Source organism: Tachysurus vachellii, chromosome 22 (genome assembly GCF_030014155.1).
Source record: "Tachysurus vachellii isolate PV-2020 chromosome 22, HZAU_Pvac_v1, whole genome shotgun sequence".
Classification (NCBI taxonomy): Eukaryota; Metazoa; Chordata; class Actinopteri; order Siluriformes; family Bagridae; genus Tachysurus; species Tachysurus vachellii.
The window spans coordinates 9,148,817-9,270,000 of record NC_083481.1 but is presented as its reverse complement, the minus strand read 5'-3'; the positions used below and the strand labels follow the sequence as shown (position 1 = coordinate 9,270,000).

Sequence of the window (121,184 nt, the reverse complement as noted above, 5' to 3'; positions counted from 1 at the left end):
ACCACCATGCCAGGAATCTTTCCGTGGATGATCTGCTGCTTGTCGTTAAAGTAGAGCATATTAATGGGTGACATTTTGGTTGGTGTACAGCAAGGACCGGCCGAGCCTCGAGGATTAGCGTGTTGCACCAAATGGGTGTGTGGGTACTTCTGCATGAACATGTACTCACACTGGCCTGAACAGTAGTTGGCTTTGTAGCGCTTAGGAGCAATGATCCAATCCCATCCAAATGCCTCAAAGTCCACTGTGAGTGGGTAGCGGCAGCATCGAGATTCGGTCGAGTGCTCATCACAGTCCAGGCCAAGATTACGGCGTGAACGTTTTGTCGTCTCGAGAACTTTCACCTCCAGGAACGGCTGCTGGAAATCAGGGGAGGGAAAGTAAGTGGGGAAAAAAGAAGAGAGGGGTGAAACTTTGAGAGACAGAAAATTGCTAAAACCTTAGTCTTTATATTTAGATAATCTTTTTGTATTTAGAAATTTTGAGTAATTGAGTTTGCAAAGAAAGCACTTCACTGCATCAAGGAATCAAGAGACAGGTGAAAACATGGATTTCGTGGATCAAACAAGCTACAAACTGGTGGCTTGATACTTTATAAAATATAGATTCCAATCATTTAATGCAAGTGCTCCGTGGCCACGAGAACCCTCACTTTCGTTAACAGCTGCGAGATCAGATGCCAAATCTGTAATCATTTTACCAATCCAGGAAGATTGTTTATTTAAAAAAGACACATCTTAAACCCACTCTAGTTATATCCATTGCTGACTTCTTGTGGGGGTTGATTTCTGTAAATTCTGATGTGTTAGTAATTTTGAGGCATTGATAAACTAAAAACTGCAGGCTATATGTGACCTTTGGCTTCCTGTTTTTGTCCTAACCTTGACCTGTACGCACCTAGTGATTCTCAAGAGATTGTGAACCCGGTGTCTTAACAATTTCATTGTCCTCAACACTGATCTCATCTTGTGGCCAAGCAGCTGGACACACGCATGAGTTAAGCAAGAAGGGAACAAACCACAAGGCCACTGAGGTCAAATCCTGTCAGCTTGCACTCTGCTTTCTTTGTTGGATAAAGAGAAAGGAGAGGTCCAGAGGGAGTTTCATTCTCTCTCTGCTTTTTATGTTGTTTTTGTAGTCTTGCTAAAGAGTCTCTGATCTTTTTTTTCCTCGCTTTTAAAAACATCTTGCTGTCCAAAGGGTTGTGTTGTTAGTTACTTCTGGAGAAATGAACTTGCCCTTTCGAGGACCAACAATGGGCATACTTGCCAAGGTTCCTGTTTTACCCGATATTTTTCTTTTATAATTAATCTCCTGCCAAGCTCTATGACTTTCACAAATATCAAATTGAAATACCAAATTCCTGAATAACACCATCAATGATACCACTGATCAGCAGGTCTAAGGGTCCTTACCAGCCCTTCTTCTCCAGGTCTTAGTGAGGTCACAGCCAGGTCGTTGCCACTTTCATCAAAGGCATTTATGTCAATGCCCCAATTTGTGTGTGGCTGTTTAAACCAGTTCTGCAGGACATGTTTAAAGTCAATGCTCTGCCAGTAGCCTGACCGTGAGCTGAGCTCGATCTTGAGGGAACGGATGCGGATGTGGCGACTGCCCTGATCAGTTACGGGTTTCAGACGCAGGATCTGCAGATAAACAGTAGATGTTTGCTGCAATGGTCGTAGATAAACCCAGAGCTGGGCTTTCAGCACTTTAGTGAACATCAACTTGGGACTGAACTTGAAGAAACAGCAGTTTGGTTTTCCATCCACCTGGACTATTGGCTCCGCTGTGTAAAGAGAAAAACAACAGGGCATTTCAGTTTAGTGAAGAGTTCAGTTTCTTTTATCCTCATGACCAGCTTTAAACCAAACATGTAAGCAGCTTATGTCAATAATATTGTCCAATGCATTATAATACAGGCAGTTGCTTATGAATCTCAGAAGATATTGACTTACTGACTGATTCAGCACCTTGGACAGTGACATTTGAATGATGTGCTTCTTAGTTCTGGACAGGGGGTTTTAAATGAAATGCTTCTTAGTCTTGCTTCTTTGTTCTATAAATAGTATCTTGCTGTCATCACTAAAAAGTACCAGCAGTGGGTTATTTTCACTTAACAGAGGTCTTTTAACTGCAAATTACACAGACCTTTATCTGTGTCTCTTTGGGAAATTTGCAAGGGTACCTCCAGTATCTTCACATGCCAGTGTCTTGAGCAAAACTCAAAATATGGTATGTTGTGAATATTTTTAAAACTCCAAAAGACATTTTATTAGGAACACAACAGTAATACAGATTAGGAAACTCCCACTCCCTTTTCAGAAGAGCCTCAATTTATACAATAGAAAGTATTGGGAATATACCACATTTCATCAAATAAATGCAGCACATTCATGGTGCAAATGTCCCATTCTGTGTCATCCCAAAAGTGCTCTACTTTGTTCAGACTGTGGCATTTAAATAAATACTTTGGTATTGGCATTAAAGTGCCCAATATATGGCAAGAAATTATGCCCATTACATCACATACAACCTAAAAGTTGACAAAAGGCTTTATAGATTCATGGCTGATGAATAGATTTATGGCTGAACCTATCATCTTTATGTCTCATCAGAAATCAGGATTAATCACTTAATGCAACATTTTCATACTACATATTGTAGCCTAAGATTCCTGTTCTTGCCTGACTAGATGTGGTCTTCTGCTGTTGTAGCCTCTCTGTCTCTGATACCTTTCTGCTCACCACAGTTGTAATGAATGGCTATTTTAAAAAATTCAGTAGTTGTGATAGATGTCAATGTTGCCCACTGCACCACTGTGGTACACTGTAAAATTATAGGCAGAATTAAAATACTTATTCTAAGAATTTTAACAATGAGCATATTTTTTTCTAAAAGCTAAAGCGCTAAAAATGAACAGAAAACCACACAAACGCTTTTAAACATTATCAATGCAATACCAGAAGTGTATACCAGGGCCTTGAGAACAGAATATGGTTTTTCAGAACCTTTAGATATGTCATGTGAATCATAACCATATGTATTAAATATCTTTATTAATTACTAATAAAAATACATATCATACATCTCATCATATGTTATATTTACCTATTTGTAGCAAAAAAAAAAATTAAAAGACATTTTACCAATAATTAGTAAATATGCTGAGCTTTGGGTGGTGATTTCCCTATGAGAAAGACTGTGTCATTTGAGAACAATGCAGCACGAAGCAAAAGTACTAGTATAAATGGTTTTTAGAGTCAAAGCAAGCTAATCCTCCATAGCCATATGTTTTTATTTCCTGCATTGTTCACTAAAGGGAAAAATGTGCCTCCACCATTTTACAAAAACTAAGGGTATCTGTCAATCAAGCCCCAATCCGTGGTTGCTTTAGCAACCCACGAAGGTTTCCTGTGTCAGAAGATCACTCAGAGACCTTGGTCCAGTTAAGAAACAAGATTAAAGGTCAGCACTGAGAGCCTTTTACATCTCCAATGGTGCAGGGAGGGGTAGTGCATAATAGCCAAATTGAGTTTGAAGGTCAAGGTCAGCCCTATGGTAATGAATGGTAGTATCTTTCTCCATGCTTTGTTGGTTTTAAAGCAAAAAAAAGTTTCTGAATATTTTTAGTTGTTTCTCGTGAACTTGAAAGCGTTTCTTTCTCACTGAATCCACAGACAGTTGGTAGCAGGTCTGTAATTAAATTATATTGCATGTATTCGGTGACATAAATGCTACAATATCTATTATGTTTGTGAATGGAAAGTTGATGAGAAGCCAAACAAGTTTGAGCAGGAAGATCATCATGCTGAGATGAGCTGCAAGTTTGCTCATTAGTGTAAATTTTGACAATATTGCAGTGTTCCTCTCTTGAGATTTGGCACGGTTATGGCAATTAACATTGCCATTACTGTAATGTTTACCAGAAATAAAAGAACAAGTGATCCAGCACTTGACCTGGATTTATTGTTACTGTCACTGTCAAAATTTTCTTATACAGAAAAAGAAAATCAACAGTCTGAACTGGTGGTAAATTATTGTTTACACAAAATATAATTGAACAACCACAAAAAGCCATAAGATTGTTTGGTAGTTAGATTATCTTTGGTAATTCCAGACCAATAGAATATTGGTATAGAAGCAAACCTTACACCTTAAAGGTGTCTAAAAGCATTTGGAGTAAATAAAACATTATGTATTGTGTGCAATATGTATAACTCATGTTTAACACGAAAATTCCCGTAGGCAGAGAAATTTGCAAAAGGCCTAATATATAATAGTAGACAGGATGGATCAGTGCTAACATAAATTAAAAACAGCGCAAAAGATAAACAGCACATTCAGTCCTGTACTTTTACTGACCAGAGTCTACAGACCTGCCCTATTGTTTTCTATTAGGTCACAGGTTCACCTGGATAAAGTCAGTAGAAAGTCAAATGCATCTTTTACTTGCCTTTCTTCAACAATTAGCAAATTTTATTTGCATTTAGTCTGCTTCTTTATATAATAACAGTGAAAACCATAGCTGTAGAAAAAGGTAAAAAAGAGAAAACTTTAATGTTGGACCCCACCATAAATCATAACAGATACATAATCATGCCAAATGAATGTTTTGGCAGTGTAAACTAGCACATGACAAAGGGCAAAGCAGTAGTGAGGAAAAATCCAAACGAATATTTTCAATATAAACAGAGGTATGGAGAAAAGACAAACCACTGCTTAAAATGTATTTGTGGCTGTGTGTATTACCCGGCATGGCTTCTGTAAATCCTGCCCTTTAATAAAATGGTCTAATTATCTCATGGGCTAGATTTTTTTTTTTTTGACCATTTGAAATCTCTGTTTTAAAGGCCACTCTGTCAATTTGTTCCTGGTATATGGGTTTCTCCCAATTCAAGCAGATAGGAGCCTGGAACTGTATAACTGAAAATAGTAAGACCATAGTAAGACCTGGAGCATTGTCCAGGTGGCCTCTGATGGGTCTGGCCTCCATAGCAACTTTTATTGGCCAAGAACCACCTAAGAGGACATCTGAATGGCATGTAAAGCAACCAATCACAGTTAATTTTGTTCAGCATAATGTTTAGGGGAATAAAAATGTAAAGTCGATGTTCTTACAAAAACAGACAGGCATACAACTATAGATTCATTTAAGAAAGTCATGTAAATGAATGAGTCTAAACCATTAACTTCATATAATTTGGAAAATTCAGCATTTAGCTGATCCAAATAGGTGCTCGTTGCCACAGTTATAAAAATAACTTCTCTCTTTCGTGAGGGAAACAAAGCAACACTACGGCTTTGTTTCCAGGCAGGCCATTAAAACATGTTACACACGTCTCCTCGAAATCCTGTAGAATGCAACCAATCAGAGGATATCTTTGAAACTCCTGAAATGTTTCCAATTTTCTCTGCCATATGCATCAGACATTCAGCCAACCATTTGTGTGTATGGCATCTGAGGCTGACACTAATGGGCCCAGAACCTGCTCTACATATTTATATTGGTTTTGTAGAAGCCAACATTCTGTTTGCCTATTTAAGCTTAGATAAAAATTTATCAAGAGTAACTCCTCCTAGAGCTTTCGAGCCACATGCACCAAATTCGGATATGTTGTAGACACTGGTCTAAAGATTGTTGCTCTTACTTTTCTAAGCGATCCGAGTACCGGTACTTCGGGTACTGGGTCACAAAATGGCCTTTTTTCCCATAGACTCCCATGATAAACTTTGGAGGTTTAAAACTCGGCAAGCTTTCGAACTATCTACACCAAACTCGGCCAGCTCCTTGAAGGTGATACTCTGAACAAACTTTTAAATTGGTGTACTGACTGGCCTTCCGGTTGTGCCGCAGCCCCGCCCCCAAAATATGCAAAATCAAAAAACTTTTTACAACATGGACATGTGACATATCAAAACACTCAGAACAATGAGGGGAACTTCCTCACGGGTATTCTCGTGAAGTCACGTGACGTCACATGATGTCACGTGAAAATAAAAAATGTGCACAACATGGGCATGTGATATATCAAAACACTCAGCCAAATCCAAACATCAAAGCCAAAGCCACCATCAAAGTTTGTTGCGATGAACTTTACAAATCTAGTTATATTATAGTTTCTTTTGTACATTTTTGCACACCTCCTCTTTAATAGTAATTTGTTTGTTACCTAAAAGAGTTGACCAGTTTTGACATTTGACCTTATAATAACATAATATTATTATATTATAATATCCAAATAATAAAATAATACGGTTTCTTAACTTAAATGAACTATGTTAACATATTTGTACGGTTGGCTAAATTTATTAAAATTCATTGGTTAAGGAATCTGAAAATACAGTAACTACTGATTGTGCAGTTTTCCATAACACACAAACTCCATATATTGTCCATTGTATTGTTTGTAACTTTAAGTTAAAGTTCATTCATATCCACCAATAATAAATTACATGACCAAAAAAAAATTTCCTTAGACATTTTCTTTGACTCTTAATTCAAACATTTATTTCAATTATACAAAACAAAAACCTACACTAAACTGCACTAAGCAGCCAAGCATTCTATTCAACATCAACAGCAGATATTGACTCAAATGATAAGGCTTGCATGACTGATCTCACACACACATTGCTGCCAGTCGTTTTAGATACTTTACACACATTTATCCTAGTTAGTCTCAGAAAGACTAAGAATCACTGAACTTGAAATTTTATTGTGAATCAGGTCGGTAGCTGATGCTAATGGTGAGCATAGCAAAGAGAGGTTACTTGGAATAATTAAATTCAGTTCTCAGGGGAAAAATATTGAACGGACTTTGTGGGAAACGGATTACAGAGATGGGGGTGGGGATTAAAAGAAAATCTGTGCTATTCTGTTTTTTATTTGTTTTTTGCTTTTCTTTAGACGCCTAAAATCCTATTAATCTGTCACAATCTTTACACATCAGTTGCTCCAACTGAAACTTGTTACAGATGTGCTAATTGTAAAATATTTAGTAAACCCAATGTCATGTTGCAGGTGTGATTGTAGAGCCAGCTGGCGTTCACTCAACAGATCTCAGTATAGAGTCTAGGGATCGAATCGATATTGGGTGTTAGATCAGTGATGGAAAGAACTTGATACATTTTCTGATATCCTTTGTTTTGTTATATGTGCTGTGCATGTAGTGTGACAGTGATATAGTGAATCACACTATATGCACACCACATATAAAAATACTGAGAGTATCAGAACATGTATCAAATATTTTCCATCACTGACTTCATCATATAACTTATCAGTGCAATTGTTTTAAGTTTTGCAAATCATGGCTCCAGATCTATGATGACTATGAAAGTATTTTGATTTAATGATTTGACTTTTAATACCACCAAAACAAAAAAATCTTTATACATTTCACAAATAATTAATTTGAATTAATTAATACCTTAATTTTATCGATATTTTGTTGCAGAGAGTCTATATTCAGAGGCATTTAAATAAAATTTTTAACACGTTACCTAATTTTTTGCCAAGAAGACAGATTGGTATTTCTAATTTGCATTTTGATCTGTGAGGATAATTAGCTCAATATAATAAAATAAACACACCTGTTTAGCCTCTTACACCACTGATGGTCATGTCACATACCGCATGCACATGTTTGGGTTAAGGTGAAGTTTTGTATCTGACTGGATGGCAAAAAAATTCCCAGAAGGATTTTCCTCCCCACAAAAAAGCTGTAGAAAAGAAAACGGTCATCTGTTGGGAGAAAAAAGACAGAAGCCAATAATGCTTTCGCTTGCCCCCACCCCAGAAAAAAGGGGGCGGGATTCTATTTGCATATATATCTATATTTTCTTAATGGGAAATGCAAATGTGGTATTTGGAGGGAAGTGTGTGTTAAAAAGAATGAATGTGACTCTAGGGGATCCCTATGCACCTCTGGAAATTAATCATTCTGACACGTTAACGACTCCTCTAATAAGACAGGGGCCCAGCAGCACTCACACAGGCCCTGCACACTCTTTGTTCGGCCCTCGGGTCCCAGGAGGACTTGACGAGGGGAGTGGGGGAGGAGTTCAGGAGAGAAGGACGTTGGGGGATTCTCCATCCCTAACATGAGGGACCTCTCATTTTCTGGAGGGGGAGATGGACACAAACATTGCATCCACATGTGTCAAGATTTAGGAGGCTTTGGCTACAGTTGCAGCTGGAGTGACACAATGAATCCATGGTTTGATGATGATACAAGAGTATTAGAGATTCCTAGCAAATTGCTAGTCATGCTACAATGTCCAATCAATGGTTGGTATTGAAAATGTGTGCTCAATAGTATATGAACAGCAAACTACTCTCAATACCATGAAATTATACCACAGGGTGACAACAGTATTATTGTACGATGCATTGTAACAATGCAGGAATGCAAAGAAATTTGTTTGTTACTTCGAGTTTCATTTCAATTCATGCCGAGACTGCTACCTTATCATTGCGTTTATCAGAACAATGTAACAAAAGCTTGTGCTTATGTATTAGGACACTTCATAATTCCACATTTACATCATTACGCCATTACACAGACCATTACATAGACCATTACATAGACCATTACATAGACCATTACATTAATAGTGTAACAATTTATTATCACACTCATTTGCAGTATGAACTCATTGATTATGAATTCATAAATTGTTTACAGGAGCATATACACCAGAATTGTGATGTTCATGAAGAGTGAGTTAGTTGGAAAAATGTTTATATCCTACAAGAGCTCATTAGGAAAAATACAATCTTTCACCATTTAATCATCATCTCTGTGAGCTTTCTGCCTTTTATCTTAGCATTTTTATCATTCAACAACATACATACATACATGAGTGTAAAGTTAATCAGCAAAACGTTTGTAAATCGGAAGGAAATGTTTAGTTCAGTTTAGCCTACAAAAACCTTACCTACAACTCTTCTAAATTAAATGAAGAATGTAGCCCACTGTGAAGATTTCGAATGCAGTACATGCATAAGAAGGACCGAGTTTTAATTAAAAGGATGCAGATGTTACGAGCTTGCATGTGTTCAGTGCTTTTTTCAGCTCCTTATTTTTATAAAATAATGCATAAAATAAGAGTTTATGATTAATTACATTAATTAATTTCTGACACGGTCATCGCACTGTCAGTGATGTGATGCGATATATCAGGACAATACGGCATAGTCATAACATGATACTGCCAATTTTCGTTACAATTTCATGAATGTATTTTTATTCCTTAGCTAACTGAAGAAATCCATTTAATCTATGCATCATGAAAACACTTGCTGGACCTTTAACATTATTTTAGGACGAATTTCCAGTTGAATTTTGATCAATAAATAAGAACTTTGAATAATCTTTTCAGGTTTAGTGTCACACATGTAAAGAGTTCAAATCTACTTTAATAGGTGTCCTAACTTCTGCAGTGCCTGACCTGTATAGTTACATAGCTAGATAAAAAAGAAGATAAGTTTTTGGTGAAGTTGTGAAGTGCAAGGTTCACTATGGTTCTCTATCCCAAGGGCATTTGTAACTCATGGTAACCAAAACTCCATGTAACATGTTTCTGATTAAATCCTTTCAGGGGAATTCATTTGAGTGTGCAGGCTGGTCAAAGTGTAAATGTAGTTACTGCAGTGTTTTTGTGTTATTTTAGAAAACATTTTACTGAAAAGGTTAGTAAAGAACATGTGACAGGTGAGTGTTATATGAATAACTGAGCATATCATGTTCCAATATGTAAACATATTCTGTTATTATAAAGGGAAGGGGTGATTTATTTGTAAGGTTGAATTGTAAGGCTGGGTTTCTTCATAAGTAGAAAAGTGTCAAAACTTCTGTAACTAAATAAATTAATGACTTTTTTGGGGGAAAATTCAGGTTAAGTAATGTATTATTAAGCATAAGCCTATAAAAGCTAATGAATTTACAAAAACGTAAAAGTATCAGTTACCATCAAACAGTGTTGTTACCAATGCATGCTAATAATATTTAATGGACTAAATCTGTAAAAAAAAGAATTTATATATGTATAAATGTATGTATACTGTATATCCTGTACAATTTCAAAAAATATGAGTGACATTTAAGAATCTATGAGGATTTGTGTCTTTTTGTCACCATTCAGTTTTCTGATCTGTTGCCAGTTACGTGCTTGCACTGTCCTGTAAATAATGAATTCCTTAAATTCATCTTAGTGTTTGTGTGTGTTTGTGTGTGTGTGTGTGTTGCCCAGTGATAAATTGTATGTATTTCTGCCTGGCAGTGTTCCTAAGACCAAGATAAGGCAGTTACTGAAGATAAATGAATGAATAATTCATTCTTTTTTTTTTTTCATTGAAAAAAAAAATGAAATGCCTAACACAGCATGGAGTGAAGCATGCTGACCTGACCTTTCTGCTCTCTCTCATCTTCCTTTACATACATTTTAAAAGACATCCTAATACATTTATTCATTTTTTCCTGAACGGCTTCTCTGAGGTAGCTTCACACAGCCAGATATGTCTGTTTTATTTCTTCTGTTTGTTCATTCTTTCCATTTTAATTTCAGTTTGTAATGTATATTAATATGCTTTCTTTCTGTAAATAAATATGTTGAAATAATGCGTTTAAGAATGAGTAGTTGAAGGTTAAAAGCCCTTGCTTTAGGGCCCAATACTAGCTCTCTTGCAGTCCTCAGGTCTGAACTCCCAACCTTCATCTCAATAGCAGCGAAGCTGAGCGCTGAGATTCCATTGCCCCTAATAACTACTAAAGCTTTCGAAGCAGCACACTCTTTTCTCCATATATTCTCAAGCTGTTCAGTTGTTCTTAACAGCAGTGGCCTTGGACTTCATCCAAATGTGCTTTTGGCAACGGACAACTCGGCATTGCTAATGAACGCCATGGCCAACATTAAATGGAAAAGGAAGTGTGTGTTAGCTGCTCATCCTCTTTGTGAGAAGCCACTCTGTGAACACATAAGATCCTTATTAATTTTTCATGCATATGAAGTCTTTTCCGGCTTATCAATGCCCTTAATGGCCAGAATGATTCAGCTGTTCTTCTCGTGACCATCGGTTTTTAAGAATGCATGAATGGCAGCAACAAGCTTGTGGATTATTATTGGTTTCCTCCCTCCATCCCACCCTCATTTCAACAAAGTGCTTAATTAGTGGAGAGCGCTGAGTAATTATTTCCTTTATTAGTGAGTACAGACATCTGTTTTGGCTCTTTAACTCAACCCTATAAAAGCAGCCCCCGATAAAAACGTCCAGGTTCTCAGTCCCTTTAGGACAGAACGCTTGTTGCTCCACGTGGCATTACAGAGCTGAGCTGCTGCTTTCATACATTCCAATAGCTGTAACAAATCGTCCCTTTCTACACCAATCACACCGGAGTGTCCTAACTGATATTTGTAAAGATTTTATCTTAAGCACAAACCTCAGAATATACTACATTTAAACTGACACATTTTGTTAATATTCTGAAGTTATAACCTCACTACCTGAGTATTTAATTATTTGAGGAATTTCACAATTGTTTCCCGCCTTGCAAAAAAACTGTGAAAAAACTCAGGTTAAATAGTTCCTAGGAAAACATTGTATATCCAAGCAACATTAGCTTGACTGCAAAATCCATCTCTCCTGCTTTAATTGAGTAAGTCTACAGCTCACAGGGACACAACAGGTAAACAGTCTTGTCATCCACATACATACATTAATAAAATGGAGCTACGCTCTGCTATACTGTTACCAATGATCTGTTCACTAGGACAAAAGGACAGAAAGTGTAGATTTTAACCAAATATATTCAACCAAATCAAGCAAAACACTATATTAAAAAAAGAAACTACACACAAATTCAGTGTGAGATCCGCAACAAAGAGGCCAATTTTAAAGCGTCACTATCACACAATATAAATTAGTACAAATCAAGAACATGAATTTACACAGAAAGAAATTATCTATGAGCTACAGAACATGGTAGTGGTTTCATTCAAAGCGACAAAAGAGTGAGATAATGCTCTGTAAGGTGTAACCATAGCAACTACTGTATAATGATAGCATATTGGTATGTGGGCAGTAAGTTTGTTATTTGCATATCATTCAGTAATGAGGAATTAAACACTGAACACTCATTGAAACCTTGCACTATAAAAAAATTTAAATAAATATCTCGGCTTAACTTCATGGTGTTCTTTGCCGCCATGTCTGTCATACTTTACATATTATATATTGTCATATATTATGTTAGTATTATGAGCATTGTATATTATATTTAATGTTCGATATGTAATGCATATCTTCAAAACACAAAACACAGGCAAAGAATAACCTAATACAGTCAAAATAACTTACACCAACTCATAATCAATCATACAAAAACTATTTTTCTACAAAATATTTTTCTACATACAGTTTATCAAACAGCTGTCAGGATACGGTCTATGTTCATGTTCATCTATACAGCTTCAATACAGTCTCTAAACTCCCCTGCAAAAAAGGGGCCAAATCCAAAATCCAATTTCCACACTCATTTAGAATGCCTAGCTGTCAGTGTGTACAAGGTGTTAGTGTTTATGAGTTATGTTTAATTATACATGTGCTTGATGCATCTCGAGTGATGCCGGTTAGGGGTTAAAAATGGCCCGGCGTGGGAAGAAGAGCAAGAAGGAGGAGAGAGCGAGATTCCTGAGAGGCCTGGTGAAATTTTGCCTCTGGTATTAATGGACTTTGGGCTCTTTGAAAGTTTATTAGCCATAAAATTGACAGCGTGTTGTGCTAGCTCAACAGCCCCACTGTCCTCACTCTTTATTCCTGCTCAAACAAAACAGGCAGATAACACAAAAGGCTCCGCACACGTTTGCTCGAACAACCCCCCCACTTCTCTCCCCTTTCCTATGGACGGGAATCGTTGAAGACGATCTCAGATGCAGGTGTTACCATCCGGCGTGTATGTAGGTTTAGTCACTAACTCCTCACACACTCTGCCCACTTACTGAAAGGACAGTCGGACGGCCGGTTTGTCTTTTCTGCTTTCGACCTCTTAACGTTTATGGTTCCTGCACCTTCAGGAAATGACCCTTTTATAGGGTCAACACTATAAAAGACTTGTGGCTCTTGTTTTTTAAAGTGGGAGTGGTTGGTGGGTGGATGTTGAAGAGAGTTGGTGTGTGTGTGTATCTGTGTGTGTGTGTGTGTGTGTGTGTGTGTGTTTGACGTCTTAAGTGTTCGTTCTTTCGTGGAGGGGGGTTGTCGTGTTGTTTAATCTACTACCAGCTCTCTTTTCGTGGCCAAAGAAAAAGACCTGAAGAGGTTAATTGGCTCCTCGTCCGATATATCACATTGCTGTGAACTCTGTGACCCCTCTTGTCAATAGGGGGCTTTTTCTCCACTAACTCAGTGAATGTATTAATTCTTCTTTCTGCATGTGTGTGTGTGTATGTTTGCCCCAATTAGACCATTTGGACAATGGAAGCTGAATATTCTGAGCTAAAAAAATGTGTTCTGATATGCATTTGATTTCATCACTGTTTTTTGTACGTATAACTGAGCAGAAAGGTTGAAGTCTACTTTTTGAAGATTTTCACAAAGATGTGTGATAAATATAGATCTTCAAATCAAATCTAACATTTTGTGTGGTATGAATGTTTTTTTTCCATACCTTTTAAACCTCCAAAACTAGATAACCCAATTCTTGTGTGCATTATGCAAATACCTTTAAGTGTCATATGATTTTTAACATTCATTTATCACCAGCTACTTCATTTTAAATACATATAATACCTTGCACAGCAAAAAACTGTAATTCATGCATCTAAGTTGCACCAAGATGAACTAATCTTTAAAACAAATGAGAGCAGTCCACGCAGGAGAAGGAGGGGCAACAAATTACCAACAAACGCTCTGGTGGTTGTTAGAGAGGGACACTGATGAGGGAGGAAGGCCTGGTTTAAATATCTAGACAGGTGACAAATGAGGGCTCCAAGGGGTCAGCAACCCTGCTCTGGCCTCACACATGCACCGAGCCACATGCACACAGCATTAAACTCTCTCTCATACAAACAAGTACTGAATTGACATGCGGTGATGGGCCTGAGATCTACACACAAGTGGCTAAAAGCAGGTGCACCCTGCACTCTTTTGTCATAAAGCTTTACGTAGTATTAGTTGTACTTAATATACTCAGGCACTCCACAGCCCTAATCAATCAGAATCAAGGGCTGTGAGCATCTCAGGTCAACTTGATTTTGACACCCATGACCTGTTTTGTGTTACTGAAAACAGCAGGGTCTTTAAAAAACAAAAACAGGATTGCGCCTTACTTAAAACTGTAGGGAGAAGCACACGAAACGATGCTACAATAATGTTACTGCAGGATTCTAGGAATCATCAGTACAACATTCCTACTGGTACTTGTAGTAGCAAGGAACTGACTGAATGTTAGAATGTGTTTATTCACAAATTTATATATTTGTGAATTAACTTTATTTATTAATTTAAATCATTTTAATCTTTTTTTTTTTTATATTTTAAATAATCTGTAATTTTCACAGAAAAATTCTTTCCTTTTACTAAGGTACCAGGTGGTTACAACAGTATAAGAGACGGAAACCTACAAACTATGGAGACTGTACACATTGCTATTATTTATTTATTTATATAAAGAGTCAGACACTAAAGAGCTGGCTCCGCTTATTCCATATCCGTATCTTCTCAGAACAATGATGGTTCATTGTAGTAACATTATGTTAAAATGTCCACATTGCTGGCAGAGAATGGCCACGCTAAATTTTGTTGGATTGTACTCAGTGACAATAAAGTATCTACCCTTACTTTACCTTTTTGGGACAAGTATTAAGTATGTGGCTAAAAATGTGGGATCATGCAACAACACTGATGAATCTTGGCAAAATATATGGTGAATCTTTGAAATAAAAAAATACACAAACGCATTCACAAAATTGATTTTATCAAGATTAAGTCCTCACACTTTGATTATGTGAGTGCTTAAGCTGTTGAAATAACACTTTTTGGCACTTTGTTGACAAAACTAACTAAATCATGTGAATTGTGTATTGTGCATTTAAAAATCTATGTCTATATCGAGTCCTCTAAATAATGATCTCTTGTAATAAATGTCCACAGGAAACCTCGTGACAGTATGCAAATGTATCCATGCAATCAGGAAGCACCTAATCTGTGTACATGTGCATGTCTATGTGTTATATGACTAAGGAACATAAACCAGATGAACCCCTATTAATAACTCCATCCGTTTTTTGAGTGCTAATGCCTCCGAGAAGAAAATCTCTTGCGAGGACGGATCAGCGTTTGAAGTTCTTGTGCTTTATCTGCAAAACAGAGAGGCGTTTCGGTCCTCCTGTGGGATGCGCTCATGACGCCACAGGCGAGAGCGTTGCGCTCCTTTGTGCAGCACGTGGAAATAAAGGGGGAATGACAGAGTGAGCGGAGAGGTGGGAGAGGAGAAGAGATGAAGAAACGGAAAGGAGATAAAAGAATGAAAGAGCAAGGCAGAGAGAACGGAACACGTTGAATGATGATATAAAAGAGAAGGCAGGTGGCAGGAACGATAGAGAATGGAAAAAGTGGTGCCAACAGATGGAACAAGTAGATAGATATGTTTAAAATGATAGAAAAGAGATGAATTACATAATCATATGAGTATATGTCAGCATCTAGCAAAAAACACAAATGGGCAAACTATCATTATCATCAACTGTTGAAGTTGCAAAGCTAAAACTTTAAACACTACTCTGTTCAGTCTGTGCAGATTTCCTTCTCATGGTCATGATGGGTTTATTTAGAGATTTCAGGGTTTATGTATAACAAGAGACTAACATATTGATTATTACATGGTTAATTGAACAGTTCACACCGGGGAACTATGTATATATTACAATTATAACAAATAGTAATTGTGTCATTTTTTTTGGCTCCTGGAGTAGGCTTGCTATTTCATTGTCTGTGTGTTCTGCTTTCTATTTAACTAGGTTGAATTTCCCCCATTTTCTCTCCAATTTGACAACCTGCCAATTTCCAACCACTAGCTAACTCTCCCATATTATATTATAGTTACCAGCTGGGGAAATCAAGGCTAATACATGCTTCATCTTTGACACATTAATTTAGCCAACTGAATCTTTTGAACTGCTGCTAATGCTGTTTCACATCACACTTAGAGGAAAGCGCCCTTATCTGCATACAGGAGCACACAGATGGTTGACTAGAATCTCTGTGATTGACAGGTGAGAGAGAGTAATGCTATCCCTCCCATGCAGAGAGCACGGGCAGTTTTGCGCCCTTGGTTCCCAAAGATCGGGTAAATGACACAAGGCGTGGATTAATTTTCTATTACAGCAGATATAAACATACACACACATATATATATATATATATATATATATATATATATATATATATATATATATATATATTTTTTTTTTTTTTTCCATGTGAAAACCTTTAGCACAATTATCTTTGAATTTTTCAGTCTTATCCAAGGAAGAATTTTCACTAGTTTTGGCTTTATGAATAAGCGATGCTAATACTTTATAGCTGCTTCTAACATTCCACAACCTTAAACGTGACCAAAATAATCTTTTTCAGTGTCTTTACTCCCCTCTTTACTCTTATTCTTATTAAGTCATTGCATGTTTTCTGCTTGAGACGAATGCAATTTAGTGGATTAAAGATTATTTGAATTTGTATCGCAAATACATGTACCCTATTACTAAGTTCTTCAGAAAAAAACACTCCTGATAAAAACTGGGGATCATTTTAGGTGTTGCGTAAAAATGCTTTGTACTACTACATCCTTGTATGCACATAAACATCCTAGCTAATCTTGTAATCAAATATATATATATATATATATATATATATATATATATATATATATATATATATATATGTATATATATATTACTTGAGATGTAAAATTTCACCGTATAGACATTATTTTTGGAGCCCTGAGTATCACACACATATGTGGCACTTCCCCAGACTGTTACCACAAGGCTTGAAACACACAATTTGGGTGTCTTTAAATGCTGTAGCATTCAGTGGAACTAACAGGCCTGTTCTAGCATGACAATACCCCCATGCACAAAGAAAGGTCCAAAAAGACATGATTTACTAAGGATATAGTGCCTATCCTACTCGAGTGTCCTGCACACAGAACTGACCTCAACCCCACTGAACACCTTTGGCATGAAGTGGAACTGACTGCACAACAGACCCTACAACAGACCCTACATCATTGCCTGACCTCAGTAATGCTCTTGTGGCTGAATAAGCTCAAACCCCCACAGCCATCCTCCAAAATCTAGTGGGAAGACTTCACTAGAAGAGTGGATTTTATTCTAATAGCAACTTAGAATACTATCTAATATTAAATCACATATGATGTTCAGGTGTCTACAAGAATCTAGTGTTTCAACCAGAACATGTCTATGTTTATTGCATTTACACGTTCCCCGGCATCAGAGTCAGATTGACGGAGGCCAAAAGTTTTGAAGGTGGAATAAATAATTAAATAATATATGATATTTTACTGTATGCTAATGTTTATGAACTTCTGAGATATTTTTAGTTTCAGAAGAATATCCTTAAGAATTGCTACAGAATGATGTATGAAGTCATGACAACACCAGGTTTCTAGGCACCTGCGAAAAATGTAGAGTATACGCCAGATAATGACTAGGGCTAAATAGATAGCTAGCTACCATGTTAGGCTTTTATACAGATAATATAAAAGCAAAAACCTCATCAATTCCTTTAGGATTTGTTGTAAAAATGACATACATCAACAGTGAGCCCCAACTCCTGAACATTGGTTCTTGCTTCTCAGTGTGAATTTAACACATCTTCATTAAAGTTAACTTATGATAGCCACAATACATTTTAAACTGACATAGCTGTTTTTTATTTTTTTAATTTCAATTTTTTTTTACAAAATAATAAACCATATCCTACATCAACCATTGACTTAAAGCTCTGTTTGTTTTAGTCAACTAAATGATATGGTGGAGTGTTTAGAACTTTCTGAAGTAAAATGTTTTGATAGTTTAGAGTTGTGTGGCAACGTTGATGTTTCTCATTTATACTTTTCACAATGTCTGTATAAAAACATTAATAACAACATGCTAGTAAACTAAAACATCAGCCAATTTCATATATAATTTGATCATATTTCCCTGTTGCCTAGCAACAGTGTTCTTTTTTTCTTTCTTGCTTATTTCTTTTGTTGTACCTCTTTAGGTTTCTTTTCAAAATTTTTCTAATAGCTTTTTTTTAAAATATCTCTGTTTTTTTATTGTGTTATTTCTGTCATCCTTCCTCAATCAATTTTAGCTCCTTGCGAGTACCATATATTCTCTATATTGTCAATGTACGCATTCTGTGCATGCCATATATTTCAGCTCATACTAAGGGCATTATATATAGCTTTATATGCATTACATGATCTTTCTGGCATGTGCACTACTTTGCATGCCAGAAAGAACGTGAAACATGAAGTTTACAAGGTGGTAAAGCATTACTGATACCATATGTGCTTGGTTTTTTCTTTAACATGTGCATCATTAGTAGGCGCACAGCAAAATTCCCCAGTGTTGAATTAACACCTACAGGGATTATATAAGTCCAGCTGGACACAAACGAACACTGTGAAAGTGACTCTATGGAAATAATGGAACTTTAAAACCCAGGAAAGTCTATTTGAAAAATTTAAGACTCTACTTTGCAGCTGTTAAAAAAATTATTGTTTATGTGAAATCACAAGCTGCGTTTAAACTGCGGTTCATTATTCTGATACGTGAACTGAGTGACAATTGAGCGAGAGTTTAGTGAGGGGGGACACACAAACCCCAGCTTTGTTCACATCTCGTTCTCCCAAAAAAAAAAAGAAAGAAAGAAAGAAAAAAAACGGGATTATTTGCTCGGCTTTTCGTCCGCCTTGTGCAGAATACATTACGTGTGTAAATGTTGTTGAACCCCCGGCATTTCTTGGCGGAAAGGTCACACACTCCCCCTCGACCCTGATTCTGTTCCCTCAGGGCTTTGTGTGTGTGTGTGTGTGTGTGTGTGTGTGTGTGTGTGTGTGTGTGTGTGTTTTTGTGTGTGTGTATCCACACCCCCTTCTCCCCAAGCTGCGCCTATAAAGTTCGCATTTAAAAGGCGAGTGCGCTGCTGAGGGCCGAACAATAGCATCTTTCTGGACACACTTTTTCTCACTGCCCGGGTTGCCAGATTGCCACTCAGTTGAAACACATTTTAACAAAATAGTTGGGAAAGTATATACTTGAACTAGAAGATATGATGTTTAGTTAGTGTTTGGTGTGGTTTATAATAAGTTAGGTTGCAGCTGATCAGTATGTTTCTGCTCTAGGGATTGTGAGATGGAAAGTTTGGTCCCTTAGGGTTAACACTTTTAGTCTGAAATGGACAGTGGCATGGTTAGAAATCTACAATTAAGATTTTGCCAAACAGATAAATAAAAATCAAGAACAGTCTCAAACCATAATAGAAATTTCCAGAACTATAGGGTTGGTTTTGAGGTTCACTTAGAAAACCAGCATTTTAGGCTCTATGATTTCAGTGTTCTGGCATCAATTAAGCTATCTGTTGAAACATCTAATATTTGAATTCCTATACAAACAAAAAATGCCCAAGAGAATATTTTAAAATAGAACATACTTTTAATATCACATGTGAACTGTGGCCAAGGCTGTAGGCAGACTATGTTTACTTTATGTGCATCTGCTTGTCAGGTTTTAAATTACATTATCATTATTGATTTATCACACACCCCCACCAAAAAAACATGCACAAGCTGTGACTGCAAACATAAAGTTTAAGGGATGCGGCAACCGAGTATGTTACTGCGGTTTGTAGTGAATTCTTGAAAACCACCAATATGGCAAACCTAAAGGACATCAAGCAGAGCCCTTAGGCCTACCATATGTTCGCTTATAAGTATGCGATTAAAAAAACAGCTGAGAGAGTTCAGTAGTAAACTGACCTCTCTGTAAGCAATGGATGAGAGTGAAAAATCAGTGTGCATGTAGACATATTTCCTCATCTCTTGAAGGAGGAAAGTGCAATTCTTGCCTATAGGGAACATTAAAAAAGATGAAGTGCTCTTAAGGCATGAGTACTTTCCTATACATTTTCAACACTCATAGATCCTGTCACAATAAATAATTATAAAGTCCCAGTTGGCTAATGGATTTTAACTGTTCGCAGTATGATCCCTAAGAATGACCCCTTTAAATTCTTCGATATTTGTAACCTTTCCTAGAACACATAATTGTTGGGTATAATTTAGCGTATTGACCTGATTAAATCCATGTGCATAGTGTGCCAAACATTTTTAAAACTGTGTTAATCTATGAAATGTTATCATCAACAAAATGTAATGACCAACAAATAAAATGTTGTATTATGTGATACGACGTACTCTTTAAGCATTGTATCATATCGTATTGAATCGTTCAGTGCTTCCTGTGTTTCAGCATCAAGGATGGAATGAGGGATTGTTCAATGAGGGATTGTACCTTATACTGAGCAACGTCAAAGAAAGCGTCTGACTAGCAAAGACTGGGATCAAGGCTGTGTCTCTTTGGTCATATATGGCAACGTGTTTACCCTTTATTTATGTTAAGTCTATTCGCCTGATTAAAGGCCTATTAAGGTTTGTAAAAAAAAAAAGGGATACTTTGGGATTAAAATATATACGAGATTTGACTGTGAAAAAACTAACAAGAAATGCTGGGTTAGATGATACGGCAAAAGTATGTATCTTGAGCAAAATCTGTACAAATTCAAAGTGAGTGCACTGAAGTAATAAAAGAGTGCTAACCCTGTCCCTGACCGCACACTTAACTCATAACTACATATGAGCTGTGGGAATTCTTATATCTCTTCACAAGTCGTGTCCAACATTAGCTTTGCTGAGGTCTGCAACTGTTTACAAACACTGTTGTAATAAACTGGATATATCACATATGGTATATAATATGAGTGAAAATGGGGATGCTGGACCCAAACACTTAATAAATAAAAGAAGATGTGGCTTGATTTTGTTTTGGATTGTGTTTGAAACTCTTAATAGCACTTGTTAATGTTAACTCTGCTCTTACTCTAATATCTGGAACTTTCTATACAAACACCATCCTGAGTGTTGCAGAAACGAGTTGTGACGTAAATTAAGCACAACATCGATATGGTCTGTCCATCCTTTACCACTGAGTTGAATCACCCCATGTAATGTTAACTTGACACCTACTTTTATACTGATTCATTAACATTTACACCTCTCATTTATTACTGAACGAGTTAAATGCACAAGGTGTTAAATCAACACTGGAAGTGCTGTGTGTGCCTTAAAACTTTCTGAACACATTTTCACATTTGAAAGTTGGACACTTTGAGGCACTCACGCTCTGAGGCCATGGCGATCACCGACTCAGTGGTGGCGTGATACTCATCCGCCTCAGTGAACTCGTCCAGCTCTCGCGCTGCTCCTATTCCTGCCGCGTCTCCCTGGAAGTCGTGCTGGTCGAGGAGGCGCTGCAGCGGCGGCGCGCGAGGAAGCAGTTGCTCAGCCACGGCGCGGCTGATGTTAGGCGCATGTTTGAGCCGCAGCTTGCTCAGGATCTGTGATTTGATGGTCTCGAGGCGCAGCGCGCGGCTCTGCTCCCGCCACGCGCACGCCGAGCACTGGCGCGCGCCGGCTGCCTCCTCCTCCTCCTCAGCCTCCTCCTCCTCCTCCACCGGCACTTCCTCCTCGTGCATCACCTCGAGCAGGGAAAGAGCCGAGGGCATCACGGCCATCACGGGCACTTCAGAGGGCGCCGCTGCGCGCGATAACAATTCGGGCTCGTCGCTGCCGCACAGCTCGAGAGCCACGAGCACCGTCAAACACAGCCAAAAGTTAGCGCGCGCCATCCTGAGCGTGCTTTATCCTTCTTTCTCTCTTTCCGACGTGATGCAAAGTTTGTCAACCGCAAAGTGCAAAATCCTACAACTGGCTTAAATGAAATGTCCCTTTGCGTGAGTTAGATTTCCATAACAAAAAAAAAAAATACAAAAAGAGCATCAATGCAACCCAAGAAAAGACAGATCTGATTTGGTCTTCGTTCACTTGTACAATGATAGTGGGATGGATGTTTCCCGCTCCGGTATATTGCAGGTTTAAACTGCTGCCTTGTTGGAGGATGTTGCTGAGCGTGGAGGCGCCTTTATAGAACCTCAGCTGGTGTCGTAATTCGCCTCGATTGGCTAAGAGGGCAAACAAAGGGCTTTTAGGATGGACACTAAGTGAGTGAGTGAGAGAGAGAGCGAGAGAGAGTGAGAGAGAGAGAGCACTTCTTATTGCTCTCCGTTTAGAGATCAGTAATATTAATATCAAACCCTGCATCTTAAAGGTTAATAGAATCTATATGTTTTTAATTTTGATTACTTGTAGTTATACTGAATCAGTTGTATTACACCAGCAATATTAATATTAACTTAATATCAATTAAGTAGACTAATATATACATCAATGAAAAATATATCAACTAAATAGGCTAATATATATATATATATATATATATATATATATATATATATATATATATATAAATTCTATATATATATTAGAGTATTTAGTTGATATATTTTTCATTATTTCTATTATATCTATTATATACAGTATATATTATATAGCATCAGCTAAAGTGCGCAGTTGTAGTTAAAAACAAAAAACTTATATATTTATATATTTATGTAGTGTTTCTGTTAAAGCTGTACTAGGTCGGTAGTTATAATGTACTGGACAAGTTCTACTTTGCTTGATAGGTTTATGTAGGGTATTGTAGGGTATTACAATGTAGGGTATCACAATATGTAGGGTATTGTGGATCAATTGTAGTTCTCCTGGATCAGATAGATCAGTTGCAGTTGGACAGTTGTTCTGGATCACTTGTAGTTAAACTGGGTCAAAGTTTGTATACATCAATAATAGGTTCTGTAGATTACTGTACTGCAGACTATTGTACTGTTCTGTACACTGAACTGTACACTGAGTTGTGTAGTGTACTCTATCAGATGCAGTTGTACATTGTGTACTGTACTGGAACAGACATAGCTTTATTGGATCATTTGTAAGTCCTGTACTTTCCTGGATCATTTGTAATGTACCAAATTAGTTGTTGTTCTTGATCAGCTGTCCTTGTATTTGATTAGATGTATCTGTACTAGCTCTGCTGTGGTTGTATCAGATCAGGTATAGTTGTACTGAATCAATTGTGGCTGTACTGGACCTGTAGCAGTTGTACTAGATCTGTTGCTCTTGTATTTGATCAGGTGAGGAGAGCTGTAATTGTTCAGGTTCAGTTGTAATATTTTGGATAAATTGTAGTTGCATTAGATTAATTGTAGTTGTACTGGATCAGTTGTAGTTGTATTGGATCTGTATAAGTAAATTGTGAAATGTACTGTTGCAGTAGATCATTTGAGATTGTACTGGATCAGGTTTATCTGTATTAGGTCAGCTGTAGTTGTATTAGTATTGTAGTTACTGTGCATGTCAGTTAATATCATTCTTGTGTTTATTTAAAACCAGCTAAGTGGTCTCAACAAAACTTGGCCTATTTCACCTCCTTCCAAACCTGTATATCATAAATTAGGGGGTGCCCATGCTAGCCTCTGATTCCTGTTCTTGAATGACAGGAGTGATACCTGATGTGGTCTCCTTCTGTCTACCAAGATTTATGTGTTCTACATTCTGAGATCCTTTTCACTGACCACAGCTGTAAAAAGTAATTAAGTTACTACATCCCTCCAACTCAGACTCTTTGCTCACTATGTTTTTTGATTTGTTTTTGCACAATTAAGTGTTAAATCTAGTGACCTTTCAATGTGAAATTCACACACAGTACACTCATTTGAGTATTTCAGAAATTGCTGTACTTTGTGTGAATTTATGAAATGCTCAAATTAGTAATCCATGCCACGATTAATGTCACAGAGGTCACAATTTTTCCCCATTTTGTAAACAGTAACTGGTGCTCTTGACCTGTCTCTGCATGATTTTTTTTTCATTGGGCTGCTATCACATGATTGGTTGATTAAATAAATTGATGAATATAGAGGTACAAATGTTTACAAAAAAACATTGATATTTTCGTACCTCAAACCATTCAGTGAGCCCTCAATCCCATAGATCTGGGTAGAGTTATATTTGAAGAGACCATCAGGACAGTTATGATTCGTCACAGGATAAAGGTGTGTAGTCCAAAGTACTTTTGATTAGCAGTGACTCTTCAATCTAAAGGGATTATTGTACACAAATCATGCAAAATGCCCTTCAAATGCCCATTTAGAGCTCTGGTAAACCATCTCACTGTATGTATTCCAGACTGTATGATTCTCTTGGTGTAGTCACACATGTGCTTGCTTACTTGTTGAAAAAGACAAATTAATACAATTCATTTTTGTAGCCTTGGGCTCTACATCATTGGACTGAGGTGCATGCAGTTGGATACTCTCCCTGGCACAGTCAGTAATTCCCACATGCTTTAAATAGTCTTTTATCATTCCTGTCCCAAAGAAACTTCATCACGCCTACTTCAGTGACTATCACCTAGTAGCCCTGACCTCAGTTGTGCTTTGAAATGTTGGACAGAGACTTTATCAGCTCTTGATTACCTGACACCCTGGACCCACTACAATTTGCATACTGTCACAGTTGAACTAGTGATGACACCATCACACACCTCCTACACACAGCCTTGAGCCATCTGGACCCCAACAAAGGAAATTATGTCAAAATCCTGTTTGTTGACTACAGCATTTAACACTATATTTTCCTCCAAACTCACCACCAAGTTGGAGGGCTTGGGACCTGTCCCTGGATCTCCAACATTCTTACTGGCAGACCTTAAGTTCTACAGCTGGGCATACATACCTCAGCTTTACCCTCAGAACTGGTGCCTTCTTTGGTTGTGTCCTGAGTACTAACTGCCCCTGTTGTACTAACTGTACACTTATGACTGTGTAGAACTTCCAACAGCAGAACAGGAGCTACCACCCCCTGCCCCAGTGTAGAGACAATTTGTGGACAATTTCCAATTTGTATTTCTAAATTGATGATATTCACATCATGCATTCACATCACAACACCCTGGTGAAGAAAGGCCTTCAGTGTCTTACAACCTTAGACTTTAAACATCTCTCTAATGTGCTAAGGAACTTTTAATCCTGCACCATCCATGGCATCCTGACAGGAAGCATCACAGCCTGGTTTGGGAACAGCACCAAGTAGGATAGGAGAGCAGGCGGTGCTGGACCAAATCCAGAAAGATAGTGAAAGACCTCAGCCATCTGAACAACAGATTTTTTTTTCTGTTGTGGTCAGGGAAGCATTTCTCCTTCCAAGAAATGAGAGAATGAGGAGGAGCTTTTTCCTACACGCCATTTGGGTCCTCAACCAAGACAACACCTAGGACTAAACCTTTTTTTCACTACACCCACACATCCTCCATTTTTCTTAATATACCCATATTACCCCATATATATGAATATTTATATGAACAATTTCACTGCAGCAATCTTAGCCCAATATTGCACAGCATTGCAGCAGCACATAAAACTGTACTTATCCTCACCTTATTCCGAATATAGTGCATACTGTTGCTGCAATCTATCTTCTCTATCCTTTGTATTATATTTTAGTATATACATGTTTATAACTGTTGTCTGTTTTATGTGAATTCTGTTTTTATGTCATGGGCAGTTGTAGAAAGCATAGTGTGTGAGTTATTGAGATCTCAATCAAATAATTTGTAGAGAATAACTGCACAAAATTAAATATTATTGTTGAAGTTAAGAATTCTTTTTGGTTTTGAATTTAAGTTCTATTAGAATATACACCATAATGTACAAGGTATGAATATATGTACACATTGCTATTGCTATTAACCGTGTAAAGAACCTGCTTTACCCTTCAGCATGATTCCTTGCAAACAAAATAAATGAGCTACATTTTTCCATCTCTTTCAAACAGCCAGAATGAAAATATTCATCATATTTCAGAATCACTGTTATGAAACCTCCTAAAGATCTTAATAAAGCTTAAAACAGTAATGGCCCTGTGGTGTGATGGACCTGGTGCTGAACCCTGATCTTCTGTGCTGTGGCTCCACCTAGTGTTAACAGCTCCTGCTGGTTAAATTAATGTTGTAAATTTATATGAATTGTTAATTAAAGTAATTAATAATAATGTTAACAGCATTGCAATAAATTATTACATGTGGAATTGTCATGAAATTGAGAAACCAACCTGCTTGCCTCTTCTTTTTTTTTTCCACTGTTTTCAACTAGACATAATTTATTCAGGCTTATCCAGAGTTTTCAGGCTTATCCATGTTGGAAGATGGACTAATGTGGCACTCTAGTCATTCACTCTAGTCCTTATCTCCTGTCTGGTATAACGGGTACTGTTTTGTAATACATAAGTGATATCTCCGTTTTTGGAAGAGAGTTAGGGACACTTGCACACCTATTTGTTACCCACTCCATTACAAGCCCTTAGATGAGCTCCACTTTCCTGGTGAATCTTCAGCAATCATGACCGCAGTTGAAGGAATACTAAACATCTTCTTTCACTTACTACTCCATCTGCTTTTTAATTTAACAGAAATCTGTTTTGATATTACTTATGATTAACATTGCAGCAAGTGTCAGCATGGTTTTAATTCAATTCAGTTCAATTCAAATGTATTTGTACAGTATATTCACTTTTAACAATTGACCTTATCTCAAAGCAGCTTTACAGAACATAAACATAAAACAAAAGATTAATATAAAGAATAATATAAAAATTTATATAATACAAAAATTCAAGATTAATATTAGATATATTTAAATTTGTTTGTATTTATCCCCAATGAGCAAGTCTGAGGTGAATCAGGTGGTTGTGGCAAGGAAAAACTAACTTGGATGGTAAAGGACGAAACCTTGAGAGAAACCAGACTCAAAGCGGAACCCATCCTCATTTGGGTGACACTGGATGGTGTGAGGGGCACGGTGACTTAGTGGTTAGCACATTTGCCTCACACCTCCAGGGTCGGGGTTCGATTCCCGCCTCCACCTTGTGTGTGTGGAGTTTGCATGTTCTCCCCGTGCCTCGGGGGTTTCCTCTGGGTACTCCGGTTTCCTCCCCCGGTCCAAAGACATACATGGTAGGTTGATTGGCATCTCTGGAAAATTGTCCCTAGTGTGTGATTGTGTGAGTGAATGAGAGAGTGTGTGTGTGTGCCCTGCGATGGGTTGGCACTCCGTCCAGGGTGTATCCTGCCTTGATGCCCAATGACGCCTGAGATAGGCACAGGCTCCCCGTGACCCGAGGTAGTTCGGATAAGCAGTAGAAAATGAATGAATGAATGGATGGTGTGATTATAATTATACAGTCCGACAATCCAACAAATGTTGTATTGATGAGGAGGTTTTTGTCCTCAAAGACTACATGGAGTTGGCATCACCTCTTAGTATAGCAGAGTCCAAGTTGGAGCTGGTAAATCTCTAGATGCCTCAGGATCCTCACAGAGTCGGCCTCATCTCAGTGGAGGTCCAAAATCTTCAGGGCACAGAAGACATTCGGAGCTGGCACAATTTCTGGATGCCTCGGTATGGGTAGAAAGAGAAAAGCAGTGGAGAGAGATTAACGTAGCTGCTGTTCATAATATTAGCAAGCACTAGATGATAATATGCATTTGGTCAGAAGTATTAGAGCACAATATTATGGGGTGTATTATGTGTACGCCTGACTAAAGAGATAAGTTTTTAATCTACATTTAAACTAAAAAGTGTGTCTGAGCCCCAAACACTATCAGGAAGTTTGGGAACTAAATATGAAAATGCTCCACCGACTTTAGTAAATGTTGATATTCTGGGAACTACCAGAAGTCCTGACTTTTGTGATCTCAGAGAGCGTGAACGATTGTAACATGTTATATGACTAGTTAAATACATGGGAGTTAAACCATTAAGAGCCTTGTACGTAATTAGCACTTAGCCAGTGTAGAGATGATAAAATTGGGGTTATATGATCATATTTTCTTGTCCTTGGTAAGAACTCTGGCAGCTGCATTTTGGACTAACTGTAGTCTATTTATTAAAGATGCAGGACAACCACCTAGTAATTCATTACAGTAGTCCAGTGCAGAGGTCATGAATGCATGAACTAGCTTCTCAGCATCAGATACAGATAGGATGTTTCTTAGCTTGTCAATATTTCTAAGGTGGAAGAAGGCTGTTTTTGTAGTATGGGCGATATGATTTTCAAAAGACAAGTTGCTGTCTAATATAACACCCAGGTCTTTCACTGACGAGCTAGAAGTTACAGTACTGTACATACCTCTAAATGGAATATGAAGTGTGAGAGCTTCTCTGTACTGGTTTTGGACCGATAAGTAGTATTTCTATCTTATCAGAGTTTAACAACAGAAAATTACAGGTCGTCCAATCTTTTATCTCTTTAACGTACTCAGTTAATTTATACAATTTTGCTATTTCATCTGGTTTTGATGAGATATATAACTGGGTATCGTCAGCATAACAATGAAAACTAATCTCATGCCTCCTAATGATGTTAACTAAGGGAAGCCTGTATATTGAGAAAAACAGAGGTCCCAGAACTGATCCTTGAGGGACCCCATAATTAACTGGCAATAAACTGGAGGATTCACCATTTAATTCTACAAAATGGTAAGGAGACTGTTGTGATCTATACTGTCAAATGGAGCACTAAGGTCAAGTAGAACTAATAGTAACATGCAGTCTTGGTCCGTAGCTAAAAACAAGTCATGTGTAACTTTAAGTGCAGGTTCTGTGCTATAATGGGGCCTGAAACCTGACTGAAACTCTTCAAAGATATTGTTCTCCTGTAAGAAGAGGCACAGTTGAGCAGACACAACCTTTTCTAGTATTTTAGACATAAACGAAAGGTGTGAAATAGGTCTGTAATTTGATAGTTTATTAGGATGTGTAGAGCTTTAGGTGAGACTGGGTCACGAGATGCTGTCAGGGGTTGAACATCAACTATTTTGTTCCCGATACTTTCCATTTTGTCAGTGAAGGATCTCATAAAGTCCTCACTACAGAACTGTGATGGAATAGTGTTTTGAGATCTCTGGATTTTTGTTAATCTAGCCACTGTGCTAAATAAAAACCTGGAACATACTGTCCTTAATTCTAAAAACCTCTAATTTAGTTTTTCTCCACTTTCTCTCGAGGTTACGGGTTGATCTCTTGAGGGTGTGAATATGACTATTATACCACGGTGCAGGTTTTTTGTCTCTAACCTTATTTAATCAGATGGGGGCAACAGTGTCTAATGTGCAGTGAAGACAGTGCCTATGCTGTTAGTCATTTCATCTAGATCATTTGCGTTTCAGGGTATAGTAAGAAGTTGAGACAGCTCAGGCAGGTTATTTGTGAATCTGTCTTTAGTGGCCGGAATAATTGTTCTACAGAGTCGATAACATGGTGGGACATGGTTAATTTGTTCTATAGGTAGTGTGTATAGTATGAGGTACTGGTCTGTGATGTCATCACTTTGAGGTATAATATCTATATCAGTGACATATTTTCCGTGTGATATTATTAAATCTAGCATATGATTAAGACAATGAGTTGCTCTAGTGATGTTTTGTTTAAACCCAGATGAGTTTAGCAGGTCCATACATGTGAGTCCTAAAGCATCCTTTGTATTGTCAACGTGAATGTTAAAGTCTCCTACAATTAATGCTTCATCAAAATTAACCAATATGTCTGAAAGAAAATATGCAAATTCTCTAAGAAAATCAGTGTAGGGCCCTGGGGGTCTATACACGGTTGCTAGAGCAAGAGACATCAGGGATTTTTTCATGTGCATGTGTGAGAGTGCAACATTAAGAACAAGCACTTCAAAGAAATTAAATCTATGGCCTGTTCTCTGAGTAACAGTAAGGAAATTGCTAAAGATAGTGGCAACACCGCCTCCACGACCAGTCTGACGAGGCTCATGCTTATAGATATATCCTGACGGGGTAGACTCATTTAGATCAATGTAATCATTTGGTTTAATCCAAGTTTCAGAAAGGCAGAGTGCAGTAAGGCTATTTTCTGAGATGATTTATTTTACAATAAGTGCTTTGGGTGCAAGTGATCTAATGATTAGAAGCCCAAACTTTAGGAACTGTTTTTGTTTGTAGCAGCTGGTTTATTGGCTATCGTGGATGAACTGAAGGGTGATGCTTGATGTTGATGGTGATGCATCACTGTTTTATGTTCCCTATTTATCAGTGGCCTGAGTGTGTGTGACTGTGAGCTGAGCAAATATGAAAGCTGAGCAGGATGGCATCCAAGTTGACAGTGTTCGTGTCAAACAGCACAAGCAACAGTAAATAAAAGCTCAAATGCATTTCTAACCATTCTTTGTTAGCTCACTGTTCAAACTGATACAACAATTCATTTTATCTGTTTTCAGGAAAATAGTTCTCCTTTACATTAGTAATAGACTAAGTTTGATTTTTTTTAATTAAAACTGAAAATGATGTAGGTGCAATTTTCACACACACACACACACACACACACACACACACACACACACACACACACACACTCCAAAAGTATTAGAACACCAAGGCCAGTTTTAGATTTGTCATCAATACCTGATATTTCATTCATCAGATGTGTTAAACAAATTAAACCTGATATCTTTTCTTTGAACATAATTTTAAAGTGATCAAGAATACGGGAACATGTTACTCACAGGTGTGTCTTGTGCCCAGGTGTGTTATGTGTGGATGAATTGCAAGAAAGGGATATGCAACCAAATATTTTGTTATGTTCCTATATTTTTGAACACCTAAAAATCAGACTGTCTGACACTAAAGGTTCGATGTTACATGTTGTTTAACACATCTAGATGTAAATACCAAGAAATAATAGATGAAAACTAAACTCTTGTCTCACATCCATCATTTGATCTCAAACCCACGTGCTTTAGTTGTATAGCAGAAACAAGTGAATTGGCCGTGCTATTCCACAGACTGTATTGTGACAGCAGCTGTCAGATATGCTGACTCTTGTGCCAAGGCTGATCTGTAAACATCAGTCATGAAGGCTATTTTGGCTGAAAAAGTGAAGTCATCTGAAATGATTTGGTTAGTTTTTCCACTGTTTTGTCAGGAGTTCTGGAGATACAGTTGGGTCCTGTGTTCTAATGATGGTTTTGTTTGTTTCTAGCTTTTATTATAGGACATTTTTACATTGGAAGAAAACTTGAAATGACACTTTTATGTCTATTTAATCCATAATGTATATAATGTGTAAGCAAATAACATGCAAATGTTTCCTAGTCTGAGGATCACTGATTTAGTTTAGAATGATTCAGCTTTCCCTTTTATCATTTAATGCTTTACAAAAAGACTCAAAAAAAAAAAGACCTAATACATTCATCTTCTGACACAAAATAAAAAAACCTTGTTTGCAGGTAACATCTATACATATTGTACATTAAATCTATTTCCTTTTTTTATTTCTTCTTATTTCTGTTCATTTATATTTCTAGTTTTTTACATTTGATGAATTTTTCTGCAGTCTTACTGTGTGTGTGACAAATGAAAACTTTAAAGTATGTTTTAATATAGTATTGAACCTAATTTTAATAATGAAGCATGACACTAACCAAAGATCTTATAGACACTTTTCAATATAATTAGATTTTCTTTTTAAATTACACACACACACACACACACACACACACACACACACACACACACACACACACACATTTTCTGGACACACACACACTTTAATGACAGCTTACGTAGCCCGGCTAAATTGTGTATATATGAAAGTGAGTCTGTGCTCAGTTTCGGCATTAAATTTACAGACATTACAAAATAGCGCCTACTAGAGTCACACAATATGACTTTCATAGATTTATGGCTCTCTGGAAAAACTTCCTGTGTTAGAGTATAAAACATTTCGAACATGTCTATTGCACATCATGTTTCTTAATAGAAACCTTAATAGATTTTACTGACAACATTCTTTTGTTGATTAAAATACATTCTTAAGTTGTTCATATTCGTTTAAATGTGCTGTATATAAAACATCTGGGAGTGTCACTGCTGACAGTAAACAGACAAGGGGCTAGTGATGAGCGATACAATTTGGGGACAATCTCTTATTCCCTTCAACATGTTTAGCACAGGAAAACTGGAAGATTGAGAAGACAGATTACTTGCTAGCTGCAATAGTCTGCCCATCCCTTAAGAAAAAAAACTCTGTTGGAACTCAAACACATTACTCACTTATCTGAGTGACTCAGCTGTGAAAGCACACAAACACACATAGCTAAGCAGTGTGAAGACAGCTCAAGGACTCCGATCCAAAGAGGAAATAGATCACGTGTTGACACCCAGAGTAAACACACACACACACACACACTCACAGAGTCTAAAGCAAAGATTTCTTAGATTATTTTTGTATGCAGATCACCAGAATGTACATGAAGCTAGCAATAACTTTAATTAACTATCTCTAATATCCCTATCCCTTACTATACACTTTTATCTATCTAGCTTATGTGAAAAGTTAGAGAGCCATCAATATGCTTATTATGTGTTTGTCCATTTCTTTTAATTTTTTTGCCAAAAGTATTTTTTTTAAAAATCACAATCAAATCATAACTGTAGCCTCACGCCAATGTCTTCCTAGAATACTCTATGGAATCACTGTGACTCTGATCAAGATCAAGAGCAGTTACTGAAAGTCCTCCTAGATCAGAAAGACTGCCACACCTTCCTTGAACCACTGTTGCGTCAGCCATATCATCTCAGCTCATATCATATCAGGGAGTTTTTCCTTGCCACCATCATCTCTGGCCTGCTCATTAGGGATAAATGCAACAGAAATATAGTAACTTAATTGTAAACGTTAAGATTTCTATTCTGTTTCTATACTTATGTAAAGCTGTTTTGAGACAATGTGAATTAAAAATGCCATACAAGTAAATTGAAATGAATTAAATTGAATATAAGTGTGCATGGTGCTCAGCGCTGAACCGGCTCACGCTCCTGGCATAGGCTCTGGATTCAATACAGCCATAATCAATACAATAAAGTGGTTACCATTAATCAATTATTGTGACAGAACATTTTAATATCAGCATCTTTCTACTTGATTAATAATGACCAGCATGAAACAATACATGCAAGTATAGACAGTAGGCACAGGATATGCAATAGTCAGGGCAAATATGGTTAATTGTGCACTCTCAAATGTAAAAGATTCCTGCTGTACAGGATTGTGTCTCAAAAAAAAAACATCTGACAAAGGTATAAATGGAAATGGAACAATTCAAAAGAACTATTAATATATAGTTCATTTGACCAAGCAGTTTATTATTTACTTCTTTTTTTTTTTTCAGAAAACAATTCAGAAAACATTATATGTAGATATCTGAGTTTACAAAAAGCAGCTAAAAACAGCACTTCAATGTGGATACAAATTAACAGCTTCTTCCTTATTCTGACATAGAACAAAATAAACTTTTAAAATATTACATTTTAAGTAGAATGTATTGTAACTGTTCATTGAATTGTAACGCCTGTAATGATTTGCATGAGCTTATCTCATGAGCGTTTGTCTATTCTGTGCATGCATCATTCTTCAGTAACAAGCTCTGACATAAAGCAGGAAATAGCAGGCTACATGTCGTGAATCTGATTGAAATCAACAAACCTTCTTGTTTCCAAAAAGAACCATTTTACAAAATAGAAGAAATTACGACTATAGAATCAATAAGGTAATGATCATTAGTGATGTTTTGGGAAATGATTGATTCGAGGTTCCACTGACAGACACACACACACACAGAGAAACTGACATAAGCTAATAAAAGCATGCAAGCTTCTTCACGTGACTTGCCACTTCATCTTGCCTTGCTAATTTAGATAACAGCATTCCCGGAAATCTGCATCTGTATCCACCCTGAGAACATACAAATTCAATTGCAAGTACAGTCAGACAGTCAAGATAGGCAGAATCAAAGAAGGAAAGTGAACCAAGTGCATCACTCAAGCTGACAAATATACATTCTATAGCATAAAATATCAATGAACAGTTTAGCCAGCAGCTAAAAACGCAGTGCTAAAAATGAGCAATATTGTAAATATTGTGATATTGTCATTATTAATAATAATGATAACAATAATTATAATAATTCAGAATAGTCATATAAATTGCAGCTGGCTCTGTTAATTAATAATTTAAAGATGGAAATTTCAGCAGTAGTATCTAGCTACAGCGCCTCATTTGATGACTGTTGAAACCCTGCTTAGACAGAAGTTTAGTAATAATAGTGCCGTATGTGAAAAAGTTTCCCAAATTGAAGTCATTTGAAATATTATTATTGTATATTTTTGCACGTACTCACTATGTATGACTGGTTCTATTCTGGGTTTTCCTTTCCACTTCTCATAAACACATTGGTAAGTGGATTTTTATTGCTAAATTGCTCCTAGCTGTGAGTGAATGCTGCCCTGCAATGGACTGGTGTCCCAGAATTTCTGCACCGTAAGACATCTTAAAATGGTTAAACCTCAATACAAGTTTACTTGCTACCTTAAAAATGTGCATACATTCGACATAAGGAAAATTTTGTTTCAACACATAAGTATTTAAGATAATGGATTACTTGAAGTTTTAATTTTTTGACTTCACTATATAAAATCTGTCATGACAAAAAAGTGAAGAAACATGTTCACATAACTCAATGGGGCTAGCATGATTTACAGTGTGGAATAGGCTCTGGATCCATCAGAAACCTGACCAGGATCAAGTGGTTACTGAAGATTTTGAATTTGATGTTAGTTTGCTGACATCACAGAATTATTGTCATCCTTTCCATTTTCCTGCCAAGTTCAAACATCAGCTTTCCTGCAGTCGCTCACACTAGACCTGCTCAAAATGCAGTTTGCATTGTGGAGCTGTATCTTGATGTAACTTAATAGGCAGTGTAAAAGAAAATAAGTCTTTTAACTGGTAGTACACTAATGTTCCATTCTGCCAGCGGACATTTTTAATCAGTATAAACAAACTTTTATTTTATGGCTGTAAGTCTGATATAAAATTTGTGAGGTCACTTTTGGCTTACAGTGTGAGACTTCACTTTATGCAGAATTTTAGTGCTTTATGATAACTCCTTCAAATTTTAGATGCATATGAAAAAGCATCTGGGGCATCATGGGTAGCAGAAATGGGTTTGATATCACCATTTACTCTCCCACTACCATTTACCATATAGCTAAGCATTTTTTTTAAACTTCCTATGAATATATTGCCCCAATTAGTATAAAATAGAAATATTACAAATTTTTCATCTGTAAAAATAAATAATTTGTTTGAACAGATACAAAGATGAAGGTCAGGTTTGAAGGGGAGATTAGATTTGCGGTCATAGATTTTTAGCTTTTACACAACTTCAGTAACATAAAATCCCACTAAGTCCCACTTGAGCTTGAGGTCCAAGTAATTTTTATTTCTGGTCTCCAGCCCAAAAAGCCCCAGTGATATATCAAGTTCTGATAAAAAAAAACATCCAGCCATATAGAGCAACATGTGCCAGGCAAAGTACAGCATGTTTATGAATATAGGACTAAAGTCGCACTAAAACATAGATTCATAAAAAGTGTAAAATGCCCTCTAGCCATTTTGGAAACAGCAGGAATTTATACTTAAAGCAGTCTCAAAATCAGACGGGTTTCACACTCCTCCACTTCAAGACAGAAGACAGGCTTCTGGATCCTTTGCATTTCTGGCCTCATTGCTGTTCTTCATTTCGATCTCTCCATCTTCTGGCAACACTGCCTCTGAAGACCCATCAGGAGTCGAAGGTGAGAAATCTGATGGAGCGTCTTCATAGCCACTGCTCTCGTCGCAGTCTTCGGCGTCATGAGATTTTTGGCTGCTTCCGTCTGTTGTAGTCTGTTCAGAACCAACCACGTCTGGTTTTACCTCCTGGTCCACCGAGGTTCCCTCTGAATCAGGCTGTTTGGAGAAATTTGGCTCTAATCTTCTGTTCTTGAACAGTAGATATGCTGCAGCAGCAAAGTTAGCAAAACTGTTTGTAGAGCCTGTAGGTTGTGAAGGTGTGTCTACGGATTTTATCTCTTCAGATACACATCCATCCACGCCGTCAGCAGCAGGTTTATCTGTCATTACATCAGATTCTTTCTGCTCTTGTATTATACTTTCAGTTGCAACTGAAATTTTCTCCTGGTGACAGTAAAAAAAAATATGGTCAAAAAGAAATCTAACATAAAGTAGTTGTATGCTAATGTTCTAGAAAGATTCTTCCCCTTAATATGAGACCAAGAGGGAGGCTACAGAATTTAAAAGTTTAGATAAAGCAGTATTTTTTCTTTGGTCTGGTAAACTACTGAAGGAAAAGAGACAAGCCAACTTGCCCCTTTAGTGTAAAATGACCATACTAGTGGTGAGCAGATTGCTCTCTTAAGAATATTGTTTGATTCCCATGTGTTCCCAAGAACTACCAGATGTGCAGGTGGAAAGTCTTAACCAAATGCTCAGGTGGTATTTTCACACAGCTACTGTGGTGACCATAGCAGTGTAATGGTCCATTAATTGAGTATAAAATTTTGTCTTTGGCAGCTCCATATGTATCACACCAACAGGAACTTGTGTAATGTAATCACTTCCTTTTTGTTTTGGACAAACTTTAGCACCACATTATTTTTTTATATACAAGGCACTGTTAAAGCATTGTTACAAATACTGTTACCGATACTAGACACTGTTTTAACACCGTTAAAGTGTGACGTTAAAGAGCACTAATTATTGTCATTAGGAAGGTGAAATTCTTTTAAAATTTGAGTGGAAAATCTCATGCTTTCTGAGACATAACGCAATAGTGAGATGGTCCTTTAACAGATCTATACTTATCTCCTAACAGGAACTTGTTTAACACTACATCATCATGCGATTATAGCTCCTAAAGTGGGCTGTCTGTCTGCAGCTCTGACTGCTGTTTTACTTACATCTTGCTTTCCGTTCATCTTAAACCTAATTATTCCTTAACTACTAAAATTTAATAAACATGTAATTAAGGACTGGATGTCTGGACCAACTGATAGACTGATAAACTTGCCAATTATTTATTACTTTTTGTTAGGACTTTTTATCATTATAGCCCAGAAAGTTCAATGCATATTGTACATATATAATGTTTATAACACAATATGAAATATGTAAGAATACTTTACTGCACTTCACTGTACTCATTATCACAGTGTCTATCTTTAGATTCACACATGCTCAGATCCACTAGATAAATATTAGGTAAATTACACTATAGTGTGGATCTACTTTAATTTAATGTAAACTCCAATTTTGTTGGCCACTAATTTTCTGTAAGCAGGCAGTTTCTCTTTTACTAGCATAGCTTGTTCTCACCTCCTTTAACCGCTCTATCTCCTGCATCAGCAATGCAACATCGTTCTCCAACTTCCTTCTATGCCCCCTCTCTCGTTCCAGCTCCTACAGGCAGGAGGAAAATTATTATAAGGATTAGGTTATTGATGAGATGAGAAACGGAGACAGACAAATAGCTATAGATGAAGATTATATAAAGATAGAGAGTGACATAAACAACATTATTTGCTTTAACACAATTTTTAAAAGCACAATTTTACATATTAACGGTTACAGTGGTGCATCATGGAATTGATTAGTGCAAAATGCTTCCATTGATCTAAACCTAATTTGTTCTCTAAAAATAACTTTAAGATTCTCTGCCTGCAGCAAAAGGAGGAACTCTTGTGGAGCAGATAATGTTTGTTTGGAAACAATTAACAACCTTTTTGAAGGTTGGAATAAGTTGCCATCCATGGAGATGCCATCCATGGTGCTGTGACAAGCTGCAAATGCTGCTATATACACCTTCAGTGCAAATGGAGAGGTTTCTGCTGCCTAGAGGCCCTGATGAAAAGTTAGGATTCTAGGATTTGGGTGAAGCACTGGATCCAGTTGTCGAAGAGCACATAATTCATGGAACTACTTCCACATAGTAATAATAATAATAATAATAATAATAATAATAATAATAAGCCTTTATTTGTCACATATACATTACAACACAGTAAAATGTTTTCTTCGCATATCCCAACGTTAGAAGTTGTAGTCTGAGCCCGGGGTCAGCCATGTTACGGCACCCCTGGAGCAGTGAGGGCTAGGGGGCTTGCTCAAGGGCCAAACAGTGGCAGCTTGGCAGTGCTGGGGATTAAACCCTGATTAACAAACCAGAGCCTTAACCATTTGAGCCACCACTGCCCCAACATGTCAATGACACCAGGATCTCTTGCATTCAGTGTTTCCTGGATAATTGTTTCTATAAAGATGTTTCCTGCTCTGTTCCCAAATCAGTTCTAATCAGAATCTAAATTAGAATCAGAATCAGGCACAGTAGATCTGCTCAGGAAGAAAGATGCCAGTGTGTTCAAGACAAGCAATAGTGAACATCAATATACACTCACCAGTCACTTTAAAAAGCACACCTGTACAACTGGTACATCATTATGCAGTTTTGTAATCAGCTAACCACGTGGCAGCAGCACAATACAGTCACGTAAATACAGGGGCTTCATTTAATGTTCACATCTAACAGAAGAGGATATCCAGGTGAATCTCAAAGCCCCTGCTGTGAAATAGTACCAGACCTTATAGTTGTTAGGATAGACAAAAAAATGTTGGCATATATACCATGCTGATTTGATGAGCTTCCCTCTTGGTCTCAATGAGCATCTCCTCAGCTCCCTCCAGGGCATCCTGGAGACACTCTACCTGGAAAAGTAACACCCCCTGCCGCAGTTCAACGCTCTGTAGCTCGGCTAAACACATCTCGTAGTTCTGCTGTAGCTCCATCTGCAGAATATAAATTAGCTACAAGTTGCTGTTTTGTTGTGAAATACAGTATGTTGGCATGTTAGGATTTCCTAAACTGATATAACATGTAATATCATGGTTTATCAGGTATCATGGTCAAATACCCCCAAAAAAATTGTATTTGGGTTTATCGCAATATCAGCTATATAGGCTATTTCATGGCAGATACATTTTAGAAAATTGTCTTGCCCAAAAAAAGATCATTTTATACATAGAAATTAAGGTTTTTAAATGTACATTTGATAGACATGTTTGGGTCCATTTTACATAATATGGCAACAGATTTGGTTGGGAATAGAAAGCTTTTCCCATGTAACATCTATTCTTTCTTTAGGAATGTCATAGAATGAAATTTCAGAAACCATTCTCGTTAAAGTCTGTATGTTATAACTTTATTCAGTTTGCAGTCTTGCAGATCACTGTACTGATGATATGAATATTCATATGCATATTGTAACACCCCAGGCTCAAATTACAGTCTGTCCATAAGTATTTGAATGAATATACACCAACACAATGGATTTGAATTAAATAAAAGAAAATGTGAATGTAGAGGTTAACTCAAGGGGTTTAAATATTGCATTAATTATAATTAATAATATTGCATTAATTGCCAATCGCAGCCATTTTTTTCCCATAGTCCCTTCATTTTCACAGGCTCAGAAGTAAACGGACTAACTACAATAACCCATGCATATCACCAAATGCTGAGTTTTCTCCCTTGAGCTGCTTGAGCTTCTGAAGCCTCTGTCAGTTGCTGCTTGTTTGTAGGTCTTTCTGCCCTCAGTTTTATGTTTTGTCAGGTAAAAAGTATGCTCGAAGAGTTGAGGACAGGTTGCCTGTTGGGTGGCTTTCGCATTATCCTGAGAATCTAAGGAGCATAGCTTATAAGCATAGCTTCATACTTGTATCAACAGTCACATCAACATTATAAACCCATGCCCAGGTCCTAACACTGACTCCACATGTCTGACAAATGATGTGGTCTGCTTTGAATCATCAGCCCTTCCTTCCTTCACCATACCCTTCTTTTCCCATCATTCTGGTACAGCACTGGTTCATTTTTAACCCATTGTTGTGTACAGATGCAAAATTACAAAAATGATGTCACAGTCCAAATAAATATGGACCTGACCATATGTAAGGAGGTAAAGTAAAATCTCAAAATCTTCCAAAATCTGAGTCCTGGGTCAGTGAAGTAAGCAGACAGTCAAAGAGTATGTAATGAATTGACTGTAAATAAAAGTGATACTGTAGTTATTATTCAAGCATATTTGATGCATTGTTAAATAAATTTTCATTAGACTGGACCTTTACCTTTCTAGCTTTCTAGTGAACTTGGTTCTCCCTTGCTCCTGGTTTGAAGGACAGAATACAATAGGTGCCATAGTGTTGGCTTAGTTACTAATAAACCTAGCTACTCAAATAGTTCAACGAACATTAGTAATTAGTAGATAGGCTGGCTACGTAATGTTAGCATTGATAATGTTAGATTATATCTATATGTGGGCAACTAGATATAAATAGGTTAGTTAGAAATTGCTATGTGAGAGTCAGTAGAGTGGCATTTTCCCATGTTGACATGCCACTCTACTGACTCTCACAAAGTAATTTCTAATTAATATGCATGTATTTTAAAAAATAATTATATGCTTTATATCGTCGCTGTCGGGCGGAATCCCCAAAATCTTATTTTTCAGGAAATGAAAAAAAAAACGCCGTACCTTATCTGCAGTGCACAGGGTTTAATCCGCGTTGCAGTGGATTGTCTTGCGCTAAATTCCTGTCCTCAGACAGGAACTAGTGGGGGTCAAGATTTTTTTTCTTTGAGCCCAGTGTTTTGAAGACATTTACCTCAGAAGACGTGTTGATTCGTTGCGACTCTTCTTGAGGAGAAATATGCCGCGAAGCTCTCCCGCGGAGTGAGGAAGAGGTGGACAGTTCAAGTGTCCAATGGAGTTATGAGATTTGCGCTCAAGCTATTTTCAAGACTTTAGATTGGTTAATAACTTGTAAAAATAACAGACCCACGTGGGGACTGACCAATAGCATCGATATGTGAAAAAATATGAAATTGACCAAATTTGGACATACGAGGTTTCTGCCCGACAGCGACGATATGCATGTTTAAATGTAGCAGGTTCCAGTTGCTATGAGTTACATAGACAACCTTACATACAACATACCTTGCACTAAAACTTTCAGCATACGGTAAATAAAGTGCATGTCCTTCATTCCACACATCATTTACAATTTGTCCATCTTTGTATGCTATTATTAAAATCAGTATATTACACCAGACATAATGTCACTTTGCTATCACTGATGTCATATGAACATGTTTATAACTGTCGGTCAAATTGAACTTAAGCTTCCCCAGATGTTTCAGCTCCCCCCTCAACTGGTACTTTTTTTTTTTACCTCCGGTGGTTTTTGTTTATCTTTCCAAAACACAGTTATATATGGAATAGATGTTTGCTTAGCTTGCTTAACCATGTTTCTCTAGTACTGTAAAATAAAAGGTACTGTAAACTTACACAAATGGAAACTTTTCCATCATCATAATATTTATGGCTGTTTATACTGAAAGCTGTAATTTATTATACTTAATGATACTTAATAAATTATTCAGAAGTGCGTATATAAATATAAATACCGTGGATGTGTTCTCTGCAGGGTCGTCTTCACTCTGATGCAAAACAAAGAAACAAAGAAAATAGCCTTATAATACAAGAATAAAAAAAAACACAGATATGCAACACACTAAACAAGACAATTATATAAAATTTAAATAAACAACTGTATTAAAATAGCAAGCGATCATACTATCATTGATTTTACTTGATTGTTGTTTTTTTATGTATTTTAATATACAGTATTTTTCATAATTATGTAGTTATATCCCATTACAATCAGACTCAGTCTGTTATGTCACTGCCCTGGGCAACCGTTCTGAAGTGATTAAGCTTACTCTGGGGATTTTGAAAAGCAAACATCATGGTAGGTTTCTGGTGTCGTTCCTAACGGAAATGTTAAAAAGAATGATTTCAAACACTAAACGTTTACAATTTAATAGGCCAACCAATAGACACTTTGCTCTAAGGATGCGCTCAGAGAGTAAATCAGAGATTAACTCTTTTCCATAGTGGCGTAGACAATCAGTCCCTCATGGTCCAATTTTAGGATCCTTAGGTTTTATTCCCAGATATAGAACCAGCCTAGCCACTGAGGGGTTAAATCTCAGTGCTGGTCCCAAGGCTCGATTAAATGGGAGGGTTGTGTCAGGAAGGGCATCCGGCATAAAACCTCTGCCAAAACCAAATACATGGATTGGACAATCTGCTGTGGCATCCTTGAACAGGGACAGCAAACATGAAAGTTGACACTCAGGGTAATAAGAATTTGTTAAGTATTTCTGATTTAGCTATCCTACTGGGGCAAAATGTTCAAAATTGACACATACACATTTTTTGTTCACGTTGTCCAAGTGTTTGTTCATAATTTCAAGTTGTTATCTTCACCCACTAAAATTTTGTATAGGTTTATACCAGTTGAGGGAAATACATCTCACACTGATATCCAGCAGTGTCCTGACTTATTTTATATCAGACTTGTAGCCATAAAATATGTCAGTTTATACTGATTGAAAATATCTGATTAAGTTAATTTCATTCTGCTGGCAGAATTGAGTGCCTGTGTAGTGGTAAAAAGGGTCAGGACACATTCACATTGTGTTAATACATCCAGCCTTGACCTGTGATTTTATGCATAGCAATCCTTCTAAAAAATTGGCTTGGTGGATAACTGCACAAATGAACAAATGTTCTTATTAAACTAGCTAATGAATAATAATGCATCACTGTAACTTAAAAAAACAGTGATATAATTCATTTCTCTCTCTCTCTCTCTCTCTCTATAAATCTATTTCAGTCACCAAATCTTCTACCCTGCCATCAGTAACTGTGTGACAGTAAAAAAACTTGAAATAGACACTAAATGTCTGTTCTTTTCAATCCCTATAGAGCGTTTCACTCACTATAGGAGGTAGGAAGGAACAAAATAGTATTTACTAAGGAATAAGATAGTAATAAATGTTTTCTGAACAATCAGTTTGTAATTAAGCGTTTGCCTGATTGTGGACACACTTCTAAAATGTTTCTACCCTGTCCTTTCAGAGTTTCTTAATAAATGCTGCAATGTTGCTATTTTATTGCCAAGAGCCAAGTGAGAAACGCAGCCTACATCCCAGTGTTCACCAAACTGGCTCATGTCTAGAACACTGGACTTAAGCCACAACGCTTCAGGCATAGCTCTAAATTGGACAAGAAGAATGTGGTGTACATAGAAATGCACAAAGGCCATTTTGAGTGCTGTGTCAAAACTGCTTTAAAAGAGATTCAAAATAAAATTCAGTCAGCAATTCAGAACAGTTTGTTTGTAGATGGTGGATGATTGATGTGGCCAAATCTACTGTTAGCAAATTGCCCAGAATCACAGTCTGGGAAAACCTGTCACATGGCAAAAAAATTATGTAAAATCAAAACTGGGCCTTATTTAAAGATCATGTTTAATAAGGAGCCAGTTTAGCAATCAATGACGTAAAAATGTTCAGTCTTCCTAACCTGTTTCTAGCTTGAATGTGTTATGTTAGCATTTTGTATACTTATGTGTCATAGCAATGTGAACATAAGCCTCAGTTTCACACACAAAAAAGCTTTTCACACTTGAAATATGTCTAGCTTTTTCACATTAGTGAGGAAATACAAGAACTGTGCCCAAGCAAGCATTGTTTTCTTTCACTGATATGTGATCTTTTTAAATTTGTCACGTAGTTGCCTTTGTGGATATCCAAGTTCCTCAAATTTTTCAGTGTCATGTATTTCTTCCTCAGTACAGCATGCAGTTCTGTGATGTTCAGCATTTTGTGACCTAACACTACAGAGCTGTTTTTGCATCCTGTTGCTGCATCCTGTTTTTTATGTGATATAAAACACATGCTGTTCAGTTTCTGGGTGTCCATTGCTAAGTATCTAGTCGCAACATTCTAACACTATAGTTTTACGCATTTACAATGTGAGGTTAACACAAAAGAGGTATTAACCCTGTTTCATAATCCTGGGTACTAATGTAAAGTGGTACTAACCTCGCTACTAAATTATGAAACAATCCTCTACCAGCGGTTAAAAGCGGAGTTTAGACCAATGATAACTAAGGGTTAATTCAGTGTGAAACGCCCTAATGTCTGCAATATACCTGTTCCATTATATCACCAGAACAAAAATAATGAATACACTCTGTACAGATGACAGCATATACGTTTTACCTTTTTAAATTGACTGCATAAAATATGTGAACCTAGCGACAGAAAGAAATTCACTGAATTAATCAATAGTCATTTCAGCACTGATCTGAAAAGGTCCAAATTTGTGAGAGGTTTTCCCATCCTGCCATACATATAGGGTTGGTTCATATAGTGTTAAACTGTACTATGTAAACCAATCTGGCAAACTTCCCTCTAAAATACCATGATGTAGTATACATTCTGTTAGTTGTCAAGACAAATGCTGTTGAAACAAACCCATTATTGCACAACAGCTGTCAAATTGTCAACACCCAATTGTGATACACACTGAACAAGTCACAGGAATTAGACCTGATATCTGGATATAAATAGGTGAATATAAAGGCATAATGTGGGGTCATTTAAGCCATAACTGAACTCTGAGCACTGACTTTTGGATATTTTTACCTGACTTCCTCTTGTGTCTCCCCTCCTGAGAGATCCATATCTGCTGTCTCTGCGAGATAAGCGCTTGGGTGACTCTTCAGCCTGACACACAACCAACCAACACAGAAATATACATGAGAATCACAGACACTGTAACACAGTATACTACATTAGACTGTGAGGAAATTCACACCACTTCCATTTAGCAATTCACATTGTCTCAAAGCAGCTTTACAGAAATATAAAAACAGAATAAAAAACAGGGAAATTAAGTTAATATATATCTCTAACATCTATAACTAATGAGCAAGCCGGAGGTGACGGTGGCAAGGAAAAACTCCCTGAGATGATATGAGGAAGAAACCTTGAGAGGAACCAGGTTCAGAAGGGAACCCATCTTCATTTGGGTGACACTGGACAGTAAATAATGTAAATGTAAATAATGTCCTTTCTACAACAGTTTGCAGTTGAGTGGAATTGAGCATCCAAGAGCTCCTGAGGAACTTATGGGTCAGAGTAAATTCCGAGTTCACCACAGACCCAACATTAATTCCTTTCTGATGAAGACCTGATCAAAGAAGGTGTGACAGTCCCCGGGCAGCCCCAGCCACAGCAATCCAATGAGTCACTGGTTATCCATGCAGATCAATCCACAGCAGAGTGCACATCGGGCGATGAGACTCCAACGAGGAGTAGGGCTTACATCCAAAACCTCATGTCAAAGAAAGAGAATCTTTCCCATGGTGCACTGTGGGTATTCCATAACCACTAAGTTTTAGTGTTTACAAATTCTAAACCATATAAAATATACAAAACACACCATTTTCCAAATTTTGTAGTGTTACAACCTGCAAATGGGTTTAATTGGGATTATGGTCCCCATTGAATGTATTGGAACGATAAGACCTTTTGTTTCTTTCGCTTTTGGTTTACAGTAAATATTTGGGTTTGAGATCAAAAGAGGAATATGACATGATAGCTCAGACTTTCTGCTTTCATTTCCTGATATTTACATCTAACTGTGTTAAACAACTTAGAGCATGACACCTCTGTTTCCTGTTGCCAGGGTGTGCCCTGTTATATAAATCAACATGAAAAAATGAGAGCTGGGTTTGGGCATAAAGCAAACCATTTTAAAGTTAAGTAAAGAGGGAAAATCGGCTAGCCAGGGTATAAGCATTGGGGTAACCAATACAACAAAATGTAATGTCCTGATAGAAAACGAAAACTCTTTCTCTTCAAGTTAAAAACTGCAGCATGTGAACACCTAACTATAATAACCATAACTGCTTGCTGAACACCAAATTTCAGATTTTCTCCTTCGATTTTTCTGATATAATAACCACCAGCGGATCAGCAGTGAGGTCAGGTGCTGATGTAGGGGTGAGAAGGTCTGGGGTGCAGTTAATGTTCCAGTTCATTCCATAGGTGGGGTTAAGGTCAGGGCTCTGAGCAGGACACTTGGATTCTTCCACTCCAACCTTCGCAAACCATGACTTCTTGGACCTTGCTTTGTGTACAGGGTTAACGCCATGCTGGAACATATTTTGGCTAGGTTCAAGTGAAGAAAAATTGTAATGCTACAACATACAACAACATGCTGCACAAATGAATGCTTCAAACTTTGTTCCAACAGTTTGGGGAAGACTCATATATAGGTTTTATGGTCAAATGTAAACAAACCTATGGCCATGTAATGTACCTTGATGTATTATCGTGTCTTTTTGCATGTTTTAGTTCAGTTTTGAAGTACACTTCTCTTATTTTTGTCCTACTGTGTGTTTAATATTTATCAGGTGAAAGCCTGTGAGAGCTGAAGAGCTCAGCAGGCGTCTGATATGCTAATAAGCTGCTTACGTCACGACGTCATCTGGCATCACCTAGAAACGCCTAAACAGACTGGAGTAACTTGTAATCTTCTTGAAAACACTTGCCAACTATTCGTGTTGAGTTTATAGTTATTCCAACAGGAAGAGAAAATGACTTGGTAGGAATTAAATCTCACATAGGGCGAGATTTTTTAGAAACACGATCAAAATACAGTCCCAGAAAAACACATTTCTAAATCTGGGCGTATTCCTTTGTAGTATTTATGCTTAACACATTCCTCGTGCGTTAGTTAGTAAATAGCAGAAACTAGGCATCTTTGAACACAATTGTTTTTAAAGGCATTTTATTGATTTATCTTTAACAAAAGAGTCTGGTTCGTGAGAATCAAAAACGATTCCGATTCTTAAGAATCAACAAACGATTCTGATTCGTGAGAATCAACAATCACGTCGCCAGACAAAAGATTGCACAATCAACCATAACATAATTGCCCTCAGCCTTTTTAGATACTTTTGAGGAATCGGTTTAGGGATAGATTAGTATGTCTTAAACGCGTTTAACCAATTGAATATGTTTAAAAACAGAGCAAACCTCTATTATGTGTCGAAGAGACTCTTCCTCGCTCATCGCGCGCGAGACGATCCGTTTTCTCGGTGAGGCAGAAATATCCACTGTGTCCGAATGCATCGTAAAAAACAAAACAAACAACTTACAAGACGCTTGTATGCTCTATTCCACAAGTATGAACAGTCAAAACTGGTTTCCCAGCAGCAGGGAAGTGGTTTCAGACTCAGCTCCAGCTATAGGAGGGGCTCGAGCGACTCAAGCAGGGGCGCGTCTCAATTCAACCGATCATTAACATCTTATTTCCCATATTCCTGCTTCTATTCAGATTATTTCAGACCTGGATGTGACCAGTGACGGGTGTGCATGTGGGAATAATTGCTTATGCGATCTTTAATGATATTAACAGTGCACAATATTAGCTGTGTTTGGGCTAAAAAAAACAATTTTGTTCTCAGTTTCAATAGACTTTTACATGTCATTACATTGTCACATGTAATGAGATGATCCCAATAAAACCTGGCATGAATTATATAACAGACTGTGTGGTGAAGATTTTCTAACTGTGGTGCTGTGATTAAAACCTTTTTTGTTGAGAGTTAGGCTTAAGTAGCATATTTAAAGATGCAATGTTTACCCCTGGTTGCCATAGTAACATCTAGGACTGGGGTTATGCAACTAGTATCCCAATTTTGACAAAGAATCTGGAAGGAGAGAACCGATATAATGAATCTTTCATGCATCTTTTCCGCACTACATTTTTGATCAGTAAATTCATGTTTTGCTCCTTGTCACATAATCAGTAGATGGACCACATGCACTTTACTGTCATTGGTAGTGGTACAGTACTCATTGGTAGTCACTACACCAGTTTGGTAAATATTTGGATAAAGTGGAACTTTTCTCAACCTTTATCGTGTCACTGAACACCTCCGTATATAGTCGCCAATGGTTGCCAAAAGTTTCCAGATCTTTTTGAATATAGATTGAATATATAGATATTGAATATAGGCTCCAGTCATTTTTTTGTTGCTGTGACTCACTGTATGTGTGGGCTTTAGGATTAGGGTTAGTGCTAATTTGTGATGTCCCAAATACTTGGCCATGTCCAGCAGGCTGTAAACAAGTCCACAAATTATATCTGTTCAGGTATCAAGAGCGTCACGACTATAAGCCAGAGAAAGCTCAAATTTCATATGCATATAAACAATTCTCACTTTGAAAAATGACATGCAGCGTTTGTTTATATCGTCACTAATTTCTTTCTAAAAGCCTATATTTATACAGACTGCAAATGACTGCATCTACAACCCAAGTGCTCCCTGAATAGACAGGCTACATAAAATCATCAAAAGTTAAGTTTACATTATTAAATATGCATGATCTGAGCTTGAAAGCCAGCTCGAAAAAACACAGTTTTCAAAATGCGTTTGAAGCATCAGTCACTCACTTACTATAAGTAACTATAAGTTTTCTAATGTTAAGAGTTATGGTGTATCGGCTACTCTAAGAACACAGAGGGTGCGCAAGCATGGAATTCCAGTCCATTACAGGGCACTATGCACATACACATTAACAAATTCATCAAATACATCTACTGGAATTTTTTTCGGAGGTGGTAGGAAACTGTAGAACCCAGACAGAACCCAGAAAAACTGAGGGTAGAATATGCACAAGTCCACACTGACAGTAACCCTCATAAATGAACTTTCAGTCTACTAGAATTTTTAATTTATTTGTCACAGTTGTAATTATTGAGTCTGCTCTCCTGTTGGTGGCCTTTACACGAGTGTTGTAGTAACAGTCAAAGTCAGATTGTTAACTCTTTATTTAACCAGATAGACAGTTGTTCTTGGATGAAATTACACACTGACAAAATGATGTAACATTTTATAAGGCTTTGAATTAATTCATGGGCAAACCTATTTGTCCCCAATCAATAACACATGATTTATTATAGTGTAATTACACCATAGAAGTCAATCAAAACAGCTAATACAGCTACAAGACTACAGTAGTCACTAATGCACAATATAATTTCCATGACATACCATTAACATAACCTTACCACCAAGCTTATAAAATGTACTTTCCGTATGCGTTGTGAACATCTTTCCCATACTGGAAGAAATCTACGGCAAGACTGCAATCTCAGGCAAGCATTCAGAAAGACATGAGTGTTAACAAAGTAATGTACTGTGGGCATTGGCTTGGCCACTCTTGATTTAGCCACTCATACATGGGGTTGTGTCCTACTGGTCTGACAGCTAATCAAAATTTACCATCAGATGAGCACCAGAGCCTTGCTGGTGGACCGGAGACATCTTAGACGTTTTCAGCTGCATCTATGGGGTAAATTTACTGATTAGTTTTACTAATTCAGATTTGCCTTGTTAACTTACAATACTTCTTTTATTATACCTCATCTCTGTCTTGAGCATTAATTACTACTACAAAATCAGAATTGAATCAGGTTTATTTGGCAAGTAGGTTTTTCACACACAAAGAAGTTGGTACCGGCTGTTGGTGACCCTCAAAAGTACAGACATAAATCAGAACACTATACATTTCATTTACAGACAATACTATACAGATTAAATAAAGAACCACAATATAAACTGTATGTGACAGTAGAAGATAGTAGATACTACTTAGGAATAGTAATAAAAGTATTTCAGGAATTTAATACATGATCTGAGAGGGTCAGATATTGGGCTAATTTCATCATGCCCTGCCAGCTGTCACTGTAACCACACATTTTGACTATGTGCACATAAGCTCAAATACACTACATGGTCAAAAATGTAGACACCTGGCCACAACACCCAGAATTGCTTGTTGAATATATCGTTCCAGATTTAGTCTACCCTTATTCTGATATAATAACCTACGCTCTTTCCTCTAGATTTTGGAGTGTGATTATTGTGATTAGTGTTCATTTAGCCACAAAAGCATTAGGGAGGTCAGGCAATGATGTCAGGTGAGGAGGGCTGAGATGGGGTCTGCACTCCAATTTATCCCAAAGATGTTTGGTGGGGTTGAGATCAGTGCTCTGTGCAGGACACTCAAGTTTTTCCACTTTTCAACTTATTAAACCATGAGTTCATTGAACTTGCTTTGTGTACAGGTGCATAGTCATGTTGGTATGCTCGGTCTGATTACGTCCCATGAAGGGAAACTGTCATGCTACAGCATGCAACGACATTCTATATTTTCTGATTGTATATTTTTTTGTGAGCTTTTAATTTTGTGGCAACAGTTTGGGGATAAAAATACACATATGGTTGTGAGGTGTCAGGGGTGCACATATTTTTGCTCATATAGTGTAGTATTTTATTGTCAAGTGGAACGTTTCCATAATTTTCACCAAACTTATCTCACTAATCTCTGACAAGATTCATACAGTAAAAACACCGAATGCCAGATCTCACATGTTAATACTCTTAAAAAAAAAAAAGGTTTGCAAAACATTTAAGAGATCAGTAAAGCTACTTTATAGCAATGTCTAGCGTTAAATATACAAATGTAAATGAACTGAACATCAGGCATAAAAGGAGAATCTTATAATAACAGAATCTTAACAGATTATAATATATCGGTCTATCAGGTGTCTCTTCTACACACTATAACAACATCAGGACTGTAAACACTTCTGCTCTCCTCACTGCTGAAGCCTTATTGTTATATTGTTATGATTTTGTATTTCCGTTTCCGCTTTTCTCTTCGCTTGCATCATTTCCGCGTTGGGATTCCTTCTTTTTCGGGGTCCCGGCGTGAGACGCGTGTAAGTAACATTTACTAAACAAACTGTTGTCTGTGCAGCGATAACGAGCACAAAACGTGTTCGTGTCTACACGTAAACGCAGGAAGTTGTGAAACGGTGAAATGTTAACATGCTAAAAAGCGAACTTTAGCCACACAGCTGAACTTATAATATATAAGCATCTAATAGCAAAGCTAAAGCTAAAAGCTAACGCCGAGTTAGACAGCGACAGACGTTATAAATGTCACGCGCTGTTAGAAAAGTAAACAATACAAGGTTTTGTAAGCGAATAATAAATAGTCGTTAAGGACCGCGTGTGGTGTTTAAACTCGTTTACTTTAATGGGTATCATGTCAATGGGTATTTTTTCAGGTGATATGAATCAGAATCAGAAGGAGATTTAGTGCTTTAGTGCCAAGTAAAAGATGCAAGGGGTTGGTTTTAGTGTCCATAGTAAAAACAAAAATATGATAGGAATAAAAAAAAAAAAAGAAAAAACAATACAAATAGACAAAAAATAAATAGAAACAATAAGTAAATTGTATGTACAGTTGTGCTATAGATGATAGAATAGAATAGAATGAGATGATCATCTTCTGCATCTCATTCTGTTCTTGTGCCTGGTTCAGTTCAATTCAAGTTTATTTCTATGGAGCTTTTTACAATTGACATTGTCTCAAAGCAGCTTTACAGAACAAAAGGTTGTTATAAAGAATAATATAAAGATTAATATAATACAAAATTGGGGGCAAGGTGGCTTAGTGGTTAGCACGTTCGCCTCACACCTCCAGGGTCGGGGTTCGATTCCCGCCTCCGCCTTGTGTGTGTGGAGTTTGCATGTTCTCCCCGTGCCTCGGGGGTTTCCTCCGGGTACTCCGGTTTCCTCCCCTGGTCCAAAGACATGCATGGTAGGTTGATTGGCATCTCTGGAAAATTGTCCGTAGTGTGTGATTGCGTGAGTGAATGAGAGTGTGTGTGTGTGCCCTGCGATGGGTTGGCACTCCGTCCAGGGTGCCTTGATGCCCGATGACGCCTGAGATAGGCACAGGCTCCCCGTGACCCGAGGTAGTTCGGATAAGCGGTAAAAGATGAATGAATTAATAATACAAAATTCAAGATTTATATTATATATATTATATTAATATTATAATATTATATTATTATATATTATATATATTATATATATATCTAAAACATTTTATATATATATATATATATATATATATATATATATATATATATATATATATATAAAATGTTTTAGATCTATTTATGTATATATATTTTATATATGCTTTTTAAAAATTTTTATATATTATATATTTTCTACTGGTACTCCTGCGGCATGTTAAACTTGTTCAGCTGGTTAAAGAAGTACATCCTATGTTGGGACTTTTTATTTTTACAATGGTGTTGATGTGAGTGTCCCACTTCAGATCCTGGGAGATGGTAGAGCCCAGGAACATGAACGTCTTCACTACAGCCACAGTGCTGTCCATGATGGTGGGGTGGGGGTGGGGGAGGGGGTTCTCCTGGAGTCCATGATCATCAGAATCAGAATCAGGTTTATTAAGCTGATAATTAAGTTGTGACTGCACGAGACAGCTAGCCCTTTATGAGCTAATCTTGCATTTGAAAAAGGTAAGGAAATTAAATGCATATAAATAATGTATGATCTAAATTTAAATATATCTGCAAAGCTGCTAAGGGACTGTATCCATATTTGAAAGCATTATAGAAAGAAAATCGAATTGAATATTATCAGCTCACACTGTAGAGTAGATTAATAAGTAATCATCAGAGACAATATCTGAGCCTGGTTCCTCTTAAGGTTTCTTCTTCATGACGTCTCATTGAGTTTTTTTCTCGTCTCCGTCTCCTCTGTCTGCTCTGACTTGCTCATCAGGGACATAAATCCACAACTGGATATTTGTCCAGCTGCTTTTTGACGACGTCTCTTGTTACAGGGGTTTTATAAATAAAACGGAATCGAAGTATAGAGAACTGTAAGGTCTAGCTCAGCTCATAGTATTGTATTACACATATTACACATACATAGTATCATAGCTGTATTATTTGTGGTGGTTTTAACCGTGCAACATGGCTTTCATATCGTGTTTGGTTTAGTTTGTATGGAGACAGATGAATAGCATGTGAAAAGAATTATAGTGCAAAAAACGAAGTAGAGAATTTTCAGTTTGACGTAAGCTATTTTATATATGTATAGAGTAATAAAGCTGATAAAACAATTAGTATGTCTTTAAATCAAGGTAAATTTCCTGCAGCATAGGAGGAATAAAAGAAATGAAATGAAAGCCTATTAAAAGCTGTAGTTTGTTTCTAGCCTAAAGGTTTGTATTTTGGGTTTTATTTTCAGCCTCATATGTCCTAAAAGCTATTTGAAATAACTTTATAAATCTATTTCATAAATAAATTTTCTGCAATAATCCAAAAGCCAATGGACAAAATTCTGATGGCTTTTTGTTGAGAAATTCAGAATAATTTAGAATCAGAATCAGGTTTATTGGCTGACTGTGTTGATACACATAAGGAATTTGGTTCCAGCGGTTTGTAATGAGAAGAAGGTTTTTTCTTTTTTCCCCACAAACACAGACACACGAAACACACGGATCGACGTACGGAAGATAAATGGAATATAAAAAATGCAGCAGCAAAATACAGTGATATGAATACAGAATAACTGTTATGAATAAAGTGTATATGTGAAATCGTGTTCAAGTAAAAATGCAAGTAGCTGAAGTATTTGTGCCTTTTCACACATGCTCTTTGTTGCTGTGCTTGTTTATAGGCATCATGGTTCAGCCTGTACCCGAGTCAATCCACTTTCCCTCAGAGGAGGAACGCATTCTCCAGTACTGGACTGAGAAGGACTGCTTCCAGCAGTGCCTGAAACAATCCAAAAACAGGCCCAAGTGAGAGGAAACCCTATCACATCTGTTGCTCATATTGGCTTTTGTTGGATTGTGACTGACGGAGGATGCCTTGTGTGTTTCTGCCCACAGGTACATGTTCTACGATGGGCCGCCCTTTGCGACTGGTCTCCCACATTACGGCCACATTCTGGCCGGCACTATAAAGGACATCGTCACCAGGTTTGCTCACCAGAGCGGTTTCCATGTGGACAGGAGGTTTGGCTGGGATTGCCACGGCTTGCCTGTGGTAAGAACTGGAACCTGGATGTGTGTTTTTGATACTTAAAGGGAAATGCGGCCAGCATTTACCAACCGAGGTATAAGAGAAATCTGAAAATTTCCCAGCGTGCTAATACAACAAATCACGTCGGGGGAGAAGCGATCCTCCACTTCTCACCACGATGCCGCCGATTATTTCTTTGATTATTGTAGCCGCACGCCTCGTCGTGTTTTTTTCCTTAGTTAACTCGTTTGTAATTAGCTTTACTGCAGCCTGCTGATTGATGTTGTGTTGTTCACTCCCCACTGAGTCATTCGGTTTGTCATTTTAGCATCATTAATTAACAACTCTGTTCTGTTATGTCTGGACAGGACACTTTTTTACTCATTTGAAGCCTTTTCAAATTTATAATTTGACCTTTTTCTTTTAGGAATACGAGATTGATAAAACACTGGGAATTAAAGGTCCTGAGGATGTCGCTAAGATGGGCATAGCAGAGTACAACAAGCAGTGCAGGAATATCGTGATGAGATATGCCAATGAGTGGGAGGTAAGAGAGAGAGAGAGCGTGTGTGTGTGTGTGTGTTTCTGTGTGTGTTTCTGTGTGTGTGTGTGTTTCTGTGTGTGTGTTTCTGTGTGTGTGTGTGTTTCTGTGTGTGTGTGTGTTTCTGTGTGTGTGTGTTTCTGTGTGTTTGTGTTTCTGTGTGTGTGTGTGTGTTTCTGTGTGTGTGTGTGTTTCTGTGTGTGTGTGTGTTTCTGTGTGTGTGTGTGTTTCTGTGTGTGTGTGTGTGTGTGTGTGTGTGTGTGTGTGTGTGTGTTTCTGTGTGTGTGTGTGTTTCTGTGTGTTTGTGTTTCTGTGTGTGTGTGTGTGTGTGTGTTTCTGTGTGTGTGTGTTTCTGTGTGTGTGTGTGTTTCTGTGTGTGTGTGTGTGTTTCTGTGTGTGTGTGTGTGTTTCTGTGTGTGTGTGTGTTTCTGTGTGTGTGTGTTTCTGTGTGTGTGTGTGTTTCTGTGTGTGTGTTTCTGTGTGTGTGTGTGTGTTTGTGTTTCTGTGTGTGAGATTGTGTTTGTGTGTGAGATTGTGTTTGTGTGTGAGATTGTGTTTGAGAGAGAGAGTGTGAGTGTGTGTGAGAGAGACGTGACTTAGAGACATGACTGCACCTAGTAAAAACACTCTGCTGGTTTATTGTGCACTTTAATGGGGATATTTATGTAAATGCTGAGACTGGAATCATTTGGTCATTCTACAGAGTTCTACAGTTGATGCTCATGGTTTTGGAAAATCAGTCTGCTTATAACTTCATTGTTCTGCATAATACTAGACAGTGTTGATGGTGTTTAGCTACTGTTGTTTATTTAATTAGTTGGTAAGGTTAGCTAGTAATGGGAAAATTAGTTGGTAATGTTGCTTGGGTTGTTGAATGGTTGTTTGAACATTTAGGAAGTTAATTAATGGTGTGTAGTTAGTTAGTGGTGGTTAGTTACTTAAAGTTGCTTGGTCGTTAGTTAGGTAGTTAGTTATTGGGGGTTGGTTAGTTAGTTAGTTACTGTCAGTAATTTGTTCACAGAAATAGAAATTTCCCACCAAATGATATAGAAATGACAGCACAATTATCCCACAAAATAAATGTCCAGCTCCAATATGCTGCTCTGGTAATAACACAGCTACTGTCTGGTTTTCTTCAAAGTACAAAATATCCAGTAAGTCTAACTATTACAAAATGGAAATGGTTGGTATAACGCTACTACAAGGCTAGCTAAACACAAAAAAACAGTCATTCAGTTATAACACAATACACACTATATATGCAACAAGCAAGACTTAATGAAGGTCTCTGAATTTCCAGTATTAATCTACAAAACTGAATCTGTGCATAATAAAAAATAGCCTTGTTTTAAACCTACTGACACTGGGCCCAAGCAAATCTCTACAATTTGATTCTCCTTCAAAAAAAATCCAGGATCTACAACTGAAACTTCAGCAGAACTGACTTCATGTTAAAACTAAAATGAATTTCTTGGTTATACAACTGCACCTTTGTGACCTTATAAGACACAACAGTACAGTAAATTATTATTTATAATCACACTACCCAGTGTCCTTACTCATATCGCATCAGGGAGTCATCTCTGGCTTGCTCATTAGAGATAAATAGAAAATTTCTATCCTTCAGTTATATGTTTCTCTAAAGTTGTTTTTGACGTCTATTGTTAAAAGCGCTATAGAAATGAAATAAAATTTATGAATATGCAGACTGAAACAGCCTCCACATTTTCCCACACTAGTTTAATGTAATAGCTGTAAATTAGCTCTCATTCATCACACACTTCCAGAATTAACATTTGTGGGTCAGTGGCCATTTTTAGTACTTTGGTGGGCGTAATTTTTAATGTTCAGGTATACTTTGGGAAATCTTTTCCAATCAGCTGTATAAAAGGATTAGTCTTTTTAATCATGTTTTTGTCTTCTAGCGGTAATGGAACTTTTGCTTAGTCGATTACACTTGGATCCACTTAACAGGCAAAATGCAGGAAGTGAGTATCAAATCGCTTGACTGGCTCATTAAAGAGCCTGGGAGACAGCATTTATTTTTTTCCATGAATGATGTAATCAATAATAAGCTCCGGTTCATTACACATGTGGCTTCTTTTTGTTTGTTGTGTCAGGTGTGGAACTCAGGGCTGGAGACAGTGTAGGTGGTTATGGGATTCATTTTGATTTTATGGTGCTTATTTTCTGAGCCACACTTTCAAAACTCCAGACCAACAAATTCCGAGTAATAATAATCATAACTAGATTTGTAAAGTTTGTCACGACAAACTTTGATGTTGGCTTTGACAAAGCAAGTATTCACAAAAGGCCGGTGTTTTTTGGAGGCTGGTGGACATAATGATCAGCGTTACGTTTGGAGGCAAGTGGACAGAAAGCTAGGGTGCCAAAACATTTACAGTGGGGACGAGCATGTGACGTCATCCGAATCCCATGTGACGTCAACCGAATACTCATATTTTCACGTGACATCATCAGAATACCCGTGAGGAAGTTCCCCTCATTGTTCTGAGTGTTTTGATATGTCACATGTCCATGTTGTAAAAGGTTTTTTGATTTTGCATATTTTGGGGGCGGGGCTGCGGCACAACCGGAAGGCCAGTCGGTACACCAATTTAATACTTTGTTCAGAGTATCACCCTAAAGGAGCTGGCCGAGTTTGGTGTAGATAGTTCGAAAGCTTGCCGAGTTATAAACCTCCAAAGTTTATAACGGGAGTCTATGGGGGGAAAAAAGGCCACTTTGAGACCCGGTACCGGAAGTACCGGTACTCAGATCGCTTAGAAAAGTAATAGCAACAAACTTCAGACCGGGGTCTACAACATATCCAAATTTGGTGCATGTGGCTCGAAAGCCCTAGGAGGAGTTACTCTTGATAAATTTTTGTCTAAGCTTAAATAGGAAAACAGAATGTTGGCTTCTACAAAGCCAACATAATAAAGTGTCAATCTTTACACTGACTGGTGATCTTTTATGTGATTCAGGTTTCAGTGAAGAGAATGGGCCGCTGGATCGACTTTAAGAACGATTACAAGACCCTCTACCCGTGGTTCATGGAGACTGTGTGGTAAGAATTCAAGATCTTTTAAGAGATTTACCCAAGAGTTTTTAGATCTTATGTAATGTATGTTTTCTCTACCTAAACCCAGTTTACACTTCAGGATTATATATATGCTCAGCACTCTAACCACACGCTGCACAAGAGTAAATGCATCCAACTGACTTCTGAAAGCCCAAACCTCTTCGATCCATTTTCACACTCGAATTGAATTTGTCACATTCACAACCACACACAGCATGACATGTAATGTAATGCGTTTCCACTGTCAGTGTCATAAAATCAAATAAAAATGCTTACAATAAAAACAAATAAAATTACCCATCCAAGCAAAGGAGAAAATCTACATCAGATTGCCAGACAGAGAAGCGTGAGTCTTCACTCCAGAGAACATTTCCACTGCTCTACAGTCCAGTGGCAGCGTGCTTTACACCACTGCATCCGATGCTTTGCATTGCACTTGTTGATGTAAGGCTTGGATGCAGCTGCTCGGCCATGAATTCCCATTCCATGAAGCTCTCAGTGCACTGTTCTTGAGCTAATCTGAAGGCCACATGAAGTTTGCAGGTCTGTAGCTATTGACTCTGCAGACCGTTGGTGACTTCTGCGCACTGTGAGGCTCGACATGCGCTGACCCCACTCTGTGATTTTACTTGGCCTTCCAATTTGTGGCTGAGTTGTTGTTTTTCCCCAATTGCTTGCATTTAGTTATACCACCACTAACAGTTGACCGTGAGATATTTAGTAGTGAGGAAATTACACAAAGCTCCTGAGAGCGACCCATTCTTTCACAAATGTTTGTAGAAGCAGTCTGCATGCATAAGTGCTTAATTTTATACACCTGTGGCCATGGAGGTTATTGGAACACCTGAATTCATTGATTTGAAGGGTTGTCCCATACCTTTTGGCAATATAGTGTATATAGAAAATATAAAAATGTATATGGATCGGTAGCAGACCAGTATGACTAGTGGGAATAAAGTGTAGATGTGTGCAGTTGTGTGTAATTTTAGTGCACTTCAAATTTTAACTAGAAAATAACCAGTTAAATGTGTGCAAGCTGAAGTTTGAATGTCTGTCATCATCCCCTGACTTTATATATCACTGTCAGTATGCATGTAGTTATATCTTAAACTTGTAGCTGACTTCAAAAAGCTCTTGCAGACCATGATATCTGCCTAATGACATATTACTAAGTACTGACTTAACAGGGTGTCCAAACTTTGCACTTGCCATAAAATTTTTTTGTAAAATGTATTTTTCTATTTTTTAAGCTTATTAAATCAAATAAAAATCAAAGTGTGTACAAGTATGTCATATGACTAAACCTTTGCATACATCTTGTCGTCTTGTCATTTGGTGCATCATTCATTGTACTGATCTGTGACTGCACATAAGGGAACTTGCAGTTTACAGGCCTTGAGTTGTCTTGTTAGACCCAAGATACTGTTTCTTATAGATGCTCATATATGCATTTTCTACCAAAAAGTACATCTTTATATCTAAATAGCAATATTTTATGACATTATGGACCATCACCTGTAGAATATACACAGCAATATTCATCACTGTGTCTTTTTCCAGGTGGGTGTTTAAGCAGCTCTATGATAAAGGGCTGGTATACAGAGGAGTGAAGGTCATGCCGTTCTCCACAGCCTGTAACACGCCACTGTCCAATTTCGAATCACACCAGAACTACAAGGTACCTGTCGAACACTGGCTTTTATTAAAGCTCTGTTTAAATCAAATCGATTGCATTCACAGATTTGGTACTTCTGACAGACCTTAATTACAGAAAAGGAACTACATGCAACAGTTGTTTATTTCTATTTAATTTAATGTGCGCCGTATGTAAACTTATGACCGCAACTGTTTATGGCCCTGGATAGTGCCGAATAATATTGCTAATTGTTCCCTCACTGTCTGTTATCAGCATTTGTTCTGGGGGAAAGAAAACTGTCAGATATAACAAGTTGTAAAATATAGATAATGGAGTTACTGCTACAATCAAAGATATTGTGGGGAAACGGTCTGTTGTTGAAGCAGCATACAATTTGTGTCACAAGTTGTTTTATTAGGAAAAAGGCACAAAGGCTGAGCAAATCTGTTCCGACTGGAGCCGAGTTCATTTTTGAAGAGAAACTATTAAATTTTATTACATCTAGGAAAATATCTCAATGGTATTTCAAATGACACCATTGACATTTCTGTTCTTTTCTTTCCCTTTTCTTTTTAACAGGATGTTCAGGATCCATCCGTCATCGTGAACTTCCCTTTGTTGGAGGACGAGAGCGTGTGCCTAATTGCTTGGACCACCACACCATGGACTCTGCCCAGTAACCTGGCATTGTGTGTAAACCCTGAGTTCATCTATGTCAAGGTTAAAGGTCAGTGTCCGTCGCCAGCAACAAATGCAACACAGTCACCATGAAATAATGCTCAGTAGACGGGTATTATGCCCGGACCAGAAACCTACATAAATCCCTACATAATGTGGCACTGATTATAACATTCATAGAGGAGGATTACAGCTGAGTGAATGATGAAGCCACCAGAGAAAACTGTGCTGAGGTTTAACACAGAAATGACCTGTTATTGTGACCTGATCTAGTCTTGCTGTTCTGCTGTTGCTTATTTACGTAACGTGTGTGTGTTTGTGTGTGTGTGTGTGTGTGTGAGAGAAGTTAATCTTTTGAGATTCATTTATTCATTATATAAGTTAAAGTTTTATTTAAGGGACATGTTAAACTAAAGTGAGTCCTGTAATTAGCATCACATGTGTCTTCAAACTAAGTCTGCCTATTTTAAGGTGAAAAATAGTCACTCTTTGTTTGGTTTCATGGTGTACATCACACTGAACATGGCCCACAGAAAGCTAAGCATATAAGAACATCTCAAAGTTGCTTGATGTTCCTGTGACTACAGTTGCACATACTATTCAGAGGTTTAAGGTTCATGGGACTGTAGCTAACCTCCATGTACATGGCCTCAAGAGCAACATCCAAAGAGATTAGAGGTGAAATCCAAGGTCAAGGTACATCAGTGTCAGATAACACCATCCATCGCTGTTTGAGCCCAAATTGACCTAATGGATGACAACCGAGGATGACTCCACTGTTGAAAGCAAATCATGAAGAATGGAATGGAATTAGCCAAAATACATATTGACAAACCACAAAGCTTCTGGGAGAATGTCCTTTGGACAGATGAGACAAAACTGCAGCATTTTGTAGACAGGTGCAGAAGTATTATTGAGAGTTACAGAAATTGCTTGATTTCAGTGATTGCCTCAAGGTTGTGCAACAAAAGTCATTAAGTAAGTCATTATTGTCCAGGGCAGTTTCATTAGTTTGTCTTTTTAAATTGTTCTGTTGAAACACAGTTCAAAAGCAATGTCTGAGTTTCATTAGTGAATTTTCAGTCAGTTATTCTTTATTAGTTTTAAGTTTTTCAGTGACATTGTGGGCTTTTCTTTTTTTTACTGGAAGGGTACCAACAATTTTGTCCATGTGTGTATTATTGTTTCTTTGCTATGGTTAAATGCAAGGTGCCATTTTGTACACTTTGGGATATAGCAGGCCAGAACACCTGAACTGGCCATGTGGAAGAAAACTATTGAGAAGTCTGGATGGAGAAAGAGGCAGAGAAACACTCAGTTCCACTCAGTTTTGATTCCTAAACAGTGATAGATTAGTTATGTCTGAGACTTTAACTGTCGTTAGTCACCATCACTGAACAGCTCGTGCACAATACACACTGTTCATCGTTTTGTACGTGCTGAGATGAGTTCAGCGAGTCAAATCTCTCCGACGCTGATTGCAATGTTATAAAAAGCCCACGTCTATGAGAACTTCAGCTGAAGTCCTTAGCGTTCCTTGGCAAAGATTTGGGTCGAAAGAATTCTCAAATCAGGTCACATCCAAAAAAAAAAAAAAGAAAAAGAAAAAAAAAATTTCTTCACATGTAAAAATAGTCCCTGTTCTGCTTTTTTAGTCATCACTTCTTTGCTCCCACATTAAACGCTTGACCTACTTTGCGAGGGCGAGCGGTGGAACATGTGGCTGTCAGCAGGAGGCGCTGTTAGCCTGAGCCACACAGTCGAGCTGTGCTGCATCAGAGCGATGCTCAGAATACTAATGCACATACAGGGCTTCATGTTCCTCCTAGAGTCCTGCATGCCTGACAGTACTCATTTATTTCTTTTTTTTTTGCTTTTTTTCTTTTTTTTTCCTTCTCTCCTCCCTCCACAGTGTACTAGAAAGAGAATCAGGATGGCGTAGATACTGATTCATTTCCAGCTTTGGGATAACGCTTTTGTGCAAGTCGATTTTCTGATGTATAATCACTAAAAATAGATTAGCGCCATCTATTATCACTACCCATATAGAAATCTAGGAATGGAAGTGAACGCTGCGTGTGTAGAGTGTTTATGGAATTAAATCGAGAGTATTTTGTTAACCACAAGATTGCTCCATACTTTGATCAATGCTATCAGTCAGGTTAGGCCTGCGCAGTCATCCCTAACCTACTGCCATCTTTTATTGATGTACTTTCTCTCTCTCTCTCTCTCTCTCTCTCTCTTTCTCTCTCTCTTGCACCCTCCTTCCTCCAGTTCTTCTATTTATTCCTAGCTGATCATGTGCTTGTGCCATTACAAGCTGCTGCAATTCCTATTTTTTTTTTTGCAGTAGACCTTGGTCACACCTGGTGTGTCTCATATGTCTCATATGAATGCTACACAGAATGGCTGCATACTAAATTCTGTTCTTGTGGCAATGCAATAGAGCAGCGATACTCACATGGCAGAGGCTGATCCTGCTACAGATCTTCAGCAGTATGGCCAGTTTTCAAACAGTTATATAATACAGATGTCTTCAGGCGTCTTTCTCCGAATTGGGATTATATCGAAATACAGTGACAGCTGGGATAGAGGGATAGTGAATAAACCACATTAGGAACTCACAGGTATCAAAGCATTACGGTCCCATCATATGTCATATACAGACATAGAAAAACACACAAACACACACCGATTGAAACACAGATAAGCAGCGCAGTTTTTTCCCTCCCTTAAATCAAGTGCTTTTGTAATCATTCCCCTTCTCTTCTGAATAACAATCACATTAAACAGAAAAGCTGTGCTTGTTATTAGCTCTTTCCTTTAAGCCACATAAATTTACAGTTCTGTTGTCCTTCCTGTTGCTGATTTGATCGGAAAAACCATTGAAAAATGAATCCTCGAAGAAACAGTTTACTTCATTTGTATTTATTACATCCGCTGTTGTATATCAGTTACCGGATGTGTCTGTGAAATAACTTACAAAATAAAATTAGTCCATTAGAGTGAGAGTAAGTCTGCTTTTCTGAGTGAAATCTAAACTTTACCCTTCACTTTACACAGCATGCAAGTGATGTGCTGGATGTATCTATAGTCTGGGATAGAAAGAAATCAGCTCCAGCACTTTATATGTGTGTTTGAAGAGGAAAAAACAGGGTTGGTTTGTCATTTGTTTCTGAAAAACAATATGTGGACAACCAGATTTAGAAAAATCCTGCATGTCGTTTACCTTCAAATATTATCTTTAATGTTATTGTTTATACTAAACTTGATTTAAATAAGTTATTAGATCAGTGCATGTAGTATTAATGTAACTACTACTTGTATAAATATAGTATTAAATTTAGCCAGTTAACTTTTTTTTCAGTGAAGTGGAGGAGGGTTTAGCCACTATAAACCATTTATACCAGCAGGCTATGATGTATTGTGAGGGGTTTGGGTTCATCCCCTGTAGAATGGCTTGTGAAAGATGAAATGATTTGAAGTGTAAACCTGTATATTGTTGAAGCTAAGAATGACAAGAAGCTCAGGACTGAACGGCATCTGTGCTGTTGGTTATAGAGGTGGAGTCTTGCTCCTTGAGATCTCTGCAAGGTGTGTAGGAGCATTCTCGCTTACGCTGGTCCATTCAAGAACTCCCTGTTTGCCTAAAACTTTTTTTTATTGTATTAATATACACAGAAAACAAACAAGGAAAATAAGCGCTAGTTTAAGTGTTTCAGGAAGAGGTAGTTTGAAGACAGCCAGTGACTCAGCCTCAGTCGGATATCATGGGGAAGTTCATTCCACCACCTCTGTGCCAGAACAGAATAGAGTCGTGCTGTATACTTTTTACCTCTGTATACCTCTTACCCTGAGAGATGGTGGGACCAGTCGAGCAGTGCTAGTAGCTCTGAGGGAGCGAGGTGAAGTGTGAGGAGTGATAAGAGCTTTTTTGTGATAAGAACTGGTGCATTTTTGGCTTTGTAGGCATGCATCAGTGCTTTGAAGCTACTGGAAGCGTTGGGGTGGTGTGTGAGAACTTAGGCAGGTTGAAAGCAAGTCATGCAGCTGCATTTTGGATCATTTGCAGAGGACCAATTGTGTTCATAGGTAGACCTGCCAGCAGCGAGTTGTAGTAGTCCAGTCTTGAAAGGACAGGGGATTGAACAAGCACCTGAGTAGCCTGTGTGGTTAAAAATGGCCGAATCCTTCAGATGTTGTAGAGATGAAACCGACATTAGTGTGTCACATTAGCAACATGTGTGGAAAAGGACAGTTGATTGTCCAAGGTTACCCCAAGGTTGTGAAGGGGGGGGTATCAGATTGTTGTTTTGGACTGGATTCAACACTTTGGTTTCTGTTTATAAGTCGTTTGCAATCATGTAGCACTAATCTGATTTCCAAAATAGAGAAGGATCTTGCTTTCCACCCAAAGAGCAGGACTGTTATGTTCTTTTGGATGGTTGCGACAATAATTCCAATGACCTTTCTTCATGTGCAGTATTATGACCATATTAACACATTTTATTACTCAGAAGGAACACTGATTGATGGAAACTATAATTAGATAGTTAATACTGTGATTAGTTGCCGTAGCATTTTCTGAAGTGTCTTTCTCCTTTTTTATTTTTTTTTAGCATTGTGATTATTTAGCCTGTGTTTGTTTTGACTGTTCACTAACCTTGCATTGCCTTCTATTTATTCTCTTCTTGTTTTCCTTCTAGACAATGCCACTGATAAAGTGTACATCATGATGGAGGCCAGGCTCTCGGCGCTGTTTAAATCGGAGAGTGAATACACCATCCTGGAAAAGTAAGAGTCCGAATCTTAGAGACACAAATAAGTCTTACGGCAATAAAGGCACAATACTGATGTTAGCACTGGTTGGGGGAAAAAGGCTTGTTGAATTGACTTGATATGAACATGTACATCAGTTCCACACAATTTAATTTTAGACCCTAACCCTAGATTTGAGCATCTTTTTTCAAAACCTTGAATAGCATCATACACTGAACACTGATCCTCGTGAGGTTTTACAGCGCAACTAAGCAAACTCATTCGTTGTTCAATCTAATCATTAAGAAATTGTTTACATTTAGTTTAGTATAAGCAATCAAATCATGTTTTGCAGTGAAACATATTTTATGTAAACCATACCTATAACAATCTTTTGTCAATGTTCTTACAGTGTTGTTAAAAATGCTATTTCTCAGAGAGTAAGACTAGAAACAAATAGTCCAGAATAATGTAGTTCACCTGTTCATATTTATATGGGAATTTTGAGGTAAATTATTGAGGTAAAATCTAGGAAACTTCTCAGGAAGATGGTGTTTGGGAGCCTTAGGTGTAAACTGAAGCTGATGCATTGCAGGGGGAAAAACAGGGATGCCGGCATAATGAGCCACTTATGACAGACTTTTGAGGCAGCTGATTCTCAGTAAAGAGGAGGAAAAGATGAGGAAAATCCTGGTCAGTGACATGGTAGAAAAATATTTAGACGTTTGAGCAGATTGGCAAAACTGTGTGTTTCTTGTTCAGATCAATCCTGTGCCTTGCAGTTTCACCAATTAGATTTCTGCAAAAAAAAAAAAAAAAAAAGTTGCATCACAAATTTTTAAAAAGTCTGCAGCACCATCAAGCAGCATTGTTTGCAAAGGACCTGGAGGGTATGATATATACAGTGAATTACATTAAAACACATCTGGAGTGTCCAGAAACAATGCAGAGACTTCATACTGTCCCGGTATTTTGTGAAATAATAATTTCTTTAATTCCTAAAATAACATTAGACAAAATAGCATTCAGCAAAAATAGCCTCTTTTATATATTTTTATTCATTAAATCAGGTGAGACTGAAAAGCCTACTGATTGAGTCTATTGACGTTTAGCCAAGCCAACTATAGGACTACATGCTGTACCCGAAAATGTTTTTGCATCGCAAAGTATTTAAAAAGCCGCAGCATAAAAAAGCAAGCATTTTTCATTCTAAATACTCCAGTGCAGGATCCTGGGTATTTATGAACAACACACTGTAATAGATTTTGGCGTATGTGGGATTTGTTTGTATTTCATTCTTTGTAACGAGAGCTGCATGGCAAACACGAAGGCCTGCATCCCGATAAAATGGTGTTTGAAATCTATGCATGATTTCTCTGTGGTGTATAATTTTCTAGCTTGCCAGCCTTTCATCTTAAAATGAATCCAAAGTGAAATTATCTTCGATTTAATCCCCTCTGGCAATGAACTAGGGACAAATCAAAGTCCTTTTCAGATCGTGTCTTATCTCTTTGACAGGCGTCTGACCAAATTTTGCTTTCGTAGCACGTACAGTAGGATCAGCCCTGCAGGCTTTTTCACACCAGATCGCCTCGCACTAATGAAAACCTGCTCCTGTTTGCTCTGAATTTCTCTTGCTCAAAAAATATCTTAGCAAAACACGTGACCTTTAATAGGAAAAGATAAGTCACACACAAATGGGCTGCTAACCTCACTGTCTCAAATTTGACCATTCTTAATATTTGATAAATTATTAGATAAAAATATGAAATAAAAAAAATGTGTATTAGCAGCTCACTGAGCTAGAACATAAATTCAACTGGTTCAGTTCATCGTCAGGAGCAAAAGGGACTGAATCAAAGCTCCATCTACTATCTGTTGCATTGGGTTGCTGTGTTTAATCCATTTTGTTGGTGAGAAATTAAGAACAAAACGCAAACACTAAGTTTAAAAAAAAAAAGGTGCAGTTTTCCCAAAAAATTTATCCATTTGTGCGTTAGAATCGATTCACCTAACCGACTCACTTAAAAGAGCCGTTTAAAAGAATCATTTTGTTCCAGATTCATGTATTTCTAAAAAGTACTATAAGGCTTGAAATACTGTAGTTGCAATTTTTCCTGTTGCAAAATGTGTAGTTAATGCTAATTATTCAATTCAAGTATGATTTTATATTGTGTTTGAGTCTTAATTAACAATGTGTTAGCTCTGAGGAGTGGGACATTAATCTTAGTTTAACTGGATATGTATTCTACCCTCCAAAAGTATTAGAATGGTAAAGACATTTAATTATTATTTTTTTTAGCTATATACTGGTCATTTGTTGTTGTTTTTTAGATCAAAGAGACTATATATATATCAGAATTTCAGCTTTCATTTCCTTATTTTTGTTAAACAACTTCATAAATACGGCAGCATTCCTTCAAACCAACCAAATATTTTCCAGTAGTCATAATTATTGGAACATGCCGTTGACATGCATTTCTTGTTAATAGCATTAAATGTATGCACTTGAGACCTGCTGACATCACCACACATTCTTCTTTCGTGATGCTTTTCCTAGATTATATGCAGCTTCTTTCATTCGTTTGGTTTTTGGGATGGCGGATGTGGGGAGTTCCCTCAAGAGCTGTAAGGCTGCTCAATTGGGTTAAGGTCTGGTGAACAAATTGGCCAGTCTGAAACCACCTAAGATTTACTCCTGACATTTTGGGAACGGTGTATATACTACATATATGGATAGCTGGCTATGGGGTATGGGGATGATTTGGATTGCAAATACCAGCTCAAGTAACATGCTACTGCAGTGAAGGTGGCATCTCAGATACCTGGACTAACAATATGTAGAATAAAATAGAACAACAAATTTTAAATGCAGAGTTTATCCAAAATAGGAAGCATACCATATCCTTAATGTAGCTGATCACACAAGAGCCACATTATGCTTTGTTAATTTTGTCCTGTAACCCCCCCCCAAATTTATGGTGCTGCAATTTATTCCATTGTTCTGTAGTAAAGTCTACGTTATAATCGTGCAGTCATTGAGCTCCAGGCTTGCACACAATTAAATCTCTCGTTGGTCTTTTTCAGGTTTCCTGGCAAGACTCTGAAGGGAAAACAATACAAACCTCTTTTTGAATACTTCATCAAGGTGAGCTTGAGTAGAATGTTAGTGTTTGGAGAACTGCTGCAGAATCGTACAGTTAAAGGCATTCTGTATGTGTATGTAATCTACATCTTAGTAGTTTAGTATTCTACATCCAAATAAATAAAGAGTACAGTACCACTGGATATGGTGAGTGAAGTATAAAATGGTGTGAGATATTGGTCAGGGCTGTGTACATATAGCACACACTCTTATCAAGAACCTCTTACATTTCTCTCATTTTATACAGCTGAGCCGTTGAGGGTTCTTGCTCACCAAGTTCTTGTAGCTTGGTGATCTCAGGATTTGAACTCACAGCCTTCTGAGCAGAGTCCCTCGTCTTAACAACTGAACTATTGCATAATTTTATATTACATAAACATGATTATTTGTTAATATTACACTACATTAGTACACTTATTACTGAGGTGGTTTTAGCGTAGTGTTAATTTGTTGGACTGCTAATCAGAATGAACCGATTTACATGTTTAAATCAAATAAATCTATTTTTTTAAAAAAAGAATAAGAAAATATAAGAAAAATACATTTTCTTTCAGAGTAACTGTCAGGCTTGGAGAGAATCACTTGGATTCCTTTTTGTGCATATTGAAACCTTCAAAACTGATTTTGACTTCAAAACTGGTATTGTGATGTATGAGGCAGTGTTTCAATATACACTGCTGTCATGCAGCCATCTGTCCCTTCTTTGTTATTGCCTCTGTCACATTTCACACTACATGCATGCAATACGGAGCTGTTCGCTTAGCAGCTTGTGAACACGGTCTGAGGTATAGATATACGAACCTGGTGCTTGCCTCTTCTCACCCTCTTCATCCTGGCTGAATGTGTTTCTTGTACATTACAAGCAGTGCTCAGTCTGTGCGTTGACTGAAGGACGTAGACTGTATTCGACTCCCTGAGCTACTGTGCAGCGGTGATGAATTTAACCTGCCATGCTCAGCTGCAAGATTTAGACTGTGGCTTTGTGATTGAATGAAGCTTTCAGGAGCTGTTGATGGTGCTACACAACCCACAAATGTTCTCTTTCCCACAATGCCAGTTGCTCTGCCACAGAGCACAGATCTTTTTTTGGATGTGTTTAAAGGGAGATTTGGGTTCGTGCCTTAACTCTCTGCTGAACGCAGACACTCGCTGATGGCACAGTGGTGAGGACACATTGGCCTTATGCCAATTCTGTTGCTTAAGTAATTTTCAAGCTATTTTTCCAGTCTACAGAAAATGATCCCGCAGCTGACTGTCGCCCAGTCGAAGATATCGGTGAGTTTATCGGTGAGTTTATACAGGCTGTCATGTGCGGTTAGGACAATCTGCTCTCCTGGGTGTTTTCAAAGCAAAGCACTTTTCAGGTCTGCCCCACTGGTTTCAGCTGGTATCCAGCTCTGCTTCACACACTCAAACATTCTGAGTGAAGGTCCCAACAACTACGTTTTAGCTGTAACATTTACCTTTTGCTATAGCAACATGGGGGCCACCTCAGAGCTACTTTTTGTGCCGTTTTTATTAAGACATGACAGCAGTCAGACAAAGAAATTGACTAGGGAGGAAAGATAATTGACTGTATTTTAATCTAAAAGATAATTGACAGATGTGAAAGATGTCTCGCAGTTGCATTGATTTTGAACACCATTTTTTCCAGGGTGACTTTGCCTTAAGAAGTCAGGAAAATTTACAATTCAGTCAGTAGAAACCAAGTGGGTGGACTTGTGGTCCCTTGGCTCTTGGCATGGATGTCTGTGGCATCCTCAGGATTCAAATTCGCAATCTCTTAAAGTGCAAATGCTTTTCTGTTGTGCCACTCCGGAGCCACGCCGGTCTTTAGTCTCATACTTTTGTCTCCCTCTTTTCCTCCCCATGCTTTTCCTCGCTCTTTTGCCCCATGCTTTTCCTCGTTCTTTTGCCCCATGCTTTTCCTCGCTCTTTTGCCCCATGCTTTTCCTCGCTCTTTTGCCCCATGCTTTTCCTCGTTCTTTTGCCCCATGCTTTTCCTCGTTCTTTTGCACCACGCTTTTCCTCGCTCCTTTGCCCCATGCTTTGATCCGCACCTTTGCCTCTCGCTTTGCCTTGCACATTTCCACACTCTTTTGCCTTGCTTTTTTGCCACATGCTTTTCTTTGCTCTTTTGCCTCACTCTTTTGCCTCACTCTTGTCCATGCTCTTTTGCCTTGCTTTTTTGCCACATGCTTTTCTTTGCTCTTTTGCCTCACTCTTTTGCCTCACTCTTGTCCATGCTCTTTTGCCTTGCTTTTTTGCCACATGCTTTTCTTTACTCTTTTGCCTCACTCTTTTGCCTCACTCTTGTCCATGCTCTTTTGCCTTGCTTTTTTGCCACATGCTTTTCTTTGCTCTTTTGCCTCACTCTTTTGCCTCACTCTTGTCCATGCTCTTTTGCCTTGCTTTTTTGCCACATGCTTTTCTTTGCTCTTTTGCCTCACTCTTTTGCCTCACTCTTGTCCATGCTCTTTTGCTTTCCTTTTTTCTCCGCTCTTTTCCTGGTTCCTTTGCTCACTATTTTGCAATTGATTTTTCCCAAGCTCTTCTCTAACTGTTGCATGGGGGTCCTTTTTCCTCCTCTGTTTGACCAAGATGTTCTTGCTAACAGCTGAGTGTATGAATGATGCCAAGTTAATTCTTGACCGTGTTTATTTTAAGTTAGCGGCAGTAAATGGCAGCTAACAGTTGGCATGTATAGTCTACCCCTACCTCTGTTCCTTCCAGATGTTGCACATATATTAAAGTTAACCACTTTATGCACGGCATCTTCTTTGTTCTCTCTCTTTTTTTCTTCCTCCCTCCAGTGTAAAGAGAATGGAGCCTTTTCCGTCGTGCTGGATAACTACGTCCGTGAGGAGGAGGGTACAGGAGTGGTTCATCAGGCGCCCTACTTTGGAGCTGTAAGTTTGTGTCTCTAAGGCACAATTAGCCAGTTTGAATGTCTATGATGTGCTGTGTGCAGCTTGTTTCGATATGTTACTGCAGAGAGGGATTTACATTGTGCACTGGAAGGATTTAGCGATTGAGGAAGCCCTTAAAACAGCCGAATTTCCTTATCAATTCTATTTCTGAATGAACATCCAACTTTACCACTTCACCATGTTAAACACACATGCACCTGTATAACAAGTTACATCGTTTGAATGGCATTTGATCACTTGGACAGCTGAGTAAGACCAACTTATAAATGAATATAATACTCGCTAACTCCTCTGGAACTAATCATGTTAATGATGCGAATTAGCTGGAGGTTACAGCTTAAAATCTCATGAGAGCTCATTAGAAGGAAAAAAAATCACAACATGCTTGACCATCCTGAAAATTAGTATGAGCCGAGACATGCGATTAAAGTGATATAAATTGTCCTTTAAGCAGCCGACTGGTCGAGCGACTGGAATCACAGGTCAGGCTGAAATGCTAACAACATTATAACAATGAGGCTTGGTACTTGTGAAACATCACTCTGAATAAGATCGTTTAAATGTTATTGAACTCTTCCCAACTAGACACTGAAAACTGACTCATTTTGGCTTGCTGAACATTTCCAGCCTAACACTCCGCTCCAGTGCAGGAAGCTAATGTAGGAACCAGCAGATTAGAGATCAGACCGCACTAACGTTCTAATCTGGAGGGAAAATGGCTGCCCACATACTGTAGCAGTCTGCATTTAGAAGTCCAGAACAATGGAGAAACTTGCTTTGTGGGTTTGGAACATATGGCAAAGGCGCATCGTGAATCACTTTGTGTGGGAAATGATTTTATTTACTACCGTGTTCAGCGTGAAAAAACACTACTTACTCACGTATAAATATCAACACTCGCCTCTCTTCATATAGGATGATTACCGTGTGTGTATGGAGTATAATATCATCCAGAGAGACTCTGCACCCATCTGCCCCGTGGATTCGTCAGGCTACTTCACCCCGGAGGTCACACACTTCTCTGGCCAGTATGTGAAGGTGCGTGTCTTCGTAAACTTGTATCTTTCTGTATACAGTATTTGTCACTTTTGCCAAGAGAAACATTTTTAGTTCTATAATTTTGTTGAATAGAATACAGTATATATACATTTTTAAGATGGCTTCTAGTGTGCTTCATTGTTGGCTGTTGCCTGCACACATTTTCATCAGCTACTGTCACTCTGCTCTGATATGTGCATTCACACACACACACGCGCACATACACACACACACACACACAAATAGACAGCTGCAGCAACCTGCAGGAGTGTCTAAAATGGCTCAATATTTTCTACTGGAAAGCTGAACTATGAAATTTATTACACAGAAATCTCGAGAAAAAAATAACGAGCGCTTGATTGACACGTGTAAAGAAATCCAGACCTATTTCATTTGACAGTGTCTGCTGTGCGTGTCTACACCTCATACCACACACTTTCAGAACATGAAACCAGTAATTAATAGTTTAACAAAGATTTGTTTTTGTACGCATCATTTTGTACAGCCAGGCTCCTGATTTGTCTCTGAAGGGAATGTGAGATCCAATGGAGCGCTTAATTAAAATGAAATCCTGCCATGGCTATTAAATACTGCTTCCAGAGATGGACTGTGTAGAACTCGTGACAGTTTCTAGATCACTGCATGCGTTACATGTGACTTAGAAGACGGCATTTATTCAGAAATATCAGAAAGTAGTGATAGAATAGAAATTTCTGTTTTTTTGTGAGAAACAATAAGATATTGTAATTTGCAAGGTATACCTCAGTCGATGCCTTTTTTCCCCCCAACTGAATCTGTTCAGGTAAAAAGCTATTTGTAAGGATGGAAATAATCCTTCAGGCTGTCATGCTATAAAGGTCTGCAGTGATTTGTCCCTGTGTTTAATTATTCAGAAACTCAGCACAGCACAGCTGAGTCCTGTTGTATATAGTCTTCAACTCCGAAGCTTTTTTTTTTTTGTTTTCTGCATTGATCACGAACGATTAAACGTTTCTTCTTTTCCCCTTTCAGGATGCAGACAAAAACATCATCAAGTGGTTGAAAGAGAAGGGACGACTGGTCAACGCAAGCACTTTTAAACACAACTACCCTTTCTGCTGGAGGTGAGTGTGGGGAAAATCATCTACACTTTATTAGTGTCACCTATACATCTACACGCAGAACTATTCATGCAGTTATCTGCACAGTGTTTACAGTCATGAAGATACAGAGGAAGAGCTACACATACTGCAAACCTTAAACAGAATGGAGAAAAAGTGTGATCTCTGTCAAGTCAAGTCAAAAAAACCTTTATTGGCATTTCATCCATATATACTGTAGCTGATGTAGTTCAGGGTGAAATGAAGCAACATTCCTCCAGGAACCTGGTGCTACATAAAGACACAGGGCTACACGAGACAACAGAGAACTAAGGAATAAAAAGTAAATTAACTTACCGACAGGTGTGCAAACAGACAATATAGAAAATGGGGCCGACCAGGCACGCTGGTTTGAGTATTTCAGAAACTGCAGGATTTGTTCACACAACAGTTTCTAGAGTTTTTACAGAATAATGCACAAACGAAAGGCATGAAGTGAGTGAGTGTTCTGTTGCTGGAAACACTTTGTGGATGAGAGCAGTCACAGGAGAATGGCCAGACTGGTTTAAAATAACAGGAAGGATATAGTCACTCATATAAGCACACTTTACAACCTCATCAGAGCAACTGAGGCTACAATGGACGCACTCACCCAAACTGGACAGAATAGGCAAAGAAACACTCCTATTTTTTTCTAGTCTTGGGTGAGTCTGTGTCCATTGTTGGCTTACAGGAATGAAAGGCAATGTGGTCTTGGTCACCTCAAGGTTTTTGATGCTTTGTGTCTCCTCTGAAATGCTTTTCTGCTCACCAGGGTTATAAAGAGTGATTATTTCACTTACTCACTCATTCTTTTGTCCTCTCTCATCAACAGTGATGTTTCTATCACCAGAAACATCGCTCACTTGTTGTTTTTTATTATCGCATTTCTTTGTGTGTGTGAAAATCTCATGACATCAGCGGTTATAGAAATACTCAAGTCAGGCTGCCCGGCATGAGCAAAAATGCCACGGTCGCAATCACTGAGATCAACCCATTCTAACGGTTGATGTGAAAAGTACCCCATGCTTTTATCTGCCACACAATGGACTAACAGGTGTAAAGGTGTTTCTAATAAAGTGCTCAGAGAGTGTATACAGATCCACGTTTCTAACCAAACATTTATAGCAGCAACTAATTTAAATGTTATAATAATTTGATAGCTAGAGAGGTATTATCTCTAATTTTACCGTGACCAATGGAAAAATCCTTATACAAGCACACTTAAAATGATGATCTGGTTAAAATCAGTGTGCCTAATCTAAAGTAAGCAAACAAAATGTGACCATGACAACCATCACAGGCTAAATAACAGCTTAGGCTGGAAGAATAATTGCTCTGCACCATCAGTCTGCTGAAAATAAGAGCACACATTTGTATAGACATCATCATAAAGCAGTTTCATTGAAATCCAGATGGAGATTTAGATGTTTTTTGAACAAGGAAAATCTCCCAGAGATGAAGGAAAAACATGAAATGGTATCCGAGTGACCCCGGATTGTGGGATTATAAACCATCACACTTCCCTAAGTCTATAGTCTAAAACCACAGTACTGGGTGTGTTGAAAGGATGTTCAGTACATTTTAAATAGTAATTAAAAAGTCCTAGGAATAGCAAAAAGGCAATGTTTATGATTACGGCAGCACAGTTTAGGAGCAGGTCTGCAGTATTCAGGTGAAGTTTAACTTTAAGCCTAACTTTACGCAAATAGGGTGCAACTTTGTATGAAAAACCGATTCGTCGTCAATACATGCTAGTTGTGCCACCCATGTTACTATGGCAACAAGTGGTGGGAACACCTACTGGCGACTTCATAGTACAGTGACTGCCATCTCACAGCGATAAACTCACCGCCTGTGTAAACATAGCTTAATGATTGTACTTCCCAAAAACGATTTATACACAAGCATCTTTAGCGAGTTCTGCAGATTTGTGCTTTAGAACCGCTGCTGTGATCATTAAGACTACGGTGCTCGTGTGTCACATCAAGGCAACACCCCTAATACTGTTCAACTTCATAGTATACAGTTGACGCTGTTAGGCTGGGTTCCCCTTTTGAATCTGGTTCCACTCATTGTTTCTTCCTCATGGAATTTTTTATTTGCCGCTGTTGCCTCTGGCTCTGACTGTATCCTCCTTTAAAGCTGCTTTGTCAATTCGATAATTGTTAAATGAAACAAGAAAGGAAAGTGAATTGTTTCAAAGTAAATGGAGGAAATCCCAATAGCGAGAACGATCCTGATGACACGTGCGTGTATCAAAGTTCATGTCAGCACAACGGATTACTATCACATCAGTCATACACAAAATGTGGCAAAAGAAAGTGCATGGAAGCGACAGAAACACTCCTTTCATCATTCAACTGCCAGGCAGTTCATCCCCACTTCATCACTTGCAAATGTTTTCTAGAAGTCTGTGCAAAAAAGTCTCCCTGTGTGTGACCTTGCTGGTTTTAGCATCATTAAATCAGCGCCACGTGCTGCATAAAGAAACGCATTGATGAGGAAAACAGGACGTTTAAACATTAGCATATCCTGCTCAATATCTCCACGGCTGCCTCAGCACTCACAATAAGCCTCATCCTAAACTTGCCTCATGCTCTTAATCACCTCTTCTTCACTATTGATTAACGTGTCTGATATCAGACTTTGCAGACTCATTAATTTGCCACTAGCTGTTTAAGTTGAGCACAAACTGCAGCTCAGGAGAAAAGACGTTGCGATTGTAGCTTTTTATTAAAGCGGCTGGATTTGATGAACGTAATTCTGATCTTAGTCGGTTAATCTAAATTCTACAGAAGTTTCCGTTCTCAAGCCTGTATTTTAGGGTGTGGTCACACCTATTAGTCCATATCAGAGCAAAATTTATATTTATTTATTTGGAATTTTTATATTTGTCTGAGACATGCGGTCATGTATTGTTACGATTTAAAATTGCCAAAGTAAGAACATCATTTCATCTGATTAATATTTATTTTATTGCGTAAAGTTTTCTGCATACATTCTAGGCAGTCAGTATTTTTTTCCATTTTAGTTTTAATAGCTTTGATGGTTTGCAGTATCTCACATGAGCCTCCACTGAAACATCCCTCTGTTTTTCTAACCCAACAGACCTGCCCTGATCTTAGCTCACTAAATTCGTGTCTTTGTCATAATTGCGTTTTTCACGCTTTTCGTCATCCAATAAGAAAAATTCAAACCTCAACGTCCTGTTTTGGCTCCGCCCCTTCCAGTGTGAACACGTCACCCAGCTATTTACTAGTATATTTTCTCTCACAGTGTGAATATTTCACCCACATTAAATCTAAATTATCTGTCATGTCACAGCTAAAATATCCTTTCCATGCTGTGCGTTAAATAACCCGATACAGATAATCTCACAGTTAGGTATAATTCCTGTATTTTTGGAAATGTTTTTTTTTCTGCCAGGTCCGACACCCCGCTGATCTACAAGGCAGTGCCCAGCTGGTTCGTCAGAGTCGAACACATGGTGGGGAAACTTCTGGAAAACAATGGCAAATGCTACTGGTGAGACTCCCAAGACTGCAAATGATTATACTGTTACAATATTTGTCATTACGAAGTACAGAGTTGCTGTGTTGATCCCTGATGTAAAGCGTGCCTTTATTTTTTTTTGCCTTTACCTCTAGGAGGAGGTTGAATTATTTTTGTTGTGTTTGTTTTCATTTAGACTGTTTGTTACATTGGTACTAGTTCTAATAATTGTAGTACTGTAATATTCTATTCTATGTTTCTTCACTACTTTTCCTGTATCCCAGCCAACCCTAGACTTTTAAGCGCTTTTTGAATAGCAGAACGTCGATTACATAAACTACTGCATAATGCATCTTGAAAATATTGTACAGACATAAAAGGACACATCATTTAAGCTTAATTTGAACATCCTCAAGGAGGTAAGATTTGGAAGTTCACATTTGGGCTTCAGGTGCTGGCCAGTGTACTTTATTTCCCATGAGTCTGCATTCAGGCCATTTTGCACTAATGTGGCCGGCGCGCTGAAATTAATCACTGGCAAGGACAGAGAGATAGAGGAAGAGGACGCGTAGAGCATCATAATGATGAAAACGTGCTGCAGGTTTGTGCCGCCCAGTTTATTTTCACTCTCTGGAGCTGAAATAACACTTCGGTCCTCTACGCTCAGTATATATAAATATATTCAAACATACAATACATATTTGAGTGTGTGGCTGAGGATTAATTCTTTAGTTTAATGACGCAGTTAACATATAAATAATACTGTGGAACCATAATGGAGTTACCACATGCCAGTGAAACCAGTCATAATATCAGCTTAGCTTGAGGAGACCGCCATGTTTATCACAGGAGCAGCAGTGACATTGACCAGTAGCTGAAACTGAGTGATTGGGATGTAACTGAATGTAATGTTTTTGGGAAGAACTGATGATTTTTTCTGAAGAGAGACTCGAAGTGTGAATCAGGAGTAGGATCCTGGGACCATCGCACAAGTGGGAGGCTTTTATCTCTCGCAAGCAAGATGGAAAGCTCCCTAAACAAACCAAGAAACAAAAGACCAGGTTCATTAACAAGAACCTGTGGCATCGCATGATGGATTCATGGTCATCGTGCATCAAATCAGGCTGCTGGTGTGTTTCTATTTTAGGTCGGAAAATCAACTATATGTTTAGTTGAAACCAGTTCAGATCTTGAGTGAGGTAACTGAGTTTGAGGAACTGGGCAGAATACACACACCATGATGACAGTGCTGCCGTTTCTCCTTCAAATGTTTTCCATTGCAACGATGAAAGGCAAAGGTTCATATATAATTTAAAAACTAAAAATAACACTGTATATCAGGTTTCAGTTTAAATGCAGATATCTGGAGCACTAAACAAAGATAATAGCATGGTGTTACACTCCTAGTCAGCAGTATGCCAGCACATGTGGACGTCACTAAAGTTTTCTTGTGGAACTGGTAGATTCTGTATATTTAGCAGACTTTGACACTGTGCATACTGAGTGACTCAGCATGGCAAATAGTGTAATTAAAGTTTCTCCAGTGAGTGTGCAACACAGTGTTGAGGAACATGCTGCTCACTTTGGGCTCTGCAGGGGGGCAAGGGATCTGCCCGAGCCCGAGCCCAGAGTTAACCAGAGTGCTGCATGAGAACGCCACAACATAAATCTAAAATTCTTACCTGCGACTGTGTGTGTGCCCAAACATGCAGTTATTTAGTATGTGACCTAATATTGATTAATTGATTTTTTTTTTTTTTAACTTGCTGATTTATTTCGGCTTGCCGTTCTTCAGCATGTGCTGATTCTGTATTCTTCAGTGTTAGTGCATGAACAGATAAGAATCTTCAGCTACGCGGGTCACACACAATCGTCTGGGTTAAAAGTGCCCTCTTTCCCATTGGTGTTAAGTGTGCTGTGCTGTGCTGTGCTGTGATGGATACAGGAGACTATTTAACATTCTACGTGTAGTCCAGTAGGGCACAGTGAGAGACGGAGGGGGCATTAATGTGATCTATTGCCCGCCTAAATAGATGCGTTTTTACAAATGAGAAAGAAGAGCTTGTTGCTCAGCGGTTGAGATTTATACGGGTGGTGTGTGCGCACAAGTGTGTTCACGTGAGTGAGTGAGTGAGTGAGTGAGTGAGTGAATGTGTTAGTGGGTGATGGTTTGAGAGTGTGTGTGTGTGTGTGAGAGAGTGTGTGTGTGAGAGTGTGTGTTGTGGCTTTTGATCTTGTAGCCAGTATCAGTAGCATGTCCTCTGAACACAAGTCTATCAGTCATCTGTTCTCTTTATCTAAATGTTTTCATATTAGATCTCTGTTTAAAAGGTTCTGTGGTTCAGTTGAAGTTGTCTCTGGTGTGCTCACATGGGTGAAACTTCATTTCATTTGGCTTTTGATGAGCTGAAGTATTAAATTGTGTTGATATTATTATAACAGAGTCTTCATACTTGACTGAGGACATTATTTTGTATTAGCATGATGATGTAGAATATTTTGTTTTAGCTTCAGAGTCATTTCTTCCTGTTGGGTTATGAATCCCTGCTGTTTTCTTCATGTTAATAATTTAACGCTATTATTCTGATGTGTTTCTGTCTTTCTTTCTTTCTTTCTTTATTTCTTTCCTTATGTTCCCTTTTCCCTTCTCATTTTCTCTTTCCCTTCAAGGGTTCCTGAGTTTGTGAAAGAGAAGCGTTTTGGGAACTGGCTGAGAGAGGCTCGAGACTGGGCCATCTCCCGTAACCGCTACTGGGGGACACCAATTCCCCTGTGGGTCAGCGATGACTATGAGGAGGTCGGTGACAAGCAATTAATAATGCTAATCATTTAAAAAGAACAATTTGTTACTGTATTAGAAAAACCTCTGTCTTCTTTCCAATTCTCAGCGACCTGCTGGTGAGCCTGTGTACAGTGTAGTCTCAAATGTGAAGATTACCTGTTTGAGTTACTGTAGACTTCTCTCACTCATTGCATGCTTCTTGTTTTCACACCATTATGTGTTAACACCTCATACAGTATTTTATCTCATAACTAAATGTATTTATATTATCTTTGTTTACCAGGTTTAAGTGAAATTTCTTTATGGAGCTTAAACAGAGTTTGAGGCTTTTTATGGGCTTAAATATTCATTTGTATTTTTTAATTATTTTAATAGAGATTCCTCATACTTGACTTTTAGATATTATTTGGTTAGGTATAAAGAGTTTTTCATTGAAAATGATTGTGTCAGGAAGCTTTTCAGCCTTGATCCTGAAGGTTTCACTGTAACAGGCTGTTCATGCTTAATATTCAGATCATCCTGGGTCTCTTTTTCTGTCTCCTTCTCCATATGAGAGCCACATACAGAAGACTCTCACACCGCATTAAGTTTAAATCTCCTTTGAACATTTACGATTATTAATGATTCTAATGTTCTTTTAAGCTTCCCGGCTCTTTTTGTGAAGTCAGAACTGGGTTGTTGGCATCTTTGCAGGCTGACTCGGGTCTTCGGAAAATAAGGACGACGACCTGCTTCCTGAAAATAGCGTAATGAGTTGTTTCCAAGCGCCAATCTCTGGAGTGCTTCCGGACTCCCAGAGCGTTCGCTAGGCCAGAAAGTAGAGCTCTGTCGTTCTCTATCACTAACTGGGCCATTTTACCTGAACAGGGACAATAGCCCAACCTTAACACTTCAGAAGAGGGCTAACACACTTTCAGAGTGCATAAACTTCCTTTCCTATGTGGAGTCCTAGCATGTCCTGCTTTCAGAGTTACTTTCAACAGCTGTCATTTCCTCCTCATATGAGGTAAAACATCCTGACATCCTGGCTGTCATGGATCCAACTTCATTTATTTATTTATGAAGTTTTGTGAATCTACAGATTTAGTAGCAAATCCAGGCTTTGCTTTGCTTCTGCTCGTGTTCTTGGCAAGAAAAAAAATAGCCCAGTTTCCAGAATTGGAAGTGTGAATCCTGCGCCGGTGGAAAAACGAGCGTATTGGTGTTACCCATGCAAAAAATACACTTTATCACCCAGATATTTTAGGAAGCATATTTTTACAGCCTACCACATGTGTGTTACTGTCAGATCTGGAGTGACTGTAAATGAAGAGCTTTTGTGTCTCCGCTCAGGTGGTGTGTGTGGGCTCCATTGCTGAACTGGAGCAGCTGACTGGAGTGAAGGTTGCAGATCTGCACAGAGAAACGTAAGTCACACGATCCTGCTCATTCCTAAATATTATTATAACTCAGGAAAGCAATCATTTTTAAGGTTAAGGTTGTTGTAGAATTCTGCGTCGTGAGGAATCGGGCCCTTTTGAGTTTTTCATCACCACATGTTCATTGTTCAAAGGGCTATACAAATAAATTTGAATTAAATTGAATTGAATATTGATTTCTGGGGTTAGAACATCATCATAGATTTCATTCATTTGTAGTCTGTAGTTAACGGTTTGTGTAAGTGTTTTGTGAGCACATGGAGTCATTCACAATCAACTCATGATAAGATAAGATATGCCTTTATTCGTCCCACAGTGAGGAAATTTCTATGTTACAGCACCAAAGTCTCTCCATCATGAAACTAGTCACAAATGAAGGAAAGTTGTGCTGCATATCTCTTTTGGTCCAGATTCAGACACTAGATATAAAAGATTTGAGGAAAATGACGTGCTGCTATGAGTAAATAATCAGTGACAGGGTGGTGGATTGTGCCGTGGTCTGACATGAAACAGAGTTACTGTTTTCACACCAGTGTTACAACATCCTGAGCTAGCGTGTTTCTTTATACCCCAGCGATTTGTTAACGCTAAGAGTTTCCTGTTCATTAAAGACTGGCATCATACTTTTTTAAAATCAGTTCATAGCTGCAATTAATCTTGAATCTGGAACGTCTGCCAAGTGATTGTGTTATGATTTAAATCACAGCTATAAACAGCCAGTTTCTCTCTTATTAATCTCCCATGAATACAAAAAAGTTTGTTTTTCAGAGAAATTGCAAAAGCTTAAAGCCTCCTGTTCCTCCAAAAATGTTAAATAAACGTCATCTTGCAGAAGCTGTCCTTACAGAAAGTCGCTTTGCATGGAACATCTTCCATCCAAGTCCCTGTAGGAGCTGTTGCTATAGAAACAATGCTATAGTACAACGAGCGCATTGATACAAACCTGATTTTAGTCACAGCTTTCACTACTGTCAGTGCAGCTATAGAAAGCTCCAAACCTTTCTAAACCAATCAGAACGCAGAACATAATAGAACAGAACCGTTCTATGCAAGATTATTATTAATAATCAGGTTACGAATACAGTCATTAAGTCAAAAATCTCGTGTTCAAGTTTCAAATAAGTGCTTTGTAATTTCACAAATATCAGTTGTTCTTCTGCGATGCTCTAAACTTTGTGTGTGTGTTTCCACAGCATAGACTGTTTAACTATCCCATCCCGCTGTGGGAAAGGCCAGCTCAGGAGGGTCTCGGAGGTCTTCGACTGCTGGTTCGAGAGCGGCAGTATGCCCTACGCCCAAGTGCACTACCCATTTGAGAACAGCCGCGATTTTGAGGACAATTTTCCTGCAGACTTCATCGCAGAGGGCATCGACCAGACCAGAGGATGGTGCGGTGTTAGACTCCTCCAGCTCTATAACATGCCGTGTCATACAGGGGAATCGATTTTCTCTTTACATACAATTATACTGCAGCCAACCCACAATGAGCTGATCGCATTTCCATATCTGATTAAGTTGCATTTCTGTTCAGCACAGAATTTCAGGAGTGTTTTTGAGCAAATCATGTCAATGCATATGAAAACATTCTTTTAATAAGGCAAGAGGGAACTAAAATGTAATTTATTATTATTATTATTATTATTATTAGGCCAGAAAAATTCTTTTTTCTTGCATATGACAATCCCAAAATTGGTTCTCCGATTCTCAGGAATTTAAAGAGAGGGATAATGTTTAATCATGAAGTCGGACGGACCTCACATTTATCACAACGAAGATTGTTCACAAGGGGGAGCTAGCGTAGCAGCGCGAGGGGACGACAGGGAGGCGCAGTTTACCATCATGACTCAGGAAGGACGAAGACGTGACTGCGGATGTTAGTTTAAATAATCAGGTTCTGAGGTAGAGGGCTGAGTAACTTTTATAAGAAGCATATAAAACATAGCAGCGGGGAGTGCAGGACGAGTTAATGATGAAGCTACAACACATTAAAGGGACACTTTCCACTAATGTCATGTTCCCATCTTCTTGCAGATGTTTACTGTAGAAAATGATAGAAGAGACAGAAGAGAAACCGATTAATATTAATAAGTGCACTGTAGATCCCTGGTTTCTAAATTCTGTCTCTTATGACTTTGTCACTTCAGATGATGAGGGAAGAATCAGATACATGAAAGTTTTGATGAAAACCCGACGACAGGCTTGTTCAGTATTAAAGCATTCATGTATTGAAGCAAGCTGACTTTTAATTGTGTGTATGCACGTGGTGTGGTGATCGCATCGTAAAGTGTATTACGTTGTTAAACACTAAATATGGGAGTTTATCATGAGTACATGCTGAGATGTGCTTCTCAGTGACGTTCAACCTAATACAATGTTTCAGGGTTTGAATCATTGCCAATTGCATTTAGTGATAGTGTGATAATATTTTTACTGCCTTTTACTAGAGGTTATCATGTTACAAGACTAGCTCATTTCCTTGCACATTTAAATTGTACCAGCTCTAACATGAATGTTGTTTTTAAAGGTTCTACACATTGCTCGTGCTCTCAACCGCGCTCTTCGGTATGCCTCCATTCAAGAATGTGATCGTCAATGGCCTTGTCCTTGCGAGGTAACCGGCTCTCATTTCTCACAGGCTGTGCTGTTCATGTAACTGTATTTGTGGGTATTATTTTGGCAATCCTTTTCGCCGAGTCCTGGAGGCAGACCAGTAGTGCTGATGACCTGGAAACACTTGATTCGCTTGCGTTGTTTATTAACGATGCACATTCTCTCTGCAGTGACGGCCAGAAGATGAGCAAGCGAAAGAAGAACTATCCGGACCCGAGCTTGATCGTACAGAACTACGGCGCCGATGCGCTCAGGTAAGAATTCAGCACATTCAAAGTGACGCTCAAACAAAGCATTTTTAATCAAAGGCCTGGAAGCGAGCTCTGGTGGAGCGTCTGGGAGCATATGGATAATGAATAAAGCAGTGCTGCATCTGTGCATGTGGTGGAATTAGTTCCAGGAAACGCCTGATCAATCATCGCCTGCTTCTTTTCAGTTTCAGCCAGTTGGGTTTTACTTACATTCATTTGGTGCATTGGGTTCCAGGTTGACTGACAGTAAAGTAGAATTTAAGCATAAATCTTAAATTCCACTTCAGGACCATGTATATGCACATATATACAGTGGTGTAAAAAAGTGGTTGCCCTCTTCCTGAATTTGTATATTTTTTTGCTCGTTTGTCACACTTTAATGTTTCAGATCATCAAACAAATCTAAATATTAGTCAAAGATAACACAAGTAAACACAGCATGCAGTTTTTAAATGAAGGTTTTTATTATTAAGGGAAAACAAAATCCAAACCCACATGGTCCTGTGTGAAAAAGTGTTAGCCCCCCTGTTAAAACGTACTGTAACTGTGGTTTATCACACATGAGTTCAATTTCTCTAGCCACACCCAGGCCTGATTACTGCCACACCTGTTCACAATCAAGAAATCACTTAAATAAGACCTGTGTCTTATCCTCACATCCATCTGTTTGTGACCTCAAGCTGAAGAGAACTTGGGTTCTGCAGCAGGACAATGATCCAAAACACACCAGCAAGTCCACCTCTGAATGGTTTAAGAAAAACAAAAAGAAGACTTTTGAGTGGCCTAGTCAAAGTCCCGACCTGAATCCTATTGAGATGCTGTGGCATGATCTTAAAAAGGTGGTTCATGCATGAAAGCCCTCCGATGTGACTGAATTAGAACAATTCTGCAAAGATGAGTGGACCAAAATTCCTCCAAAGCGCTGTAACACTCATTGCAAGTTATCGCTAACGCTTGATTGCAGTTAGCGATAGGGTGGGACAACCAGTTATTAGGTTCAGGGGCAAACACTTTTTCACACAGGACCATGTGGGTTTGGATTTTATTTTCCCTTAATAATAAAAACCTTCATTTAAAAACTGCATGCTGTGTTTACTTGTGTTATCTTTGACTAATATTTAAATTTGTTTGACGATCTGAAACATTAAAGTGTGAAAAACATGCAAAGAAATACAAAATCAGGAAGAGCACAAACACTTTTTCACACCACTGTATATATGTTTGGGTCATCAGACACTTCATGCAATCGGAACTCACAGCTTTGCTTAAGTAGTGCAAGATGGGCTGCGCTACCAGGCTCTTGTGTGTATTATTTGTTCATGTTCTGTTAATGCTTGTGGTGTCGCGTTTGACCTTTTGACATTTATTGGCCTATACTTCTGGTTAGTTAAAAAAAAATGATTGTTTTATTTGCAACAATATTACCCTATTTTTAGGGTATTTTTACCCTATAATTCATACCCTAGACAGCAGAGTACATAGTGCATAGTGTATAGTGATCCATTTGGGATGCAGCTCAACATTCTACGAAAATGCAATATTGCGAGCCCTGCAAGCCCCAGCTTTTTCCTCTGTAAATCAGTGTTTTGTATTCTGCTCTGCACACAACAACTTGCCTGACAATTATTTAAAACATTTTTCTTTTTCAATTAGATATTGAACTGTTTGTTTAAAACGTTTGGTGAAACCACAACCACTGCTGTGACTATTCTTACTGTGCGCTCAAATTAATTTCCTTTGTACAGATCAAACTGTTTCTTCAAAGGAAGGCAGCCCTTTACTTCCCGTAGACTACAATAGTTACAGATTTTCTCATACATGTTTTCAGACCAGTGTGATACATTTTATAATAATGGTCTATGCAATATTCAGCACATGCCATAACTACTTACATTTACAGCATTTGGCACACGCCTTTATCCAGAGCGACTTACATTCTCTCTCTCTCTCTCTTTTTTTATACAACTGGGCAATTGAGGGTTAAGGGCCTTGCTCAGGGGCCCAACAGTCGCATCTTGTTGGACCTGGGATCGAACTCACAATCTTCCAATTGGTAGCCCAACACCTTAACCATTAGGCTACCACATGCCTTCATTACCCATGAAGAAGGGGATCGGAGTCTCACATTTGTGCTTTCATTAAAATCTTAAATAATCTTAACTCACTGGAGAGAAGGAGATTGAGAGAACTGAAGAAAGAATGGGGTGAAAGAAAGAAGGATGGAGAGGGGAAAGTTGCAGAGATAAAGTACAGTATAAGAAGAGGGGAGAAAGCGAAGAGGGGGTCCGAGAGAGAAGGAGAGAAAGGGGGAAGGAGACCGAATGAAAGAGTAAAAAGGGAAGAATGAGGGAAGCTGAAAGAACAGGGGCGAAAGGAGAGAAGAAGAGAAAGAATTAAAAAATAATGAAACACGCCCAGTTGTTTTGAACCTCATTCTAGTTATGCCTTTCTTCAAATATTCTGGCTATTTTTTCTTAGCATTAATGCATCTCTCTTCATAAACCTTTTATGAGGATACATGGCACAAGGACACCTTTATTCCAGAATATACGCTCGTCTCTGTCCCTCGGCGTCCTCAGTGCCTCACCAGCATTTCCACGAACGCACATTTCTCTTTGATACCTGACGCACAACACAGAAAGATGAAGTGCCCTTGTGGCTCTGCTGAACTCTCTGCTGTGATTAGTGCAAAGTGAAAATGGCATCATAGTTCATGAGAGTGCTTCCGTCTTCCTGGGTTTGATGCACTGCCATCTTCCTCACTCAATACTTACTGATTCTTCTGTCATACATCACAGAATGCTTTCCAGGAATGATTTCAGTGCAGTTCAGAAGAAGGCAAAAGGAACAGAGTTGCTGGAAGGGAACAGATTGGCTTTTATGGACAGAACTATGGATAGAATTTTCAGAAATAAATTAAGGACTCAAATTTGTAATAGGAGCCTTTGTGCTTTAGCTCCAGTAAAGGAGGTGTGGCCTCTGTGCTTTAGCTCCAGTAAAGGAGGTGTGGCCTCTGCTTTAGCTCCAGTAAAGGAGGTGTGGCCTCTGTGCTTTAGCTCCAGTAAAGGAGGTGTGGCCTCTGTGCTTTAGCTCCAGTAAAGGAGGTGTGGCCTCTGTGCTTTAGCTCCAGTAAAGGAGGTGTGGCCTCTGTGCTTTAGCTCCAGTAAAGGAGGTGTGGCCTCTGTGCTTTAGCTCCAGTAAAGGAGGTGTGGCCTCTGTGCTTTAGCTCCAGTAAAGGAGGTGTGGCCTCTGTGCTTTAGCTCCAGTAAAGGAGGTGTGGCCTCTGTGCTTTAGCTCCAGTAAAGGAGGTGTGGCATAAAAATAATAATATACAGCATTTTGTGCAACACCGTATAACACATACGACATGCAGAGAAGGCTGTTTGTTTTTTTGATGAGGCTGTGTTGGAGTCTGTACGCATGAGGAGTGTCAGGTTTTTTCTTGGTACTGACACTGAAAAAGTTTAAGGTTTAAAGCCTTTTACAGAACTATGCTGTGGAAAAAATGCTTGACAACACTTTTCCTATATTAAGAACGCACACCAAAAACAGGCCAGGAGCATAATCCAGTTGTGTAGTTGTTGTTATTATGTATAATCAAGTCTCCTTTGAGGAATGGTCAAGCCCTATGAAATTACTCAATTAAAGCCAAAAAACTCTGTTCTTGATGGCTATCTCTATAAAAGGCTTACAACCAAAACATTCTTCTTTTTGTAGGCTGTACCTAATCAACTCTCCGGTGGTTCGAGCAGAAAACCTACGCTTTAAAGAGGAAGGAGTGAGGGACGTACTCAAAGACGTGTTCCTGCCCTGGTACAACGCTTACCGCTTCCTCGTACAAAATGTCCTGAGGCTCCAAAAGGTAGAATTATTGTGCTGATTGATTTAGAGATTTTTTAGAACCTTAGTCACTTCTGTGTTTTAGAGCAGCCCTTGACCTGTGCTCATTTAGCCAGAAACTGACGCTGATGAAAGGCAATTAACGCACAGTGTACAAGTGTGTTTAGCTGTACAAACAAACTAGTAGCCTACTTTCCAGCACTACGATCCTGACCAGGCACTTAATCATATGAAGCTAGAAATGTAGCGAGCCACACAGCCAGATATACACTACTGTAAGAGAATTTAATAAAAACATGAATCAAACTGATTCATATCTGGACAACTTTAGTGTCTGTGATGCCAGAGTGGAATTATGCAGTTTTTAACGTTAAACTGTAAATGACACAGGATGACGCAGCCTTTCCTCTGGTAGCAGCAATTAACAGCACTTAATCCTGTTTTTATCTTTGCCATTTAGGAAGAGGACATCAAGTTCCTCTATAATGAGAACACGGCCAAACCGAGCGACAACATCATGGACAAATGGATCCAGTCCTTCACACAGTCACTCATTCAGTTCTTCAAAGTTGAGATGGATGGTGAGGAACCATCAGAATTTAAAAATCTTCCTTTGCATGTGGCACACGCTCGTTTTCTGTTCTGTTCTATGCACTCAGTGTTATTTATTTGACAGTTCACTTTTTTGTTGTTTGTCTGCTTTATATGAAAAATGGAATGATTAAAGCTAAAGTCTTTAGGATTTTTGTTAAAAAAAAAAGAAAAGATTGTTGTCAGAGAAGAAAATATTATTCTTTATAATGTTACTGTAATTTGGCCTAGCAATCCTGTACGTCATTCACATTCAGTGCTGTGATACACAAAAAAACCCGGCTACACAGTGACTGGCAGAAGCCACGGCCAATAAGAACAGAGAGAGAGTGTAAGAGTGTTAAACAGCGAGTAACCTAATCTGATAGGGAAATAGCTTCAGATGTGATAGGTTTGGTTTGATAGTCAACCGATGTATTCTCACTACAGCCTTTGTATTGATTACTCCTTTAATTGATTAACTAATCAAATCATGGCTAATGGTTTGTATTCGTCTAATTATCCTCGTGGATGTTTTAGCTAGCACGTTTATATAAACGGCCAAATTGCCTAGTAGTTTCTACATAAAATCCTGAGTGATATCGAGTAAGGTGAATTCATAAGGCATCATCTTCCATGTGTGTATTCTTTCTACATCTTTACTTTATGCCTTTCACACTTTTAGACCAGGCAACATTAATCAATAAAACTTTCAGAGCCGTCATTATTTATCACATCCTATTTAGTGCATAGAACGGTTTGGGACACACCCTAAATTCTCATTGTATACACCAAACAGTCATAAAATTAAAAAATGGCACTTGAAATCTCTTTACAATGGCACCTGACAATGAGTATCAGCAAGTCAACAGTAAGTTCTCAAATCTCATGTGATGGAAGCAGGATAAATGGGCAAACGTACGAATCTGAGCTACTCTGACGAGGCCAATTTTGTGAAGTCAGTGCCTTGATGGGCCAGAGCTGTTTTGGCAGCATGAGGATACCTACACAATATTTAGCAGGTTTTAATGTTAAGGATGATTGGTGTATACTTACAGCAGTAATATTAATCTGTACAGTGGAGAAGGACACATTTAAAGACGTATGACAGTTAATTCGCACTAAAAGTGGTGGATCTTCCCTATCAGTAAATTCTCTCTCTCTTTGCGTGTGTTTTTGTGTCTCAGCCTACAGGTTGTACACCGTTGTGCCTAAGCTGGTGAAGTTTGTGGACATGCTGACTAATTGGTACGTGAGGACGAACCGCAGGCGTCTGAAGGTAGGCTGAAGTGTGACTCTCACTTCAGAGCAAGCTATTTCTACCCACTCTGTTTGATTTGAGGGCACGTTGTTATGCAACACCTCTATTAGAAGTCTAAAGCTTTCCTGAGTGATAGATTCACTTCTCTATATATGTTATACAATGGCATGCGTTAGTTTGCGCCTCCGAAGCTGTTTTTATTCCTTTGTTTTTTTTTATCCACAAAAAAATCCATCAGGAGGTGAGGTATGGAAACATAAAGCAAAGAATTTTGTTTTGTCTTTGTAGCTTTCATTGTAATCTTATTTAGCTGTGTACTACAGATGTATATTTTAGCTGCTAAAGTAGCAGGCCAAGTGAATAAGGACGTTTCAGTTTAAAGAGTCCGCAGTCATGTTTTGCAGTCTGGAAAAGACGGAAGGTTTTCAGAACATGTGAGCATGTGGTTTATAAATAATAGGGACGTATATGGTTTAACATGCGTAGTGCTGAGCACCGTGTTGTGTTATCATGCCATTAATAATTAACATCCAACCTTTTTTGTGTCAGGGGGAGAGTGGAACTGAAGACTGTGTCTGGGCGCTGGAGACCCTCTTTAGTGTGCTGTTCTCCATGTGCAGGCTGATGGTGAGTCTGTGTGTGTGCGCGTGCACGCAGAGCTCAGTCTTAATTTAGCTTCACACTGTGTTCAGTCTCCTGGCCTTGCAGTGACTTGTGAGAAAACTCATGATAACGGAGGAAGTGATCTGAATCGTTGTGTAATAGTGTGAATGTCTGTGCCCTCCTTAGGCTCCCTTTACCCCATTCATCACTGAGCTGATGTACCAGAACCTGTATCACCTGATCGACCCCGCATCAATAGAGGAGAAAGACACGGCCAGCATTCACTACCTGATGCTCCCTCGGGTCAGGTATTTTGTCTCACGCTGACACTTAGAACTTTGCATCCATACATCCATTATCTCACATTATATGGCCAAAAGTATGCGAACACCTGATCATCAAACGTACATGTGCTTGTTGAACATCTCATTCCAAAACCATAGGCATTAATATTGAATATGGTTCCATCCATCCATCCATCCATCCATCCATCCATCCATCCATCCATCCATCCATCCATCCATCCATCCATCCATCCATCCATCCATCCATCCATCCATCCATCCATCCATCCATCCATAATATGGTCTGACTATCTGCCTGTCTGTACGCAGTATGACAGATGTAAAACACACAGGGCTTCTTGCTGTAGCTACTTTGCAGCTGCTGTTAATGGAGGCCTTCATGCTTTTTTTTTATTACTACATTATCTATTTGCATCAAGGAGAATGTAGATTAAAAATGATTTGTTTACCAATTAGCAATTTATTTAACACTAAAATTCGAATAATGTTTTTAAAAAGTCTGCAGTATTTTCCTAGCCAAGGTGTTTACAAACCATATCGGAGCATCAGAGCGAATGAGCTGAAGCCGACACTCACCATAAAAACTCCCTAACCTCAGGAAGAAGCTTAAGAGCAACTGCAACACAACAAAACTCCTAACAGGGAAATAGTTCAACTTTTCCTTTCAGCTATATTTGAAATATTCTCTATATACTTTTGACGGCTGTAGATGAAGCAGCCGCCATTAACACAGCTGTTAAATTACCAGAAAGAAAGCATTAGATTTGTGAATACTGATGAATTCTGTCATTTAACTAAAACTGTCAAGCGCACATTTCTAACAACAGTTAATTATTTCAGTTTTGCTTAGAAGTATTGAGCTTAAAGACTGAGTGTTAGTGTTATAATTGGGATGAGAGCATCTTGTTATTTAGTTTTCTTTAGAACATTTTGCTCTCTGCGGTCCAACCATCACAAAGTAATATTGCATCTTACATTAGTGATAATAGGCTTATCAGCATTTACATACACTTGAATAGTTAACCTTTATATACATTCAGGTGAAAACTAGTGAACTGGTTAAGATTTCACTCTCTATGTCTGAGGAGACTGAACCGAACAGTTTTTATTTTTTAAATTATTCAGATACAGACTTTACTTTACTTCATGTAATGCACTGAGGAAATGAATATTTTGATGAAGAATTAGATTGTCCTTGCAGCTCTCTGGACTGGTTTCAAGTGTCCTTTCTCACTTGGCTTTATTTTCTGTTATTTTCTTCTTTTTTGTCTCTTTGAAAAACACTGACTGACCTTGATCCACAGATGCCCACAGAATCAGCCGGGTTGTTTTCTTTTTCTGAGGTGAAGCCGAATAATGACGGATAAGATGAATTCATTTGCACCGATTTGCCTCCTGTCAGGAAATGGGAAAGATAATTGTTTAGGGATGGGAGGATGGCACATTTTCTTTGCAATACTCCCTCCTGCACCCATGACTTGTGAATCCTGAGCACTGCCAAAGCTTTGTTTAGGAAACTGTGCTGAGGTGTCGATCCCTTAAGTCAGGTTATAAATCGGGACACTGAATAACTTCTTTTATTTGCCAGAAGCAGTTTTGCCACTTCTTCATTCGAAATGGTCTCCTATGATTTAAAAAAAAAAAAAAAGAAAAGAAAAAGTTCCGGTCTTGTATAGCTTTTGCTGAAATTGGATCTGCGACTGTGACATTGTACGAAATGACACTCGGTTAGTCTTCATAGGTCCTTTGAGGTCAAAACAAAGCAGACGATTAGCATGCAGATCCAGAAGCCCTTGATGCACTTAGGATAGAAACTTTTCCTATGAAGGATTAGATTGTCCTTGAACATCTCTGGGCTGCTTCCAAATGTACTTTTCTCATCTGTCTGTAAGTGCATTTAATTCAATACTTTTAATGGATATGAGTTTGTGCACTCGAGCGGGTTCTCGTAAGGCCTCGCAAACCCATGACCTGGCACATGTTAAAGCTGGACACTCATGTTATTGAGAATTTACTAGTGTTTGGAGCTCTGCTGAGGTGATCCACAATTAAGGGATAACACTGAAGTCAAACCCTCTCTAACTGTCAACTATGTCTTTATTGTTCATGTATCATCAAGAGCATTTTTATTGCATATTCTAATGAATTAAGTGGTAGTTCCCTGGCGGGTTAACGGCAACGTTTCATGCTCTCACCATCATGGTCTAGGTTCAATTCCCAGGCAGGGAACCAACCCAGTCACTGAAGGGTTCGCTAAGTCAAAGGGAGTGTTGTGTCAGGACAGGCATCCGGCATAAAACCTGCCCCAAAATTAAATATGTGGATCGGAGGTTATACCGTGGCAACCCTGAACGGGGTTCATTTAAAGTTCAACATTGAATTAATTGGTTGATTCTAAAAATGATTGATATTCTGCATTCTTGACAGGAAACGCAAGGATTTGTATAAGGATTTGGGGATTGGTGCTTAGCACATTTGCCTCGAAACTATCATTTCCTCCATGCTAACGAATTCCTTTTATTTTTTTCTGTGGCTCACTGAAAGAAGTTTTCACAAGTATCGAACTTTTTGTCCTGACTTTCAGAGAGTCACTGATTGACAAGCGCATCGAGAGTGCCGTTTCCCACATGCAGTCCGTCATCGAGCTGGGCCGAGTGATCCGAGACAGGAAAACTCTCCCTGTCAAGGTGCGTCTCTATTAATCACCGCTCCCTCTTTATATAGTGCAGCGTTTAAATAAGAATCCTGTCTGATTCGCTGTAGTGACATATATCTTTCTATTTTTCCATCCTGTTTCACACAAGCCCAACTTCCAAGCCGTTCTGATGAGATGTTTTGTATTTTTAGTATCCCCTCAGGGAGGTGGTGGTCATCCATCAGGACCCCGAGGCTCTTGGAGACATTCGGTCCCTGCAGAAATACATTCTGGAGGTAATCTAGTTCACACATCACACAGCTCTCGTACCTTTCAATCTCTGAACCACTTACATTCAAGCCGCATGTCAACATATAGGGTTTTAATACATTTCTAAGTTTGTGATTTTGCAGTAGCATCTTGGATGCAACCCAAAAAAACAACCTGATAATGAAATTCAGCAAACATGATTAAATCAGTCCTCATTTAGTCATGCTGTAAATCAACTCATACTGTAAAGAGTTTAAAAAAACTCTTTGTTCTTCTTAGCACTACTGTGTTGCTTCTCTTTATCAATATTCTGTTTACCAATATAAGAGTGACAAATTTCAGTGACTTATCTGCAGCTTAGTCATCATTAATACAAACGCTGCTTTCGGAAATGAACAAACTGATTAGAACTGATCTCATGGCAGGTGTGTGTGGTGTGTGTAGTGTGTGTATTGTGTGTGTGTCTTTGTCTGTTTGTACTACTGATGTTGGTTCCAGATATGCTGATTTGAATATCTCACATAAATAGACTCTTCTCTTTGCAGAGAAAGTTTTTTTTTTTTTTTTTTTGTGAAATAAAAAAAAACATCCGACGAGTAATATTTTTGTGCCTTGTTGATGCGAGAGGCCAGAGGAGATTGGCTAGACTGGTTTGAACTGACATGGAGGGTACAGTCACTCACATAAGCACTCTTTATAACTGTGGTGAGCAGAAAAGCATGTCAGAATGCACATGTCGAACATTGTGGCAGATTTGACTTCAAGAGCAGAAGAGGCTATTAGGGCAAACATTCAACCAAACTGTTCATGAAGACTGGAAAAGAGCTGGAGTTTTTTATTTTTAACTGATACAGTTAAACTGATACAGTTTCCTGCTCTTGGTTGACTGAAGTGGAATCTGATATGGCCTGCTGCTTCTGTAGACGGAGTTACTGTGTTCTTCACAGAAACTGGACAGTTGAACACTTGTAAAACATTAGCTGGTCTTTTTTCCCCAACTTAGAATTCCCAGCTTCAGTGAGGTCGAAGCCACAGAGAGAACATGATCATGGTTCATGTTCATTAGAGAAACTGAGCGGAGTATTATTTCCATTCGAACCTTCTACTCATAGGAGGACGTCATTGCTGTCTCAGCAATTATGAACCACTTTTTTTATTACACGTTTGTCCTTTAATCAATTTTATTACATTTTATTGTCTTGTTCTTTACACATCAAAACAAAAGAAGTAAAATGAAAGCCACAATAAATCAGATGTGTATATAACGGAGAACATTGATTTCATATTTTAAGTAGTAAATCTTAGGAGGACTGTGCCAGGCCTACCGAGTGATAGTGTGTGTGAGATTATAACCCATGTCTAGCTGATTTTAGTTGCTACTGCTAGACAGTCTCGGTTGTATCCATGGTCTTTCTTCCTGCATGAGCATTCTATGGCCTGATGGAGCACAGGATGTAGTTTATCAGTACGAGGTCAACGTGATTGAGCCAACACACAAAACCTGCTGTCCTTCATCCCCCAGCACAAGTGGCGAGAATGATAGTGGAGGTGGAACTCTGGTGCTAAAAATAGCTGCGCTGTCACTTCATGCCTTGCCACACGCCTGCTATTGATCTGCACCCAAACATCAGTGAGTTTGTGTATGTGCTCGGTGTATAAACCACACAGCCACCGAATGTGCGGTAGTCAGATCTCTACTGAAAATCATTATATGGTATGAAAGACATATGCTTGTTATACATGACATGTTTGATGCTATGGTAACATCCCAGATGTTGTTCCTACTGCTTTTTACTGCTTTAGAAAATAGTTTAATGCATGTGCTGTTCCATTATTTATCATCATCATAATCATCTCAACATAATTTGAGGAGCACTGGTTTAAAGCTGGGATTACATGTCTGATCTGCGTTTTTGTGGCCAACGTACTCTGACTTCACTGAAGACATGGCGATATTTAATAGTACATCAACATGCTGTACGTTTTATACAGTGTCTATAAACTAAACCGCAATCTTTATGTACTGTCCTCTGAACTGTATTGTAGAAAAACCCCTGCCAGTAAAGCTCTTAGAGTCTCAGGGATTTGAAGCTAAATGTAGTTTTTATTGAGAATCATCAAATTAACCAAGCTGGTACATGGAGCATCTGTTGAACTCAGTCTCAGTAGACATTTGTATATCGTTTCAAGAGGTTTATTCTCCCTGTCTCAAAACTATCTACACCGCTTTAGGGTGGGGTTGAGCTAAAGCGGTGTAGATAGTTTTGAGAAAGGGAGAATAAAAATATATTTTTTTTCTCGAAATGTTTGAGAACAGAAGTTTAGTTCCTTTGGATGTCTGGGTGGGTAAAGGATCCCATGGTGTACAACTTTTTGTTAATGTTAGCAGTACTTGATGCCAAGATGAACTTCACAGTTGACCCATAATGTAGCTAACTAACATGGCAGTGATGCAACATGACAGGGAGGATCTGCTGTGCTGCTAGTTGTTATAGGTGTGTTGTATACTGTGATGTGTATTAGATTATTATTAGTAAACAATGAATCATCTTAACGAAACACGGATGACGCAAGTCTCCTGTTCAGGCCATAAAATGATACGCCACATGATACGCAAGGATAAGAAGGGAAAGGACACATGCCTATGCATTCAGAAACTAATATTTTCCATGGCCATTGTTTTAACCATATAAACAATATGGTATTGAATATGTGTGATACTGCTGTCATGGCCACTCCAAAATATCCTCACTCTCCAGGTTCCCTGCAGTTTTTTGGGCTGCCATTTAGAAAGAAGCCGAAAAACAGCTGTGTACTGAGGCTGAGCATTTCTAACCCTTCCTGTAGGAAGGACTGATGCTTGCAGTCAGTTCAGCACAGTTGTTAGCCTCAGCATGATAGAGGAGACTAAGCCAGCGTGTAGAGCTGCTGGAGGTTATTGATGCCAGGAGCTTCGCAGTAGCAGCACTGTGTAGATATGACCTTTGTTCAGACTCTCAGAGCAACACTGACATGACACTCATGACCATAATCAAACTTGATGATCATGTCTGACATGTCTAGCCAATATTACATCACGTTTGTTTGTTAATTTTATTAAAATTTTTTGGTTTGTTTTATTGTGATACTACATGCTTCCCTTTATCCATACTGTTGTCTTTCTAACAACAACAAAAAAAAGTTAGCGATAAACAGATAGATATGAACGTCCATACTTGTGCCTTAATCCTTTCAGAAGTTCTGACTGGTTAGTTTATACGAGCTAGCTGTCTAGAAGTGCAAGGGACCTTTTGAATTAAAATACTTTTAGAAAGTCCGTAAATGATGCTAACTGTCTGGCAAGCAAATGTGAGTTATGAACATTTATATGCCGTTTAATAATAACTTTAATAATAACTATCATTTATAAATTCCAGATTTATATTTTTTATTTTGTCAAATAGATTTTTATTTTGTCAAGTACATTTGTAAATTAGCTATCAGTCTAGCGTTAAAGCTGTGGAACGAGAACTTGGATAGGAATCCTTTAAGAAATTCTGTCTGCTGTTAACTTCTGTTAATTGGTTAGCTTATCTAACATTACATTAATCAGAAAAAGCATCAGATATACTTGCAAAGTTAGTATATATTTGCTAGCTGGCCAATGTTGGTAATAATACTGTGATACTGTGAGGTTTTTTTGTATGAGGATTCAGGACAGTTGTTCCCTGAATTTCTAAGAAAATAAGATGTTTCACATGCTGCTAGTTTGTTATGAGATGATTTCTTACCCCATCTTTTTTCTTTTTAGAAATATGTGAGGCACAAGTTTATGCATGTAGCTTCTGTTCTTTGTCTTTTTTCTCATCAATATATATATAGTTAAGGCCAGTCTGTTATCTCTTGTTAGAGTATTCCAAGAACATCTCTTGTTGATGGATTCCATTACATTGATTTTCAGTATTTCAGTATTGATCAAGCATTAGTGCAGTTTAGATGAACACTTTTTGTTCCCCCATTGTTACTTGTTTGTGCTGCATCTCGCCTTTCATCTTGCTGCAATATTCATGTGGTATTCATTCCTGCAGGCTTTTTAGGAGTGTGTGTGTGTGTGTGTGTGTGTGTGTGTGTGTGTGTGTGTGTGTGTGTGTGTGTGTGTGTGTTGTCCATTAAAAAAGTAGCCATTTTAGTACCATATGTTTCTTTAAATTTAAATTTTTTCCCTTGTAGCAGCTTGACTATTGTCATGATGACTACATCTCAATAGTGTATAATATATTCAGTAGTCAAATAGGGTTGTCAGTGAGTGTCTTCAAATATCTTAATTAAATAACATCTTAAATCTCTGCCTCATGTTAATGTTAAGGCGTTGAGCTATGATACTGTGACGTCCGGTGAATTTTTATAGCTTACTTAACAATGTTCTAATTCAGGTCATTTACAGCATATGGCAGACGCCCTTATCCAGAGCGACTCGCATTATCTCATTTTATGCAATTGAGTAATTAAGGGTTAAATTCCTTGTTTAAGGGCCCAACAGTGGCAGCTTGGTGAACCTGGGATTTGAACTCACAGCCTCCTGATCAGTAGACCAACACTAAAACCACTGAGCTACCTCATGCCCCATCACACAGACTTCAACATGTCTTTGTGTTGTATCTGTTAACTGGATATGACTTGAAATGTTGGATTATTGACCTCATGTTAGCGAACGGGAAACCTTTAGTAAATTTTGCTGAAGTATTCCTTTAAGTATACTGTCCAGACATGCAGTCCAGTTGCACATAGTGATTGTGAATAAAACATGGACGGCTCAGTCTCAAGTTCTACATTTGAATGACTGGGCAGCAGCCAAGGCTGTTGTGGCTTTCCAGTTAAAGCTATAAAGAACCAGTCTCAATGTTTATGCTTGGCTGTTCGATACAAAACTGTGTGTATAATGCAAAAGGACTTTCCTTTACAACTGTCTTTGTATTTGTGAAGTCTAGTCCTATGTGCTGAATCTCACTGGATCGCATTATACAACTTTGAGTTGTGTAATACTGAAGTGTGGGCTGTTTTTAAGTGTATCTTTTGTACATCAGCTCATCAATCACAAATGTAAATATCCTTCACGTGGTCTTGAGAGATGTCATTTACACTGCACACTAATGGAAGCAGCTTGCACAGTGAGTTGAGATATATGGATGCTACACCACAGACCGGTAATTTTGCTTCCGTAAATAGATTGAATTCTAGCATTTGTTATTGAAGCTTTATGTGAAGTACAGCCTCTTTGTGTCATTTAATAATTCCTGCTCCTACCCGGTAGCTCACCGTTTAGCTAATCCGCTGTACCGCAGCTATTATACACCGCCTATCTTTTTGTATAGTGTGTCTTGCATCCTTGTTCTGAGTGATTATTGATGTGCTTTGTTAAGTGCAAACATTTTAACCTGTAAACATTTTAATGCATGCGCTTACTTCACTGCATCAGCAAAATCATTCAGCGCACTTATTTCTCTAATGTTTTGTTTGATAACGATCAATAAGTGAAAGCCCCCGGCACAAGGCAATATACCGTAACGTAATATCTACAAGCCCATACTGCCTCCGCACTCTCGCTTCACCCGCTGTATATTAATTTACTGAATTATGCTTCTAATGGGCGCTTTCTCTGTTTGCAGGAGCTGAACGTGCGCCAACTCACCCTGTCCACAGATAAAGATAAATATGGCATTCGGCTGCGGGCCGAGCCTGACCACATGGTGCTCGGAAAGAGGCTGAAAGGAGCGTTCAAATCGGTCACAGCCGCCATCAAGGAACTGAAAAGCGAACAGCTGGAGAACTTCCAAAAAATGGGTGTGTACCACCACCACTTTAAACCTGTGCTTCCACAGTGCTTCAATCACACAGGGCTTTTACAGTATTGCAAACTGTGCATCCATTTAAAAGTTTATTACCGAGTGAAATACATGGTAAGTCTTTACAACTAATGTTGCATACACAGACAGTTGACAAATGAAGTGGTGGCCTACCATGAGACTCCAGAAGAGCTTTGGTACATCAGTCTAAAGGGACAAACACTGCTCTTTTAACAGATTTCCTCAGTGGATGCTTTGCGGAGTGTGATATAGTAGATAGTGTTGTCTTACCTACCAGGAGAAAGCTCGCCATAGGTGCACAGGTTGAGATTTGCTGACTGCAAAGGCTGTAGTATATATTTACATTTTTTTTTATACTCAGCAACACCATTCAGTGAGCTATTGTTCCCTGTGGGTAGGAGTCAACCTGGAAGTGGCCAGATTGTTACATCTTAGCATGAGGGCAGTCAGTAAGAAAAGATTTGTTTTGGTTTGCAGTGACCCACCGAAGGGACAAATGGAATCGAATCATGCCAGCAAACAACAACAGGACCATTGTTTTTTCATTTTAAATTTTGTCACCAGTCTACAGATAATGTATCAATAATGACTCATTTGTGTGTTTCAAAGCAGTGTGTACCATGCACAAATTTTCTCTTTTTAATTTCTGGCTGTCTTGCAAATCCTTTGGAAACAAAATCTTTCTGAATATCCTGTTCACACACCGTTATCTTCACTCTTTCATGTTGGAAAGCAGTGAACCCAGGTGTACATAATAACGTAAACGTGGAACATAAATAATAAAACCAGATCATTATTTCCACTGTTAGGATGTCAGTTTGAAACTTTAACCAATAGGTTTTTTCCCTTCATGATATTAATGAAGAAAACATCAATCCTAAATCATAACACGAGTGAGTTTAAAAAAACATTTTCAAAGAAAAAGTCTTTTCTTAGCTGTTTTTATTTGTTTGTTTGTTTGTTTGTTTGTTTTCTTTTTAATCCCCCTTTTTGACTTCCTTTTGTAGGAATGGTGATGGCTGGTTTAACTTTATGTATTTTATATACAGTATATATCACAAAATCATTATTATCCTCCAAAGCAGAATAGTTGCCAGTATATATAACTATATATTTTGGTGCGTGCATTAAAGGTGAAATGCAAAATTTAAATAGTTTAATATGTTTATAGGTTTGCAGTGATTCCAGTATTTAACATTTTTTCAGATGACTGTGAGAGTTTAGATTTTTTTTGGTATGTATTATGCACAGTGCTTTTGATGGGTTACGTTCGTAGCTGTTGTGTATTTTTTTCAGGTTAGTGAGTGAGGTAGTGAGTGTAAACAATCACAAACTTTCTGTAATGTTTGTCCTCCAGATCAGATAATTTGATGTGAGAACAAGTTTTAAGGTGGATTGTTTTGGACTGTTTTTTTTATGGAACATTACCAAAAAATGTTTTAAGAAAATCTGCAGTATGAGCTATAGAAGAGAGGCTGGGGTTTGATTTTTTTACCAGCACAGACTGTAGATCCGTGCAGCATATCAGCGGATTGCAAGATGTCAGGTGAGATTCGCTTCTCTGTAACACATCAGATGGTACTGAGAATATAGGTGAACAAGGTGGATTGTTTACTCTCATCTAAACACCAGAGGAGGAGAAAGGGAAAGAAGCATACATCATACATCAATGTGTCAATGCACAGGTTACACAATAGGAGACACAATAGAGGTGTAGGTTTATTTTTTATTTATTTATTTATTTTAATGAAGGGTAACATTTTCTGTAGCCTTGTCGTTTTAGTGTTGAGATATTAGATTTTAGCGATCCTGTCTAAGATCATCACCAACCGTGACCAAAGAGTCCATCCCTGAAACTGGCAGGTGCAGAAAAGTATTTCTTAATAATAATAGCTTGCATCCTCGCATTTTAACGATTTTGCCTGAGATGGAGCGTTGTGCACAAGGGTCAGAAGGGAATTGCATCACCTTGTGATTCTGATATTTTAGGTAGGAAGCTGCTTTCTGGACTTCAAGCTGAAAAGTCATCACAGTCTCTACCTAAAGTGGGCGGTAGTTTTTAATAAGCCGTGCGTTACCTGCCGTTCTGCTTCCTTTAGCCCCGAGTGCCAGAACGAAAGAGCAGAGAAGAGCAAACCCAAGCGAAGAGATCTCCGATTAGCACGAGGATCTGATTGCGGTGTTTCAGCACTCCTGCTTCAAAAGCACTTTCACACCTCTTTTACAGAACATCGCCGCTTTAATTAGGCACGACGTGGGACGAGGCTATGAAATGTGACACAAACGGGTCAGAGCAGGATAAGTGCACAGTTCAAGAACAAAGATCCTGAGAACTAAAGCTGACATTTTGTGTAGATAAGCCTGCTTTTAAACGACAAACAAACGTTTAAAAGGTGTTCTGTAAAATTTCGGTTAGTGTTGGAAGATGGTGTGTATTTTGGCTTATTGAAGAGTAAAAAAAAAAAAAACGCGTGCATGTATATTCTTTAGATTTATATTTTTATATTTTTTCCTCATGATTTTTTGAATTTTTGTGACCTTTTACAAAATTGTTAATATTTTTAAACTATTTTTTTGTTCCTAATTTTTTGTGCCTAATTTTACATGACATTTACATTCACTGGTTTTTCTATGATCACACGTGTCTCAAAAAGTTTCTCCTTGTCTCCCAGGCTGTATTACAGTTGATGGACACGAGCTGCGTGAGGAAGATTTGCGGCTGATGTACACCTTTGATCAAAAATCAGGCACAGCCACGCAATATGAGGCGCATTCAGACGGGCAGGTAATGATGCAAAATGTTTCTGTCGCTCACAACAACCCAGTGCACCCTGTTTATGACTGATGCCATTTTGGTGAACAAGACATCTTATAAATGTCTGTTAAATTTGCACGTCGTGTGAATTATTTCTCAATATTTTAAATATTCACTGTGTTCTGCTCAAGCTAGCGACATCGCGTTAGGTGACGTAGTTTGCCGTTGACTTGGAAACGGCTTATAGTCCCAGTTAGTAAAAACCCATTAGTGTTCCATTTGAGATGATGCTCTATGGAATTTTATGGAGTGCAGTAAGTAGTGCACAGTGTAAGAGGGTAAGAGCATTGTGTATTGTATGTCGTTTGGGACACAGCTTACGACTTATGCAAGGTTGCTGATTAAGTTCTAGTGAGACATATGACCTACATGGACTGATGTCTAATGTAGGTTCATTTGTAGGCTTTTGTGGTTTCAGTTCCAGTAGCCAAACATGGCCAACAATACTGAGCTAGTTGATTATGTCATTTATGTTTCAACCTGTAACTATTGTCAGCTCTGCTTGGCCATGATTTCACTAGTCAGCGTTCAAGTGATGGAGCCACCAACACAATGCAATTAAAAAGAATATAGCCCAAAAAAAAAAGCCAGTAGCCTTCATTCTAAGAGAAAAATTTAAGTGAATGGAAAAGAGTTCACCATGTGGTCCAAAATTAACATCTGTTGGTCCAGCATGTGGTGATTTCAGTCACAGTTTTATCACATTAAACATTTCATTCATTTAGATGTGTTCATTGGACTAAGTGAATGACAAAGTTCAATGGGAAAGATTTGCGAGTCAGTTGTTGCTCCTTTGAACAAAATCATGAAGTATTTAAAGTTGAGATTGTGGTTGAGTGTTGTCTTGATTTGAGGTGGGTTTGGGCAATGTTTGTATGCAGCAAATTGTCTCTTAACTGCAGTCTACTTTAGTAAAATTAAAGAGTCTATGATGAGAGACTACGTTAAGGGGAACATGGGATATTTTGAACTTTCAGTTCACGCACACTGTCAAGAATTAAAATTCACCACTAAGTAAAACTCAAGCGTGTCCTCCTCAGCAAGGTGTTTATTTATTCAAGGTGTGTAATAATATTGGGATCTCGGTTTTTTGTTTGTTTGTTTTCCCCCCCTCCACTTTAGCTCTTGGTGCTGTTAGACATCACTCCTGATCAATCGATGGTAGATGAAGGCGTGGCTCGAGAAGTTATAAACCGCATCCAAAAACTGCGCAAGAAGGTAAGAACGCATGACGACGTTTCCCCATTAATTCCATTACCATCAGTGTTTAACGTTTTAAATGAACGAGGCACCTTTCCAAGGTTAAAGTGAAATTAAGGGAATAATTGTTTGAATGGCTCAAGAAAAAATTTAACAAAAAGACTTGTCGCTCTTATCTTTATTTCTCTGGCATCACTCCACCCAGTTTGTTTGCCTTTCTCTTCCCTCTTGGGGTCTGGCTCATTTGCCTTTCCCAGGCTTGGAGCATTGCTGTATGAAAGAAAAAGAAAAACACACTTTTTCCACTCCAGAATTACATGTGCATGGAGCAGAGCAGGCTTAATAAGCTTAATTACCCGGTCCACTCGAAGACATATGCTGCTTTTTGAAGTGTTATGGAGATCAGGAAAGTAAGACGGATTTCCTTCTACCCTCCTTTTTTGTCCCCCTTCCTTAATAAACAAACTTTTTTCCATTCCAGCCTGTTGCCTGGTGCGTGCCATGTATGTTCTGTACATGTGAAAGGGAAGGGGGTCTCTGGCACCAGGCCAAGCCTGAATTCCTTTCTTATTGAAACTCTGAAAAACAGGAGGAATTTTCCATGGGAGGGAATTAGAGTTTTTGTTATCCTTTCCTTAAAGGAGGCAGTAACTGGTGGGGGTCCAGCGTTGAGAATGTTTGAGGAAAAATAAAACTCTTCGTTTATGGTGTTATAGCCCATTTTAGTGTGTGAAGACTAAAATTCCAGAAAGTTCCACCATTGTTTTGGCTGTTTTTAATGGTGCTTGGGTATGAATGTGGTTTAGGTGTTTAAATAAAAAAAAAAAAGTAGGAATTAATAGTGCTTTCTCCATAAAGTTAGAAGCTATAAGAAAAACAATTTATAAAAAGTAAAATATTTTTGTCTTAAGTATGTAGATATTAAGAACCAGTTATGTGTCTTTCTTGCTCTACCTTCCTTATATTTCAGAGAGCTTTTTGTTAAAGTGTTTACATTGCTTACAACTGAAATCTAATACTGGTTTCATTTTGGGAAAATTCTATCTGGTGTTCTATCTTGAACAAGTATTTTGATGCTTTAGTATGATGTTATTCCCTCTCACATGCCCTCTCTGTCTCTTTCTCTCTATTTAAAATCAACTCTAAAAATGGAAAGGTATTAATGACAATAATTCAGTAATTAAATGCAATGTTCAGCCTTCTCTTCACCAAATGAGGCAGGAGTTTGCTACTTGTGACCAGAAGATATCAAGTTTAAGTCCTAGCACTGGACCATTGTTGGACTGTTGAGCAAGACAGTGAGGCACGAGATCCCTTTCTAGAACCTTCAAACTGATTGTCCCTCAGAGCTGGAATGAACCTCCAGCACCACTCCGGACTAACGATTCAACTCTTCTGTTAACACTTAACTAAACCCTAACTTGCTCCCCCACCAAAAACTGTACATATACCAGTTCTTCTTCCTCTACTCTGTGTCTTTTTTGCTCTTCTAGCACTCAGCATTAAAACTCTGCTATGTTAACACTGCTTGTAATTTCCTCTGCTTGATATTGTATTTATTTTCTCATTTCCGATTTCTAAGCCACATTGGATAAAAGCGCCTGCTAAATGAATATGTAAGAGAGGCAGCCTCTATACATGAAACGGATTCAGATCTTCAGCTGTCCAAAATAATAGCAAATGTGTACAATATGCTGGAGCCAATGGGGTTATTACGGTTCAAGTGACGTTTCATCTCTCGCTATCTCAAGGGTCATCTGGTCCCATCTGACGAGATCACTGTGTACTACAGCTCAGAGCCTGCAGGTGATTACCTAGACAAAGTAATCCAGGCTCATTCAGACTTTATCCTTGCCACTACGAAGGCTCCTTTGAAGCCTTATCCCGTGCCCAAAAATGCCAGTGTGATTGTCCAAGAAAAAACTCAGGTAAACACTCTTGTATTTAGTTATCCACTATTTTTGATATGTACACGATATGGCCAAAGACCTGGCCATCACATTCATATGTCCTTGTTGAACATCGTCTTCCAGGTTTAGACTGCCATTGCTGTAATATTAACCTCCTCTGTTCTGGGAAGGCTCATTCAGCCGCAAGAGCATTAGTGAGGTCAGGCAGTGGTGATGACCTGGGGTCAGAGAGTATTCCAGTTCATTTTAAAGGTGTTAAGTGGGGTGGAGGTCAGGGATCTGTGGAAGACATCTGAGTTTTTCCACTCCACTCCAACTTTCCCAAACCATGTCTTCTGTTTTGGTTATTTGTGCCCATCAATTCCACTGAAGGAAATTTCTAATTCTACAGCATACACAGACTTATTACACTAATACAATTGTGCGCTTCCACATTTGTAGCAACGGTTTGCAGAAGGACTCTACATGGGTGTGATGATCAGGTGTCCACATATTTTTGGCCATGTTGTGTATTTGGTGGTGTCTTTGACCAGGTTATTGAGTACATGTTGTGTTTTGGGTGTAGCTGAAGGGTTCTGACCTGGATTTGACCATCGTTAAGGGAGCAGTGGTCTTCAGAGCACCTCTCACTGGCCCTGCATGCCCTTACGTCAACCTCTGTGTCAATCTCGACAATAAACGACAAGGTAAAGAGATCCTCATGTACAAAGGCTGGTGGATGATTCAGCAGGGACACCTACACTGTAGCCTGTATGGAGTTGGTGTGATTCAATTCCATATCCATTCCAGTTATCATCCATCCCATATTAAGGAAAATCTAAAATGCTTTTGTTCACCTTAAACATCTTTTTGTTGCTCTAGCATTAAACTAACTGGTTTTATTTACCCCTTTCTCTCAGAGGGAATGGTTCTGCTGGAAAATCCCATGGGAGACAACACACTGGATGTAGAGAAGCTTAAGATGGTTTGCCGCAGCATTTTCAAACTCAACAATGCTTCTTTGGCCGTTTTCAGTGAGACTACTGGTAAGAGATGCATTTTACACATCACTCTCTTATTACACATAAATATAACAGTTGTTTAGTGTGGGTTGGTTGTAGATGGGGCATTTTGAGTTGGTGCTTTTTGAAAATAATAATAATAATAATAATAATGAGGATGATGATGATGATAATTTGTCTTCTTTCATGAAAATATTAGTTTAAATATGAAGAAATTTCAAGCACTTTTTAAGTGAGCACTGCTGCCCTTTTCTGAATGAAGCTGATTATGCAGTTCCTGTCCCAGTGCCAGTCACAGACCCATTCTACACAACACACAGATTCCACTACACAATAAACATGTCAGTCATTTCCTTTTATCAAAAAAGAATGAACGTTAATAGGCAGAAATGCCAACAAAAGAAAGAATAAATGAGGTGATACTATGTGGACAATTGAGAAAGAAGGAAAGTAATGAGGAAATAACAAGGAAGAAAGAAACACGGCAAAGTGGAAAGAAAGAGACATTTTTAATCAGAATGTTTAAAATTTTGGAGAGAGAAAAAGAGAGAAGGGAAGAGAGACATTTAAAAAAAAAAAAGGAAAGAGAGAGAGAGGGAGAGAGAAATACAGAGAAAGAAAGAAACAAGAAAATAATAAGTAAGAAAAAAGGAATGGAAGGATAGAAATACAAGAAAGAAAGAAAGAAAGGACGCTGCTGTACAGTGAGAACTGTAATCACATTGCTGTCTGATCTGATTGATGTGAACGCAGTGTGAAGATTTGCGTGTAATTGATGCAGGTTGTTTCTGACACACTGGCACACATGTGCTGAATCATTCTTCCACACCAACCCTGTTCTTCTGAGGCTTTTCATCTAGGACATCACATGCAGTGAGAGGATGAAAGTGCATAGAACTAGATAAATATATAAATATAACGAGCTTCTGGAACAGACAGTACTCCATCTATTAGCAAGTTCAACTACAGCTCCATCATTTTTTTTAAATTTGCCAGTTTTTTGTGATCACGATTTTATTCAATTACAAGATTTAAACCCTAAAGAATATTCTTTATTTATTTTTAATTGATGAATTTTTATTATTTTTAATTATTAAAGAAATGTATCTATTTATTTATTTATTTATTTATTTATTTATTTATTTATTTATTTATCTAAAATTAAACCACTAACATAGCCTCAGGTAAAACACAGAGACACAATAGAACAGTGACAAAAGTACACTAATTACAGTAACCATAATATACAGACCCTGTGATAGACAAAAGCTTAGGGAGGTTTACCAATTTTTTCTTGGTTCATTTTTTTTTTTTTTTTTAAATTTGTAGTTGTAGATTTAACCAAAAATAACATACTCCTTAGTGAAAATAAATCAATAAATAAAACGTTTCATTTGTTTAATTTCTTGTGTTTGTGGGTATGTAAGTTTAAACACACCGTGCCTGCTGCCTATCAGCTGAGGCGCTATTTATTTTCAGAATCAGAACCATGCAGGTATTTGGAAATCCTGACGAAACAGAGCAGTCCAGCGTAGCGCTGTTGTCTGTTCACCCTCCTGCTTTCCACACGCTGTCTGTCGTTCCACACTGACTTTTTCCCTGTAGCTTAAGAACTGCCCATCTCAAACGAACATCAGTGACTGCTCACTTTTTGTCAAGGACACAAACATGATATGTACCGTTTGAAGATAATGAAAAGATATTGTTTCTCTCATTTGATGGATTGATCCTTATTATCTAGCTAGCTTTTTATTAGGATGTTATTTTAAGGGACCTGTTTTTAGGTTTCCAGGCAATTAAATCTTGGCACTGGGAAGCACAATAATGTTTCACTTGCTCAGTATGCTAACTAATAATGTTTTTCCTTTTCCAACAATCAAAGGCATTATTTATACACACATTTCTTACCCATCTTTATGCCTTTGTATTTTTTTTTTTTGTTGTTGTGATATATGACTTTGTAATATTAGAAAAATGCTGTGCAAACAGAAATCCCTGTTCATATACAGTTCTCTCTCCTTTCACTTGTTTTTAAAGCTTGACATCTGTTTATCTGTTTTACACTCTGGTTGTTTATGTGGCCCCTAGTGATGGACTGGTACCAACCAAAGAGGTTCTGCTCCAATGAACAGATCTCTCTCTCTCTCTCTCTCTCTCTCTCTCTCGTTTGTGTTTTGGAGATAAGGGAATGTAAGATCTCAGGAGACACAAATCCAATCTGTCACTGCTCTATCTTCCAAAATATAAAATATCCTTAAAACTCTTACAGAAGGGCATTCGATTGTCTAATACAGTAGTTTAGCATAGTATTTAGTGAAACCGCACAAAATGTCCTGTCCCATTTAAATAAATCATGTCAGAAAAAATTCAACATTTTTGCATGTTAACACACACACAGATACATACATATACATATATAATGTTGGTGTATATACATATATAATGTCAAACAAGCATAAATTTCTGTCTGTTCATTTTATTTGAGACAATTGCTGCATTGGTGGTTTAAAACAAATGTGAAAATAAAATCTGAATACTAATTTTGGGCAGTGTTTATGCTCCTGCGATGAAGTTAGTCCTATTAGAAAGATTGCAATCCAGTGATGTAGTTTGTTTTGAAATATACACTTACCGCCCGCTTTTATAGTAACACCTGTGCAACTGTTTATTTATACAGCTTTCCAGTCAGCCAATCATAAGGGATCAAAACAGTTCTGTAAATCATGCACACACTGGTCAAGAGCTTCAGTTAATGTTCACGGGACATTATAATCAAACATCAGAATGGGGAAAAATTGTTATTGGTTTCATTAAATTGTTGAACTCTTGAGCTGTATCTGTATGATTTTTTTTTTTGCATTTTGCTGCTCACACCTGATTGGCTGATTGAAAAATTGCATAAATTCACATGCGTATGTATATGTTCCTAATCAAGAAGACAGTGAGCGTATACTCTTGTGATAACCAGGCCATTGTGATGTGTTATGACAAAATTTATGACTTAACACGTGCTCGTTCCCATGATTAAACATTAAGTAGTAAACCATGACCTAAGAAGTGTTTGCTTTTAGAGTTTTTCTAGTAAATCACACTCAGTGTTATAAATCATTCACTGATGGTTGGTCCATTGACGGGCACTGAAGACGGTTATTAATCATAGTGCCGGCTTCTGTATCTTGCCTAATGTTTGTTTCAGCATCGTGTTTTTCTGTCCTGATGTTGTTTTGCTCTTAAAAGAAAAGGAAAAAAAAAACCACTTGATAAAATGAAGCAGAACTCCTGCTGCCAGCACAACAGATGGAGGACTGTGATGATGGTGAAACAGCAGAGGCATTAATGAGAGGAGTGGAAGATGAGGAAAGAAACTACTGTTGATGAGCTCAATGAACGTCTATTAACACTTAATTATACCTAGAGATGTACCAATGATCAGTTAAATGATGTACCACAATGTGACAACATTGACACATGCATGATTTTTCAGAAATGAAGTTGTAATAATTTGTCTGAAAAAGTAAGAGTTTGGCTGTTAATGGTTGTATATTGTGTAATGGTGTAAATTGCGCAGCAATTGGAAATGGTTGTATTTTAAGTGTAAATTGTGCAACAATTGGTAATGGTTGTGTTGGGTTTGTGTCCAAGCTATTATCCAGTTGATATTACAGGGATCCAAAGGGTTGATTGATTACAGTACTACTGTAGGGCATTAGCTACTATCTGATTTAGTGTGAATTTACACTGTATGAACCTATAGATATGAGAGTCGGTGTGTGGAGCCCCTTATTCTAGCCTGAATTAGGACCACAAGCATGGCTTTGTAACCCTGAATAGACATACAATACAGATCAATGAAACACCCCTGATATCTCAACTACAGTTATCACCTCACACCTCAGACGCTATTCAGGCTTAAATAAAGATTTAGACAAACTAAAAGTCAGACAGCACTAGCAGATTGACCCAATAATCAGATATGTTTGCCAAAGATTGATAGTTTTCTCAAGACCCAAAGATGGTCTACATGGAGTCCTTATACTAAGAGAGACCTGGCAAACGTAAACTGTACCTCAGTAACTGAAGTACTTGAGTAGCCTCTCATTTTGTTTGTTGAGTACTCAAGACCAAATTGCACAACCTTACTTTAAGTCTCAGAGATGCCTGAGAAGGTGCATACTGTTGGTCCCTCGAGCAAGGCCCTTAACCCTTAATTGCTCAGTTATAGGCTTAGATTGGTTTCTGCCTTGGATAAAAGCATTGAGCATAGGAATAACTGCTGAGAGAGAGATGAGTGAATGATGGCAGGTCCCATTAAAAAGCAATTGTGATGCAAATTACTCTAGTTCACTGTGATTGTGTTTGTTTACAGAGCTAAAGAACAGCAGTGATCTCCTGGCTCTGAGTGGGAAGACTCTGTATTTGACATCGGGAGCTCGTCCTGCAGAAAAAAACGTCTCAGAATCACTGCTGTGTCCTTACATCAACCTACAACTCATCAACGCATGTCCTGCAGGTACATCGCCCTTCTTTTTTTTTTATTGTTTTTTTATTTAATTCTCTTTTGTGATTATTCATGCTGCTTCTCCATCAATCCATACCAACAAAGGCAAATCTCTGTACTGTTATGGCACAGTAAAGCAGAAGGAAAACACAACTCCAGTAAATATTTCTTCATTCTGTTATTTTTTTATTGTATATTTAAACACAACAGAACATCAACATGACAGTGGGTATTTAATAATTGCTCGAGTATTCCTTTACTCGAATATCAAACTCACTATTTAGGTATTTGTTATGCTCTGCGTTCAAATGACGGCCGTAATGGATAATAAACACAATCTGTGACTGGCAGAGAACAGCACCATCATGTTGTGCACCCAGACTGGTGTGGAGAGTGGAATAGAATAATACCTTAATAGTCATTTTTAATACAACAACAGATTTACAGACTATTTTACACCAGCTGCTGCTCCTCCATTGAGCATTTACTTAATACAGCAGATTGTTAGAAATATACACTTGCCATCCATCCCCATTATCATTTATTCAGTTTTCCACAAGGCATACAATCATGCAGATACAGGTCAGAAGCTTCAGCTGATGTTCACATCAAACATCAGAATGAGGAAAATGTGATCTCTGTGACTTTAACCCTGGCATGGCTGTTGAAGCAAGATGGCCTGGTTTGAGTATTTCAGAAATTGCTGATCTGAGATTTTCCCTAGATCTTAGACAAAACGCTGTTACAAAACAAGAAATTTTGACAGTTCTATAAGATTTGATGAGAAAAGGCAGAGAAAAAAATAGTCAAATTGGTTCAAGCTGCCAGGAAGGAAGTAGCAACACAATTACAGTATTAGTAGTCCACATCGGATTCCACTCCTGTCAGGCAAGAACAGGAGTCTGTATCTGTCCTTGGATCAGACTCACCCAAACTGGACAGCTGAAGATTGGGGGGGAAAAATCACCTGCATTCTTTTCAAGTCTTTACCATGCACAGATTCACTCCAAAAAAGGCAGCTAGTCTGCCATTTTAGCTCATCCATCTCAAGGTTGTATAGCAACTTTTCATTCTGAGATGCTTTTCTGCTCATCGTGTTTGTAAAGAGTGCTTCTTTGAGTTGCTATAGATTTCCTATGAGCTCAGACATGTCATGTGATTCTTTACTGATCCCTCTCATCAACAAGGTTGCAAACAGCCTGCAGATCCTCTATATACAGGATATATAGGAATTTTTTGTTTATCGCACCATTCTCTATAAATTCTAGTTTTTGTAAAAAATCCCAGATGATCAGAAGTTTCTGAAATGCTCAAACCAGCCCATCTGTAGCCAACACCCATTCCCTTTGTACATTCAGAATAATCACACTGTTTTTCCATTCGGATGTAAGCTTTGCCTGAAGCTCTTGACCTGTATCTGTGTGATTTTATGCACTGTGCTGCTGCCAGATATTTGGTTGATTTAATTAGACGGCTGCAGTAATGAGAAGGTGTTCAGGGAAATAAATATATATTTGGTCACATAATGTACATGTTTACTTAAGTGAAATTTTCAAACACCATTTCTATATTCTGTTAATTGTTGCAGTGAGAACTTTAAGGATGTTTGTAACAGACAACAGAGAATAAATACACTGTTACTGTAGGGCTATAGGCTGATTCTAATTTACAGTCTGGCTCTATAAAAATAATGCTGATGATTATAATAATGCTAAATATAAAACAAATAAGTATTTAAAAATTACACTAATACTGTTGTTGTTTTTATTTTAATGATATGCTTTTGTGTCTTTATTTTTTTTGTATTGCTTGTGCTACCTCTCTGTCAAAATACCATTAAATTCTAGGGTTAGTTTTTTTCCTCCTTATATCTTTTGAAATCCTGTCTAACCTGTGTTTAAAGAAACAAATATAGACTATATAAAATCTAGGTTTTTTCCTATAAATCACATTAACGTTATAGGAGATATTTTTTCTGCCTTTAAACTGACACTTTTTTTTTTTTTCATATATATATATAAAATTGGTATAATTCTATATGGTGTTTTAAAATGCACCAGTATAAATGTAACACTATCCTCAGTAAACATTGCAATTATGGCTATTGGTGATTCATATTAATAGTTTACTACTAAGACCTTCATCCTCACACAGAGTGCCAGAGAGGCGACGTCGGCACATTGCTACTGGCTAATCCTGCAGATCAAAATAACCTCCAGCCCTCGGCCATGATCACCGAAACTGCTAAAGTGTTTGGTCTCAGAGGAAGGAAGCTTAAGCTCTATATGGATAAAGAGCTCAAAGAAGGTATGGGAAGTTTTCTTTTTACACCCCAAAAACATCCCAATGAGAGAAAACTGTACATTCTGTGAATACAAATAAGGGCAGTGATGTTAATGATCCCCATGCTGTAGTGATTGACATTAGAGTAACACTGTTACATTAGTAACATTAGAGTAACACTGCTACCGTCGCCTCAGGCTTGCTCAATAGGGATAAATGTTAATAAATAGACATAAATAGTAATTTAATTTTAAATTAAACCTAATTTAAACATTTTTAATTCCATGTTTCTATTATTCCGTAAAGCTGCTTTAAGACAATGTCCATTGTCCAAAGAGCTATTCAAATAAATTGAACTGTTATTGCGTGTAGCTTAATGATACACTAATTCAATTTATTCAACACATTCCTTTGAAGAATTTTAGTACAATTTTTGTAGATTTTAGTACATTTTCTGACCAGACCTGTGTATTTGTCTTTCTCACCACTCAATTGTCTTGTAAGGTATTGAATGTACCTGTAAGAAAATGGTTTGAGGAAGGATATAAGTTTGGGACACCCCACTAAATCATTTAATTCTGGTATTTCAATCTTGAATGGGGTTGGCGTTGCTTTTCAGGGGTTGGGCTTGGCCCCTTAGTTCCAGTGAAAGAAACTCTTAATGCTTCAGCATACCAAGACATTTTAGACTATTTCATGCTCCCAAAATTGTGGGAATAGTTTGGGGATGACCCCTTTCTGTTCCAACATGACTGCTCACCGGTGCACAAACCACGGCCCATAAAGGCATGGACAAGCAAGTTTGGTGTGGAGGAACTTGACTGGCCTGCACAGAGTCCTGACCTCAACCTGATAGAATGATAGAACACCTTTGGGAAGATTAGAGTGGAGACTGCAAGACAGGCCTTCTACATATTGTGATATTCCGTAACCAAAACAATAAACCTTAGTCATTCAGGCAGCATACCTTTCTTTATATCTGCATGCATGTTTCTTAGAGGAGGCAGTCCCTGAATTCCTTTCACTGAATGAAAATACATGCAAGACGGAACCGCCTACAGTACTATTACACGGACTGAGAAACTGAAAACTTCAGACACCTTTCACTGTTAGACAGTCTCATTCTTTTGAATCATTTCACTTACACACTAAATTTGTCCTTCCTTCTGTGGGGTTTTGAAGATGATCCCATTTGCCATGACCGAACGTTTTGCCGGTCCTCTAGAACAGCAGAAGAGACGTGGATATATTATGGAAACATTGTGTCTTTTCCTCCTTTGTTTTTCCCCTAACCACAACTTCAGTGTCACACAGACTAGCTGGAGATCCCTTTAAATATCAAATAAATTCCATATTCCCCCAAGTACAGATTAATTTTACGAACATTGTTTAAGCCAATATATAGCATGTAAATATTATTGATATTTGTCAGAGGCATGCTTTTTTTTCTATTGTTCCTGAACTTTCCACCCCCAAAATGCACCAGGTCCAAGCCGATTTATTTATAGCAGTGAACTATCGAGTAGACTAATAACTATGTAGAGGAACTCTGTATAATGTGGTTCAATTAAGGGTGGGTTGTGAATTCATCCACTGTAACAAACTTTTTAAAAAAATATCATCGACCCCCTGCGTACGAGACTACTCTTACTATGAGAACCAGTGGTTGTCAAGAACAATCTGCCATTTATAGTCATGAACAAAACATCATGTAGCTGAACTGTCTAATCCTTTAGAGACATGCTAGGGAGACAAAGTGAGAGTGTTGAGATTAAGATGGTTTGGCCACATACAGAGGAGGGATATGGGGTATATAGGAAGGTAAAATGCTGAGGATGGAGCTGCCGGTCCAGAGGAAGGTCAAGGAAACAGGTTTATGGATGTGGTGAGGGAAGACGTGCAGGTGGTTGGTGTGGCAGAGGAAAATGCATAGGACAAGTTGAGATGGAGAAAAATGATCCACTGTGGTGACCCCTAATGGGAGCAGCTGAAAGATAAAGAAGAAAAGAATTCTGACCTCTAATATCCACCTAAATCTGGACTACATCAATGTCAGATATATCATGTATCAGAAACCTGGAAGTGGTGTGGAGGATGATATATTTACGATATATTGCCCTTATCCAGAACAACTTGTATTTATACAACTGAGCAGTTGACCCAAAGGTAGCAGCTTGTCAGTGCTGGGATTTGAACATGTGAGCTTCTGGGCAACACTGGTAACTTCTCAGCTATCACTGCCCATGATAGGCATCAACGTTGGCATCTCCGCTCTAAAGAAGTAAATTACAGACACCAAAGCATATCTTGACTCATCAACTAAAGTACATGTGGTGTCCTTGTTTCTTCCTTTCAGCCTTGAGCTGAATCGTTATAGTGAATTATGTTTCAGTGCTTTAGATTTTTTTTTTCTAGTTTTCTGACACGCCATAGTCTTAGTCATAGTTCACGAGTTTCAAAGTTGTCATGTGATTTGGATTCTACGATTTCCGATTTTTAACGGTTCGTCTGGAAACTAAGATATTGTGACGCTATATTTCCCTCATTGAAGAAGGAAGTTGTGTTTATCTGTGACAATGAGCGCTTATGACGATCAAAAAACACTGGATTTCCCAAATTACATGAGGTTCACAGAATAGACTCACAGAGACGAATGACCTACAGTTGAGCGTCAGTCTGTTTTTGTTGGAACATTGACTTTACATTAAACATGATGCTGAACAAAACAAACTGATTGGTTGCTTTTCATGTCAGTCAGACATGGGCGTTCACCTTGGCCAATAAAAGCTGCAGTGGAGTCCTTCTGCCGTCGGTCTGAATGTTTGGTTACGTGAGACCTGACACGCCGCAACTCGGAGCTCAAAGAAAACCCAAAGTTTCCCACTCGTAATTTCGCCTTTGTGGCAGCATACATGCGTCTTCAGCTCATAAATACATCAGAATGTACCTTAACCTTCTGTGGTGAAATGTGTAGTTTAGTCATTACCTGTTCAAAGGCAAAACTACTCTAACTCTACACTAATATTTTTACTATATAATGAAGAGGGTGTGGCTTTCCGAAGTACTTAGTGTTATTTATCGTTATCCCTTGACGATTAGCATGTGCTGTTGATTTAATTAGCATTCACCTTCGCAACTCAAGTCACTGAAAATGCATTGTGGCATCCTGTTCAAGTGAAGAATGATGATCTTGTTTGTGTAAAATGGTTTCTAAATATTTTTTCATAAGCGATGAAGAGATGCATGTGAATAGGGCACGGTAAGATGAAGGGATGCAGTAAGTGACCTTGCAGTCTTCAGTATGTGCTGATGATTAACAGGACTCAAGAGGGCTGAGCGAGCATAATGGCTTCTACTTTCCAAGTATTGCGAGGGATTTTCTTTATAATCTGCTGAATTACAGTATGTCTCCTGGGTTTATGTGAGGTTTAAGATGCCTCCTAATTACATGGACAGTGTAATAGGTATCTTTTTTGTTCAGCTTATGCTTAGCATTTTCTGGTCTTCTTTACTTTTTGCCATTTTTAAGCAATTCTGTGGATTAATGGTGAGTTTGAAAAAGCAATGTTTTCCTTAACTCCTTTCTTTACTTTTTTCTATCCTGACATTCACCAGCTTATTCAGCAGCAGTTTGAGTTTTTATTCCCAGTATCTAAAATAAAAGAAATACAAACAACTATAAAAGAGCGTAAAATATTTCCCTTTCTATCACCCCTTTTTTTTTCATCGTCGTCTGACCGCTCTGATAGTCAATGGTCTGTCCAGGTAATGATGAAATATGTGTTTTTGTCAAAATACATGTTTTGATTTTTTTTGCCATCTGGCTGAAAGTGGGTCACATCCCTGAAGCTCTTTCGTACAAAGACGCCATGTGCTCTCATTTTCTGAGTGATGTCAGCCTTCATCAGTTGCTAATGTTTAGGCTTCACTCTTTTAGAAACATAGTAAATAGACTGGCAGTTGTTTGGCTAAAAAAAAAAAGAAATCTGTTCCATGTGATGCAAATGTGAGCACAGACGTTTGACTACTGACACTTTAAGACTCTGTCATCAATTAAAACAGACAAAATAACTGTTTAGATGAACTTTATATTCACAGAAGTAATTGAAACCCCAGCAACTCTGACATTACACCAGAATTTGTATCCCATGTTTATCATCCTGGCTTTTCTATGTCCCATGAGCTGCAGAGCAGAGTTTATCATGTTGTTGTTTTTTTTATTAAGTAAAACTACTAAAGCTACATTTGAACATGGGCATCAAATTCATTCTGTTCTTTTGTCTTAGAAATCCATTTCAAAGTCTTTATCATGTCTTTAATAGTGACATTCACAGTTCTGCGTGTCCTAAAATGATTCACGAGCAGATGTGCTACTGAACCCAGAGATGTCATCATGATCAGTAAAAAAAAACATGCCCTGGATCATCACCTACAATTTAGGGAATATTGCGGAACATAAATTTCACTTTTGGCCCAACTGTTGTACTGTATATAAGCGTGATATTTGCAAACAGTAATAAAGTTCAAACAGTTGCTTGTTTTAATGCCTATTGCATCGCAATCTTATTTTATCTTTTTTTTTTTCAGAATTCACAGAGACATCAATGAAGAATCTGAACACAAAGACTTTGTATGTACAAGTTCTTCCCACAACTGCAGAATAATAACCATGTAGTGAATTATATTATTGTCTCATTTTGTTCCTACCAATCAGATCATTCAGTAATTTCATCCATCTTTTATTGTGTCATACACCATGTCATACATCATCATCTTTATACCTCTTTTGGTGATAGAGCACTTAGGGAATGAAAAGGAATACGAGTCAAATGATTGTCTAATAAATGGGTTCTGAACTAATAAAGAAGGCATTTTAAAAAGACAATTCAAACCTGTCACTGTTGCATATTATTCTATCTTGTTTGAATTATCGAAATGATGCATTTAGCATTAACTCATAATTATACATTCAGTTGTAAGTCTGTGTTTATCTGTATGAAATTTCATGACACCTACAGAAAGGTCATTTGATAATTTCTCTTAGAATTGTTTTTTTTGTATGTACTCTGTGTAGACAATCACTTCTTTAAACACTTATAGAAAAATAAAGGAATGCTTTAAAAAAAATTAAATGCTCAGGAAATATTGTGCACATTGCTGAGAACCTAGAGCAGCATAAACTAATCTATTATTTATGGGAAGTTTTGTAAAGATTATATTTTAAAAAAAATCACTAAAAATTGTTTCAGATGTATGTTTTAAAATCTGATATTAAATTTCATTAACATCAAATACTTTTTTTAGAGAAGAATTTTTTTGGGTAAACAACCAAATGCTAAAACCGATTTTCTGTCTGCTTTAAGAACAAAAAAAAAATTAATAACAAAATAATCATTGCTTTCAATTAAAATTGAAAAAGCTTTAAAAAAATGGGATAAGGATATTTTAAAGCACAAAAATCTAGAATCTGACAACATTTAAAAAATGTGAGGAAAAATATACACCATGTTAGACCTTTACCTACATACTGTATTTGTACATCACTCTGCATACAGCTGACTGCCAGTACTGTTACTGTAACCATGTCCTGTTCTAACTGATGCGTGAGCTTCAACCAGTATCAGATTCTTAACATTACTAGTATAAGATTCTTATCATGACCAGTATGAGATTCTTAACATTACCAGTATGAGATTTGACTAGTATGAGATTTGACTAGTATGAGATTCTTAACATTATCAGTATGAGATTCTTAACATTATCAGTATGAGATTCTTAACATTATCAGTATGAGATTCTTAACATTATCAGTATGAGATTCTTAACATTACCAGTATGAGATTTGACTAGTATGAGGTTCTTAACATTATCAGTATTCGATTCTTAACATTACCAGTATGAGATTTGACCAGTATTCGATTCTTAACATTACCAGTAATAGCTTCTTGAAATGACCAGTATGAGATTTGAACAGCTTGAGATTCTTGACACGACCAGTTAGTTGTAGATGAGGGCGTTAAGCCTGGTCTGAGCTGAAAGAAAAGCTCCAGTCACGCAGATAATCGCTCTGTGTAATTATGGTGAGCAGAAAAGCAACTCAGAATGAACAAACCTGGAGGTGGATGAGCTCCAACAGCAAAAGACCAGAAGAGAAGAACTGAAAGTACGTAGGTACGCAAATGTTAGGGTCAGAATCTGGCATGAAGGCATTCAGTCATGTTAGGAGTCTCATTCAACTGAACCTTTATGACTTATTTTTTTAAAAGCCCTGCTCTTGCACCATAAGTTTGAACCATTCAGCTGTTTACTGTGAGATTATATTAACAGTCTAAATGAAAGGAACACAGACAACCAGAGTGGAAGAAAATAGAAAAATAGATGCAAGAGACAAGCTGACATCAGAGGGAAGCGTGTGTCACTATTAATATCTTAACACAGCTTGTCCTGGTGGGTTTCTTATTTGGATAAGACTATATATACACACACACAGAGTTTCTTGGAGAAGCAAGGACATTTCCGATGTCTTACTTCACTTGCAACTTTTGTCTGAAACATCCTGTTGTTCTGGAAACTTTGTGTACTATTTCAGTGTTCCTGTACATGTATTACTGAAGTGCACTGCAGCTAGCTTCTGAATCCACACACACACACACACACAATCCTACAATAGAGTTTCCAATCACAGGAGTCCCACAGCACCATCATAAACATACAAGACACACACAAACACACGCGTACATTGATTAAAATATTGTCCGAAGTATCTAAATTGTACTCATGCAAAAAATATTTTTTTTATGATTGTGTGCTTCAGTGGTTTCCTCTGGTTACTCCAGTTTCCTTTCTCAATTCAGGGACATGTTGTAGGCTGATTGGCTTCTCTAAAATGTGAGTGTTTGTGATTGGTTGCCAGCCCTGTGATGGTTTGCCAGCCCTTCCAGGATGTCCTTTACCTCCAGACTCTGTATCCAGGTTCCCTGTGAGCCTGTATAGAATAAACGCTCCAGAAAAATGGACGTATGGATTTTCGTTCTGTGCGTCCTGCCGTTTTTTGTTTCTTTTTTTCTTTTAGTGTTTTTATGCATGTACTGGTCTGTACTCTTCTTAAATCTGTAGTAATTGCCAATTTATGAGCATCCACAGCTCATAGATTTTAATTATGTATCACTTAAGTACAGGTCTTAGTCTGAGAGCAGCATTTTTATGGTCCACATCCCTCATAGTGATGCAGCACCGGTGTTATTGAGCAGTTTGTATTGCTTTACAGTTGGGGGCGCTGAAAAGCAGAAAGCCTGCTTCTGAGTTGCTGCAGTTTTTTGGTTTTATTTTGTGTCATTGTTTTTTGAATTCTGTTATTATTATTATTATTATTATTATTATTATTATTATTATTATTATTGTTACTCTTTAAAATGATGAAAATCGTACAAAACTCACTCAACTGTGTGTGTATGTGTGTGTATATGTGTCTGCTCAGCCACTATTCATCACCTGATAAATCTTACAGAGGTCATGTGTGTGTCTGCATGTGTGTGTACACCAAACCTTGTCTCTCTGTGTGAACATCCGTGTGTAGCGATGACTCGGCCTTTCCCTGTGTGAATATTAAACACACCTTTGGCCATCTGCTTCCTCCACACACATACACACACATATACACACTCCCTCTGAAGTTGTTGGAGCAGGGCAGAGTGCAGCAATGCAGCCATCTGTCTCACACACATTCATCTCATCACACTTCCACTGTTCAAACTTCAGATGTAATTAAGCCATTATTGAGCGAAAGAAGGGACGACGGCGATTAAGACTGAGCCGTCTCTCTCTCTCTCTGATCTTATTGTCTGTCTGTATTAAATGCCTGATGTCTTGATTAAGGCATTGGCTTTGACGATTCTTTGAGCATACAGTCATCACCAGAATGTTTGCCGCCCTTCATAAAAACGTTCCAGACTGAATAATGCATGTGTTTTGTTCAAAACCATATGGAGCCCCACAACATTGGTTTAAAAATGTTCAGCAAACCTTCAGTCTCCTAAGACCTCCTTTACAGAGAATAATATAACTGAGCCTCTCCCTGTAAACAATGCTGGAGACGCTTGGTTCACTTCTTCATTCAAAATGTTTTGAACTCACTTACAGAAGTTCACAAATATGGGCTTTTCTTTTCAGTGCAGGTTTTAAACAAGGCTCAAATATGAGATTCAAGTCCCAGGATCACCAAGCTGCCATATTCGGGCACTCAAACAAGGTACTTAGCCCTCTCTTATGCAGGGGCGCTCTATCATAGCGAACCCAACTTCCTAACATGCACGCTGGAATATCTGAAGAAAAGAATTTCACTGTGCTGTAATGTATATGTAAGAAACACACTCTTCTTCTCCATCTTCTTTTTCTTCTTCTTTATTGCAGACCTCTAAATCTGCGATTCTGCAACCATTTCGTTGTTGATTTTGGTGTATATTTGTGGTTATCATATTATTATGAGTTCATTACTTCATAATATTAACCTCCTGGCTGAAGATTTTCATACACAGTGGTCTACATGATCAATCTTCTCAAGAGCCTGTAAAGCACATCACTTATCCACCACCAGATT

General features: G+C 38.1%; 3 protein-coding genes across 4 annotated transcripts in view; 1 reads left to right on the top strand and 2 right to left on the bottom strand.

Annotated features, from left to right (window-relative positions):
* The window catches only part of gdf11 (growth differentiation factor 11), a 23,234-nt gene extending 1,012 nt beyond the window's left edge, over window positions 1–22,222 (bottom strand). Inside the window, exons 1-3 of one of the 2 annotated variants that reach the window (XM_060858532.1) lie at window positions 21,469–22,222; window positions 1,416–1,789; window positions 1–359 (exon numbers count right to left, since the gene is read on the bottom strand). The exon at window positions 1–359 is cut by the window's left edge and continues 1,012 nt beyond it. In XM_060858532.1, coding sequence (XP_060714515.1) covers window positions 1–359; window positions 1,416–1,789; window positions 21,469–21,976 — 1,241 coding nt within the window. In that variant the 5' untranslated portion in view covers window positions 21,977–22,222. The remainder of the gene's footprint in view (window positions 360–1,415; window positions 1,790–21,468) is intronic. The other variant, XM_060858533.1, reaches the window with a different exon arrangement.
* A 10,979-nt stretch (window positions 22,223–33,201) lies between these two features.
* On the bottom strand, window positions 33,202–47,400 carry si:ch1073-456m8.1 (uncharacterized). The gene is made up of 6 exons (XM_060858289.1): window positions 47,178–47,400; window positions 44,778–44,858; window positions 41,685–41,717; window positions 38,846–39,007; window positions 37,541–37,624; window positions 33,202–36,343 (listed from the first exon to the last, which is right to left on the bottom strand). Exons 1-6 carry the CDS (start codon window positions 47,271–47,273, stop codon window positions 35,846–35,848), a joined length of 954 nt encoding a protein of 317 aa, XP_060714272.1. The 5' UTR covers window positions 47,274–47,400; the 3' UTR covers window positions 33,202–35,845.
* Window positions 47,401–50,892: 3,492 nt separating this feature from the next.
* iars1 (isoleucyl-tRNA synthetase 1) lies at window positions 50,893–117,483 on the top strand. The gene is made up of 34 exons (XM_060857837.1): window positions 50,893–50,934; window positions 53,723–53,846; window positions 53,937–54,093; window positions 54,497–54,616; window positions 57,598–57,680; window positions 59,256–59,373; window positions 59,911–60,058; window positions 64,716–64,803; window positions 67,855–67,915; window positions 70,726–70,821; window positions 71,758–71,880; window positions 72,892–72,983; window positions 76,428–76,526; window positions 79,164–79,290; window positions 80,608–80,681; window positions 81,887–82,081; window positions 83,218–83,304; window positions 83,474–83,557; window positions 87,272–87,416; window positions 87,855–87,975; window positions 89,152–89,243; window positions 89,775–89,852; window positions 90,015–90,136; window positions 92,718–92,820; window positions 92,981–93,064; window positions 98,684–98,858; window positions 101,554–101,666; window positions 102,819–102,914; window positions 104,648–104,824; window positions 105,372–105,492; window positions 105,706–105,831; window positions 110,174–110,317; window positions 112,460–112,612; window positions 117,176–117,483. Exons 2-34 carry the CDS (start codon window positions 53,728–53,730, stop codon window positions 117,250–117,252), a joined length of 3,798 nt encoding a protein of 1,265 aa, XP_060713820.1. The 5' UTR covers window positions 50,893–50,934; window positions 53,723–53,727; the 3' UTR covers window positions 117,253–117,483.
* Window positions 117,484–121,184: the final 3,701 nt, after the last annotated feature.

Bases quoted from the DNA above. Each gene is read 5' to 3' on its own strand.
- si:ch1073-456m8.1 (XM_060858289.1), bottom strand. From the start codon at position 47,273: ATGCATTCGGACACAGTGGATATTTCTGCCTCACCGAGAAAACGGATC. The intron at 41,718-44,777 runs GTAAAAATATCC...GTTTTGCATCAG, and splicing joins GAGACACAAGAGGAAGTCAG to AGTGAAGACGACCCTGCAGA. The intron at 39,008-41,684 runs GTATTTATATTT...TATATTCTGCAG, and splicing joins CTGCAGAGAACACATCCACG to ATGGAGCTACAGCAGAACTA.
- iars1 (XM_060857837.1), top strand. From the start codon at position 53,728: ATGGTTCAGCCTGTACCCGAGTCAATCCACTTTCCCTCAGAGGAGGAA. The intron at 53,847-53,936 runs GTGAGAGGAAAC...TTCTGCCCACAG, and splicing joins CAATCCAAAAACAGGCCCAA to GTACATGTTCTACGATGGGC. The intron at 80,682-81,886 runs GTAAGTCACACG...GTGTTTCCACAG, and splicing joins GCAGATCTGCACAGAGAAAC to CATAGACTGTTTAACTATCC.